The 118,885-nt window shown below is 29.5% G+C and overlaps 1 protein-coding gene across 2 annotated transcripts; it reads right to left on the reverse strand.

Moving 5' to 3' along the window:
• Positions 1-21,710: 21,710 nt before the first annotated feature.
• LOC112685236 (scavenger receptor class B member 1-like) lies at positions 21,711-100,151 on the reverse strand. Of its 2 annotated transcripts, none has more exons than XM_025557066.1 (10): positions 99,528-100,151; positions 43,859-43,950; positions 39,303-39,466; positions 30,588-30,729; positions 30,276-30,476; positions 27,120-27,347; positions 26,156-26,321; positions 25,801-25,919; positions 25,495-25,620; positions 21,711-22,428 (listed from the first exon to the last, which is right to left on the reverse strand). In XM_025557066.1, the coding sequence occupies exons 1-10, from the start codon at positions 99,742-99,744 to the stop codon at positions 21,970-21,972; spliced, it is 1,914 nt and encodes a 637-aa protein (XP_025412851.1). In that variant the 5' UTR covers positions 99,745-100,151; the 3' UTR covers positions 21,711-21,969. The 2 variants fall into 2 exon arrangements, with proteins under 2 accessions (XP_025412851.1, XP_025412852.1); XM_025557067.1 differs by lacking the exon at positions 99,528-100,151 and adding an exon at positions 57,759-58,301.
• Positions 100,152-118,885: the final 18,734 nt, after the last annotated feature.

Here is a 118,885-nt window from a genome sequence, read left to right on the forward strand (position 1 = left end):
GTTTCATTTGAAATAAGATGTGGGTTTTCGTGTTGTATACAGATTACGTACGGTTATTATAATAATGCATTAATGCCTGAAGCTCGTTGATTTTCAGGCCGATACGACAAAACCGGTACTTATTGCGCAGAAAAACAAAATATATTTATATATATATATAAATGGCTATGAATATAGGTACAAGTTTTTGCGCGTGCGTACGAGTGTGCGTGTGCGCTTAAGGATGCAAATGGTATTATACGGTTAACCTTCGAGTGTCGCGTGGCAAAAAAAATTGCGCCAACGGTACGAGTCGAAATGGATGAAAAATAAAAATCGACGTTGTTCGAAAGGAGTGCTCTTTTCGAATTTTGTTCGGGTCGAACGTCGTGGAAACACTTGACCGAATACAGTTGGCTTGCAGTCCAGGCCAGATGCTGTCATGCCTATGCTGCAGGGACGTATTTAGACTTACTTCTAGGGTGGAGGCGATTCAATTTTTTTTTTCAATTTTTTAATTCAAACTCAAAATTTACAAGTAAAATTGTTGCTAATATTTAAATCAGGTGAATCCTTAATATTCGTGTTTTTTTTTTTTTTTTAATCTAATGCAGGATCCATTTAGAATCAACTTATGTGTAGTTCTAACACCTGTCTGTGTTTTGAAAATTACGACCCGAACCCGAGTAATGGATTCGATAAAAAACCCTATTCATTATTACATTCAACATTGACCGTGATGTTTCTAATGATCATTGGTACTGATACTGATAAAACCTAATAATATATGCATAGTACGTGTATACACATATACGCGTCCTCTTCAATTATTATATTTTAATATGTCTGTAATTTTTCTTATCACTTATTTGTATTTTATAATCAACGTTTTTGTAGAAAATCAAAATTATTAACTAATTTGATTTCGTTATAAAACGATCCACATTAAAAGAATTTTGAAATGTGTATCTCACATATAATCGGTCCCTTAAATAAGGATTCAGGGAAGGGGCAATCGTCCCCTTCGCCCCTTAAAATATGCCCCTCCTATACAGCTGCTGCACGTAAACGTTTGTGGGCCATCGCGGGCGTGTTGCTACTCAATCAAATAAAGTATGAAGACGTTTATCGGTCGCGTACAATGTACATGGAAAGGTTTAATTACCATGCGGTTAACGCGACGATCGTGCGTAGATATAATTATATGTAAATACAAAGTACGTCGGGTACACGGCACGATTTATGGAGATTATGTTTTTATACGGTCGAACACGAATACTTAATCGATTTGAGGCGGATCTTCGGAAGACAAAGGTTCAATAAAAGTGTCGTTCGATAGAAATATAACTTTTTTTCACTCGCAAACACGTTTTTACAGTATGAAATGTACGCAAATGATAATCTATCCGTATTTATTTAAATACCGGACGAGTAGAGAACAGTTGTTGGACTGTCGGAAGATTTCATAGAAAAATGTAATCAACTTATTAAGCTGTTGATAACTGGACTAGGAAAATCCATGTTCTTCCGATGGACATATTTATGTTCAGTGGCGATTTTTGAGAAGCCATAAAGGGGGGGGGGCAAAAATATTTTACATATACTTACAATTTGCATACATATCTGTCCCATTTATTTTTTCCTATTGCTTGATACATGAGAAGTAATTTTAAGTTCTATAAACTTTATATCACAATGACATAATATAAAAATAAAGGTATCAATATAAAAATTAAAACAAAAATTATTTTGACTAACAGTCAAATTTATAGGAGCAAACATTTTTGTAAACAGTAAAAAGTTTTGAGATAAAATGATCGCCAAAATGATTTTTAGTATACTGTTTGCTCATTTATATTTTTAGTTTTTACACGGCTCAAGGTAGGAGCGGTTACCTATCGCCTTCTCCTATAAAACCATCACTGCTCATGTTTCATGCTCACGTGTAGGAAAACATTTATTTGTGTTAGTAAAGTATAGGTTAACCAAAAGTATTGTGCACCGATTAGTACTTGCTTAAATTAAAATTATAAGTTGTTGTACAGTAAAATAATTAAAAAACAACCCAAGCAAAGCTACATAAATCAGCTAGTATATAATAATATTATATATAGGCATAATTATATACATATTATTCAAATACCATTCACTCACTCTTTAACATCTACATATTAAAAACGATATAACGTATGTTTCTTCTGGTATTCTAGATGTGCAATAAAAAGGATTGTACAAAAGAAAACAAGTAATATTGGTTTATTCCAAGTCGTGTGAAGCCGAGTAATTCAACTAGTGTTCTTGAAGTAATTAAAACTAGATATTATGAATAAAATGTTAATAATAGCTATAACATTCATTGTGGTTAGAGTGACCAATACTAAATTATCAGACGAGCGACGTAAAATTCTATAAAGCGTATGGTTGATCCCATAAAGGGTACGATGTGTTTGCGTGATATGCGTTGGTTGAAAAGGTAAATGAAATCTGGTTGAACGCGAATAATATTTATAATATAATATACTTTGCCGTACTTTTGAGAGCTTTGAAGTACAAATATTATCATATGATACAATAATATATATTAATATTAATTGGTTTACAAGCAGAGATTCGTTTTTAATGGTTCTGCAAAAATAATTCAAAATGTAGAGTTTTGTTTTTGATTACAAAACATAATAACATATTTGTCGCTCAATAAAAGCTGCTCCAGCATTGGTTCGAATCGCATCAGTCCTTTTCTGCGTTATAGTTATTATCTCGACCGTTGCGCGTACATTTCAAAACGACTATTGAACACTGCGAATGATACTGAGCCAAGGTCGGCATGTATCACACGCATTAATAAATATTATACATGATATCGTAGGCACTTATCGAGTTTGTTTATTCAATGTGATCACGACTCGGAAGTCTTGTAGTACATAACATATTCAAAGTTTCATTTTTCAAAGCATTTTTTTTACTTCTTAGATTGAAAATGAAAAAATCGTCAACGTGCCGTTAGTATATATTTATAAGAAGAAAACGTCGGTTGAATGTTATAAAATATAACGGGCGGTTAAAATAAGAGGGTTTAGTAAGACGTCTACAATCCCCCCTTCTGGTGCGTGTAATCAGTAGACGTATAGGCTATACATTTAACGTATACATTGCAAACATTAAGAAAATTTCATTTGCATCCAACTATTCGATTGAAAACCGGCGCATCAGATGTCGGACGTTACGTAAATAATTATAATTGTGTATTATAGAGCAAAAACTCGGAAAATAAAACAATTAACGTTAATTCGTTCCACGATAAATTAATTTAAAAGCAAAGACTACCTAATGGTTATAAAACATTATAATATGTAACTATTTTATTCTACACTCGTTGTAAACGTCTATAATAAATACAAATAACTGCACGATTTTCCTGTTTATTGTTTTATAGCTGCAGGTTTGTGTGCAAATTTATTTGTTTTTATTTTGCGTTTTGCTCAATAAAATAATATAATTATAAGCCGAAAATTGGTTTTATACTTGTTTTAAATCTTTACGATTTGTGTTGTACTATTAAACCATTAAACTCGTTTACTCGTATTATATCACTATAGTTGATATCTGTATTACGGTCAATGAAACTAACATTTTAAACGATCATTTATGATATATAAGACGTAACTCAACAGATTCCTAAATTCTCGACAAACGAACGCATGATATTGAAGTGATAACATTTAGGATTGAGTCTTTAAGCAGCGACTCGAACACAGTTTTTCGATAATACAATATAAGCTGATCGTGTTTCACATATTATTATGGTCAATAGAAGTATATCATATAGTTTTAAATTGTCGATGTCAGTGGGTTTTTTTTCAAAAACTAATCGAGTTCATGAAACAATAGAATTGTTATATAGAATTTGTCGGGTTTATCACTGTTTTTATTTACCTTTTAAAATAATATAATAATCACTTAATTATACAGTTAATTACCTTTATTCTACGTATTAAATTTAATTAAATCATAGTTTTCATCGTTTTTGTTATCACTATTATATTTTCGAACAAAAATTATACAGTTCTTTGTTCGGAAATATCATACAGCGGTATTTCCTGGTTACCTGTACACATTCCACCTGATATAATTATCTCGATTATTTTGAATCGACTATCTTATTATCCTTCAGGAGAGGAGGAGAAATTACAAATTAAATATAATATGAAGTGTATTATTTGTTTGTGTGCAATTATATATTTTAAGGGCATATAAAGATCCAACTACAAAAACAATTATTTCAGCAGGTTTCCGTTACGGTAATAATAATAATAATAACAATAAAAAATGATAGTACCTCGAGATATTAACCCATAGGTATCGTTAATAAATCGTTCCGAGAAACTGTGTAAAAAATGTATAATCATTATAATTAGCCATCCGCCATCGAGCGCTCGTAAGTATTTTAGATCTAGCCACCAGCCATACCGACGAACGATCGTAAAGGTACATCTGTAGAACTTTAAAAACGATTTTTTTTTTCATGATTGAATGCTCTATCTCCGTGTGAATTAAAATAAAATTACAAACGAAATTAAATCTCTCAAGCAAAAGACAGCTATGATGTTTTGGTGCTCACTTATCGTTTATGATCTACAGGTCGACGTACTTTAAATATCTCTTCATATATTTCGCCCAATGCATGGGTATGTATATATTTATAAACGAGTGGGTCTCGGGAATGGGGTCAAAAATAGATAGCATAATTCGGGATAATTTAAACGTACGAACATTTTATCGTGTGTAAATGAGTGCCGTTTAAATTTGCAAAAAAATTATCGCGCATAGGACATCAATTTTGTTCGTAGCATGAAGCAAATCGATTCTCGCTCTTGTTGCATATTTCATCAAGGTTGCGAGGTATTAAAATATCCTAAGTCATGAATATCTATTATTGGCCATACCCTGTATTATACTCGTACCTACGTAGGAGGATCGGCTCAACGGGCACTGGTTTAGCTAGAACAAGATATGAGCAGTACAAGTTTTCCAGTCTGCATATTTAATAATATGTACATACTTAAATTGTATTTATTTGTTGCGATTGAAATATTATTATAACATATTACATAGCACAGGATTTAATGACGCGTAAATCAGCATGATTTTCGATTATTTTTCTATTTATACACGATTTCTTATTTTTTGATTTATAATTATAATTCTTTACCTATATTATTAAGTATAGATATACGTTACATAATTGTTATATTGGTTGTTTATAATTTAAATCTATTTACTATTGTTCTCGTAAAAACGATTCTGATTTTAGATTAATGCAATGTGATTTAGAACCAAATTTTTGATTGAGGTTTTATTAACAGTAAAAATTATTTCGTAATTATGAAATGTCTTTAAAAATACTCGGAAACATTTTCAAGAGACTAAAATAAATATTCATACTCGTAGGAAAGTAACCAAATAATGATTATGGTCGAATGAAAAATAATTGACATTTCCAATTTTGTAATGCTTATAAGATTTTTTGCAACTTTCCAGTAAATTTGTTTTTCAAACTATATATATACATCGTTACGAAAAATTTTCAAATCATAGTACTGAACTGCCTGATGGAACTGGTTGACTGAATACCATTGGTTGTGGTTTTACGAATAGTAAATTTAGCCTTTAACAAATCAAAATCAAATATATAAAATTAGAGTATTTAAAAATGAATGTCTAATCGTAAACTAAAACTTGTCGTTTGTACCTAATCTAGTAGTTTCGATGTACTACTTATTGCTCAACTCTTATACGAGTTCAACGAGTTGTATAGTACATAGTACTTAGTATTAGTACACGTACCGGTAAAAAATAAATATACAAACGTTTCAAAAAATATATAATAATAATATTTCTTTATTACGGAAATAAATTATTATTATCCATGTCCTATATTCCACGATGTAGAATCTACAATACTAGCGAAACTTCATATAATCGTTACGCATACGGGTAGCGAATAAAATATAACTTAAGCGTTTTAAATTTACGGTTTAAATTATATTTATGTATATTTTATTTATGGGTCACCAATCGGAACCCAATTTTGGGTGGCGACCAATAAGTTGGGAGACACTGGTCTGACCTACACAACGATTTTCACCGAGATTCGTTGCTCGAGAGCAATAGCACATAGGATTCAAGTTCAAAAGACCCAATAAATCAATACCAACGCTCACGTTTGTAGCTCGCCCGACCTAGAAGTACCGCCCTTTCATGCTGTTGTATACTCCAAGATTGTATACAACTAATTGCAATGGATTTTTTTTTCAGTTTTCAGTACATAACTCATCCATGTCTTGCAGTACATTTAATGCATTCGGGCTCACAGCCCCGCTAACTAGAAATTAAAATCCAATAATCGCGAGATGACCGCACGGGTTTTTCCGCGCACGACCGACCGGTTCGTTTTACAACGTAACGAATGTCCGGACGACGGACGTCGTGCATTCACGTAGCCCGAGGTTGTAGTCCAGCTGCACGCGTACCGGGGCCGGAAGACCGTTAAAATGCTGATGTGTCCGAGAAACACTTATTCGCAGAGCCATCTTTGGTTATGCAGGAACCTTTGGGTGCATAGAGTTTGAAGCCCTTTTAGAAACAAAAGTACGATTATTATTTCACATTGTGTATCTGTAACATTCAACTTGAATTGTATTAACAATTAATGTATACTAATTTAGAGTTATGATTTTAACAAAACGACGTTTAGAACTGTGGTTAGAATCGAGAAAATTTGTAATTATATTCGTATATTTATCATTAGGTAAAGATTTTTTCAAAATCTGAAGATCTTATTTTCTTTCGGTTATCCAGTATCGTTTTTGCAGTGATATATTACTAAAATAAATCACGGGTATACGCCTTATTTCATGTAGTGACTATCATATAACCAAAAAAACTCAGTCATGAACTACACATCCTTAATTATGACTGTTTGATAACAGAAACTAGTTGTTAAATAATGATAAATTTGAATTTTTCATAAAAAAAAAAAAAAGAAAAATAATAATAATATATCCGATACCGAATCACGTCGTTAAAACAACCACAAATCTGGTTAGTCAAGGTATTATGTAATTATTTTTAAAATTACAAGCTATACGCTATATACAGCCGTATACCCGTGGATCATCAATTTTTTATAAATAGAGCCCGGATTTCAATGCAAAGTGCATATTTTTTGGTTCATCATACACAATGCTTTCAAAGAATATAATTCGTTTCATGTAACGAGGGTTTCGAAAATACAAAATTATTTTGCATTTTTTTGCATTTTTTTGCATATTTCCACGTTTTTTCATTTTTAGAGCATTTTTAATATTATTGGGTCATTTTGTTGATTTTTAATGCATATTTGTTCGATATACTAAACAAATTTAGCCTATTTAAAATAAAATCAAAAGACAAATTATTTTCTTGATATTTAAGTAGGTTTATCGGGTTTTTCCATAAACATTGTCAATCTTTATTTTCCGATCCACTTTTTATCTTATCTTTATTATTTATTATTGACTATGGAACGTCATCAGTATTCGGTCAAATAACAAATAATCAGCTATAGTTCATATTACCTTGCAGAAGTTGCTCGTATTACGTGTAAATGCGATTTTAATGTATTAAATAGTGTGTTAAATAATGCCCAAAATAAAAAAAAAAAAATATGTCACTTTTAAGGTAATTTTTTCATTTTCAAGATCATTTTTGTGGTAAAATGGATTTTTTAAGGACATTTTTGGGTATTTTTAAGAGCATATTTCTATGGGTTTTAGTGCATTTAAATCCGGGCCCTAGTTATAAGCTATACGCCATGGATAAAAATAGCGTATTGGTTATACGCCGTATACTCCCATATATCCAGTGTTGGGACTCATCTATATATACATACATCTATCTATATCTATATATCTATACATAGATACATTTATCTAGATAGATTTTTTGTCATCTTTTATCTTATCTAGATAAATAACGCTGAATTATCTAATTACTTATCTAAGATAAAATTTTTACTTATCTAAATAATTGTCTGTATTCTTGCCAAGATTAGAGTTATATTTATTCTTGTACGGAGACGAATTCAATAAATCAGAGATCATCAAAATCGATCCAGCCGTTCTTGAATTATAACTTCTGTAAATAACCTGACTTTCTTTTATACATATAGGTTTTGTATTCATAATCATAATTTTTGTATTATTAATAAGTAATTATTATTTCTTGGTAAGACATTTTGTTTGAATTTTCATGTCGGGAAAATATTTTTGGTATTTTTAAACTTAATTTCTTATTTTTCCATGGAAGTTCTAAATATAGTAGGTATTTGATTTTAGTATATACATATAACTCATACGCTGAATAGTCCATATTTCACTCTTGGAATCCGTAAAGTCGTAACTACTTATAGAATAATGAAAATCATCAAATTAAGATTAAATATAAAACAATATTGTTAACTTAAAATAATTTCTTATGTATTTTGTATTTATCCTGATTAGGGCTGTGCGATTAATTGAATTAATCGAATATTTTAATTGATTATTTTTAACAATAGGTATTAAAATAATAGAATAATCGATTTATATCGATTATTCTATTATTAATTAAAATATCCGAAAATAATCAAATAATTGAATAATCGAATAACAGAATAATCGAATAATTGAATAAAAAAGTTTATTATTAAATGAATTATAATGAAAAACATGGCTATTTTCGATTTATTTTAATCTCTGCTATATGTAGTTAATACGTTTTAATCTGCCGTTATTCAATGAAATGTCTTCATTTAAAAGATGTATTTGGATTTTGTTTTCGTTTATTTTTAGCAATGGTTATTATTTTTCTGGAAACCGTCGATGAAGGCAACCTGCCGCGATGATGTATTTTTAGTAAAGGTGGCTGTGTATTAACTGACCATAGATCGTCGGTAACAAATGAACATGCAAGCCAGCTAATTTTTCTATCCGCGAATAAAAATTGTACAGTAAAACCAGCGTTTTAAATATGTATAATATTAATTTTAGATTTAAGTCAAGACTCAATACTAAATTTTAAGGTAAATAGTTATTTTTTGTACACTAGATGATGTTATTTTATTTGTAACATTTTTTTTTTATTTAATAAAACTTTTAAATCAGGATAGTCATTTAATTATTACTATTATTAAATAACTCAGTAGTAAGATTATTCGATTCTAAATTAAATGATGATTATTCGATTATAAATCGATTATTCTATCAATAAACAATTATTTGATTATTCGATTATAATCGAATATTATTTAAATAATCGATTATTCCAGAGAAAAAATAATCGCACAGTCCTGATCCTGATACGTACAGAGCTATTTAATATTGTACATTATATATAAATACTGCTTAATGGTACACTGCATTACTACAATAAATACTAAACACCTAGGTACCAATTGATAATAATGATTATAATTGAGCCTTCATAGATATATTACAAATATGAAATATTGACCAAAAATAACATTTTTTAAAAATATCTTTTTTTTTATCTATTATCTTTATCTACATAAATTTTGAATTATCTATTCTTAACACTGCGTATATCCTCCAATACACGACTGCGTATTTGTATGTTTGTATTGCGCACGACTTGCTAAAAAAGTCTGGATACACCTATGTTACCTATTGATTTCCAAATTACAACAAATATTCGAAATTCGAAACGATATTTTTGGACCTACCTTTTTGTCTAAAAACAAATCGATTATACTATTTTATAGTATATAATAATAATAAATTTTATATAATATTAAATAACCGTATGTACGTCGATAACTTGTTGTTAATCAAATCAAGCACAAAACAAGTAATCTAAAGTATTTATAAAATTTAAATTATGAATTAATATAATTATATAAATAATATATATAAATAATATAATTTTTATATTATAAATTATTATTTAAGCCCGACAGTCAGTGTCGGCTCGTAGGTTTCATTGAAGGTAGGGCACAATAATTTCCCTCCTTTTTCACTATCTCAACTTTGAATTTACCAACAATTCCTGTTGATTTTTTAAATATAGTAAAATTGTTTGTGTATAAAATCCTTTTAATATATGCTTATGATGTATGTTGTACAAAAAATAATAAAAAATCTAAAAATAAGAAAATTATGGTTTAAAAATAAATAATAAATATAATTAATATAATTAATCAGTAATATTTTTGAATTCCAAATCGATTTGTCTGTCTTTTTTTCTTCATGAATACTTTGATGAATTTATTAAATTAAATTAAAAAATATTTAATAAATTAGTTATTGTAATGTAAATCTGTAACACATAAAAAAGAGCATCATCAAATGAAAATACACAACACTTAATTAAATAAAAGAATGAACAAAAAATGATTAATAGTTATCGTGTTCCTATAATCTATGATAAACAACTAGTGTTTATTCCACAGATATATACTGTGATAAATATCTGTGGTTTGTTCTTTACTACGGAAGACGGTCGACGATAACAATATGAATACGATAAGACCGACAAAAGCTCGTCATTCGTTATAAAAATAGAACGCGGGCACAATACGATCGTGTCCGGCAACCTCGTATTAATTCTTATCAAAAAGTGGGGGAAATATTTCACTGTTAATCGGGCTATCGGGGCACAACGAATTTGTGTTCGTCGCTTAATGACTAATGATGGGCACTATCGAAAATTATTCGATAGTAAGCATAAACTATCGAATATTATTTTATACGGCTGAATAGTTTTTCCACGAAGAACTATTCAAATATACCGAATAAAAAATCAAAACGTTAACGTTAACGTTTTTTGTTAATTATTATTCTTATCAGTATTCAGTTATCACATTAGTGATTAGGTATCTCAAAATAAAATAAATATTATTTAAGCTAAGCTAATTTCAAATTTTACTGAATAATTCAGAAGTCGTAAACTATCTAATAATTGAATAATTTGATACTATCGAATAGTCCGAATAGTTTCGAATAATTCGGAACAATCGAATATTTTGAAAAACTATCGAATAATTGGAATGTGCTGGACTATTAAATAGTTCGATAGTACTATTCGATAGTGCTCATCACTACTAATGACCGTATAATATAGTATCAGTAAGTACGTATTGTACGTAGGAGCACCCGTATTTGATACAATTTTTTTTTTTTTCGATAATATTTTCAAATAATATACCAATTACCAACTATATTATGATTGTTAGAAGAAATACCAATAGCTAGGTATTCAATTTTAAATTCTTCTTCTTTTTTTCAATTTTATAGGGGAGGCAAGTGCCTGTATGCCCCATAGCACGAGCCGCCACTACTGACAGTCAAATATTTAATTGAGATAGGTGGCATCAACATGTTCAACGTAGAGAAGTAAAATTAAATTTTTTCGAAACCTCCGTTGAAAGGGTGTCCTGGGTTCGTGTCCCACGCGCCCTTACGATAAAAACAGCTTTACCTAATCGCGTGATTCGTTCCATAAAAATATTGCGTAAGATCAGGCGGTGGTCCATTTTTGGTATAATCGAAAAAGGTTTTAGATCGGTGAACGGTTTGAAAGGACGTATATTTACGATAAATTCAAAAACCGTGTCCTAAAAAAAACCTAAAAAATTAATACGATGTGAGCAATTGTCGTGCGTGTGAGAATTAATTTTTGGTTTTTCTTTCGTGCATAATATATATGTTTTCGTAATACGAAAATGATTTTACCAAATTTATAATTAATTTTTTGTGCGCTTTGTTTAACGGTGATTGGGGGAGGCATCATTTGAGAGGCGGCGCAAATTTACCTCCGATAAAAATGTAAAAATCATATCGTAGAAGCTTCTAGAAATTGTCACTGACCGGCAAACGCCCGTATATCACCGTTATCTGAAACTGACATTTTTTCCCGAGAGAAACTTTCTAAAATCTAGCAAAAGATTTTCAATCCATTCCCGAAGGTTTTTGATCGGTTTGAGAATAGACGACCCCTGGATTATGAACGTACCGCCGATTAAAAATAAATTGCAGTCGAATTTATGTTTAATCATCTTATACTTCACCCGGACGGCTCTGAACATCAAATACGCGCGGTATCTCGATGACTGTAAGTCCAAGAACAATCATCGATAACTTTATTTTAGTAGTACAGCGATAGCCATATAGGTAAACCGGTTCGGATTTGCGCGGAATGTCCGTTAGTTTTCTGCTCCTCAGTTGATCCTCGTAAAATATATAAACTTACCGCGAGTCCAAAATCATTGTTTTCTTGATTCGATACGTGCATGACTAAATCAAAAATACCATTGATATATCTACTAATCCAATCGGTAATTAATGGTTTGATCATCATAACTCCCCAATTACTATGGTTTTAATCACAGTACTTTACTGCTCATGCATTTGATTTTTTTATTTTAGTTTCCACAGTCGTTCGACCGTGATTATAGTTCACATTTTTAAGTCTATATTGCACGAAATTATTAACAACACATTTTTTTTTATTATATACCTCACGTACGCGAACCTCGTGTACATCGTATTGCCAGATTAGTTACCAATTAGCAATGTAATAAACTCATTCCGAGTCATTTATTTACGACCGTACAGCAGTGTAGGTAGTTTGTTTGCTCGGTTGCATCACCATTTGATGGTGTACAATATGGACTAAAAATAATCGGTTGAGTGTAAACAATGAACATTTATCCCGCAACCGTACAGGTAGTTCGTGTACATTGTGCGTTGCGTTGCCAGCTAAATGATAAATCATTATTTCATATTTACGCGGGTCGTGTTCTCGATATTTGACGTGTTTATCACCAGAAATCATCAGACGTTCAAACGGGATACAAGATATCAAATAATTTTTAAATCCTCGATTACTTTATTACAATACTACGCGGTACACCTGCGTAGGTACAGCACATCGGAAACCGCTCCTCTCGATTGACCGCACCGATATCACATAGAAGTATTTACACCTACTACCGCAGCGCTATTGAATGACGAACAACAGAGTATTAAAATTTCAAACAAGCACAGATAATGCAAAAAATGCGATGTCCTCCACACCATAAACGGATTTTTGAATTAATTATTTTTTATTTAATTATTTTATATAGTTTATATACATATATAATTTCCTTTTCTGTATATAATTATTTTATTTCTTTGTGTTTAGGTATTATCATATTATTAATATTACTTACTCACAAAGGGTACAATCTAATGGATATTTTTTAAACACTCAAATGGACGCCACGTCCACCAGACGTGTTAATTTCGTCTTATAAACTTACAGCTTAATACAGAATATCTCTTTGTTAGAACCGATCTCATGTTGTTCGATTTGACGTTAGGGTGAACTCATCTATTATGAAAGACTAAAAGCAGAGTTTACAATTTTCATTTTTCCGTACTATAATAATTATATACCTCATTCTATTCTTTGCTTTGAACAAACGCTTGTAGGCTTGAAGAAAATAAAAGCCAGTTTTAAAATATTTATACAACACGTATGGTTAACTTTTTTTAATTTCAATGGAATAATTATGCGTTTTAAACTTACTTTTTTTTTTCAGTTCCTCATTTATTTCATACATCGATCGAATTTGTTCTTATTGTACTTCTGAATAATGTTTCAATTAAAAGTATTATAATAAATATTTAAATTATATATTATTTTAATATAAATATTCGCTGCATGCTTTTAAATAGCATATTTATTTTTAAAATTTTTATATCTTACTTATAACTTGGTTAAAATGTAATATACCAACATACAAACACAGATAACTTTCTTCCCTTATAGTTTATATAATAAACGAAGAACAATTTACTACTGTTAGTGAAACTAACAGAACGCAATTGATTCTACTAAACATGTATTTGCCATGTTGTCCGTTTGAAATATAGAGACTATACATGAGAGGGTGTGGCTTCATAGTTGACCGAGTAAAAACTAAATATTCCAAAAATAACCTTGGATTAACCTGTTAAAAATAAAATATGAAAACGATAAAATTTACCTAATATGACGTCATAAAAGAAATTATCACAAGTACTATTTCAAACATAGAAACTATCTCGTGTAGACCAATAGATTTAATACAAAAAAATGATTTAATTTCATGAAGCATACAAGTATTAAATTGTATGCACTTTGTTTTAATTGATTATTTTTGTTTTTAGATTCCAAATAAAATTAGGAATGTAAGGAATGTAATGGTTTTACCATTTTTTTTTTTTTTTTTTTTTTTGTGTGTAGGTATACATAATTTCAACCAGAAGAATTACTCAGCTCATTACTAAATAAAAAATAAAATATAGGAAATGGGATTTGGTTGGTATTTTGAAAGAGAAAAAGGGTCATTTTACACATTTCTCAGCAGATTTTTTTAATAATTACAAAAAACAAAGTTATAAAAAAGGCACATTTAAGACAAAAATTTTGATTTTATTTTAACTCAAAAAATAATAATTGATGAGAAATTAAATGTTTACTGAGTACATATATTGCAATTTGCTATGAACGGTATAATTTCCAAAGATTTTTTTTTTTTGGACTATGTATTGCAAAATTGAAATTTTAATATTTTCTAAATTTTTCTTCATAAAATTTCGATAAATAATTTTGATTGAATAAAAAAAAAAAACACTGCAATTTTAATACAAAGTTTCTAATTCATATATATTATAGATGAATGAAAAAATTGAGTTTCATTTAAAAAAAATCTACAAGCATTTTAGTGTTTAATTTTTTTTTTTGGAAAAATAACAAAAATCACAAAGTCATAATATATAGTATAAATTGTTGAGAAATTTATAAAATTATCCCCTCGAGGTACTAAATAGAACTCATTTCCAACTATATTTTATTTGGTTCTCGTCAAAAGCATGTGCACGGACACAAGAAAAAATTTGGAAAACCAATCAGTGATGGTGCTAGAGTTTGCGAGGCCCTGAGAAAAATAAATTTTGGGTCTTATAATTTATATTAATAAAATATTTTAAGTTCAGTTAAATCAGAACCGTGGGGCCTTAATTATAATTTAAGGCGTGGGGCCCTGGGGAACTGCCTCTAAAACCAATACAGTCCATGTTTTACTCAGAACCAAAAAAAATGATTTCAAATTTCAACATAAATTGATATAGAATAAAAATGAGATTTAAATGTTTTATCCTTGACTAACTGTGCAATTATTTTCTACGCAAATGTCTATAGCAACGGAGTAAAATACCATACTAAAAATAGTGATATAAGTGACAATTTCATTAAAAGATATATTCATTTTTAAATGAATTTAAAGCGTAATGCCAGTGCAAGACCAGATTAACCGCCAAAAAAATACAAGTTATTATTTACATTTAAATATTTGTATAAAAATGTCAATAATGATTCATGAAATCGCGCATTTATTACCCTAGTCTATTAAATATGCAAAAATATGCAAATTATAAAACTATTGCATTTAAATAATACTGGAAATATAGATTATAACTAATGTATAAAATTATACAAATGTCCTCATATGTTCACAACTTATACAAAAAATAGCCTACAGTGCATTTAAATTTACATAACATCATTGCGAGGTGAGATTTAAGCTACAATGTAGTAACATTACACTTAAACATTACCGGATTGTTTTATTGTATCACTATTCATAAGTTTTTTCATCAACATTACATGGAAATGCCATTAATAACTCCTTAAAAATAAATTACTAAAATATTACGTCGCTGTTCCAAATTGTATAATTTCACCTATAGTATAAAATACTAAAACAGTATATTTGAAAATAGTTGGGAATCGGAATTTTGGTACAGCACTTCCCGAAACAACTATTACTGCATTACGAACCAGTAAAGCTTCTTTAGCCTCCATTACTTATATAATATTAATATAAGTACATTTAAAATTATTAAATTAAAACGACTACGATCAGTCACGGCACGACTCCACACTATGTATGAAAATGTTGGCGACAAACGGCACGACGTTTTAAATGCAAATAAAGTTTACAGGAAAAATGTAATTTATACATAGGTACTCGTATAATGTTATTACCTAGATAAATGTGTAACTTCATCGCAACCATCATCAGCAGCATTAAAATCGCCAATTAAAATAGTAAACTCTATACAAACAAGTAATTAATTGAAAATGTTTTATAAACATAATTATGATAGTAATAGTTTAAATGAAATAGATTATCTTAGTGTATCTAATATTTTTAGAGAACCTGTACTTAAAAAGTTAGATGCTGGTAATTTTAGCATAAAAGATAATTTTAAAAACCGGATGATATATTATAAAGTTACTTATAACTGTCGTAATTCTTTACTTTGAATATTGAAATATAAATAAATTTATGTAATAAAAGACATAAGAATACTTATGAGAACTCCTAAACAGTATGAATTAATTAATTTTTAAAGCGGTTCTAAACTTACATTTTGGGTTGGAAAATATGATATTATTAATTTTAAAATTAAATAATACCAGTTTTCATTTAAATTATAATATTCTAAAAATACATATAAATATAGATGACATTTCGATTTCGAAAAACTCTAAAAGTTATTTTTGGCGCCCATATTAATTTCCATATTGAATTTTAAAGAACTAGGGGATAAAATAATTCCAATTGGTATTTTTAAGGTTACTAAAAACCTGAATCAGTTGAATAATATCTTAATTTATTTATTGTTGATTTTTTAAGAGTTCTAAAAAATGGTTTATTCTTTAATAATTCTTTAATTAAATTGGAGATATGTAGGTAATATTGTTTTTGATGCCCCCACCAAAGCGTTCATTTTTGATGTAAAATCACATAATGCATATTACGGTGACACACTGGGATGGTTCCGTTGAGAAGAAAACCGTATAGTCTTCCTTGGCATTTATTGTTTTCTGATAAATGTGATTCTGATAAACAAATCCTTTTGCGATAAGTCTATTGAACAATACTACAAAGTTAATTCTCATTTACTTTACCAATAAATAAAACTGATACAGTTACACTAAATTACATGCACAATGTATATTTGGGGGAAATGAAACGATTAATTTTATTATGAGCCTGAGGGAAAAATAATATTAGATTGACAGGTAAGAAATTAAATTATATAAACTGTGGATTACAAACATTAAGGTTTTATACACCTACGGAAATTTGTCGTTTACTTAGGACAATTATTGACATAGAATATTGAAAGGCCTCGGAACTTTTAATATTTTCATTATATTACGAGCCAGTATTGTTAATGGATAAAAAAGATTTTTTTTATATATGTAAATTTTATTGAAACACAAAGTCCAATGTTTTATGTTACTTACTCAAAAACTTTTATGTAATGTTTAAGAATCAAAATATTGCACAATGGGAGATAGCCGTGACTGTTTTATTGTTAATAATGCCAGTGCACCGTTGTGAACCATAGAATAGGATGACCCGTACTGTAACTTCATGCATATAACACGTATATAACACGGGACGCATTATGTCTCGTTTTTTTCATAGCTGTCATTGTACAAGTATAATTTATTAATCGATAAAATCCCTATTTTACAATGGTATTTTCGGGTAGTTATTTTAGCGTATAAATATTTCGTTTTCATTAAAAAATCTTTGTACAGCTCATATTTGTTCTGTTGGGTTAACAAAAAAAAAAAAAAAAAAAAATGCTCCTTCTAATTAAGGAGTCTGTTATTTATAAAAAAAAATATATACGTTTATCCAACCCGTAGAACAACTGCAATGCTGTAACTGCATACTAGTATATACGAGCAATAGTATTATTAATCCTAGTGTCGAATTTCAATTCGACATTAGGCCGTCATGAAATCGACAGGAATCTGTAAACATTTACTGTGTGATGAAACAATTGGGTGTATCGTGTGCGCTGTTGTTGCACGTGGAGACGGCCGTCCGCCGTCATATCTGTAAATCGGTGAATCACGTTGGTCCGGCTGGCAGTCGGAGCGACGGGGACGGCCGACAATACGACGACGACGGGTTGTGGCTCGATAAAAAATAATAGAAAAGAAAAAAAACCAGTCGAGACCGGTCAGGTTGTTTAATTTTTATCGCTTTTCGTTTAATATCCGCACGTATGCGTGTTCCGACGACGAACGGCTTTGTTCGACACTGCTGTCCGTCGTACGCGTTCGTTTTTTTTTATGTGAAAAATTCTTCGCTCGGAACGTTCACGGCCAACGGTCCGAAACCCGTCGAGAACGGGTTCCGCACTGTAACAACAGTACGACACGTTTCGGAATGGTATTTCGTCGAGCAAATAGATGCACGCATAAATTACGATGACAATACGCGCACGGTCCGCCGGTTGGACACGTTTAGCTCGCACGGACGAAACGTGTGCAATGTTAGCGCGTTCGCCCGCCTATAATATTGTAATTTTGTCCACTCGTTGATGATGCACCGCGGGGCACCGAGAACGCGCGGGCTCGGCCCGACGACCGTTATAAAGGCCGGTTTACACGCAACGACTTATCGTTAGTTTCATCGAACTCGACTAATCGTATCAAGTGAAACGGCACGTGTGTACAGTAAACCGTACGTCTTATCGAATCGGAATGAAATCCAAGATTGAATCGAAAGACTGATGGGCGCGAATTCATTATACGCGAAGTTGAACGACATGTCGTTACATGCGTATATAAACTAAAGTACAACTTTTCGTCCTTTTTAGGTTTAATATTCTCCTAGGCTTAATAGTTTCGACAACTTAATTTCGTTTTCTTTTAATAACTATAATATATTAGTATATTAAACTATAATATTTAATAAATAATATAAAATTTGATTCGCATGGTATTTTTTGTTTTCTTGTAAACATGTCTGATCTACGGTCTACGGTCAAGAACCACAATAGTGCTTCTTCCATATCGTCAAAAATCAATAAAATAACTTGTTTTTCTTTCTTTTTTTTTTTTTTTTTGATAAATGTGCATTACTTTTTTATTTTTATTATTTTTTTCAATTTTTATCCAACAATGATAAATAATGATCTTTAGGAGTAATGATAAACGATTGTTGTACGGATTTAGCCGGTGGGCAGTAATCGATCATCTCTGTTAACGCATTAAACGGCGCTTAATCATTAATAATTATTACCGCTGTCCCGTGCGATTAATGTGCTCCGCGTACAAAGTGTTTAATTTGACGCCGCGTAAGTATCTTACATTACCGTCCAGGCCCCGGGGCACGCGATTACAGTTAAGCTACACGCTCGTAAATACGATTTGTGTAACCACAGTTGGATTTAGAATAACGCATTTGTTGCATTTCACCGCTGTGCGGTGTCCAATGACTGATTGCATTTCAGCGTGACTGTCACGTGGAACGATAGAACCACGGCTGTAGTCTTGTGTCTCAAAACATCGATTTCGAAGACATGAACTGATCCCGAAGCTATAAGATTTGTGCTAGTCTATATGATATAAACAGATATAAAAAAAAAACATCTTACTGTGGTAAAATGAGCCAATACTTAAGACAAATCGAGTTATAAGTGTACTGCACAGCAACGGCATGGTGAACTTTCTGGACCTATGAGGCCATCAAGTTTAAGATACCCCCTGCCAAACCCAGCGTTTGAGTGGGGGGGGGGTTTAACTAAATCTGTTAGGAACCATTGTGCCTACTGATGTACGTACCTGCCTGAATAATTATCATTTGTTATTATAGTTTGTGTATGTCGCATGTACGGTATATAGTTACTATTATGTTTGTGTTACAGATCTGCGTCAGCCACCTAACCATCTGTTGACAGAAATCGTGAGGCCATGGCCTCTTAAAAATCTTTCATCACGCCACTGTCACACAGCATCTGTAGCGTTATGTCAGTATACGATGTACGATCTTCGGACGATTAGTACGTGTTGAACAGATACGTTATATGGTTGGAGTCTGAGCTAGCCGGGCGCACATCGAGACATTTCGACGCAGCGCAGCATAGTTTTCTGCAATCTATTAGAACGTACTAGCACGTATTGGGAAGCAGAACAGGGCGAGCATAACTGTGCCTGAGTCGGCCTGCGTCACGCAGTGTCCGCGACACAGTTTACTGCGCACGTGTCACAAGTGTTTGGAATATTTTTCAGTTGCGCCGGTCTAACATAATTTCCTAATTTTTGATTTCAATTCCATATTTAATTTTTAATTTTAATTTTACTATGGAAGAGTCTGTGATTAAAGCCGTTCGACATTACAATGTCTTAAATGTCACAGTCACGGCTATACGAAGACAAAATTAAAAATTCAATTTTTTTACAACTTTTGATTTTTCCACAATTTTTTACGTGTACTTAAACAAATATAATAAAAGAAGTTTATCGAATTCATCATCAGAAACTAATTAGGAACTTCCATTTATTACATTTTCTGCTATAATTTCGTTTATGACTGGGTGACACAGAACTAAGTAGTAATATGTGCTCATATGGGTCACACAGTTTTTCCTACAGTACACTGTGTTGCGTCACTTGCTTCCATTATGCGCTCGGCCTAATATTACTTTATACTGCAAAAAACACGCGGTACTAGGAACAAAACCGGTTTCGATAATTTAAATAGATATTGGACTCAACGATGAGACTGATACAGACTCCATGACTTGTAAAAAATTCGTTACGAGATTTCAAAATATGTTTTCGAAAAGAGTAGATTTCTTGGCAAAACGATTTTATTGATGCGTCTAACATGCGCGTGAATACCGAAAATAATAATATAATAGATTTACTCGTCTCAGCATATCATGTACACATGATATCGGCATACTTATCGTCGACAAACATTGGTTGTATATAAATATAAGTGCAATTCAAATTGTATTGCGTGATTTCGTCATTGACCAAACTGTACTCGTCCCTCGAAAACGCACACTACTGATACATGATAAATTTTGAACATATCAGATGACTGTTGTGCGAACAAAAAAAAAAAAAAAATACGAGAGACCATGTCTCGTTATTTATTTGTTTTAATTTTGACGTAGTAGCATTTATACCTGGTAAATGGGAGAGGGATCGATAAAAGTAGAAACACGTTGTCGTTATTATTGGCTTTATATTTATATTTAATATGGATAATTATGACATAAACATTAAGTCCGACATATAACTTTAATACACTTATGGACAGCCTTAAAGATACATTTGAGCACGGCTTTGCTAGGTTAAGTATACAATAATAATAATTATAATCATGTAATATAAAACTATTACTAAACATTTTTACAAATCGGATGACTTGTCAGCCTGCAGAAAACCTTAAAAAAAATTAAATGTTTTTCATAGTAAAATTATACAAAATATAAATAAATATGTAAAAAAAAATACATCGAAAATGTGCACGGCACCAATATAATTATACTGATAATATACTACTAATACTATTATATCAATGTAAGATATGTATATTATACTCATATAATTAGAATATAATACAAGTATATAAAAATTAAATAGGCACGCATATGCACGTAGTATCACGTGCGTGTACAGAATATATCACATTCGAAATAATTTAATAGACTTAACGTAAAAATTGAGTAAAATTATTAATGTGCTGGAAAGAGTAATGCTTAGGAAAGGGCGAGGTGAAAGGCCAGAAGGGATGACAATATCTTCTGGTCGTTTCTCTCTTACCCCAATTTTTCTTCTTCCTCACTCTCACTCAATCTCTCTCTTTCACTCTCTCTCTCTCACTCTCTCTCTCAATCTCTCACCCTATGACGTCAACATGAGCTTATTACATATTTTTACTATATACATATTACGATAGAACGATTACAACACCTAACCGTCGCAGCCGCAGTCGCAGTCGTAACCATCGAAACGGTTAGCAACTGTTTGCGTCGCGGCTTTGGGTCGGCGAACTCAAGTGGCGCGCGGCGGCGACGGGTCGCGTTGGTTCTCGCTGCTTCACACGATCCGATTGAACACGTCGTCATCGTCGTCCTCGTAATCGGACCCGGTACTACTGCCATCCCGCAGCGAGCTCACTTCGTGTACCACGTCCAGCCGGCCGCACAGGTCGTCGTTCAGCCGGGCCGCGGCCAAGTCCACCTGCGGGCTGCAGTAGTACGTGTTCATCTCCTTGGCCGCGGCTACGGCCGCAGCGGGCACGGGTACGCGGATGATGGGCATACCGCCGCCGCCCCTATGCCCGGTCAGCGTCTGGCTCTCGCGCCGCCACGCAGACGATCCGCTGAACTTAAGTTCGTCGTCCTCGGGTATGAACAGTGACGAGAACACGGTGAGCGCGATGAACGCCACGCCGCCCACCATCATGGCGTACTGGAGCGCGATGAACAGGGCCGGGCCCACGCGCAGGTACACGAAGAACTTGGTCAGCATGTAGTCCGGCAACCTCTCGAATCCCTGCGCAGCGAACGGACAAAATACACGCATTGTTAATTTGTTTATAGTTATATCATACCGTTTATCATGCGAAACCATAATATGATTACGATAGTAGTTATTGTCGAGCGAAAGGGTGAATGCAAGTTCCTAACCGATATGTTAATGCAAGTAACGTGTACACATAAAGTCCAATACGAATATATATATATATACCAGTACGCAAGTTCTGACATCTTATGTAATGTGTAAATCAATTCTCAAGTATAGTCTTTAACCAGGGATCTGATTCTATGGCGTTTTCCAATCGTAATATAATTGTTTTTGCAGGGTAGACTTTACGTTTTATTTTTATTGTACTATTTCCCAATTTTGAAGCTATTTTCGCTTGTACACATTAAATTTAATTCATTTTGTGTTTTTCATAAAATAAGGAGTATTGGTAAATTTTCAAAGTGTGAATTTTTTGTTTAAATTTGAATTCATATCCATATAGTAGAAACCCTTACGTTTAATATGACTTAGGTGTTCCATGTTTATATTTGAAAATAATATTGATACAAAAGAGAGACATCATTTAAAGAAGGCTTATGTTATGGTCTTTGTAGGAAAATCAGACATGAACTATAGAGGTAAAACGGAAGATAAAAGTTCCCTAAGGCAGTAGTTCCCAAAATATACATCACAGCGTCTGTATAAGAGCATCGCACCACCGAATAATTGTATATAGTCTAAAAAATAAATTTATTTACTTGAGACGGTAGACCTTTAGAAAATTTTAGTTCAAAAATGCACTATGATTTAAAACAGTTTGAACATCGCTGTCAAAGCGTTTGAGATACGATGTTACAGGTGAATGTTGAGAGTATGAGTTGGACATAATAATCATGACAAATGAAGACATTTTTCAAAGTCTTGTTCTGTATTATTATTTATATTTTTAAAATACATATCTCATTTTTTTTTTTTGTGTCATCACTTTTGTTATTTTAAATCAAAATCTAATAAATTTGAAAATAAACTAAGACTAAAAGTTGATAAGTAAGTGATTATTAGAATTACGATATCAATAATTTGGATTTAGTTGAAATAAAAATATTGTAAAAAAATATATTTAATCTGGATAAACTTATATATAAGATATCATTCAAAAAAATAATAACGTGACTGTATTAACGTTATTTGAAGTGAAAACTTTTATATTACAACTCGAGAAATAATCATTAATTTTTTTCTTGGAAATTTCAACAAAATCAAATGATACTAACATTTTTAATAGGTAATTATTAAATAAATATAGTATAAATTTTATACTTGATTAGTTTTTTCAATGTTTAACGCCTTCCATTTTCAAAAGCCGATGAAGCATTCGTTAAGCTTTATACAGTTTCGTCATGGCTCTATAGCTCATAGGGAGCTATAGTTATTTTTTTTGTTTTCAGTTTTTAGTATGATATATCATGTCTTGAGTTTTGTTTGTAACAGTAGCAATTTATGCACAGTTAATATACTTAGGTATACGTAAGTATATATTATGTATGTAATAATATATTATCAAATAACACGTATAAAACATGGATGTATGATACTCAGTTGGATGATACACATCCTCTAGGCATTACTGCTCACTAGATTAGAGTTTAACCATCCATTAGTGTAGTGAACCGGTTATACTATTATGTTAATTATTTTTATTTTATTTTTTAATACACTACGTTATAATTATTTTCTTGGAAAATTTGTAGTTTTAAGTATTTAAACCATCCTCAATGCAGGTGTCCACATATAAATTATTTTAATTTATTTAAATGTAATGTAAAATGTTTCACCCAATATTATGAAATATAAATAATTTTAAAATCTCTGTATTTTTTTTAAAAAAAACACATAATTTTCTAGATATTATATCTTTTGAATAAAAAAAAATAAAAATAAATTTAATTTATAAGTCTAAACAGTTGTTTTAATATTTACATACATTTTTTTTCTTCAAAAATATTTCATTGGTTAAACACTACCCGTTTATCAACGATGAGTGTACATATAAATTAAAGAAAAACCTGTCGATTGTGGTACAAAAGTCAAATTAACAACTACTATAAAAGGAATAGTTTATAAATTAAAAAGTGACAATAGTCATCAAATAATATAAGATATATAATAATTATATAATTATTATATGTGATAAGATTTTAATAAAAACATTAATTTAACCATTCTTGAGATTTTATAACTTTATACGTTAAATAGTTTAACTTTATTTACTATTTTCAAACTATATAACATATAATTACTTGTTCATTGATTATAGATTAATAAATTAGTAAAAAATAGAGATGGTTGTGCGATAAAATGTAATAGTATATCAATTTTTCAAAATTACCTAGTACTAAGTAAAACTATTAAAAATATTTAAATAGCGATTCATCAACGGTGTCATTTATATCTAAAAAAATGTGAAGGATACTTTTTTGGGGTACTCAAAAAATTGTCCACAGTAAAAAAAACAATATAATTAATTAGGTCTTAGTTTAGTCAGAAGAATAATTAGGTATAGAAAATTGCGCATTATTAAAGAAAAATAGAAAAAAAAAATAATACTTGTGGACAAATGAATAAACAGTAGTCATAAAAATATTTGAGTTAGAATCTAATCGACACGTCGGTATATAAGAAACAAAGATTTTTAAAAATATTCTATGCATATCGAAATATATAACATCACGCTATTTCACCGACGAGGTTTTATTAATAGATAATAGAAACCAAAAACGTTATTTACAGCCAAAAAACTGAATTATTAATATTATAAATGTAATATATCTATATAATACATAAATAAAAATGTTTTAATTTAAATTATTTTTTAATTGTTTGTAAGAAATGTTAATATTTTAAATGCAAATGCGTTTTCTTCACTTGGACAGTATATATTTAACTGTATATTAATTTTATATTATCTGTATATTTAAAATATAAAATATGAAAAGTTGAATAAGAGTTGCACGTACATAAGACGTAACATAGGGAAATGTTTTCACATTTTCATATTTTCACTTTTAATAAATTAAATTAAATATTACTCACAATTTCGGTCCAAACCAAAGGGATAACAACGTTGCTGCAGCGTTCCGTATTTGCCATATTAGATATATCACCAAGAGCTAAGTTAATCTGCATTCTGACATACAGCTGTGTAGGCAAACCCGTTAACTGTACACAAAATAAGTATAAAAATAATTATTACAGAAATCAATCATTGTGAAAACGCGTAACTACGATTTTGTAATTTTGGTAGTTTTGCACATTAAATGCAGCACGCGCCGCAATCACACTGACACATTATTAATATGTTAATATTAATTATAATTCAGTAGATCATCATCGTCTTACCGGGTTGATGAAGAAATACGTTTCATGCTGTTCTTGATTTGGATTCAACCCACCAACGGCATTCACTAGTGATTCATCGGCCTTGTAAAAGTGGGGATACGATAATGCAATAGGAAATCCTTAAATATAATAATAAATACAAACAATTAACTACCTCATAATTAAACACGTTGAATAATTTTACAAAAAAAAAAGTTATGTTATACATAAATTATGTTTAAATTTTGTGTAAAGTGATTCGTTGAAGTAATTAATAAGTAGGTATATTTGGAAAAAATAAAAACGTTGTGTGAATTCAAGGCTCAACTTTAGAACCGTAGAAATAAAATATATTAATATTATTTAATAATATTACCATAATAGCAATCGGTGACATCCACTAGTCCCGATGTCAAGCATTTGTTTTTACGACAAAAACATTTATTTTCTGGGTTTTCTGCTCCGTTATCTAATGTTCCATTTTTAAATATATACTTGTATACTTTCAAGCCGTTATGTATCATCATGTCAGTTGTCCTTACCTGAAAAGTCAGTATAAACAGCATAACAATATTATTATCATGCAGTGATCGTTTTCCACGTGGCCAAAAACAATGATTTTCATGATGTGTACTACGATAACACATTAAGCGACATTCGAGATATACGTCAGAGCTAATAAATTGTTGTAAAACTGTGGTATGATATATCGTAGATTGTAAATTGTGCGGTTTTAATGCAATTATCATTTCGAGTGAAAAAAGGCTTGGTAAAACAGAAACATGACGAATTTTGAAAATTACGTGCTTGTGGGGCATATGGAAAGACTCCTTACCTTATGGTGTCATCTAGTCAATAATGATGGCCTTATATCGAACATCCTTTGACCATGTACACTGAATAAAGCTACGGTCTACGTTAAGCGTAATCGGTGCCGAAAATCTCAATTAAGCACGCGTCACAGATATAATTGGACGGGCAGTGACTATCGCGGCAATCTTAAACAATAAACGCGCAAGCGCAACGATGACATCAAGTTCAATCGCTAAACTTCATAATTTTTTCCATTAACTATATCCATTATATATGAGCCAAGAAATTCCTTTTGCACGAATGCGTTATTTACGTACGTATATTATGTATGACCACGATATGAAAGATCGAATGCAAACGAATAGAAAATTTTGTGTTAAGGGGCCATCACTTTTGAAATACTCCAATAAGAAGACCTAACGGTATGTCGAAATGTGTTTACTATTTATAACAATTATAATTATATATACATATAATATATTGTTTATATGTTATATATACCCCGAAGTGTACGGTTATGTACGTACCATTGGCATGGAACGGCAGAGGGACTTCCTGAAGAACATCGGCGTGTCGTCGGGCGATAACATCGACGGAAACTTAGTACCGTCCGAAGCTCCTGTCACCGTGTTGCAAGGTGCTGCAGGCCATTGCGGTAGATACGGTCTTGTGTTGTAGTTCTCTATGATACCGGACTTCTTCACGTCGTCCTCACCTGTGTACACTGTTGCACTATCACCGGTGAATTCGTACATCTGTAATGACAATAAGGTTATAAGAAGTCCTATTTTTCTAAAGGAAAATATTACACTCCAACAAAGAGTATTGATGTATACGATATACGTTCGACCGTTTAAGTAAAAAAAAAATGTACGCGTAAAATGGTATTTGATTAGGATAGCGCAAATCTTACGTAATATTTTTTATCTCTATAGGAAGTATTTCGAAAACGCTAAAATAAAGTGAAAAAATGCATTCGTCTACCCAATATTACCCAATATGGTATATATATTAATATCAATTGTGATTAATATGTTGTAATGCAACTATATTCGTCATAAAATGAGTATTACTCTAAGATTACTCTAGAATAATTACTTTTTTACTGAAGTCATCGCTTCGAATGTTTTTAGTGTTAAATAATTTCATTAAATTAAATTGTAGTTTGATTAATAAATTACGACGAGAAAAACGAAACCATAAACCCATACGTTTTAGTCACACTCAAATTAATTTGATTAAACTAAGAATATTAATCTTGATTAGTTTTTATATGTCTTAAACTTTGTATTTTATTACATTTATAAACTCCAGCGGGTCAATTATTAATTATTATTAAAAATAAAACATTGTTTATACATTATTAATGATATTATAATTACATGAAACTTGTAAGCTAACAGATCAAAAATAATATTTTTGAAATATGATTCATAATTATTATAGGAGGATGTAATATTTTTCATGAATTTATTTTTTATACAATAATTTATTCTCGATGTCAAACAATTTATTTTGTTGTCTTATACATACATTTCTTGATGTAACTAAATTTTCAATCTGAAGTTATACATAGTTAATTGTTTTTAATGTAATTGATTTATGTTCATTTACTTATTTGTAATGTTAGTTTCACGTTTACTTATATAATAATTTTCGTTGTTTATTTTTCTGGTACTATTTTTCTAATATTAATTGTTGTTGATAACCACACAATAATAACATTATGTAAACACAAGTTTTTGTATAATATTATTAGTGTTGAAATGTTACTCACAAGGTGTGACTAATTTCTTACAGGGAAATATTATAAAACCCATATATATATATATTTCTGTGGGTTTTCACATAAATTAAAAAAAAAAATTGAGGCATCATACCAACAGTAATATTTTATTTTTTTTATTTTAGAAACAATTAGTTAGTGAGACAGTTATTTTTGGTTTTATCTACACAATAATTATAATTGAACTAACAAACAACTCAAGGTCGTCTGTACAGTAGACAATAATCAGCGTTCTTAGTGAGAAACATGGTTATATTTTAGATATAATAATTATTTTAATGTTATAAACAACGTTAGCGACTTGTTTACCGAGCCCGAACTCAAAATGTAACAACTACACAGTTAACCCACATGTGCAGCTATAGTTTATAATGTGAAAGAGGTGAACAAATGTCTAACCACGCAAACATGACACAATAACTATTTGTTTCTTATGTATATTTCCACCCTGAATATAATTAACGCTTAAATTAAATTATAATTGTTACAGGGGTGTGTCTAGAATTTGTTTTGGGGGCATTTTTGAACACCCAACCCGCCCCATAACCTTAGGGTAGGTACGTTCCTGACTTGTGATAGAATTTGAACGCTAATCGTAAGACATAGTTGTAACTCAAATAGCAAAATATTATAGTTTTAGAAGCACTGTATGAAAAGTACATAATAATATTTTCAAGGGTTTAAGATATTTGTACTGCAAGAACGTTGTTCAAAGTGACTTGGTATATTATATTATATGATCAAAACCCGGAAAAATTCATACAACAATACATATATTGTATTTTATTTTTTTGCCTATGAAAACAATTATTTTATCGACTATCTATTTATTACATTCTTAATATTATTTAAAAGTATTATTCCTACGTTAATTACAATAATTATGTTAGTGTTCATTAACATGTTTTTGAAGAAAAATATGATAATTATTATATTTTATAATAAATTATAAATGTAATCATATATATTAAAATTAACATAAGAGTACTTTAAAATAAGTACTAATTTTTTCTATTTAAGATATACTAGTAATAATGTATGCTCAACTAATTACATCCTTATGTAGAAACGATTAATACTTTTTTTTATTAATGCTATACAGACCGTTAGGGCCTTTTGCATGGAAATGATTAATATATTCTTATAAATATATTTGTATTAAGTTTTCAGTGCGTACAATTAACAAATTATAATTGTATAAATGTACCTATTTTACCGGTTTTGTATTAAAAATTATGCACTAAAAACTATAGTATTGAACATAAATAATAATTTCAAATAACTTTCCGCTATAACTCTTATTAGGTTTTTTTATTGTTCAGACGATTTATGAACGTCCAAACAAAAAATGTCATAACTTAATTTATAACGTAAGCATTTGAATAAAATATAATATTGTAAATAATAAATCAACAAAGTATAAACCATAAATCTGAAAATATACGATACAATCGTTACCACTGTTTAAAGTAAGTCTGAAGGATATTAAATATAGATAATATTGAAGTGAGATGACCTCAGAACTCTTGACTATTAATTAATAAATAAATTGTTAGGTGACAATGTCAATTTCCAATCGAAAGATACGCCCAGCAATTATTTTTGAATTATTATGTAATTACAGTCTTTAATTTGTAGTAAGTTTGAATTTAGAATATATAGATTCGATACCTGTTGACTTAAAAATTATATTATCGATGTCCAATTTAAAGCTATAGCTTTAAAATAGACATAGATAATAGTAAAATGGAAAACTGGGAAACAAATTATGTATATATATTTCTGGTAATACAAAAATATTTTATTTTCTCGGAATAGTTGTATTTTATTATTTTGCCATTGGCTTGATCATCAAACTTATACGTATTTTCTATCAAAGATCAGTGTAAAAACTTACTCTGTCAATGAGGCCCAGTTTGTCGAACGCGATCCAAGATGGTAAAAACTTATTACCTATGGTTACCAATACACTTTTGTAGCCGAACATGAACTCTTTGGCCGTTTGCTCGATAAACGGTTTGGAATTCGTTTGGCGAATGAGCAGGTTTACCGCCATTCTGGTAATCATTGATGCATCCGCCATGACGCTCGCAAAACTCTATGGGCAAACGGAAAAGCATACGGGTAGAATTGTATTAATGACCACGGCGGGTTAGAGTAGCTGTTAAATTGAAACGAGAATAATTTAACAAAATAAAGAAAACCATACCAAAAGTGCAATATTCGGTAATATCAATATGTCATCTTCCCTGCCGGAGTTCAGCTCTGGCACCCACGTCAAAGGAAACACGGGTGTCATTGACAGTGTACCATTTTTGTTAAACGTAACGTTTTTGTGTTCAGAATTTTCTCTGAAAATATATAATAATATTTTTTTTAATAAGTGCTATATATAAATATAATACATTTTTTAATAAGTGCTATATATATATATAATTAATACTTGTAATGTATAATAGTATAAATATAGATAAAAATTCGCAAGTAAACATAAGTATTATTTTAATTTTATTATAAAAGTAAATATATTTACTCAGTTGAAATAAAATTATATATATTTTATTTAAATATTTAGCGATTAAAGGTAATATTAATCATTTTAATTTAAAAAAAAAACATGTTCATAGGTTATATTTTATAAAATTATACTACATGTGATAAATATAGAAAGTATAATATATCTTATTATATTTAAAATTAATATAGCCTTTAGTTAATATTAGATTTAGAATTTTTATATACGTAAAAAAGAATCCAATTAAAATAAATCATTTATTTCGTGTTATCAATGTGATTAATAATGTAATAATATTAATAAGAAATTAATAATACTTGATCCTTTGAGCATTTATAATTATAATATTTACTTGATGAATTCTTTGGTAAAACAGTATTTTAATTCAAATCATATAGGTAACAAGGATTTTTTTTAACAATAGCAATTTTTATAATAATGCATTTGACAATAGTCTATGATATGTAAATTGTTGTACTATTATGTAATATTTGTGCATTTTGTAATATAATACTCTATATTGACATTTATTAAATTAGTGTCTATTTACTTTTATATATATATATATAATTGTTCTTATCAAATATTTGATATATTTTACTTCATATACAATAATATTCTTTATTTCTTTATCAAATAAACAATTTAAAAATACGTACGGTCTTTTAAAATATATCATTATGCTTGAGGTTATATTTTTACCTTAAATAATCTTACTCGTTTACAATAATTTGATACTATTATATTAATATTATTGTAAAACATTGATTAACATATTTTATTAACATGACAAATAATTTACGAAGTCTACTAAAGAAAATTATTAGTATTGAAATATAATACCGATTTGTACTGTTTGTTGGTTATATTATAATATTATGCTTAAAAAACTTTATTAATGTGAAACAGTGATAATAATAACTTAGTTTATGTATATTAAATGTAAATTTGATATTTTAACAAATTATGTGTATTGAATATTATATATTCGTATATTATACATGTATTATGTAGGTAGTTATTTTATTTCAACATCACAAAGAAATAACAATTGCTTTATTGATAAACCCATTTTGTTTCTAATTTAAAATCTAATAATTATATAATATATATATATATAATAATAATAATAATAATCAATTATTGATTATGCATTCCATATTGTATTACATTAAACATTTTATTATCCAATATTATACTTAAACACTTTAATCTCGTTTGCCTAGAACAGAGGCAATGAGAGAACGGATGAGTATACGCCTTTATTTAAATCTGCTATACATACAAACGACATGTATTATTTTTTATAGGGAGAAATTTAATGCACGGTGTTTTTTTAATTATTATTATTATCGAATGAAAACTAATTTCACCGTATCCGTAGATCAAAACTCGTCATTATAACATTACCTACTAATAATTATTATTTGGTGATCAAATTACATTTAAAAAAAATTAACTGTCGGATAGTTTTTGCAAGCGAACAAAAAGAAAACATGATATGCAAGATACTAAGCAGTATCTGTCCTTTAATTTTTCACTCTTTGGGCAGGTCATACAAATAGCGACTGGCAATGAATGATTAAGGAGTTGGGAATATTTTCGGTTTTTACATGGGTCGCTTATATAATTATAATATTATAAATACAGTTCCCTATACGACGTATTATATTGTTATATTATAATTATTATTTGTAGTTCGAAAATCTAAATCATCCGAAAAAAAATTTATTTCACCAAGGAAATATTACTACTCGTATTGTAGTTTATTTTTGATGATTCAAAGTTTATTTAGATCATTATAGTACAACTTTTCGAAATCACAATTTCGAATGTTTTACGCAAAACACAAGTAAGATGAATAAAACCCTTTGATACTGGTACGTAGTCGGTGAATTCTTTATGATTATGAATACGAATAGTCATAGATATTTGATGTTGTAATCTTTTTTGGAAATGAATTAAAAATAAAATTATTGCTGGTATTTATTAAATAGTAATGATAAAATTGATTCTATTGAAACTTGCGAAAAGACGGATAAATTTAATAAAATAAATTAAATCATATATTATTTTATATTATAATTTTGTTATTATATATATATATATATAATTTATTATATTTTATTAAATAAATTTAACTATATCAGACGAATTACGTTATGATAATTGTATTTATTTAAATTATCAAGAATCCATTGTACATGTATAATTATGAATGTAAAGTATCCAATAATGAATTTTAATATTCAAAAAATAAAGCGATTCCAATCGAAGGTCAAAGTGTTTTATAAACCTATTGAATATTTTATTTTCTTAAAATAAATGTAACTCGAGTGTTTCCGTGCATTGAAGAAATTCTACACGTATCATACAATATACTTAGTATACTATATACTTAAGTACCTACACATAATATATTACTGTAGTCAAATATTCAAAGTAGTCTTACAATTAATCTATGTATGTTACTAATGTGAAAATTTTTAAAATATTACTGTATACATAATACAGTATTGATTTATAGGGTTTATAATATAGTTAAAAATAATTTAATTATATTGTAAATTATTTGAAAAATATTTTAAAAAAACCTTCTTTATACGTAGAAAGCAGTTTTATTATAATTTGTATACCTACTAAATTAATTTTCGTAAAAAAAAAAAATGTTTATAATTATGTTTAAGATTTTTAAATTATAAATAAAATTACGCTGGCAAATTCGCTGATGAAATCCAAAAAAAAATATGCATATATACTCATATATATATTTGTTTAAAAGTTAAAAAACAAGTTGATAAACTCATATTTTCCATCGAAGAAACATAATTGTTATGAGACTTATTTCTCGCTACTCTACATCTATAAACTATAAAATATGCAGAAAACTATGCATAATGAAAACATGACTTTTTCTTTTTTTTTAAATTTTATTAGATAATATGCAATCTGTACAATTTATCGGCACAATAAGCATATGTAAAGATAAAAAAAAAATAACAGACGTGGTAGAAGTGATTAAAGGAGCTACCCATTAGTGACATTTAAGTTAAAACATGACTTAACGAAAAAAAATAAAATATTCCGATTATAAACAATGGGAAACCAAAGTTAAAATTTTAAATATTATAATTTTATTAAAACAAATAACTGTATTCAATATTCAAACTCCTACAGTGATTATTTACTGCAAAATGTCTGATAATTTACATTATTATAATATTATTTCATAGATAAGTGTAATTAATGTATTGTGGTTATTGAGTATAAAAAATAAGATTAATATAATAAACTATTATTTATGCAGTTGACACTATATATTTTTAATTTTTATACTGTAGTTAGTTATAATTTATATTGTTCAATATTTTAAGCATAGCCGATCTCAACGCTGTATCTAGAGGGATTTCAGACCTCCCCTCAAAAATATTTTCTTAAAATATAATTAAATTATTATATGGTAAATACCAATTAAATTTGAAATATTAAAAGTAAAATTCACTAGTAAAAACCATATTTATACTCTAAACCTCCCAAAAATCTTTTTCTGCCATTGTCCTGTCTATAAAATATGTACTAAACAAATATCGCATTATAACACATACGATATCTTAATTATTTAAATTCAAACTTATTTGACATGGCTTTTTTTACTATACATTTTTATTTATATCAGTTTATATATTAAACATGGTTATTTAAAATAAACATGACACGTTTTTTACCGACCATATTATTACAACTTTTAATATAACCTAATAATACATATTTTTCAAGAAGTCGTAAATAACACAAGAAACTTTATCGTTTAATCGAACCATTCGATAGGTAGATACGAAATTATATTGAAGATAAATTATACCATAGTAATTCAAAATAGTTTACAGTAAAATGCCATATTATTTTCATGGTATACTCGAAAATATTTTAATATTTTAATTATGATTTTATGTATTCAATTTATATATTATGCAAGGCTTTAAATGTTAATTTTATATCTGAATTACCCATCACAATAAAAAGTTTGATAAGTGGACGAGTGGTAGATAGCTGACTTGATGATTGTGCTTTTTATCAGTTTAATGATAAAATTAATGTACAAATAGTTATGCGAAATTTGTAATTAGTTAAGTCAACATTAGGACTACCATATCTTAAAAAGAATAAAATAGTACTTAGTTTAAAGTGTTCTTATATTCACATTAATATAGATGCTCGAATTTGTTATTTATAATAAAATATAAAAATGCAATTATTATTACGTTTCTCTCATTAAAAAATATGTAAATGAATACTAATATAATTATTTGTAATTTATATAGGAAAAATACTTCTTAAAAAAATTTAGATTGAATACGCAAATAATTATAAAAAGTATCAATCTAAAAAATATGAACACGATAATAGTATTCATTTATTATTCCAGTCGCTTTAGGTAGTATTTGGAAAGAAACCAAGCATATGCTAAAATTTAAAACTCCTTCGTGCTTACTAAAAATGCTGATAATACCTTATTTATCTATGATGACGAAAAAGGCATGTTATTCCGATCCCATCTATCTGAGACCTTTAAACCAAAGGAAGACATCCTTAACCCACAACATATAGAAAATGTTAAAATATATTTTAACTTCCCACTACCATACCTGTATGCTCGCCAGTAAAATACTTTACACCAAATAAAGTAAAACACATAATAATTAAGTACTCTCGTAACAAATCTCCAGGCTACGATTTGATAAAAACTTAAGTCATTAGGTGGCTACCCAGAAAGGCTATAATGCTTCTAACCTACATATATAACGCAATCATAAGACTTTTTAAATTTTTACAAATAGTTGTTTGCTAAGCCAAAAAAACCACTGAATATCTCAATCTCGTACATACTTATTAGCCTCTTACCCTACCTTTAAAAAATCTGTGAAAGGCTTATTCTTAACGTTTATCACCACAAACTATTCGCAACAAATATACTTCCGGCTTCACAGTTCGGCTTCCGAACTAAACACAGCACGGTACATCAAGCTCATTGAGTAGTCAATACCATTAGCATGTTTCTCGAAAAAAAAATTTACTGCAAAAAATGTATTTTTAGACATATCTTAGGCCTTCGACGAAGTATGGCACGAGAGCTTGCTGTTTAAACTTCTGAAATTGTTATCCTCACCGCATTTTCTTTTAATTAAATCTTAACTTACAAATCGCCATTTGCAAATACGCTGCGGATCATCAACGTCAGATATAGCTCCAATTACCGCCGGTGTAACTTAAGGTACTATCTAACTCTTTAATATACATATGCTTCTGATCAGCCCACAACTCCAAACACTACAATCTATTCAGATGATAAAGTAATATTTTCAATTCATAACTATCCAATTATAGCCTCCGCTAATTTACAATCTCATTTAAATCTACAATCTGAATGGTAATCACAGTAAATCTGCCCATACAACTTTTAATCTTAAACATGGTTACTGTCCAAATGTTTCAGTAAATAATATAACCATCCCACCCCTGAATGCTGTGAAATATTTTGGTTTAAATCTTGATCAAAAATTAACATGGAACAAATATAAAAAGCTAAAATATTGATCCTTAACGCTCGGTCCGGCTCATTAAAAATGTTAGTATTTAAAAATAAAATTACTAGTTTGAAAAATAAATTACTATTTACAAAACTCTTTTAAAGCCTATGTGGACCTATGGGTCAAAACTCTGGGAATCGGCAAAAATTCAAACTTGAATAAAATTTAAGTCTTTCAGAATATTACTATAAGAAATGTTACTAAAGCTCCTTTCTATATCTCTAATTTAACCCTCCATCAAGATTTACATTTCAAACAACTGAAACGAAATTATTTTACAAACGGCTTTTTTGCAAACTAGAAATTCACCCCAACCCACGAATAAAAGAGTTACATACATTCATACTTCCTGGAAACCCACAACACAGACTTGAAAGGAAATGGTGTCAGAACTATTTTAATTAATAATATATCTCATCAATTGTAAACATATGCCAAGCTGATTGTTACTAATGGGTGGCTTTTTATTCGACTAATTGATGTTATGCATGGCCCTTTATCTTGCATACTTATTGTGCATTAATTTGTATAAACTGTGTATATACTTGTAAAAAATAAAAAATAAATTTAGTATTCCGAATGTTTTGAAAATACATTAGGTAATAGAACGATTGAAACATAAAAAGTAAGTTTGTTAAAAAATGCGCATAAATCGAATAAGATACGCATTAAAATTGAATAAAAATTGCATTTTTTGGACAGGATCGAATAATAACGTTGTATGAGAAAATAAATCATTGCGTTGAAAAAGTATTTTTTCCTAAGGAATACCTAAAAATAAATATTCAATGTAATAAATATAGGTAATATACCTAATAAATAATACCTACTACTGATGAAAAAAATCCGGATTCTGAAATTCGAAATCCAAATATTTGGATACTGAAATTTGAAAATCCAAAAATCCTAAACTAACAACAACCAACAATTAATATCTTAATTACATAATACATAATATATTTTATTAACTTTATATAATTATTTATTTATATTTAATTAAAAATGTATATCAAATTTTAAAATTAGGATGGTTTTATATAAAAGGATCCTAAATAAAACAGAGAATTATATAAAAATATTAAATTTACAAATATTATACACTATATAAAATGCATACGAGTATTATCTTATAACTATAATTTTTTTATAAAAATTATATAATTAAAAAAGAATATGCGGCATAAAGTGCAAATTGTTCGTAAGTACTCTTAAAAAACAATATAAATGATAGCACTTGTAAGTATAATATTTTTATGTAAATATTAACTCATATAGATATAGATATTAAAATAACAATAGATATCAACGCCTAGTAGTTTGCATTTCATAGCATCGCTCTCTGAATAGGAGATTGGTATAGGGGCAATATAGAAGGATGAACCTTGCAAAATTCACTTTAAATATTATGCGATTTACAATGCCAAATTTTTAATAATCTCATTTTTTGTATAAACTCAAATTGATAAAAAATTATTATAATAGAAAAAGGTATTCATGAAAAAAAATTGATAACGTTAAATTATTTATTAAATTATAAAATTATTTTGAAATAGTTTTAAAATAATGTAAAGGAAATATCACTGCATCAATAATATTTTAAGTTATAAAACAACTATATCTAATTTGAACTAACAAAATAATGATTTTCAATTGTATTATATTATAAATGATGTACATTCATAAAAAATGTATGGTTTTCTTAAACGTTTAGAATGACCTTGTTTAATAATTTGATAAAAAAAAATAATAAGTAATCGTATTTACTTTATTTAATTAAAAATGAACCATATAATTAATTTTCATTGATATATCAATTTTTCTGTTTAAAATATAACCTCAAGCTAATTTTAAAGCGCCTATGATCAAAAAATCTTAGCAAATTTACTCAATAATTTTATTAATATAATTACTTATTAACTGAAAAGGAAGTCAGTTAATAACATATTTTTTAAATAATTCTCTCATATCTATATAATATTTATATTTTATATTTTTCAACCATGATATATATATAATTATTCGTATATCAAAATTGAAACGTATTATCCGGTACACTATAAAACATGTATAGTAAAAAACATAATAAAATACGTTTTATAACACATAAAAATAAAATCGCTTGTAAATGAAAAAAAAATTATAGTTAAACTAACAATAAAAAAATAAATAAATATGAATTATAAACTGACAATTGAGGTACTATTAATCTATTATATATAATCATCATTATCGCTGAAGTATTTATAGTAAATTCCTTGTGTTTCTGATATTTAATAAACTTTTAATATTTTTAAAAACAATTAAATTTTATTATAATATAAATATAATAATGTATTATATTCTGAGTCTGTAGCAAAATTTTATTATTTTATTTTTAGTTAGATACCTCTTCGATATAATAAAAAAGGAAAATTTTAAACAAAATGATTTTTTTTATGATCGATACAATTTATAACATTTTTAACAACCTTATTTTTTTTTTTACTTAGTATAAAAATAAAAAACCTAACTTAATCTCTGAAATAGGAAGTATTTTTAATTTTTTAAGTGTGAATTTAGAAAACAAAACATTATATACGTTCTATACATATAACGTATAATACGTTTCATACACGTATATTACGTATTATTATGTATATTATATATATATATATATATATATATACACACACATTGTCTATGAATAGAGTAAATAATCGCTAACGCGGTTACGGTCAAATTAAGTAAACTCTATTTATTATTTTATTATAATCTCATGACGTGTATACTCTTACATGGGCATTTATTGTATATATTTATTTTTATAATCTCTAAATGATACCTGTAAATGTATGGACCGACTTCTTGAAACTTAATTTTTTCGTCTTCCCCGGACAAAAATGCTTCGCGGTTCGTTATGTTGAATATGTATACCTTGAGATAAATTTCTGCATCTGGTTTTTTCCACATTTCGAATGTCTCGTCACCGTTGGCCATTACGAGTTTCTATAAAAATATAACAATTTCAGTACAATTATTTAAAATTTCCAATCTAAAAACGATATTAAACCCTTTCGTCAAGCCCGTCGTAGTAATATTGTTATTATATTTTTTCGTACACACGGTAATCAATAAATAATAATTATTTATATTTAAATTTTCGCCAATAGTATATATATATATAAATTTGTAAAAAATAACGTCGTAGAATTCCTTACCAATAGCGGAAAAAATATGACCACGATGTGTAAAAAAACTCTCAGGGTTAATATTTTTGAATGTTAAGTATTGAATAGTAGTATAAAATACATAATAATATACTTAAGCATAATTCTACAACTCAGTTTATTTTATGAATTAATACTATTATTTTTAACAGGAGAAAATATCAATTTTTTTACTTTAATTAAATTATTTGTGTTACACACGTAATAAAACTATAACATATAATTATGATGTGTGACATACAATACACACACATACACTTATATATAGAATAATATTAATGATGCATTGTATTGCGTTCATAATATCCAATTATAATCCAATAACTAATAACTTTAGATTTCCAATTAGGCTTTATCTAAATTATATCAAATAATACAAGTTTTATTATATTGATTTCAATAATCTCCCCCAATTATCATATTATAATATCAACCACATACCTACCGTATCTTTTATTTTATACATTTATTTATTTTTTTTGTTTTGTTGTTCAAATTCACGGTTTTGTACTTTAAAGTTATGAATTGTTTTTATTGATAATAATAATAACAGTAGAACCCGTTTAAAATTCTCTCGCTTAAGACAATTTTCCGGCTAATAAGCTCATTTTTACGAGTTCCTTAATTTTGACAACATTTAACATGTAATTAACTCTGAATAATACGCTCGTCTTGTCAATAATGTTAATATAAAAATATATTGTATATACATATACATTGTATAAAATTTAAAAAATAATCTCACTAATAATAACGATAACGAATAATAACAAATAGTAACAAATGCACTTGATCATGTTAATGAGCTAAGAAGATTAATTGCATCTTTTGACAACGCTGACGAAACGTTACATTATCTTAATAAAATTGAAAAAACATCAAAACTTTAAGACAATGAAAGATAGACGATTTTTTGAAATAGGTAATATAAATGTAATAATTCTCTCCGCAAAGTAAAAAATATAATTTATATATATATATATATATATATAACATGGATGAATTGTGAAATATAATAAAAACATTTTGTTCCCACCTAATACGATTTCCCGCTTAAGACGCTATTTGTAATTGGTCCCTTGGAGAGCGTCTTAAACGGGTTCTACTGTAAATAACTCTTATATAAAAATTGACTCGAAAATAAAAAATATGAGTTCACTACACACGGACGCGATGGTAATATAGTTATTAAAATTTAAAACTATATTAATATATCGTACTGTATATAAATGGGTATAATTTTCTACATTTTAGTTTACAAAAATCAATAAATTATAGTTTTTATAATTTATTTTATATATTATAAAAATAACCTACGTATGAATTTTAATTGATTAATTATTTTTTATTTTATTATTTATGAATAAAATCTGTAAGCAATTTAATGTTATGGCTAGAGTTAGGATGTTGATTAATTTTGCATTTATTTTCCTTTGATTCTATACAATGCTATCCAAGCTAAAAATTAGATTCATGCCCCCTTTATGTAGAATATTCTAATTTTATTTTGCATTTTTTTGTTTTTTAAGTATTTTTTTAACATTTTAAAGTCATTTTTTCATCTTTTAGGTAATTTTTTGTAGTTTGTGTACATTGTGGGGCATTTTTCTCAAATTTTTGATTTTAAAGCAAGTGGTAAACCAAAGTTTGGAAACAAATTTAATAATTAATAATTTTATATAATGCTTAAAATTTAAATACTGTTGTATACTATTGTTTATTAATACTATAATTCATGATTAAAATTACTATTATATCCATTATCACGCCCATATCTGTAATAAAAATTATTATTTAAAAAAATATTTTTTTTACTTTCTTAATAAGTTTTTTAGATTATTTTTAAGGTAATTTTCTGAAGTTTTTAGGGCATTTTTGCACTTATTTAGGGAATTTTTCGCATTTTATTTTAAGGAATTTTCGTATGTTTTTTAGGTCATCAACATCCTAACTCAAGTTATGACTAATAAAAATTCCTCGAGTACTTACGGTCAACACTCAATTGCCGATATTTGCATTGTAGGTACAACTTTACAGTTAGCAATCATTTGTAGGATTTTTTTCAAGTTATTTTTGACTATATATTGCTATTTCAAATATCTAGTAGTAACATGACTTATACAATTTAGTAATAAATAGATTTATGAGCCCGAAAATCTTTTAAAATATGGTTCAAAAGTTACTTTTATATGATACAAAACACGAACTTGAAATTTATTTAGAAATAATTTTTTTTCGATATGTTATATTTAAAAAAGGGTGTATGAAAATCCAATAATTTATAACTCACGTTGTTCATATTGTTATTAGCAATGCTGGATCTAAGATATTTGACGCCCAGGGCTAATAAAAATGCAGTACCCTTATGTAGATGAAAATACGGAGTATTTTCATGATTTTTTTATTTTTCATAAGCTTAAGAGCCTCTTTATATCAACAGTACCTGAGACAAGCATACCCATTTCTCTCTATAGATCCGACATAGGCTATCAGTAATAATTTTAATAACGAACCATATTAGAGAAAAATAATTCTCCCATGGAAATCGACTCGTCCGATCTGGGTAAGCAAAATAAATCATTATTGGAATCAAGGAGTCGTATGAGCAACATAGTAGCTCTTTCTTTCTGTAATGCGTATGCGTATATCAAACGGGAGTCCGCGGGATCATCGTATTCCTAATGTCTATTAGGTTGGTATATGATACATTTCGCTGGTGTAATACAAATAGTGCGATCGAATAGTACAGATAGGTACACGAATTTATGACCTCAATAAAAAGATAAAGTTTTGATTTGAAATGGAATAATTATTATAATATTATTTTTCATTGTGTGACGAGTTTAGAAAATATTTAATAATAGTATATAAAAATTACTTTTTTTGGTTTTTTTTTTTTTTTTCATTATCTCTGGCGTAATACGTCGAAGATTGTGTAGGAAAATTTAATTCTATAAAAAAATTCACACGGCCTATAGAGAACTATTATTGTAATTATAATATTATTATACCCCAGAAAATTATACTCAGATATCGAACGAGATCAAAAAAAGAAGATTGATTTGATCGTACAGCGAAAAACATTTGTTCGTTGAAAAGACGAAGCTGATTAGTTGAGCGAAATATATTTTATTTTTTTGAGTAGAAAATATAATTTGATCTCCGCTCTTGAACACGACAGACGACCTATACAGTTGTGTTACATTGTTTATATTAATACTATACCGACTGTACCTATGGATGTTTAGTTGGTCGACATAATTGATTTGACCTTAAAGTATCACAACAGCACGTGTAATCATATATTAGATACATTAGCAAATAATATGCATACACATGTATATAGCAATATATTTAATTTTATAAAATGTTATAATGTTATAATGGATATCTGCTTTGTTATACGAAAATCATTTAGCTAAATGAAATAATGTTTATCTTAACAAGTATGTTTAATTTGTTTTTAATTTCTAATTTGTTCCTCATCGAGTTTAACACATACTATTAGAAATAATAATTCGTGTTCGAGTTCCTATATGACTAATAAAATCATAAACGTAGTATTAATTATAATGATTTATTTATTAAACGTATTAATTACAATAATTTAATTTAGGAAATAATATAAAAAGTTAACGTCAGATCAACACTAAGAAAGAAGTGCGAGGGAGGGCAGCAAGATATTTTAGCTATAATATTATAGTTAAAAATAGTTATATTATAGTTATTGTTTTTTTTCTTACATATGGATTATTGGAAATATGTATATAAACCTTTATACTAGCATTATTAGCTTTTATTAATTGCTTTTTATAATCATATTATCATTTTATTAAAGCAATAAATTAGGTATGATATAGAGTACTCCATGTTTATTTCCGTAAAAGGAAACGTATTTTTTATCATATTGAAAAAACTCATCATTACTCGATATCCTTGCAGTAGAATACATAAAGGCACTAGAGTACAATTTTTTTCCTAAAAATGTTATAAACCTTACAAGGTTGAGTACATAATGCGTACGTTATACACGTATATTATTTATTTGACTTTGAATCGAGGAAAAAGGTAAAAAATAAGGAAAATCTTAATCATAATGACACTGTGTATCGTATGTCATAATTACATTGTATATTATATTGTATACAAACATTGACTCCTGCCAACTTACCCATTTGAGTATTAATTGAAACGGATCGAAAATAGCAATCAGCGTACCCAAGACAAGAGCTGAAACACCAATTAACATCAACGATATCAGACCTGTAAACAAAAAAATAAATTCAAATAATTACTACGGGTGTACTCCCAATGCCACATTATGACCCGGAGCATCGGGTATAATAATATGATATACTTATGTTATTATTCGATAATGGTAAAATACACATAACAAAAACATAATTCAAATTTCCGTAATAGTCACGAATTGATTTTACAAGCATTGTATACACACGGAGCGAAATAATTACCACTATCTGTGAAATACATACCGCGTGTAATTATTTATTCGAAAACGTTAAGTTTTACGTTTCATAGACTGGCGCTGGTTGTAATAATATATACATACAGCATTATCGTAGTCAGCAGTGCAGCAAAAAATAGTCAATAGGCTTTTAATCATTTATCAAAACCTATACGAACGCAAAGATTTCGACCATTGATTTTCACGAAACATAATAAATCTATACATCATAACAATATTATTATACATTGTTGTTTTTGAGGGGTATACAACAAAAATAAAAAACTGTTTTAGATCGGATTTCGAAAACATCAGAAATATTATCGAATTAATTAGGTATTACTTATTATGTATACTCGTAAGTTTTAATCGGATGGGTACAACGCCAAATATTGTGTTGAAATTAAAATAACCCATACCTACATTGTAAGATGCTTCGTATACGATTTATACGATACCTATGATAATGTACAACGCCAAATATTGTGTTGAAATTAAAATAACCCATACCTACATTGTAAGATGCTTTGTATACGATTTATACGATACCTATGATAATGTACTCAAACCTATATCAAATAATATTATAAAATCGTATTTTCAGTATTGTTGGGTGGCTAGGGAAAACGCCCGACAAACCGTATATAGGTAACTTAACCACGAATGTATATACATCCCTATTCGAACAACAGTAACATACCAATAATAATTATTATGATAATAATCATACTAATATTTATATTGATTTCCGGTTCGTCAGATAATATTATATTATATTACAATAGTATATTAATGTCCATTGGACAATATTAATTATACGCGGTTAACGAAAGTTCAAATGCTGTTTGAAGCCTCTGACTATTTTATAACAGGCGCGTATAATTGCCACAGCGATGACACATCGGAAACCGAATGTACTGATACGGATTAACCCTGAAGCTGATTTTAATACTCGTGAATAATTCGTGAACAACGGTACATGCTATTTTGTATTTACGAGCGCGAATATAGAAAAATATACGAGTGTACACACATATACACATATAATATATTATAAGATATAAATATATCAGTCCGGGATCGGGCGTGTCGGCGATGCGAGTACGAGACAAAATCGTTGAAAGACATAAGATTCTATTTTTATCGACAATCAGTGTTACAACTATATTACATATGTAGTAGTTATAAAACAACAATCATCGTGTAAGGTTTTTGGCATTGGTAGTGCCAAAAACGGGTTAACTGATAATTGGAATCAGATGAGACGAAAATGGAACGGAAAAAAAACACTATAATATTGTATTATTATTACGGTACGACGTGCGTATAATATTATACCTTATAGGCTTTGCTTGTCACGCCACTGTGGTTAAATTTAATCGTCTTGCTTGGATTACGACCATTACGTATTATTTATAATAATAATATCTCAAGTATTGGTATGTAGGTACGTGGAATGATATTTAATATCATCTATTATTACAACCGTGGACACACACAATTATAATATTGATTTTATTAAATTTGTATTATTATTGTTAAAATATTTGTTTTTATTATTATTTAATCCACCCGGTATGATCACATGGATTTGACTTCGAAGAATAATAGGTTAATTGAAATGACATTTTCAGAATATACAGATAGGCCATCCTATTGATTTTACATATGAAAAGGCTGGTAAATAAATTATATTTAATATATTTTTAATTTAGTAGTACTTTCAATTAATAATTTAATATTTATTGCTATTGTATAATACTGTATAAGTACTGTATAGTTTCGATTTCATTATAATAACTAGTTATATTTACATAATATTTATATTTAATTTATATTGTTTTTATATTTTGTATCGAAAACTGCGATCACTCAAAACGTTTTTTTTTTCTAAAGAACAATAAGAGTTTATCATTAAAAACCGAATTTCTTTATTTTATAAACCCCCCTACTCCCCAAAAATTAACTATTGACTATGAACAGATTTTATTAAATATATTTAAAGTAGCGAAAAATCTAAGATTGGCCCTTGGTAGATCCTATATTAATGCACTAATTAAATGACACTGTAATTGCACTTAATTTGATAAGAACCAAACTGAAAGTCTTACTCGTATGTTGCTGAAAACATGTTCTTATCAAGTTTAATGCAAAATATTATACCGATGCCTAATGGCTGCATCCATGTAGGCCTATTGATTTTAACAATAGAATGGCATATTTATTTATTTATTTAATTTAATTTTCTAAATTAAATATAAATTTAATATCTTTCGGATAAAGGAATGTATGAGAATGAAAGAAAAGGAAGTACTGAAACTATATTATTATATTATTGTGTTCACAAAAACTATATAAATCTATCATCACGTCTTATAATTTACTCGGTCAATAAATAAAACGTCGGTAAAAAAAATAAAACATTTGAATTACATAAGTTAGTGTATAAATTATAATATACATAAGAAATTTAGTATAGCGAGTTTATAGACAAACGAACCATGATGGTTAAATGAGACGGAGTGTTTGGAGGTTCATAAACATATATATATATATATTAAATTTTATGTTCACAAAGTCGAGAATCGCAGGCATTCAATAGTTTTTATAAGATGTGAGAAAGGCCCCTTCGGCGTATGTCTGTATAATGCCTACGTATATTAACGATGACCGGATACCGAACTCTAGGCGTACGGTGAAGCGGCAGTGGTTTTTTTATCGGGCAAACAAAATAATGATATACAAATATATAAACATTATTTATATAATATTATAAGGAGCGAGTGTGACGAAATACCGGGGAAACGAATTTTATGATAATAATGATAATAAAAATAATATGCAGAACACTCAACTGCAAGGATCGTGAACTTGAACTCGAAACCGATGATGACGTATAGCGGGGAAATTAGAAGACCCATGACTCGTGTGTAAAACAGTTGTAAACTTGAAAAACCGCTTTCGCACACGTATTAGCATCGGACCGCCGACTCGGATAAAGAGTGGAAAAACTCACAAGCGCATTTTATTCATTGCAATGTAATATACTTCAGATCGTATATTATAATTACCATCATAGAATAGCTACATCATAGTAGGTTATACGCGATTTAGCGGAGAAAAATACCTATTCGAGACGGGGGATTATGTAACGCCCATCGGAAGTATAATATCGCATATATTTTGTACCTACATATACATGTATTATTATACACGACGAAGTATTTATGTACGATGTACATTATTAAAATTATGACGTGGTTATACGGATGTAAGTTAATGGGGATTAATTATAAAAAAAATAAAGTTAAAATAATGCCAATTATTAAAGTTATTAAAAACACACACACACACACACACATATACATTTTAAGGTTATGGTGTTACAGACATTGTGAATGTATTATAATAATACAATATTTGCTCGGAATCAACGATCTTAATTCTGTCATTATATACACCACCGCTGCAGCTCATAATGGTCACCAACTTATTTTTGTGGTTTTCAATTGTACACTACGGTGCGTCGATACAACACTAAGTTTCACGAAATTATCTCATTACCGGCATCATCATCATAATTATTCTTCTCTAAACATATTATGAAAAGAGCGAGTTTTTTTCGGAGTATTTTATACGTTGCTATCCTCGAAAATAATTTTGTAAAAATACACATTTTAATGTAAAAAAGCAAGTGACAATACACGATGTTTCAAAATTTCTTAGTAGTATTTTTGTTTCAAAAGCTATAATAGCACTCCGGATTGACTTATATATATATATATTTTAGACGTATTGATACCAAAGTGGAACCACCAATCATTGATCCTGACGAAATTACCAGTTACTTCGTTTATGATATAGACTACTTATAGTGAATTCTCGTGATATTATTATAATAATTAGCAATACGCATTTGTTTGCGCCGCATTTATCCGTGGTTGGACTACTTAACTTTCAGACATACATTGGTTATGTCGGACATGATCGACAGTCGTTTTTCGTCATTATTATTATGATATACTATTTTATGTACCCGTGGTCAGGTATCGATTTAGAAATTATAGCTATACCAGTACGAAGGTCGACATTATTATAGGGTAATTATCTTTATGATAATATAATGTAAGTACTCACATTTGGGAGGATCGCGATCAGAATCTCATTTCGGTATGAGAAAAAAAGGTGTTGTTATCACGATGTATTATCCTTTTCATCGAAAATGGTTTAAACCCAATTTCAGTCCTCATAACTTCCTCATGAAAACTACCTGAATATATTAGCCATGATATAATATAAACCATATCCAATGTATTTTTTTGTCGTTATTACGACATTATAACAAGTATAATAGAACGCGGAAATTATATTATTGCGCCTATACTATTTTGACATAATTTTTATTTTTCGAAACATAACATATCTCCCAAGACAGAATATTTTTGTTCTTAAAAAAAAAAAAACAAGGATACCATTCACGGTTCTGGAATTAAATTCTGGCACTGGTTTGGTCTAATATTCGCGAGTGCTGCAACTTATTGTCTCGATTGCAAGAAACGTTTTCGCGGGTTAGTAAAAACACTGTGTATAGCTCAATATTCTGAAGTGGTATCGAGCGATACATATTTTCGGCAACAGCACAAATTGGTGGTGGTTGTATATTCAATCCAGTTTGTGCCAATACCAATGGTGCCAAATTTATTTCCCAAATAGAGGAAAAAAGAATTAAAATATATATAGGACACATACATTTTTATGAAAATCGTAATAAAACTAGTAGAACTGACAAAAATATGACCAACTAGGACGACTTAAACTAATAGGGCAGCTACAAATCACCTCTACTTTGACACATAATTAAATGGCTTTTGCCAAAATACGATGCTCTCATTATGTATTATGTATGTAGACGAAACGGTCACGTGTTTTAAACGTGTAAATGAATAACTATCAAACAACAAAGGCGATAACCGCAGTAATTCGGATCATGCATGTTTCGTCGACTACTCTTCGTTCAAAGTTAAAATATCGTAATGGTTAGAATTATTTCGGTCAAAAGTCCTTTGTGCTACGTATAAACCGTGTGTTTACGTATGAAGTTTTTATTTGAAGTTCCGACAGAAATCGTGGGTTAGGATTGATGCGTTAATAATTCAAGTAGATATTGGATTTTTCAGATGGAAATATTTTAAATAACTTTTAAGAAGTAAAATAATATATTTAATTTACTTAATTATTATAATTGGAAATATAGTCTAAATGATATGTCATCAAGAGATCAAAAGTTATAAATATCATCTCTTAAAATATTTAATATTTGTAAGACAGTATCCATTTATCCTTAAGAACTCCTGGAATCAAATTAAAATAGCTATTTCTAACAATTCCATAATCTAAACAGTTCAGAAGCTAGAACCATAAAACCACCAATAGCAGCTATAATTAAACGGAAGGTTGATGGAAAAATAAGTTCTGTTAAAACCTCATTAATCTCGGCGAGACATATTTTATTTCGGGAACATACGAGCAAAAATGGACATCATCTAACGGACATTCATTTTATGACATAATATTTTTCAATTTCTTACTCTTAATAAAAATTAATTTAGATATGGTTTTAAATTAAAAAAAAAAAACATTCTACAGGCATTTTTTTTATATCTATGAGAGTTATTTTAAGTTCTACCGATTTTCTAGAAGACCCTCTACATTTACACACCAATGTTTCAGTTTTTATTTAAAAAACCTATTTTATACGTTTTACACGTATTTGTGTGCGTCAGCACATTAAATTTCGATTTAGCGATAAGACTGTGGCCTACAAACTGATGGAAATGGCTTGCTGACCCTAAAACATAACTGATAGTTGCAGGCGCGAGTGTGTAACTTTAAAACAGAAACATATAAATATTAACGAATCAATTGATATTCACGTTTGATAACAAATATAAAACAATAATACCTAAGTAAAATAAAGAATGCTTTAATATGTAAACAGGAACGAGATTTCTTCCAAATTACAGACTAATAACTTCACGAAATATATTTTAGGTACGAATACAAGTATATTTGTTTCAACTCGTAGATTAATAATGTGATTCACTTGTTGGCGTCTTAGAAAAATCATTAACCATGTATGTTATGTAGTTTATCTAATATATACCAACTGTTAGGTTAATTTATAACAAGGTAAATCGTAAAACGTAAAAATGATGAACACGCAAACATACATACACATACACGAGCGCGGGCGCACGTTATACACTTTAATAAAACTCACTTCCGTCATGGGACTCCATATTATAAATATGATAGTTGTACATTGTTCAGGTAATTATGTAGCTATTAATATTTACATTTCAAATATACAAAGGTATAATAATAATTGTTTAACGTGTAAACATTTTCCATGGGAAGTAAATATTAAAATTAACTGTGAAACCTGAAGGACAATCTTATCGTGGATAGATTGAAAATAATAACGTATAAGAGGCGTGAAAGGGTTAATCTAAGAACACTGCATATTTAGTTATTTATTTATATATATATATATATATATAATACGTGGATATACTGTTTTCAATCAATTTCAGTTTTATAATTGAATATAAGAACTAATATAATAGACACTTAATTAAATCCAAATAAAATTGATGAATTAAAGGTAACTCACTATACTATGAGAATTTATTCAATTATAATATTTAGATGGATTTTCAACAAAAATATATTTGTAACTATATACTTTTAATATAACCATAAGCGAGTTTAGAATAAGGTGCAGCACTAAATCAAATATTTTAAATTCTAAATTGTTTTATTACAACGCAATCGAAAACTTTTTAAAATTGTATTCGAATCAGAGAACATAAAAATGATGTTGGATAATATTTGTAATTCATAGATCGTATATTAAACTCGAATTATTATCTGCGACGTGGTAACTGATTTCACAAGTAATAAATAGATACGACATGTAAGAACATTTATCCTCCCACATTCCGTATTTACTAATGCTACGAGACGAATGTGTACATCAACAGTAGATCAGCTATAGAATTATAATGTTTATAATTTAAGCACTGGTGGATACTGAAGGTGGGGCTCATAGAGGTTTAGCCTCCTCAAATATTTTCTTAGCTCCCCAGATAACTTGTCGACTGCAAGGTAACCGTTACGGCTATATTTTTACTTGGATATTGTATTATATATTGTAGTCGAATTAATTTGGAAAAAATCAAGACCCGCTTCCAAAAATGTCGGTGTGCGCCCGTGAATCTCAAAGATCTCGACGAATGACTTCATGATAGTACCGAGATTTTCAAATTTCCTGTGGTAGTTTTGTAACATAACGATTATATGTTATTGGTGCAGTTTAATACTCAGGCGTGTTCAATAATAATAATAATAGTATATAATAATGCCAGTAATCGTTAAACTAAGACTTAATGTCGCGTTAAAATAGTATAATAACAATGTTATTCTCATATCTAACTCGATAATGGGCAGTAAAATAATATTCTAATAGAGGCTATAATATACATCGCCGTATCGGTTAAGCAGAGGGAAAAGCAGACAAAGACTGTACTAAGTCTTATAATACAACAAATAATAGAAATACAAAAATATTGTTTTTGTATTTTGTAAAAAATCAATCATTATAATCACATACGAGTAGGTATCGTATGTTAATAACACAACTGCGATGTGTAATATAATTATGATTAAATATTGTGTTTTAGGTAAACGCGAGAATCCGCAGCACAAGTAGTAATTAATAAAAAAATATAATAATAATATAGCAAAGTAATAATTTTAATACAGCGTAACACACGTTCTTGTGTAGGTACACACAAATATAAATATATTGCGTACATAATGTTATAACGAATAGGGCCGTAACACGATTGCGCACTTTTTACCTTTTTACCTGATAAAAACACAACACGATTGCGCACTTTTTACCTTTTTACCTGAAAAAAATAAAACACGATTGCGCACTTTTTACCTTTTTATATTTGAAAAAACACCACACGATTGTGCACAAAATTAATTTAATTTAATATTTTTGGCGTAAATGATGGACATAAATAAATAATAAGTTTAAGAAACCCACTTATAGTATAGTATACGTACCTATACACAATTGTAAATAATATTTTATTACTATAATAACTGATAAGTGTTAGTGACTGTGGTTTTAAATATATTGTTTTTCCAACGTATTCACATCCGATAATATTTATTTCACCGGATTTTATTGATAGTTATCTAATCCCGACAATCCTGTACGTTAATAACGATATGTATAGTGTATAAAACAAAAAAATATTAACAAGCCTCGTAAAGAGCAAAGAAGAAAATATTGTATTTATAATTGATACTTGGAAAAAATATAAAAATAATGAAATGTCGTTAAATAATTATTTGTTAACGTTAGGATCACGTTTTTGTGCTAGAAAGTTGTAAATATTTTTTGATTTTTGTTAATTTTTTTTAATTTTTTTATTCAAACAATAATTATATTATACTAAATTCTTAACTGATAAATATAAGATAAAAATGTATATTTATATGTTGTATAAGCCACATTATGTATTCAACTACTAATTATTTGTATATTATTTTATTTATAAATTATAAGCCACGCAATAGTCCTAAATTTCAATTTTTATTTGCTATATTATTAAATTTAAATACCTACGCTTTCAATTCTCGGACCTTAGTTTAAAAATGATATGGTAAAATTACTGATAATAATTATAAGATAAAAAAAAGGTAAAAAGTGCGCAATCGTGTTGTGTTTTTATCAGGTAAAAAGGTAAAAAGTGCGCAATCGTGTTGCACCGAACGAATAGATACGTTCGTTGCGTACATTATTAATTACTGCACGTTCTCAGGAACAGGGACAGCGCTAGGGGGTGGGCTATAGGGGAAGTTGCCCAGGGCCCCGCGCCTTAAATTATAATTAAGGCCCCGTGATTCTGATTTAACTGAACTTAAAATATTTTGTTAATATTCGTATTCGTTAATACATTTATTTTCTTGAGCAGGGGACGAGTATATGAAAATTATTTTCAGGTTTTTCTAGTGATTGATGTATAGGTACAGCAGCTCTAGACGAATAAATTGCTTTTTTTTTTTTGTAAATGTTTTACCCATCGCTGACTGAAATTATTACTACGGTTGAGATTAGGAATATTCATAAATCGTATTAAACATATCAGGTTGTTAATACATAACCACATGTGTTGAATACGATTTATGTGCGAAATATGTTAAAAATACATTTGTAATTAAAAAATAAAACTGTTGGCTAGACATATGTCATTTTCAACAGAGATAATTCAATCAAATTGAAATCTTTCAAATCTATTTTCTTATTGACGGAAATACATGAAGTAATTTAACACAAAAAAAGCCATTGCAATAACATAAATCATAAGTCGAGGTTGGATTTTTATGATTTTACATATTTGTTTCTAGTCTATGCAGTTAAATAGGAATGAGAAATCTTTACAATTCATAAAACACAGAATTCACAAGAAAAAATTTATTTTGCATAAAAAAGCATATTTTAGGGGTTCGAGAATATTTGAGAATATTTTTGTAATATCGGCATATAATGAACATATTTTACGTATATCAGCATTTTGATAAATACAATGCTTACTACATAAATGATTTATTTCTGGGTTTCTGAGTTTTAATAAAAATTAATCTCCAGGTATTCCTTATCAATTGCGATAGGACATCGGTTATTTCGTTAGCTGTCACGACTATTTGTCTTCTATTAGTTGTCCGTCTCGTCTCGTGTCGATATCTGAGTGCGATATATTATTGTTTACATATTGTCCTTCCACTCGTCTCAAATTACTATAACATAAAAATATGCCGAAAACTTCAAGCAATTTAAAAAGTTTATTTGCTCAATGGATTTCGTCGTACAACCAACAAACGATTTTCACGACAGATGGTGCAACCATTTTTTGTCTAGTTTGTGACAGAAATATTCCTTGCACCAAAACATCACAGGTAACACAACATGTACATACGGCTGTTCACAAAAATGGTTTAAAACGTAAATTAAATACTTCATCAAAACAATTATTTTTATCAGAAGCTACTCCCAATAAAAATAACTTAAATAATTTTAACAAATATTTGTGTCTAGCCTTAGTAGTAGCTAATATTCCTTGGTATAAAATGCAAGTTACTCAATTTCGTAAATTTTTAAAGAAATACACTGGCAAACATATACCAGATGAAAGTGCGTTACTTAAAAATTATCTCGAGCCGTGCTACCATAGTACTTTAACAAAAATTAAAAATGAAATTTGTAAAAATAATATTTGAATTATATAAAACTACAGATACAAAAGATCGTTACGTTGCAATTTTACTGGTGGGAATAATAAAATCAAATACTTCGAATCACCCATTCCTCCTGACATGAAAAGTTTTGGAATACACTAATCATTCCACGGTTGCTCAGTTTATCAATGATGGACTAAAATTACATACATAACAAAAGCCGGTGATAAACTAAAAGTTTTCTACCCAAATTTAATTCACGTTACGTGTGTAGCTCACATGATGAACGAAGTTGCAGAGGTCAGAGAAATGTTTCCAAATGTTAACAAATTAATCGGTAATTTAAAAAAAGTATTTTTAAAAGCGCTATATCATGTTCAGGTACACAAAGAAATATTGCCCAATGTGCCATTACCCCCAGAACCCGTATTAAATAGGTGGGGAACTTGGCTGAAAGCTGCTGTGTTTAATTGCAATAATTTTGAGGGTTTTAAAAATGTTATAGACAAATTAAGTGAAAAAAAGTCGTCATTCAGTATTGAAAAATGCAAAAATATGTTACACCTACAGTCTGTAAAAAATGATATGATTTTTATTAAAACTAATTTTCTTCAAATTGTTACAACTATCAAAAGTTTGGAAAAATCAAATACTCCCTTAGTTGATATGATAAATATTATCGAAAACACTTTTACACATCTTGAGCAGATACCAGGAGAAAAAGGAGAAGTAATAAAAACAAAAATATTGCAACTTTAACAAAAAAACAAAGGATACAAATTTTTGAAAAATATAGGACAATTTCTTAGTGGAAATAACACAGTACAACTTCCGGAAAATTATTCACCGACCATGGTAATCGACTTGCAATATTCTCCACTGACATCGGTTGATGTCGAATGGTCCTTCAGCATCTACAAAAATATTCTTACAAACCGACGTACTAAAATAACACCGAAACACATTGAACACTATATAGTAATTGATTGTTATTGTAAAATTAATTAAATTAAATATATTTAAAACCAAATTAATAAAAAATAAATTTAAACATTTTTTATTATTAAAATAATATTTTGCATATTTAAGGACATAAAACGTCATATATTTGGTTTTTTAAAAGAGAATATATTGCCTATTTTATATGACATAGAAACATCATATTTTAAGGATTTTTAGAGAATATAAATTCGACCTCTAATCATAAGTAACTTTTGTGTAACTAATGTTATTATTGATGTCTCTCACCAAGTAGCTAATTTGTTATTAAATGTGAATGGACTACTTATGAAGAACGATCAAAACCCGTAAAATACATGAAGAATGACGAGATTATCATATGTTCATGAATGATTAAAGAAAAAAAAATTAAAAACATTAATTGTAAAATGGCTATTTAATCGTAGATATATTATTGTGTACAGGTATCTAAGAAATTACTTCAATAAACTCCTAGAAAAAAGTCAGAATAAATTCAATTAAAATCGTTTGTATTTCAAATATACTATTCTACAAAATAAATTTAAATTCTATAAATAGTCATTATAAGTGGTATTTAAATGGTTGCATTACAGATATTGTAATTAAAAAAATTGATAAATAAAATAATTTTATCAAATGTGTTATAATACTCTTATGGATATTATAATATGATAATTATACTGTAATTTATAGTAATATTTGAAATTTAACTAATTTTTTAATATAATCAATTGATAAACCAAATCATTGTTCATAATACTAAAAATATTTTATAGAAATTATGGAAATATTTTGTGTAAATTTTATTTTGAAATACAACTATCAACAAAAATAACTTACAAATTATTTGTAATTGTATTGATTTAGTAATTATTATAAATCGTGTAATAGTACTATGGATTTTTTGAAATTTTGCTAAGAATTTGAGCATACTTTTAAAACTTTTATTTGGTATAATAATATATATATGCGTTTTACGTAATATATTAAAAAACATTATATACTTATTCCTCATTACCTTAACATGTTATTGATACGAATTTAAAATGTTTCTTTATTCTAGTAAACCTGTTCAACTTGAAAAATAATTTCAAGTTCAATAATATTACGGCACGAAACGATCACGATGTGATGGTCAACCAAATATATCCGCTACAGGCTCACAACAAACATGGTTGTTAAAATGCATTTATAATTACGAAGTTTCCAACGTGAATACTGAACTCGGACTTTAATGCACGTTACATAAATCGGTCTAAATTGTTTAATAAGACAAAAATTTACTCTATTTTAGTAAAAAATATTACAGTCGTAGATCGATAAAAACAAAAACAAAACAATTTTATGGCGTGTCTATCAATTGCATAATATTTTGCATCATTTCGGATTTGTTGATTTTTGTAATTAAATTCTGAATGACATTTGTGTTTCTGACCTTCCTTCCGAATATACAAAAAAGTTAAGTATTAATACCAGATACCTTCATTATTTAAATACCACGGATTATATTACACAAAACCCAAACATAATTCAAAATCTCACGAGTTAGATGGTTTACGTTATTCGGAGTTTCAAGGTATTATTTATCAACAATTTTCGAAGAAATACTGATAAAAAAACTAAATGATTGATCAATAAGGAATATTACTATATCGGAAGTATTATACATGTAATCGCAGACATTTTATCTTCAACGATATTTATGGCGAACATTTATATATAAAATATAATATGTATTACGTAAATCGTGTACAAATTTACACACATTTAAGCGAACAATGGCTAAAATTAAAACTCATAGTTTATTCATAAATATTTTCATTGTTCATTAAATTTCATTGAAATATACTTATATATTTAATTATAGTTTAAATACATCTAAAAAAAAAAAAAGATTCAAATATAAACTAAATATAATGTTAAAGCGAACAGAAAATTTGAAAAACTATTATACAAAATATGTACTCACTTGCCAACGCAAATCAAATAAATAAAATCGAAATTTCGACCGCACGTCGATGTTCATCATTAAATGAACATCGTATGCGATAATATATTGTTATTGTAATATGCACCGATTTTCGGAAACATGAAAAATAATTGTTTAAAAGGACTCTCGGAAGTACATCTCCGGGCAGAAAAATAATATGCAGTCACCGGTGACTCAAGCATGTCGAGTACGCGGACTTGCAGTATTTTGGCCGATCGAAAGCGTAAGCCGCGGTCCACACTCGTTGGACTACGATTAAATATTATAATAGGTGTATACGTGTACTTGGGCATATACACATGTGGTAAGGTTCACACTTACTGTGCCGGAAACGCTTCAAAATCATCGTTAAGACTTTCATGGCGACGGCCGTGAAGTTCGTTCGATCTTCCGTGTCTGCAAACCTTCCCCGTGTTCCGTTGCTGCACGACGGCCGTGCGTGCCGCGCGGTTTTCGTGAAAACTTCTATGGCGGCAATCCCCGTCTCGGTGGGCTATCCGCGACAATCAGAAACAACGTGCGCCGGAGGACGGGGGCGAAAATAATATCGGTTTCTAATGTGATTGGCTTGCAAGGGAGAAAAAAAACCGACTAATATCGCCGTGGGTCGGGGGTAACGCAAGGGGTTAGATTCAACAAGGGTCGGTGGGAAATGCGCGATAACTGTGACGGTATACGACACGAAAACGCGATTGAATGTTGAAAACCGACCGACGACTAACGGACGCGTAGAGACGAAATAATAGTCGTAGACAGCTGATGTGACGGATGCACAAGAGTCTGTCCGGCAACTGTTAACTGGTCCCGGGATGCAAACGTCGACTAATTCGCGCGGACGGTTGCGAAGAACCTGCGTCTCGGAACGCGAACGCGGTCAATATACGAATCGGAACTCGCGCGCCACTTGCTATACCTGCCGCGTACGCGCGCGTGTTTTCCCGTAATCGCTTCGTGTTTTTTTTTTTTTTTTTTTTTCCCCGTTTACTCAGTTCGGACCCGCTGGCCGGCCTTCCGCCGCCGCTTATCCGCGTATACCACGGTGATGTGCAAACGACCACCACCACCACCACCACCACCACCACCGCTACCGCTACCGCGGTAGTCGCCCGTTGGTGGGGGCTGTACGCGACATTTCCGTGACCGCGAATATTATACATTGTTGTGCGCGACGTTCGACCAATCTCACGTCGCGGTAACCTCCCCACTCTGCCGGTTCCGCTTGATCGCGTCGGTTTTCCACAATTAGCGGGTACGTACATCGAAATATTGTTATTATTATAATTATTAATATTGCGCTCGTTCGTGTGTACGCGGTAAAATATAATACGTACATACGGTTTTACGCGGGCCGCGCGCGCAAAATACTGAGGACCGCGACAAGACCTTGCGCGTGAAACGCAAACAACTACAAGCGCAACAGTCGATTTAGCCGATTAGTATGTACGCGCGAGTGCTCTGCACCCATCACATACCCAGTGTTTCAATGAATACTTTTAGAAAATACTCCAGTAAATACTCCAATACGCTTTTTTTTTTTTAAGTACTTAATGTTACACTCAAATACTTATACTATACTCTAATACACCTACACCTGTAGCCAAGTATAGGGTGAGCTACAATAATATTGTTTCGGCATGATTTTATTTAAATCTTTATATTGTATATATATATATATTATCTTAATATATTATATATTATTTTAATCAAATCTATGAAAAGAATGTAGTGTTCAATACAAAAAAAAAGTATTACAATACTTTTATTCGAATACTTCACAACACTGCACATACCGTACTGCAACTGAAATGTTCAGTATTGCAATATTGTACAGTTATACATTTAGGTAAAGTTACACAGCTTAAAATTTGACGTAAATATGCGCGTTACCAAGTCTAACCGTAATATACCTCACGGGTTTCGATGGAAAATACGATATACCCTACCAGGTGTACCACGGTCGTAGCCTTTGTACACGCATATGCACGTGTTCAACGACATTTAAGTAGCTGTGTAGTATGTATTATGTGTATTTATCTGACAATGTAATCAAAATACATTTAAGTGAACATGAACTTTTATAAATACAGTTATATTATATCGTTTTTCCTCGATACGCTGTCTAAACACAACGTTTGCAATTATTTGCGGCGGTTTTCAATTATTCGTGCTTTACGGAGTCATTATGTATTACATTTTGGTCTGTTAAAATCGACGAGCTCCTCCGGAGGATAAGTAACTGGAAACGCTTCATTATTACGGATAATATAACAGTTAAGCAGTTAAAAATAAAAATAAATCTAATCTATTAGTTTATAATTGAATACATATTTTGATTATTTTCTTGTATGTTCAACTTATTTATTTCAATAATAATTAATTAAATTATTTGTCTATGATCAATAATCTTAAAATATGTTACAAGTTAAAAATAATCAACAAGTATGACCACTTTTGGATAATTTAAAAATATTAACACCCATTTTAATGTAAATGTACAAATGTATCTTTTATATTCAAATGTTTACAACTTTAGAATTAGATTTTAATATTAAGACTACAGTCGTTTGTTTATAATCTTTAATATTCCATTTTCGCATTTACATAAGTTTTGGGTTATCACTTAGATGCACACTTGATTATTGTAGGGCCGTATTTTGTATTATAGCACAAATTGTATACACATACTACGTCTATAGGCAATACATTGTACGCTAATCCTATTGCGAGTTGTATACAATTTTAAACATACTCCCATCTTCGTGATATCATTGTTTAAAATTATTTAGCTTTTAAATTTAATCAGACATTTTTTTAACTTTGAAACATCGATTATATCGCATATTTATCCTGCTGCGAGAAACCCCATTGTATTTTGATTCAAAAAGGTAAATTAATTGTAGAATGCAAAGGTATTGCATACATGGAACGGACGGTTTTCGAATCCGCTGCAAATGACTTTCGTGAATAGGCGTGGAAATCGTATCCAACGAATGTCGTATTGATATAGATATACATGATATTATTAACCCGTAGACGTTCAATTCAATACCAACTACGAAGACTGATGGGCGAGGATAAAGGGAACGATAGAAAAAAAAAAAAAAGACTGTGATTCATTGTGGTCGTATGTATAACGTCATAACTACATTATAACGTAATTTGGTATAGGCGCACACGCGCATTAAGGTGGTGGGACGGCAGGGTGGGTATGCTGGTTTTTGCCGCTCCTATTTCCCAAGACATGTTTGTTTTACAATGTTATAACGATGGTTAGTTTTTTTTTTTATTGTCTCTCCGCAAAAAAAGTTGTTCGGAGTCCAGATAATGCATATCACTTCCTCGTAGGATCATGATTAGTCGGATAATATATTAGATTTATATATTTTTAATCTTCACTAATTCTCATTGGCCATGTATATCTGTATATATAGGTAAGAGAAAAAAAAATGATTTTACTTTATAACAAATGTACCAAGGAACAATTCAGTATTCGTAATTGATTTCGAAATAATACAAATATAAGTAATGCAACTGATCCACCCATTTCGACAATCTACACAACGTTTGAATTAAAGCCGCCGGTCGTCTATCCCTGGAAGAGGAAATGTCTAATGATGAAGGACGAATATTTGATCTAGACGAATAACCTTGTGGTTAAAATGTCCACATTTCTGCGGAAGTAACACTTATATTTTTTTGTATTGTAGTATACTTTTGAATATTACGATAAATATAATATTTGAATTATTACGAGTATATTCGTAAAATGAATATATTCGGAAAATTTTAACGCACCGATACCTCTAATGTAAAGTAGAATAATTACCATTGTTGTTGGTCTTTATATTCAATAAAAAGAAAAGCTTTTTGTTTTACTAAACATTAAAAAGTCGTAAAAATATCTATACAATCTATATGTCAGATCATGGAAACAATTTAATTTCTTAAATTCTTGTAATCATATTTGTGATTCAAATAAAAAAAAAATTTTCTGATAAATAATAGAATAAAATATATATTATGAATTGATCTTTTTTTTAATTTTGTTTTTTAAATGTATAGTTAAAATTGGATTATCAAATTAAAAAAAAAAAATTTAATTATTTTTAATACTATCGTTGTACATACTCGTACGAATAAATGTAATATCTCACAAACATTTTTTTTCTATTCGAAGCAAGATGATTCCTATACTTTTTTATTATCTGAACAACATAATTTCCCATTCATCAGAATAGTGTTAAGTCTCATATTTTAATTTGATATGATGATCAACGTGTATGTGTTCTTTTAAGCAGACTCCTGATATAAATCGTTTAGATTTCAACGATTTAACCCATAAAAAATAACGAACGGATAGTGCATATTGTCGGATCATGCCATTAAAATGACATGACTACACGCTTGTTTTATTAATGCCATAAATAGAATTTATTTTTACAAAAACATTATGAGTTACATTTTGTTTAAAAAACCGTTACCTGATGCTTTTAGGACGTACCTAGTCATATTATACTAGTTAAATCTTATACTTTTCCCCCACCCCTTACCATTATGACCAGCAATTCAGTATGCCCCTGATACCTACGCGATACAATATAAATACATATCCTACATGGTTTATGTACGTTGGCTTACATGAATAATATATTCTGAATAGGGCTTGACAGGTTTATGTTTTTTTTTTTTTTTGGTCATCATCTATGGAATTTTTAAATTTCTTTCACGATACGCATTCAAATATGTTTTTAGATTTGTTTTGTATAATTGCTTGCACAAATAATATATGATATGTCTGGTATTTATTATATCATAACGTTATTTAGGAGTCATGTGACCGCTGACCGCATATGGGTATTGACCATAATATTACTACACTTCCTACGTTCTTGGCATCTACACCCGATACGTCTTCTCCACCGCAAATATTTCGTGTTTGACCTCCTATGTTCAAAAGTACAATAATAATAATTATAATAAAATACATTCGCGTTTCTGTTCGCCTGTGTCGTATTATTATTTTGTTTATAATATTTTATGATTTATTAGCGATGAACAAAATACGTGTATGAGTGCATGTGTTTATGTGGGTGTGCGTGTACGGTTACATATATGCATAATAAATACACGCGAATGGAGGTCGATACAATTCGACCGAAATGAGATACATAAAATACATTTAAAGTTGAAAAGGATATTATAATTCTCAGTCTTCAGTTTTTGCATACTGTATAATCGACCGTCGGTTTCTAAAAATAACACGTTTATAAACTAGTACAGCCGATTTAATTTTTCATCGCACCCCAATGGTATACAATAAATTATTTTGATTGCAAAACCTAATTGGATCGTGACAATATTATCGATAGAATGGAAAACTATTGAAAAATTCAAGGTAAAATTTTTATCCACCCCGTAAGAGGGCTTATATGTTCATTTTTTAGCATTTTCAAGTGGTGTTCGATAATAAACAGTAGCGATAGTACGTTTACCGTGGTTGGAAGCGGTGTGAGTCAGAATTAGTCAAAGTCAAAATCAGAATCAATTGGAGTAAAACGAAGGCCTGTTTTTTGTAAATTATTTGAAAAATGTGTATAAAAATACGGTGTTAATTTGGTAACATTTTGTATTCAATATCTGTTTTTTATCAGTGCCCAATTAACTGCATACTCATACATAATTCCATCGTTTACGTACAATTGAAGTTTTGAATTGTCTATGACAGCCACAAAATGTTTTATGTAACATTTTCTTAATCATCGAACGTTATTATTTATTTTTATACTCGGTGTAACATTATATTTGTTATAAATATTATTGATATCTTTATTGGGCGGTATTATCAGATGCATGCACGTATATTTATGATACCATATATGATTTTTTTTATTTTTTGAGAAGAAAATTGATACAATTTTTTTCTTAATTTTTTAATCAGAATATCCCACACGGCCATACTTATTATTTTTATATACTCATATATCGTAAACTCTAGCCGACTAAAAATGTTTGTTCATAATAAATACTCGTTAACTCAATAGTTTTGTAAATCGAGAGTGTTAAAAGGTTTATTAACTTTTAATTTAAAGTTTTTACAAGTAAATGAACAACCAACCATTGTTAGTTAAATAAGGGATTACTTAACATTACAACTTTTGGTATAAATATAATATCACAATCGTTAAATGTGCATATTTGTGTCATTATATTAACTTTTCCATGAAAAATGTTCAGGAAACTGACCCGGTATGACTTATAATAATTTAAAATGATAAAAAAAAACTTTTTAATTAAATTCATTATTTACTTTATTATATTAAATTAAATAAAGAATTGATTTTCAATCTGTTGTGAGTGGGGTGGGATAAATACAGTGAACACACCCTTCCTCTAGGAAACACGTCGCGCCATGTATATTAGCTTTTATCTGCTGCTGATCTTTAACACGTGTTACATTATATAACTTCATTAAGAGATTTTAAATTGATTAATAATTCAGTCAATGACCATTTCATGATTGTACACGATAATGTAATAATAATATGCCATGCTATAATGAGATATCTATATCTGCTTCCCTCTGCCATTACTTTATACCGAACCTATTTGCAGCTATCCGTGATTGTAACATATAACAGTCTTGTCATCGGAAGCGTTATTGAATATTATTATTACATAAGATTAATTCATCATTTCAAGGTGGGAAAAAAAAACTGTTTATTTGACAGCCCGTAACTATCAGTCATTCATCATCCGCGGTAAAACATTCATGTATATTAACTGTGTGTACGAGAACACGAGCAAGCCATTAGCCAAAAGAGAGTATTATATCGATATACTCAAATATGTTTAGAAATATGTCTTCATACAGACTTCATTTCTTTACTGTCGAGGCGTCCATCTCGATATATTCGTTTATTATCAATAAAGACTCATGATATTATGACGGACCTATGTACTTGTACACCTTATACATGGTATTATACATATTGACTCATTACGTCCGTATAGCTCGCGTGTTTGAAAAACAGAAATTGAACGATAACAACAAATTAATAAATTTAAAAAAAATTTAATGCTAATCGTCAGTCGCCTCGGTACTTGACGGATAATATTTGTATTTTGTTACAGCCGTATGGTAATGATGATTACCATAGCGATAGGTATAATAAATTTATACGCTAATTAAAAAAAACGTATGGCCCTCATCGCACGCATCTTGAAATATACTATCGACTTATCAACGATAGTACTTTAAAATATTAAACGTAGAGTTTTGAATAATTACAGTGTAAATATACGTTTATGAGCAGTGCGTACATAAATCAATTACTTTGAAAAAAACCCAAAACAATGTAAAAATTAATAAACTGAATCTAACATTATCAGTTCTATGTTCAATTCCAAAGTATAAATTAACAGTATAAATTTGAAAATTTAAAGCACAGCTTTCTATACTCAAACGCAGCAATAAAAATATTGCTTAATTAAAGTATACCTTGATATGTAATATAATATTTTAATAATATATTTTATTATAGTATGAATTTTATATGTATACACATGTATGTAATTGTGTTTCTTTGAATAGTGGTCATTTTTTTTTTAAATATACACTTTGTCGAATATTGAAAAAAAATGGTGGGAGTTAATATTTTATTTAATATTTAAATTATTTATTTAATATACTATCATTCTCAAAAAATCTCTCTGAGAATATCCCTCAACTAATCATAAACAATACTCTCATCCCAGGACGAAATTAAATGAAATATTTAGATATATTATTAGACACATGTCTAATCTGGGATCATCATTTAAAATATCTAAAAAAAAAATTAGCAAATATAAGACTACATCTCCTTCATCCTCTTCTAATTGTTTTAATAAAACTCCACGAATAAATTCCTGATATACATGATCATCTTAAGGTCTGTTTGATTTTATGTTATTGCAATCTGGGGTCCAGCAAAACCTTTTTATTTCACATAAGTCCAATTATTTCAATCAATTGTACTATTACTGCTAATTTGACTACTATCACATGCGCTTTTCGTATCAAACCTTATAGTAAACATCTTACTCAAAGACCTAGATATAAAAATGTTGTCCAAACTTACACAAATATTCCATTGTCGTTTTCACCAAAATGTAAATGCACAAAATAATCTACTCACTTATTTTTCACATATCTACTATCACGCTCCCAAAAAACCCACCACATAGATATTTAAGTATAAATTATATGGAGATTTACTATAAAATGTTTTAATTAAGAGGTATTACTGATGGGTGATTTCCTTTTATTATTCAAGCCTTTATTTTAACTTTTTCAAACTATCAAACTTACTTAATGTAGAAATTACTGTAAAAATAGTAAATTGTTTTATTTTATTAATAAAATAAAAAATATTTATTTTTATTTTCCCTTGAAGATTTGAATTACTATTTTTTTATTCGATAATTGTTGTTAATTTGGGTTATTTTACGTGAAAAATTCGTAAATTTATAAAGTATAAATTACTTATACATTTACTTTGCGTGCGGCGACGTCAACCTAAATCAATTTCCGCCGCTTATCATCGAAGATTTTCGGAATACTCGAAGAACAAATCACGTTTAGAAAAATATATATGAGTCAAACAACACGTTATATTATTGCACTGGGTTTATTTAACCTTTCAGACCGTTGAGCAGATTTTTTTTTTTTTTCAATACCTTTTCTAATAAAATTAATTGCCTCGAATTTCTTTCCCTTATTAACTTAAAAGCTTCTCCTGTGGCCTATCTGTTCATCTGACCCCTTTTCTTTTTCTTCGAAATATATCTTAAAATTTACCTCCATAGCCTGTAATGGCATATGTAGAAATTGAAATTAGGTCTTTGTCACCTTATATATTATAACTATTAATGTTATTTATTGTTATTATTAATAAGATTTTGTTTTTATCTTAATACGTACTTTGTTACTTCTTCATAACACTAACTTTAAGTAGAATATATAAATTATTATTTGTATTTGTATTTGAGCCTGATCCATTCAGAGATAAAATAAAAATTAAAATAGTCCATTTCGTGTACACCGTGTTTATTGTGCGCTGAAGTTGTCGAAGAATATAGGATGTTGATCGGCAGCCAAAGTATAATATAAAAACAAAATTGATTTTGGAATAAACAGATAATTCATCCTTTGATTGAAATTGCCAGTGTCTACGTAAATGCAAAAACGTAAATGTGATTTATTGAAAACAATTTTGGCCGTTCAACTTGATGATAGCAGGTTTTCATTAAAAAAAAAAAAATTTTCTTTGGTTTTTATCAATTTGAATATAAAATACGAGTATGACAGCGATTTTTAGTAACTGTGTTGACGTAAATTCTACCAATTTTAACAATAGGATAATGTATCTCTATATTATAGGATTACGGTAAACATTATGATTACACAACGCGTTATCTTGGCTAACTTTATCGGAAACAAAATTAATTGTACACGGAGTGTATTTTCATCGAACTAAAAGAATTAATAGTTCCCAAAAATCACGTGAAAACGCTTGTAACATCTGTTACCGGAGAAGTGGATATTGTTGCTGAAAGATTCGAAATTGTTGAAAAACGAGTTTACTGTATATTGTTATTATCTTTCCTAAAAATTTTAATTAGAAAACGTGACCAAAAATTTGATGGATTATTGGTTTCTAAAGAGCTTTTAAATTTTGTATCGGAAAAAAATAATATACCATATTTATGGTTGTTTAAAAAAATCATGCTTATTTTGGCATTAAAATTGTTGATGACGAATATCATATATATATATATATATATATATATATATATATACTCAAAATGCTATGCTTGGTTATATTATTTCACCTTTTACAAAATATGATCGCTGGATTTTATTCATACTCTCCCGAAAAAGTGTTTTTTGAGTTATTACAGTTGAACTATCCTGGTTATATAATTATATTTAATATTAGGCATTTATATGTACGGTGATAATATACTCGTTAAGACCGATAGTTAATTGCAATGAGTGTTTGAGGTCATTTCAAAATATAATTTACACGTTTTCCGTTAACATCACATGTCGAAATAATGACATTTACAAGCAAATCATTTTTAAAATAACCCATATTATTATTACTTTGTTTCGGTTATTGAGATTCAGAAAATAGTAAGAAAAAAAATATAATTCTCGCATAATATCTAACAATTTTGAAAATTCAAAGCTAAAAAAAAATGATTTACGAAAACAGTTGAATATATTAAAAATAAATTCTTAAATGTACCAGTTACTATATTACTCGCTAACCTTGTGAATGTAAAATATAGTTAATCATATAGTTTATCAAATAAAACAAATCGCTAGTTGAATAATTATAATAGACTGCGAACAAAATATTAACTTGCGTATATATAATATACACCTATCTATATTTACTTAAACTGCAAACATTTAATAATAATAATTTTGTTTTTTTTAAATTTTATTTCATTTGTCATTATATTTCATAATTAAAACGTTCAATGGATTTTATTTACCTATTTTATATGCATATATAAAATACTTATGAATAGGAAAATGAACATTAAAATCTTATAATATTCTACTTAGGTCGGAGAGAAACATGATATCTGAATATAATTAGCTTGCTCATAATGCTAGATCACCACGAGCGCTTGCTTATACACAAACGACGTCCAAAATTCTTGTTGCGATTTACAAACCGGTATTATATTATGCAATTTTTAGGCACCAATAACTACAGTTAGGCATAAAAAATATATAGCCGCCCATCTTATTTTATAATAAACGCAGAGTAGGTATCGTCATTATTTTGTATGCGTTTTTATCTCCATCGCGGCACCAATAATATGTTTGTAAAATATATTATTTAATTTATTTCGATACATTATTGAAGTATTATAAAAACGAAATAACTTATCGATTAATTATTTCTTGTACAGGATTATTTTCTGATACAAAAAATATCGAACATTTTAAATGGAGAAAATGAATCTATGGAAGGATTGCCCGCAGATATTAGTAGTAGTGACCTACCATTTTTTAAATTTGCGCCAATAAGTTTCGTATACCTTCGTGAAACGTTCCTTTTCTAAATATAAACATATTTTGACTAAAAACAGGCGGTCATTTAAATTTTCCAACTTAAGAAAATATCTTATAGTCCGATGTAATGCTCGAAGTAATTATAACTATATTAAAAATAAAAAAAAATGTTTTCAATTTCATTTATTTTTAAAACCATTTTAAGTTTTTGTTTTAGACAAAAACTCAATATAAGATAAAAACTAATTTGAAAAAAAAGAATATAATTATCTCAGATCATCGTATTTATCATATTTAAAAATATTATTATAATTTATTTATTACTAATTAAATTTTTTTATTATTAATTATTAAAAATATAATTTTTTTTAAATACCTATTTTAATAGCATATTTATTGATTCTTTAGGGCATAAATGCATAAATATTTTAAAGTTTTTAAGAGCATAAAGACCCTTGCCCTAATAATAAAATTGTGTAAAATGAGATGGAATGGCAAAATCGACTGTAAACTTCATAGTTAAATATATATTAGATATCAGTAGAAGAACGTGGAAACGATTATTCACTATTGGTGATTATATTATTCGAAATTAACAGTCGAAAAACAGTCAGAAATTAACAGTATACGGATGATAGGCGGGTGCATGGGCGTATTTTAGGGGGGAAAGGTGAAGAGGCGATTACTTTCCCCCAGAATCTGTATTTAAGGAATCGATTATATGTGAGATACACATTTCAAATTTTTTTGATGTGGATCATTTTATTATGAAATCAAACAAATTACGCATGGCTGTGAATACTGAATTGGTCTCTTTGTCGGATCCATACTAAGTGAAAAATCAAATAAAACACAAGCGTAATTTTCAAAATACTGACAGGTTTAAAAAAAAACTACACAAAAGTAGATTGTAGATAAAAGATAAGTGGATAAGTGGATTCGGCATTAAATTAAAAAAAAAAATAATACGAATATTAAGGATTCACCTGATTTAAATATTACCAACAATTTTACTTGTAAATTTTGAGCCTGAATTAAAGAAAAAAATTGAGTCCACCCCCCTCCCCTCTATAAATATGTCTAAATACTCCCCTGGGTGGAAGTCAGATAGATAAAGAACAGATGAAAGCTGTAACAAATCAGCGCTAAACGTAATTTTAATAAACTTTAATAAAGTTTATTATATTCAATAATATTCATGTTCTCTACGTGGAAGCTTTCAAACTAATTGGAGATTAACAAAACATAATATTCCAATATTCTAAAGAAATCAAATTTTATAATAATATTTACTTAAAGAATATTATGATCGTTTTTTGATTTAGACAGTGCGAGCGGAATCGCCGTTGATAGTTTAATTCATTTGACATGACTTAGTATATTAAATTATAAAGGATAACGTATGTTTTCGATAATCAAACCAGTTTTTTATAAAGTTTACTATATCGATATCATGCGATTTTATCAAATTATAACTCACAATATGCATAAAATATAGAACGTCTGTAGTATATGGATTGTATACGCATAATAATATTTATGAGATATTAAAATAGAATATTTAAATAGTTAAAGACAATAAATAAAACCTTCTCTTTGTATTTCAGGTATATACTATTATTTAACAAGACATATAATCGTATAAACTATTGTTTGTGTAAGATAATTTGTTGTCGGAAGAATAAAATAAATATAACTATCATGACACGTATAGTATTTATTCCGGTATTTAAATCATAGATTTGACATCACAACACTGCTACTGCAAAAATAACGAGAGTAAAATATGATAATGACGTGTCAAAAAATTTTACGCAATATAGTATTATATACTAATAATATACTGTATACAGATCTCGTCTAATGATAAATGCTGACTTAAATTTTCAGAACGATGCATTGTAGGCTAGACACATCGATATTTGCCCGTTACAAGTGTCATTTTCTTTTTTCTTTTTTTTACATTACAAAAGCTGAATGGCTTTAATTTGTATTATTCGAAGTTAGAAACAAATACATAAAATGTAAGCAAACAAAAAAAAAAGTGTTAACGAACTAAAAGGAAATGTAGTTTCTCATAACCTTAATCAAGGATGAATTTCTCACACGCGATGTTAAACTGATTTGAATGTAGATAAATAGTATCCTGTTGTAAATTGTTTAGTTTTTATTTTTAAAACAGACCTATAAAATTGATCTAATTTCAAAGTTCGTACTATATTTTGAATTATTATAAATTATAATCATTTAATTAAATATTTTTAAAATAATATATTTCAAAATTAAAATTGGCAATAACGTTTTTTTTATTTTATGCACAATCATGTAGGTTTCTTTTGTACTTCTATATCCTTTGATATAGTGAAACATTTGTTCAATCGTATTACACCCTAACAACAGTACATTAATTATTACGGTAAATAGTGAATAATTGTTTAAAGGTATATTTCAAATGAAACATCGTAAATGTTTAGAAATGTTTAATTATTGGTTTATTAAATATTGACATCATGACTTACCGACGCTGCAGACAATATTAATGTCGAAACAAATCATCATTGTTAACGTCTGCAACAATGTCTCCCCTGAGCTTGTAGATACGTCCGAAGTGAAATTTATCAGTTCTTGGATGACGTTTAAGAATAAATGATTACTATTATTATTACTATTATAAATAACTCGCCGATATTTTAACTTTTATTTCTTTTTTTTGTCTTCCGTATCACTGAACAATTTCTACAATGTACTGACGACATTTAACACAATTTCGTGATCGCACATACATCAAGTTCAATTTTAATAATTTTAGAATAGGTTACCGTGATGTTCACGGATTATGCGCACAGCTATTGTTAATAATTTAATACTAATTTGTGAATTTAATTAATCAACATAATACTAATATTGATCAGTGGTCTATTGTTTGACATCCATTGTTTTTTTCGATGAATTTGATTGTTATTAACTATTCATAAATTATTATTGTATTGTAAAATACGTATATTGTAAATTATTATGATACCTATATATTTTACTATTAATACTAATATCAATGTTCGTGTTACCTTTGTACTTTTGCGTAGTACGTATGCACGATAATAAATTATACAGAACTCGAACTTATCGTCATGTAATACTTGTGTAGTATAATAAAATATAATATAAATATAGAGGTTAATAATTAATTACCAAAATAACGTTTCATACGAATTCTTATCATACGTTGCACGATGATAATGATGATAAAGGCTGTATGGTTTTCAGATATCAAAAAAAGTTGTGATTAAATATTGAGTTCGTGGTGTATAATTTGACATACGTACAACATAGCAAATTTTTGTTCAGTAGTTCAAATGTAATGATATTAGCTTTAATAATAGAGTAACTAACCTATAATTAAACTTTAAGGGAAGAACATTATCTATGTTTTATTAATCAGTTTTTTCCGATATTTTAATTTTTAAGCGAGTTATGAGGATTTTTTAATTGTAATATGTTACATAGGTACTTATAACACGCTTAAAAATTGAAATATCTAAAAAATCCGATGAATAAAACATTGCGGATATTTTTATGCATATTTCCACACAGTTAAAAATGTATTGTACATTAAAGTGTAAATTAATAAAAAAAAAAAGATTGTTTCAAAAATAAATAATTTAGTTACTAAATAGTAATTGAAATAAATTTGATAACAGTGATCGATTGCAATTGTTTTGTATCGTTTATAATGTAATATGGAAGCTTTTCAATCATTTATGAAATCAAAGAAAATATTCAAAAAGGTTTTTGCATAGTTTTTTTTTTTTTTTTTTTTTTTTTTTAATGTGATGGAATCAAATAAAAAAAAATACATTTATTTGTTTAAAAATCTCGGTGGAAATTTTTTTTTGCTTATTGAGTTGATACCTAATTAAAAGTTGGGTAATTTGTTTTAAATTGCTTTAATACCTCATAATCGTAAAAAATTATAATACTACCTAATCAAATATAAAATAAGCATTTTTTACTATAATAAATAATTAAAAATGTTTTTCATGCATTCTACAGTTTTTTTTTATTCCAAATGTTGTAATTACGTACCTATACGTTGTACATGTATTAATAAATTTAATGTATATGGCATATTTCGATTTCAATTAATACATATAAATCCGAGCTCTACTAATATATATATAATAATGCTGTAACCAGATAATAGGTGTTTACCTATTACCTATTTAAATTTACTATTTAAACTAATAAAGACAGCTGCATTAGTGTTCCATTAACACCGTATTCCGAGTAGGCCGTGTAGACCATGTTCCTGTTGAATGTAGAATTTTACTATGTTACTACAAAATATGATAATTCAACCAAACCATACCTTTGGTGTTTGATAAGAAAAAAAATTATGTTATTCGTAGTTGATTGTACTTAAATTAAATTATAATACAACAACTATTATAAATTACAACTACAATAGTTGTACTATTAACGTTATAATAATAATAATACAGTGAAATTTCCGTTAATAGTCATCTCTTTGTTACGGTAGTTTTTCTTGGTTCCATCAAGTGTTATGTCATGTATTGTCACCTCTGTTAGACGGCCACCTCTAAATAGTGATAATTATTTATGGTCTCTTTGGTGACTGCTGATTGGAAGTTTCATTGAAATATTAATAATAATAATTATTATTATTATTATAATTCTATTAACAAGCTAAGATATTATAAATCATATTAATCGCATAATAATAAATATAAAATTAATGTATTAATTTTATAAAGTTACCCTTTATTTAAAAAAAATTGTTTTTAGGATATCTAAATAGCTAAATGAAATATCCATTTATCAAATATCAATAAATTATTATTTAAATAATAATAAATTATACTTAATGACGTTATATTAAAAACTACAATCCTTAATTTATTATGTTGAATCTTTAAGAAATGAAGATTTTTTTTCAAAATATTAGAAGACAATGCCATATCAAATATCGAATAAAAGATTACAATGATCAAAACAAACGGAAAAGAAAAATGAAAATATTGACGAAAACAACGATAATAAAGTATTATTTTCAGAAAGAGGCTATTTAATTATCAACATTTATTATGTTATACTTGACAAACTATCATATGAATTGAAAAGAAGGAAACTTGTTTATGATAAATTGTTGAAAATAATATTTTTCTTTTTTAAGTTTCATGAAATCACTCCAAAAAAGTAAGAAAAGATGCTGAAGTATTGCAGAAAACTTACCCAAATGATTTAACAACATGTTTTGTAAACGAGTGGGTAAAATTTCAAGGTCAAATAAAAATCATTGAAGTTAAGTTTACAATAATACATATGTTACAGTTTATAAGATAATATGATTTTATTAGTGTTTATATTGAAGTATCTTTACGTATTTTGTTGTGTACACCATCTACAAATTGTAGTGCTGAGAATTTTTTCAAACTAAAAATAATAAAAAAATATTTACGGTCTACAATGGCACAAGAACGCTGTTCGGCTTTTACGGTGTTAGCAATTGAAGCTGAAATAACCACTTCATTAGATTTTGAAAAAAATAGTTAATAATTTTGCTAGTTCTGAATCAAGGAAGAAAAATATTTGAATTTTGTATTTATATTGTACATCTAGCAATTAGTAGTATCGAGGTCTTAATAAATAACAATAATTAGTAACATTTTTTTTGACTGGGGGGGGGGGTAAAATATGTGTTGCTCTTATCCTGAAATTCCTAAATACGTCACTGTGTAGAGTGTACACCACTTTGATATGAAATAGATGCGGTTTGTGAACGTTATCAATGAACGAACTGGAAAAACCCAATAATTTTTACCGACATTCGTAGTTAGACTGTAATCATAATATTCATAGAAATATAATTATAAGTGAACAAGATGATATATAATGTGAATAATTCGTGTCAAAGCATAAAAAAATACCAGATGAAAATAATCGTAATATAATAACGTATTTGTCGTTTTTATAATGATTATAGCGAAGGAAAAAATGTTTTTTGCTCAAGTAATTACGAGTATATACGTATAATCAAACCGAGTCATACCTAATCCTTAGGGCATATAAATACATGTTTTCACGATTTCTTCGTATTAATACGTTTTTCCTAATATTTGTATTTTATATCAATATTTTTGTTTAAAATATGAGTACCAATATAACTTTTTTAGCTTTTACGAAACTATTATCTTTCAATCAAAATTGCCAGTAATAAAAAATCGAAAATTAATGAACCATACAGAAGACAAAAAAACCACTCGGTAACTTATTTCACAAAATTCGTCATCAAAATCCTCATTCGATGATGATTTATATAAATCCATGGTTAGTGCTAACATCCAATTTAATAAATTTAGCAATACACATTTTAAACAGTTTTTAAAAAATTAACTGGATTAAATGTACTAGATCAAACAATTTTGTGCAAAGGGAATGTAATAATTTCTTGGTGGCAATGATCATATTGCCACCAAGAAGTTATTACAGAAATAAGGCAAAAATCACGGGAAGTAAATTTGTGTTTCGACAGATGAAACGACCAATGCCGAGGTTCGTTTTAATTCGATAGTTTTGACGAAAATTAATTTCCTCTATCAAAAAATTCAAAAATATTTAAAAATTATTTAAATGAAAGGAAATTTAACTTTAAATACATTCGAATTTTGCATGTCTTCCTTATAGCTATAACGTACCTACGTGAAAAAAGGTTTTCCTTTATCTGCAGCTATTTAAATTATACAACATGTTTCAGCAAAGTTTAGTTAACTTACAGACACCCCTGAAATTATTTTTAATAAAAAATTACAAAAAATTCTCAACAAAAATTAAGAACTTCAAATTGTTTGTGTTTTATAGAATATGTGTAATATACACGTGTATATTCGACATTATAATTGGGATACAATTTACCGCTCTTATTATTGAACTTATTGCCGTCTCACACACTATTATTTTTGATCTATCGAAAGTATCGAATTACATGTGATTTCTTCGAAGTATAGAGATTATTTCAGAGGACCAAGCGTTTAATTCGATTAATCGAAAGTCTATTGAATGATCCATTATACAACTTTGTCGTGTGCCACCGGTAGATTTAATAGTATTATTTTATAAAAATGAGTTGTCTGAGGCTTAGACTCTAAGACAAAACGTGTTCAGTAAAGTTGATCTACAAATTCATACGTATACATATTACACACTGAAACGAAACGTTGATTATTATAATAGTATTAGCTATATTTTTTCCTCCACATAATATCAACAATACGTATACGTATACACGTATACGTGTTTATTAATTTCTATTTACGATATATCTTTCTACCACTATAATTTTATAGTACCGGTGCAGTTATCGGAAAATAAAACGATAATCCAAGACGTTTCTTATATTGAAATTGAATATAGGTCGAGTGAAATGATAATATTATAAATTACCATCATGTTCGAATACATTAAAAACCCGTATCATAGTGTGATACTATGCGAAACGAGAAAAACGTCAAAATAAAATATTTCATTATCCGCGGATTGACTTCATATCACACGTGCAACAGGTTATTATAATTATATCATTTTAGCATGCAGGGCCGTCTCGAAGATGAAAATCATAGGGGGGGAGGTGAATAATATAAAAAATGCCGACTACAATTTTTTTACTCAATGTATGTAGTATAATTAACTACATATAGTCGTAATTTTACTTTTTAAAATATATATATATGTGTCAGTGTCGCACGTTCTTAAAATTTACAATTTAATTATATATATAATAATATTTTACATTGTATTATAAATAGTTATATAAATTTTATTCGCGTATACACTGTATTACGAAATATGTAATATTTGTTTTCCGTAAGTTAAAGTTAAGGTCCTTCTAGGCTGTATTCATGTCCGACTGCCGATTGGTGTATTCGTTGGGTGGGTGATACACCCCCCAAGACCCCTTTTTGGGGCGGTCCTGTTAGCATTGCGTCGAACACAGTTTATTGTTTTATAAATTAATGTATGTATTATATATATTTATTATTCCTGTAATGAGTAACTAACCACAAAATATCTGCTGCCACGGTTGACCGCTCTGTGTGTTAACTCATTAGTTTGTAAGCATAAACGCGTTTAATAACTATAAAATATAACGCAATGAAAAATATAAAAATAAGCCCACGTACGACTATGTCTATTAATACTGCGGAATGGATTTTAATGGGGTTTTTTTTTTTTTTTGTTTTTAATTAAACAATCGTTAAAACTATTTTAATAGCTAATACTGTAAATGTATACTTATAATAAGTATATAATAATATATAATACTAATAATAATAATATAATAATAATAATAATAATAATAATAATAATAATAATATATAATATTATATGTAGACTTCTAAGTTTTAATATCGTGTATTCGACCGCGGTCATCGAAGCGTAATTGTTTTATGTTACTGATAAATTGTGACTATGTCTACTACTCCTTGTATGTTCTCTGATTCGTGATCGATTGTTGTTTGAGGACATGCATATTAATATGTTTTCTACGTCTGTCTAACAGGATTGTAAAGTGAGATTTTAAATCAAAATATTGTTCAACAAAAGAGTTGTAGCTTTTTCTTGTATCATTATATACCATCCAATTGTAATCCCTTAAATATTTTATGAAAATTATGTGACATTTATCGAGAATACTCGATTTTTTTTTTTTAATCTGATGAACGATGTTTAAATTACTATGATATCAGGAACTAGAGCTCTTAAAACACGTGTCATGAAATTCACGGGTTACGTTAAATACGTGTTTATCCAAAATATAAATCCATTTTTATAATGGTAAAATTAGTAATTTTATGTTATGTACTTGAAGTTTTAATAAAATATTATTAATACAGTATTAAGTTAAGGTTATACGTTTTTATTTTGGACTTGACACGTGACACGTGAATTCCGTGAATTCAATTCAGGTGTATTATGATCTCTACTAGGAACCACAACTTTAAACATTGCGCAGTTAATTATTGCCATATTGTTCGTTGAATAAATGGAGACGAGAGTGTATATACACGAGCAATGAACCTCTCTGACACTCTTTGACAATCGTCTGTAGGCGATCCCCTGCTTAACTTTGGTGAAACGTAATACCCCATTTTTTAATAATTTGGTTCTTCTAATTTTTTAATTGGGATTTAAATTATGGTTAGGACTCGAGGAACGCTTTACTTAGAATATATTTATACACGTTACTGTGTTGGTTTAATTTAAACAGGGCCAATTTCTATAACTTAACTATTACCGATATTATTTTTTGTTATTGTTCCATTAGGTTTTTGGTATTTGGATAATTATCTTAAAAGACTTAGCCTCATTAAATCAATAATAAATACATAATATTATATTCTCACTTTGCAAATAAACAAAAATGCTCATAAATCAGGTTAGCAATAAACTATCCTCAAAACTAAATTACATTGAATATACATCAATTATGATAGTCTTTTACTATTTGCTATTTTAACATAATTTTAATATTACGTTGAAGGTGTAAAAAATTTAATTTTAAAAATCGACGTGCATTGTATCGTCTTACGTCGATTCCTATTACAGCAACACTTGATCATTGATAATTTCAATTAACAAATTAACATTAAGCTATTAAAATCGTGCAAGAGATTAATTAAGGAGTTTTCAAAGATCTGGGATCTTTTTTATCTTCGAAAAAACCTGAACAAAAGGAAAATTGTAGACGGTTGACAAAGCTGATTTCAAAAAGTAAATTGTGTTTACAGCAGATTCCAGTGGAGCAACAATGTGGTGGTTATGTAACTATGTATTTTTTTTGTGCACTTAACATTTTTTTTAACAAAATAAAAATATACTATATTGTTGTTCGGACAGGTGTCCCATATAAAAACCATTGTTGAATAATGCTAACCGATTCGTATGTTTTGTCTATCACACGAGATATCGTTTTCGATTTTTATTGTACAACAACGCACTTAAATAAAGACAATAAATGACCTTTATATTTATCAACCGTTTCCGCTTACGACCGAGGACCGAAAAATAATGTTTGTTTTAATTATAGAAAATGTACTTATACATTCAAAACATTTCAGTTAATTGAAAACCGGTTATGTTATAAGTCACGTGGGGTTCGTTGCAGAAGAAGAATAATTCTTTTATGTGGTTAATTATAACGATTCGAAAAAAAACGCGTGTGCACTGTGCATTAAAAATCTACACCAGCAGCCTTCATAAACGCCTTGTACAGACGTTTTCCTCATGGACCGGGCTGGATCTTCGGACTCCGGTACATTTTCTTATCCGATAGATCACATAATAATATCTCGGTCACTCAAAAGTCATAATGTATTCGGTGGGAGTGGTCGTATAAACACAAAGGTGAGCGTGAGTATGCGTGTGAGGTTGAGTGGGTGTATTTATGACTATTTATGTATATACTCGTATTACCTCAGGGCCTATAAACAAACGTATAAAACGTACCAGCGGATAACTGATTAAAGTGTATTATATTATGACATAATTACACATGATCAATTAATGCAGTGAAAATACAGCGTTGAAAGATAATTATCAAATTACAATAAAATAGTATTTGCTCACAAACATATTTCGACATCACTGCAATCTATTCTTATGCAAAAGTTTTATTTTTTAATTGATCACATTCCTATTATATAATCAGTCCATATATAAATTGCTATAATTACAATATTACACAAGAATTACATAAAAAAAAAAACTGTACGAAAACGAATTTTAAAATAAAAAAAAAAAAAAAAAACAGTTTTTAAATGGGCATTGCATTGCAGCCTTTTTTTTATCTCGTGTGAAACATAAGCAATGGTTGTAAGATAAGCCATCGAGGAATTTTGTTGACGTCATGATTACGACGGTTTCTGTAAATTCACGGCTTTTGCGAGCGCGCAAAAGGATAATATGTAATTCTGTCAAATTTCGTTTAGTACCACGGTAGTTACCGCATTACCAATGTTACCTTGAACGATAATTTATGGGTATACCCGAAGTGATCGAATATTATTGACGTATATCCTGTGTCGGAGAACGTGGTGTTAATTACAATTCACAAAAAAACCAATAAATATCGCAGTACAATTTAACGGAGATCAAAACTTCATTCAAGTGCATTACAATGATAGCGCCCAACCAATTTGAGTTTCTCTTACCGGCAGGTTGAAATCGAACACTTTAATATTGTATTACTAAATAGCTATGATTCGATAACGACAAAAAGTGTACCGGTAAACGATTCGCTTGCACGCGGCTAAAATATTCGAATCTGTACGCTAAAATGAAAATAATCAGTTCCGGTTAATTTTTTTCACGCCAAGTGTAACAACGTATAATACGACAGTCGTACGCTGACAACGGGTACGTTTGCAGGTTGTTTTAGTTGCCTATACAGAACTCCTAAAAATAATTTGATTTGTTGCAATCTGATAAAAATATAAAAATATAACGAGCGATTGAAAAATCGGAACCGCTACATTTTTTTCCCGAAACGACGGCAAGACGTTAAATTATTCGAACCGACCGTGAAACTGCGGATTGTAATCGGACCGAATAACCGCTTGTCGAACGTGACGTAGTGGTGACGTCATCGATTTGTACACCTGTACAGTCGGACTACCGTCCATGCCCGGAAACCAAACGTACACGGGGTTAACGAATCGCTGAGAACCATAGTTCAACGGGAACCGACGAGCGCCAGTCTTACCGGTCTTGACCGGTCTCGGTGCTGTTTTTATCTATCGACGTAAATCCAGCGAACGTGCAATGTCGTACGGAATATCCGAAGACCGGGGGGCGTCGAATAACTTTTCGTGCGCGTGAAAACGACCGACCGGACAGCGGTAAAATGTGCATACGAACAACGTTTACAGCCGACGCGCGTGCGGTTGCTACTCCGCCCCGAACCCGTTCGAACGTCGTACCGGTGTTTTCCGATTCGAACGCGTGCAATATCGGTGCATCGATGGAACACCCAGGGCCGGAACTACGGGGTGGAAGACGGGGATTCATGCCCGGGCGTAACATTTTAGAGGGTGTAATTTTCGTAATTATTAACAACTAATTTGATATTTTTAACTTCGTTAAATACTGATATTAGGTTAAAACTCAATAAGTACGATTGTATATTGATTATAAGAACACAATTTATTTGAGTATTTGTTTATTAGTCTATGGATAGGGCGTAATTTTAACATTTTACCCGGGCGTAAAAATTCCTAGTTCCATCTCTGGGAACACCGTATACCTGCGTGTCGCAAACCGAACGCGCGTCGGAAACGCGTACGTCAATGTAAACAAGTTATAAGTCACTAATTGTTATAAGTTCATAATAATTGTCCGATAATGGGTACATGGGTTCGTGCGTTATGTTAAATACCGGTATTAGTGTGCAATCAACGATTTCACGTGACGAACGGTATATCAATGCGCGCGTGTTTGAAATGAATAACAAATCACCCTTGATATCTGGACTCCCAAATAGTATTTTAATCGGTTCCCTAACCGAACACTGATCATCATATCATTTTGAGGTATGGCTCGATAATTTATGTACATATATTACACACAAAAATGACGTATCTAATAGTACGCCTAATGTAATTATTTATTTTTATTTTGTTTTATAATAATAAACGCGTTTGGAGAAACCCTTTGTGAATTGTGTAAAAATAACAATATCCAGATTATCAAACGTTGGAAAGAAGACTAGGTAACAAAAAAATAACAAAACGTAATCCACAAATAAATTACAAAATATGGTACAAAGTAAATCATCAGTCACTACAGTTACACTTACATACTATTAAGATACGTAATAAGACGTTTTGATTGGCCATAAAAATTATAATCCGTCTAATAGACTCAAATATCACATAATTACTAGAACAAATTGGGTTATTGTAATGAATTAAGTTGAACATTTTGGGCTTACAATATTTAAAAAATGTGTGACCAAAAGTTGTCAGTCTCGTAGTATTTATAAAATTAAAAACTGGTAAAAACAAGACTGAACAATCGAACAAGGTACAGGGACAGATAGATGATATTGGTTTTTTTAGACACCAATGTTCTATTGCTCTCAAGAAAATGATTCTGAATGAAATGAACTTTTATTGTTCTAACTTTTGCAAAAAATAATAATGTATCTAGGTACTTAAGTAAGTCTCAAATTATAACCGTTTGAAATATGGGAAAAATTGAAAATTTCAAGTGCTTGTAAACAGCACATATTCTATTAAAATATTTCCAATATTAATAAATATTTAAAGTATTTCAAACATTTAAAGCCACCACTATTTCCTTTTGAACAATCACAAAATTATTATTTTTACCAAATTTATCACCAACCATCGATTTACGAGTTAAAAACAATCTTTATGAACAATATATAAACATATAACAAGCCGTGATGAAACTGTAACAAAATTAATCTTAACAACAAAACTTCAAGACTTTTTTAATAAATGGGACCTCTTAAAATTAAATATATAAGAAGAATTCGAGTTTGATAATTATATTGATGAAGATCTACCCTTGGAAGATAGTACCGAAAATCTAAAAAAATTTCAAACCGGTAAAGACTCAAATATATTATGTAACATTAAGGCATGTCGAAATTGTATTTTTTCTTGTTATATTATAATAAATGATACCTACATATAAATTATACCTACAGTGAATCATATAAACAACTATTTTTTTTTGCATACAAATCCATTTTAATATATTTCTAAGTAGTATGTGAGAGGATGTTTTACAAGCTTAAATACATTCTTAATATGTTAAGAAATATATTAACCTCAGACCTCTTGGAAACATTTATGTGCTTATTTGCCGGATCAGATATTTTAATGACGTTGGATTATTGACAAAATATCGCTTAAAATAACATATAATAAAAATGCTAATTTCTTACAACATTATATTAGTATATATTTTATATTGTAATTTTAATGTAAAATATTGTACAAGATAGTATTTTAATTTTATAATTATAATGTAAGTTAATTAAAATAAAAAATATCCGTGTGCGTGATAAAAACGTAAAGATTGAGTTTCTTTATCTACACATTTATTTAAGTATTTGATAATTTTTACAGTCTAGTAATGAACAAAATATTCTTTGAGAGTTAAAATCACGAAACTCTCGAGTTACATTTTGTGTCTATTTGCGAGTAATTTATACTATTACATGTAAATAGGTAGGTTTTTTTATTTTCCCGGTAAATATTTTTAACCCAGTTATGTTTTGATCATGGTAAGACGTTCATGTAATACCGAAAATGTAAAAATAATTTTTTGTTGGTAAAATATTATTATTTATTGTGAATAATATTACCAAAATGAAGTGGTCCAAAGAAAAGACATCGATGTTTGGAAACATTATTTAAAAAGGAGTCTTTCATTTGGATTTAAAATCACCCATTGTATTGAAATAAAAATCTTGTTATTAATGTCTGGAAAAAGATTTCAGTGAAAAAAATTGCAATTGTGGATTTTAACAAGAAGAAGTATTTATTTATGGAGACTTTTCAGTTATTAGGTCAGAATAAAACTTTTTACATCAAACTACTTTTTATTTAATGTAACATTTTTTCCTACTATCTATTTTAGGAATGAGACAAATTTGATACTACTATTATTCCGAACAAATAATTGGCGTTTATACGATTAGCGTAGGATAACATTGGAGAGCAAACGATTAGCGTTGGACCCGTCATGGACGTATCCACGATGAGTGTGACGTTTCGGATTTTATTTTTGTCATGGTTGAAGTTTTGTATTACAGAAAAAGGCTCAGTTTCTTGTAGGTTACAGGGCTACCAAGTTTCTCGCTAAATTTTATTAACAGAAAAAAAGAATTAAAACATTCATTTTTAGAACCGCGCGTTCGCTGAAATTGTTATTTGGTTGCAATATGTGTGTACACCGGATGATATTTAATTTTTTGTGTAACGATGTTGTTTTCGATTCAACCGTTAATTTCCGCGGTTTTGCGGTCCGCGTGCGTATAATTTCTTATGTAAAAAAAAACCAAATTTTACAATAACACCATCGTCGTAATAACGTATATTATGTTCATAATCTAAATTATTAAAGTACAAATTAATATTTACACGTAATGTGCGCACGTATGAAAAATTCATAAAAAAAGAAAACGACCTTAAACAGGTTTTCTTTTTTACTCACCATCTATTTTCGTTCTGCGGTGATTATTATCAAGTGTGACGTACACAGAGAATAGTGGGTTTTCCGAAATATTATTATAATAATTATGATTTTTATAATAGCATACAAATATAATATATAGAATTATTAATCGGCCGAGGGGCTACAGTGTGCGGTATAGGATGGAATAATTTTAATAATTAACAGTACTTCTTTCGCCGTATCGTTTATAATATGGTGTAATGTTAATAAACAATAAAATATATCGTTAGGGAACAACGAACAACAGAGTTGATGGACAGTATTATACTGTTTTCAAGATCCTTATCGTTGCTTTTTTTTAAATAAAAATATTCTCAAAACTACGCAGCAATTGCTGTACTCGCCTCGTAGCAACACGATTATGTTCATTAACATCGAGCACTCATTGTATTCGCTCGAGTGATTGTTCGTATGCAGATCCTAAAGCCTAGAAAAAAAATCATCAAAGAATGCGATACGATTCCTGTACCATTTTTGACTATTTTACAACATTACTAATTATTTAAATATATATATATATAATCAGGGCTAACGAGAACATTTGAGGTCCTCGGGGCTGATCGGTTCCAGGCTCCCTTTACTTACACTTATTATACATACTACTTTTCAAACTTGTACATGCTTCATGGCAATAACAATATTCAAACTCGCATTTTATGCTACGGTGAATGAGATTATAAGAAAATGTTCTATAAAAGTTGAGACGACGGGTTCTGAGGTTCTAGCCCTTCCCAACCCCACCCTCTCGCCAGCTCAGGTATATAATGAAGGGCATTAATTGTAGGGGAAAGGGGGGACATGTCTTGCTCCTGGCTTTTCCATGTCTAGTAAACATTTATAAATAAAATATTATAATCATTAATTTATGTATAAATACATATTTATACTTTAAATTAATAATATAATCTTTTTCTTCAGCTTTTATAGGCTATTAAGGCCCCTCACTGCTCTATACAGCTTCCTCCATTCCACTCTATCATTTGCCAATTCCTTCGTGTTATCAACCCCAAGTATTCGGAAATTCTGGTTGGATTCATCTATCATCCACCTTTTCTTCGGCTTGCCCAGTGATCTCTTACCTTCTGGTTTTCAGTTAATCATATATTTTATTATGTCACTTGATCTCCATACGTGTCCAAGACAGCTTATTTTCTTCCTTTAAGAATCTATATGATGACCTTTTCGCCCCACATATTTTTAATTTCCTTATTGGGTCTTATTTCATAATCACCTGTTTGATTATTTTTTAGAGCCTAAAATGCGTCGTAGAAATTTCTTTTTTAGAATTGCCAGTTTATAATATAATAAATTAATTTTGTTGGCTAATCTTTCATGGACAAAACATTATCACGGGTAAACGAATTCTAAGATTCATAGAAACTAATTATAAACCTACCGATAAGGATCGCCGAAAGACAGAGAGGCACCGACCACACGTGTCCCTCTCTGGATTTTTGATGATGAACGCCCTTGTCTATAATGTATAATGCATAATTAATTATTTATTTTATTTAGTTATTGTTTGTAAAACACTGTACCTCGGAACCATTTGCCGTGACCGACCGTTAAAGAGACGCAATAGTTGATATAGTCATAAAATAAAATAAATTTGTTTACAAAATGTATAACTAATAAGTAGGCTTAGGGACTTCTAGCATTTGCATAATTTTTTTAATTATTGTTAAATATAGCAGAGTGTGAAATAAATTCGTTTTTCGGTGCCATGATATCAGATCTAAAATTTGAATGTGCATATTTTTGCATATTTAATAGATTTTGCAGGAGAGTGCTTATTTTAACATTATTATGCATATTTTGCATATTTTGATAAATTTCTCAAATTTTATTATTTAAAATTAAAAACTATAGATACATATAACTATATATACATATTTCAACCGATCGAAAAAAAAATGTACTAAGAGGAATTTTAGAAATATGCTATCTGCAAACTACCTCTCATATCTCGTTACAATTTTTGTGTAAGTATAAATAATACTATAAACCCGTATCGACCGTATAACCCGCTGGATATCAACCGGATATCGATAAAGATAATACTCGATATAAAATAATAGATTATTTGTTTAGTGTTCAGTTCAGTCGATTATTATCCGTCGTTCTTTTTGCGTCTCGCAACCACACAATGTTGAATCATTCGTAAAACGTCGTACGCGATAATTTGTAACATAGTGTTATGCTGAAATTACAACGGTCTACGAGTAGCCGACTACAAAATATTGTTTCGGAGTTTAAAAATATATTTAAATCCAATGGATACGTTTTATTTTGTGTACTATCTGGTCTTTTTTTTTTTTTAATGCATATTTTAATGATTATAGAAGCATATTTGAACGCATATTTGTGTATTTTTTAGAGCTATAAGTCCCTAAGCCTACTAATAAATAATTTTTTATGTGAATGATTGTATTGACCAAATAGTTGAAAGTACCAGCGAATTTTTCGGAAGAAACTTAAAAAGAAACGGTTTTTAAAAGCTTTGAAAGGGTAAGTAATCTTCTTGCGTATCCCTCCAACTTTATGCCCTGTTGGCTATTCGAACACCTTGAACACCTTATTGTACGCCATAATGCCTAACAAATTTAATAGTGTACAAAAACACTTTTCTGCAAGACAATTGCAAGTGCAAGTGTTTGCACTTCCTTAATCAACAAAGAGTCCGGAATATTGATATAAATTAAACCGCAAATAGGAAATGTCTAATTACGAATAAATCAGTATTTATTGATAGATGTTGTATTGGTACCTGATCTAGGCAAAAACGCTAAAATTACAAAACCTTCTGTTTTTATTATACTATGTAAAATAATATTATTTATTTTAAATATTATATTATATATATATGACCTTTAACCAGTGATGTATCTAAAATAAATTTTCTAGCTTCGCTCGACAATTGTTTTCTCTCGATTCACGAATAGTCCGGCGGCGAAATGTCCTAGACCCCAAACATCAACATTTCTTTGTAAACAAATTTTACCTAAAATTTAATAATTTTTATACCTTACAACTTCCCACCTTGTTCATTAATTCCGTGATTATAAAATGGACCGACAATGTCAACAAATTTTCAGCAATAAGCCCTTTTATAAGAGATTCCACCAGTGTAACAAATGCAATGAGAGGACAATATGGAAACCGATCGCAAAATGTTCATGGTGCAAGATTTACTGTCATCGTAGGTGCCTACAGCAGAACAGCAATAGATGTAGCAGGTCAACGGATCACGTCGAATCGACGGCACTGGTAAATATTTTGCAAATAGATCGCCACACGTTAAGTGTTACTACTCACAAGCGCAAAACTAAAAAAAAAAATGTCCGGATCCGTGATGTTTGATTGGAATCTAATTACTTAGGCGATCCTACCTGTACTTATTAATAACTTTGCTTAGTGAATTTATTTGTATATTGATGTTGGCCAATTAATATATTTTCAAAATATTTATTATCTACACATATAGTTAGTTAATTAGAAATGGTAAGATACGATTGAGAATGATATTAGGGCTGTTGGTGTGTAATTAATGTATCAATTAATGTAAAAAACTACAAGAGAATACGTGTCTTTTTTGCTATCGATATTGAACTTCACTAATAACTGTTTTTAAATTAAGTTGAATTTTTTTTTTTAATAAAAGCAAGTAGCAAGTAACTCACCAATTTACCCTAATAATTATTTTTCTAAAGTACATTCTCAGAAATATCCTAGCAGAAGTTATCATTGAAGAAAATGATTATATCGAACCTGAATAAGTCACCAAGAAATATAAATTAAAAAAAAAATAATAGCTAAACTTGCTTTTGTTTTGGTTATTTATATTGTAAAAAATATAGTCATTATCACTACTAATATTTCCGATACTTGAGAGTTTTTACATTCGTCAAATTCTTCTACTTATGTTTTTTTTTTTTCTGAAAATGTTGTATTGTTGGTAAAAGTAAGTTTTTTCAAAGTTTTAACAGTATTTGCAGATAATTAATCACATGCATTCTTGCAAACGATAATATAAGCCTATTAAAATTTTTTTATTAACTCAACAAAAATTTAAAAGTGCATCTAATAATTATTTTAAAGCATTGTTTTTCATTTTACATTATATGATTATATGTTTAAATGTTTAAATACCCATTGCGTTGGAAATAATATCAGTAAACCAAAGAGGTAATGACTTGAATATATTCCTCCAACCGGTGTTTAAATAATATTTAAATATATTATATTTTAAAGTTATGCCATAAGCAAAATCTAAAAATTATATTAGATGCGTGACATGACCGGAAATTATTTCGGACTTCTACATGACGTACAGATATGTTCAGGTATAAGTAAGTAGATAAGTGTGAGCATGTAAGATCTTTAGACGGCGTTGTAAGTAATGTAAACGGCCTCAGCTTGACATTTGAATAACATACAGTGCATGTATCATGATGTTTTATCATTACCATCGTGACGGATAACGTAAGGACGTGCACTGCGTGTAATATTATTTATGTACGAGTGTACGTGAGGGTGCAGGACGAAAACATTGGTAACGGTTCTTTAGAGCTTCTTGGAAAATAATAAATAGGAAAAAAAAATCATCAAAAATTACCTGAATTTCGCAGATTTCAAATGTACGATGTTTTAAAACGAGAATTTGCAAATCTTATGGACATTTGCGTTACAATATACTATAGCATTGTGAAGTGTATTAGATGTCTGTACAAAATGTGATTCAGGGTCAGATTAGTCCACAATAAGTGATGAGAAAAATATCTGGAAGATCCTGACCATTTATTTTTTATTTTTATATGATTGATACGTTTTTCTGGATCACATGTCAGTTTCGATGCACTCTGACGGTTCCGTGTACAAATACGACGGCACTTAAGTTTAAATGACAAACGCGTTATCGTGGTCGTAGTAGAGACATGCGAATTTTCGAAACTTATTTCATTTTAAAATATATTGCATGTGTATCAGTTTCAAGTTTGACTACCTATAAATATTTTTCCTAATGTAATCAATACACAGTAAGACCTCCTCATAACCAAATCGGGATCAGCTAATCTTTTCCGTTACAAAGAAGTTTCCGTTGCAAGGGGATTGAAAACAAATTATGATTTAAAAAAAAACTTTGAACGCATGAATGTATTATTACAAACCAAATTCATTTATAGACACACACGTAACAAAATTAATTTTTAATTTTTACGCGATTACACATTAAATACGGCATTTATAATTCATAGCAAAAATATGTGATCTAGTTTTGTTATTGATGATCGAGAACGTCAAATCATCGAATTCTGTTGTTCCAAATTTTTGTAGTTAATGTTTAGGAGTAGTAGTTTGAAATATTTCACTCCCGTCTCATGTCGAGTTCGTTAGGCGACCACCGCAGTCGTCCTAGGCTCATCAGAACGGCGCCGATCCGGCCCTGCGTGCACGCACGTCGATAGTAGTATTGCATTGGTCGAGCTTAACCGTAACAGCCGTCCTCGTCGTCGCGGGGTCAAAAAGCCCACCGTGATTGTGTTTGTTACAGTTTCCTCGCACGTATATGCAAAACGGGTACAAAAATAATAATAAAGAGAATACGTTATTATTATTATTATTATTATTGCGACTGGCCGTGTAAGCGCGCGCGATATCACGCTATGAAATGCGTTTATTATGTGATTTCGTATGCGACGGACGTTGCACAGCCGTGGTTCCCAGTGCACAACGCGACTGCCAAATCGGTTGTAAAAAACGAAACGCACTCGCCGAGGCCGCGCGCGTAATATCGTACACGGATAGTAGATTTATATATTATTTATGTACACGCATACGTGTTCCTGTTTATGTGCGAATAAATGTGTTCAATAATAAATAAACGATAAAGTTACGACGGATACTACACTCACTCATGTCTACCAGTTCGGAATCATCGGAAGACCCGTGACGAACGCGTCCGTCGCGTTTAAATTGCCACGTTTTGACGAATACAACGCGTGCCTGATGAACACGTAGATTGTTGCAAGTGTCGTAATAACAGTCAGTAATAGCGTAAATATAATAAAAATAACAATATTTGTAATAATAATAATAATAATAATAATAATAATAGTGTGCGCGCGTAAGAATTTAATGCGAAATAAATAGCTATACAGCTGGGAACACAAAGGATAATGTGTATGATTAAACACTAGTGATATATAAAGGGCCGTTAATGCACTAAAAATGAGCAAAAAATGCTCTAAAAAATTCAAAAATGCTTTAAAAAATGCATTAAAAACAGTATTTAATTTAGTTTAAAAATTATATTATAAAAATTATATTACCAAACATATTTAATTACATGTATTTAACATAATAATAATAAAATAAGTACCCATTTGTTTAATATTTACAATTTATTTAACTTTATATAAATTTGATCGTCGTTGGACTCTTGCAAATAAAAATATGTATACAGGCCGATATGCTCGTATTTATTAGTTTATCAATTTAGCAGATTACATACTAAACATTCAAGTTTTTAGCGAACAAATACCGAAAAGCATAGTCAAATACCCTAATATTTAAAAATTATAGATAAATTCTGAATAATACTTTATAAACATGAAAAATACCATAAAAACAGCAACATATGCCCTAAAAATACATATAAAGTTTAATTTGTCATAAAATGTAAAATAAATACTACTCGTATATTAAATTAATCAATATCACTTGAAACACATTTTCTGCTTACGAGCCTAAGTATTGAGACATTAGAAAAAAAGGTGCATTTGTATCAAAATCCCAGCCCTAATTATATATAATAAATCATGCCATGTATAGACGCTTTAATATGTCGACAACGGATATCAGTATTTTCCACAACTCTCGATCCCCTCCTGTCATACCCTCTGCAGGGCCGGAATTACAGTCTCGAGGCACCTCTTATTCCAATATTATTAACAAATAAATAAATAAACAGTTTTTATTTCTTACTATATTCATCCCGTAAAAAAAAAAAAATTTAATAATAATCAAATAATTGCGCTCTCAAGAGGACGTCGTACTAATAAATTACATAACAAAGGAAGTATTTTGTAGCTCCAACGCCACTGAATCTACAATGTATATGTTAACGGTAATGCGTATAGTTATAGCATTTTATGTAATGACTAGGAATTTTATATAAAATCAAACATATTTAGCAATCTAAAAATTACTTAAATGACCTAGATATTATACGAAATGCCAAACAATGTACATGTAATATATTAAATGCATCTTATCGACATTAATGATATAACATCGAAAAGTTATGATGGGTTCCGACTGTTAAGAGGTAATGTCGATAATTAATTGCAGCTGTACTCGTACACTTTTTATTTGTAATTTTCACATTTCAGTCTTTCGTAAAATGTAGGCACGAATAATCGCGTGCGCCATATGAAACATGATTTTAATACTGAATTGTTAATTTGACAATGTGATAAAAAAAAATTGTGTACTTTTAATTGATGAACGATAGCATCAATTAATAAAAGATGTTGTTTATACTAAATCGAAAAAAAAAGAAAAAAGAGCTATGCGACTTAAATTATTAAATTTTATATATGGATTTATCTTGTAATAAATTACATTTCTTAATAAATATATTTATATACTGATAAAATAAATTGTCTTTGGTTTGGTTGTTCAGTACATTATGATAAAAGTAAATGAATTTTCCTCTTCTGCACATTGCCAATATTTTGTTTGCCATTTTATAAAATTCCTAGTTATTATTTAAAATATCTAGGAAAAGTATGTAAAAGTATAAATATTTTATATTTCTTTAAAAATGGCTAGGTATTACAGAAAATTCCTAGTTAATGTATAAAATAACATGATACAGATTACCGCTGACATACTATTATATACAATTTAATGTATGGTATATTTGTAAAGAAGAGAAGTTTCTCTATGACATATAGGAAACGGAATTTTAAAATGTTGCTTCCAAGTATTAATATTTGTCATCAATTTTATTCAAAAAGTATAAAATGTTTAGAAGTATAAACTTATATAACCACGCGACGAACTTTCTTCTGTGTAATTAAATCGATATTATTGTCGGCCACAGCTGTTACTTTAAAATGTTTTTACTGCTTGGCGATTGCTATAAGGTAAAAAAATATCACGTTTGTTCCAATCAGTGGCGTATCTAACTCAAATCTTAGGGGGGGGGGGGGGTGATTAAAATTACACTCAAGAAGGGATGGTCTATATTTATTTTAGCCCTCCCAAAAAAAAATCCTGCACCTGCTTTAGGAGTTAAAACAACATTTATTGCACCTAATTTAAGTACTTTTATTTAAATTTACAAAATATAAGTTTTGAAAATTTCCTAAACATTTTAAGATCTAGGACTTACTAACATAATAAATATATACCTAACATTCATTAGGTATTAAAAACAATATTTATATAAAATAATAATCAACAACAGGTAATCTTGCTAAGTACTAAATAAAATAATTTTATCTGAACAAATACATAGCAAATATCCACACAAACATATCAATGAAGGGGGTCACCCTCATCGCCCCTTAAAATACGCCACTGACCTCAATACAATAAGAATCAAATGTTAAATTTGTTTATATTACATTTTTTTCACGTTTTTATTGTAAAATTATGGTTTGTTAACCGAAGGTCTCATCAAGGTTGGAGCCCTGGGAAGCTGTATCTTCTTATGAAGCGAGAGTACATGGTAACTATATCGTTGTCATCTATGATTTAAACGTTTAGTTTATTTTCGATCTAAATTTTTAACTTCCGATAACGTATGCTTCAGGGACAGTTATACCTTCCAGTCCTCCAAACAGCAGCTGCATTCGTGTGCAGGAAGACGTAGGTAGGACTTATTTTATACGTATATTTTATAATGTAATATATATATATATCTGCTTCGACGAAACAAATTTCAAACTCAAAGTGGTGTGGGAATTCTTGAAATGACGTGAAAACAATAAAAACTAATTCTTTGTTGCAGTGTAGCATTGATGGCCGGTCAACGTAAGACCTTTATCATTCTATGACTATACACTGTAAAATATCGTCATTTTAGATAAATCACGTTGCGGTTTAAAAATATAAATAAAACATCATTCACCGTTTACACCGATTACGTCAAAATCATACTCATCATGTATTATACGAGTATACAACACGTACGGATACAAATGTATATTATCATACAGATAAACACACACATACACCCATACATACACACACACATACACACACACACACTAAAAATATTAACAGCAAAAAAATAGTTGGCCCGGTTGTAAAAATGTATATTATAATAATAATTATGATACCGGGAGTTTACATGTACTGCGTCACACGATGTACAAATTGTACGTTTCAAGTAAATTGCATTTACAACAGTAATTTTCGATAGGTATAATTTTTAATTTATGCACGACGAGCGATGTATACATAACTAGCTGTTTTCTGGTTAAACAAATGATTTTTATGTTTAAATATTCCTTCGTAATAATACAATATATTAATAACATTGGTGTTAAGTAATTATAGCTCATGCGTTTACACGCAAAAATATATCTTCACATCGGGTAAACGATAATTTATATTTTCTTTTCTTCGTCTTGTACTATTAATACATTCGTATTGTTATTAATCTTACTATATGCAACTAATTATGTTTGTCCAGATCAAATCGTACGTTATGCAAATTATACCAAAAAGGCCAACGTAATGTTGTTCGTTTAAAATTAATTTAAAACTAATTAGTTGTATCTAAGTGATTTTACTGTGCTAAGAATTCGACCTTGGGAGAACAAGAGCTAAATATTTATTTATATTATCTAAATCTAATTAGGTGCACGTTAGATTAATTTGTTATTGTTAGTTTTCATAATATTGTAAATTGTTGTTTTGAAATAATGAAAAAAAAATCATTCGTTTGATAATTTTGAATTTCACTACATTATTTTACGAAACAGATTTAAAAATCAAGTACATTTTAATTATTTTTGCGCACGAAACGTTCATCATGGGATAAGCTATCATTTATTGATTAAAATATTCAATATATAAAATCCATTGATCCTATTACGATTCGTATTGGCTTATGTTTTATATTGGTATTAATTGTAATATGTTTTGTGTTTATTGACACTAATCGTAAGCCTATTATTTAATTACTCGTTTAAATTCCACGTGAAAGCTAATGATTTTATAATCACTTGTTTTTCAATATTTTCTTCATAAACTGCTTTTTGGATAATTACATTGAATCAATGCACTGTATCACGTCTGTATTCAAAATTATGTTTACTCATATACACATGACAATTATTTCTAGTTGAAAACTATTTATGTCTTACGTTCATATAAAAATAAGAAAATATTGTGAATATAGACATTTAAAATTACGCTTTAGATTTGATTACCTTTTTTTTTATTTTAAATATTACCTACCAATACTTGTAATCTTGTTGATACGAAAAAAAGAGCAACTGACATGGTGTATGATAATGTTGTACAAATTAAATCAGATAACTGTCTAATTAGTCGGATGGTTGCACGAAAAACGTAAGACGAAAACGTGATTGGAAATATTAGAAGTTGAAAGAGTTTAATGTTATGTTATAATTTTATTGCCGTTGAAGCATGTTTTTTTATGTATTTCATGCGTCAATCAATCGGAAACAAATTAGTATATAATTAGGTCAAACTGATTATGGGATATATTATTCAATATCAATGAGTATAATAATAACTCGAGTCAATGGCGTACACTAGATCTTGCTCTGGGGGGAGGTTTAACAAAAATAATCGTTATATTTTTTTTTTTCATTGCACAGATAAATATGATAAATAAATGCTATAAATAGATATTATTTTATACAACTTTTTTACCAATTTACAGTTTACTTTTACATTACAGTAAATTAATAGCTATTAGAATATAAAAAAATCATAGTTAATAAAACTTTTCAATCACCTATCAATATAATTATTTAATTATCATAATATTTGTATAGTTGTATATTTAAGTTCAAAGCGTAATAATGAAACTACGAATATAATACACGTCATCAATAATAAAACAATTTTTTTTTTTTTGGCACTGGGGGGGGTGGGTCCCCCCCCCCCCCCCCCCGTATGTATGCCACTGACTCGAGTCGTATAAACTATTCTTCGAGTAGACGCATATTATTTTAACCAATGAAATATGATTACGAATTTCGATCGCCATACTCAACCGTATGACTTCCACTCGTATTCGCACTGCCGTATTTAGACATTTTGCACCCCAACGCAAAAAAAGAATTGGGCCTCTCTAAAGGTCTTACCCACGAAAAATATAGGAGATAAATAATCATGAATCTTTTAGATATTCTAAAATCAATGCTGTTTTTGTGTAGTAGGCACGCCACCACACGTTGCCCTCGATAACAACAAATTTGGAAACTAATATTAGGTATATTAATAATATTCTGGACCGTTGATAGCTACCTATATTGCTATAAATACATTAATAATATGTATTAATAAATTAAATACATTAACTTTAATTTATGATACTGTTATTAAAAACAAAAAAAATAATAATTTCAAAATAATTTTTAAAGTTCAATAATTCACAAGTGAGCAAATTTCCAATCACAAAATGTTGGCACCCCTAAAAAACTGGCGCTCGGGGCAGTTGTAGCCAGTGCCCCCCCCCCCTAAATGCAGCTTTGCATATATGCATATATACGCGTATATATATATATGTCGCATTACGATTGGATTTCGAACGGCAAGGACTCGATAGCGTTATTCGTTACAGATTGCCGAACTCGTTTGAATTTTTTTATGTGAGTTTCATTAACGGTAGCGGTGGTCAATTAACAGTCTTCCCCGTGGGTACGGAAATATTTCGGTCTCCGGTTATAGAGAGACGGAGAGACGAAAAAAAAAAAAAACAGCGACAAAATTTAAAAATTCGTTTATAGATACGTTGCCAACACGTGCACGTGTACGTGTGTACAGTTAAGACAATAATAACAATCGTGCCCCCCTGAAGTTTGGTTAAAATATTGCACACTGTTGCCTGCCTTGAATGTGCCTACGGGACAGGCTATCCTTGCTCGACGTTCCGGTCTGGCCGTGACGTACGCCTGACAGAAACATTATTAATACATCTCAGAATTATAAGCCACGTACTACCATCGATGTATTTTACATTTTTCTAGTCTTTATTTGTACCTATGTTGATTCCGGACATTTTCATGTTTTTTTATCGTTGCCCTAAATGCAATACACGAATTGCTTATTGTACGGAATGCTGGTGACCCTATATTATTATATTTATACATATTTACGTGCATACTACGGTCGTCTCGTCGGTAGACGGTATAGGTTTTTTATTTTTTACTATGGCGTTCATTGAGAATTTACAATCTGTACATTATATACAATAAGTAAATATGAAGTGGTAAAAATAAATAATAAAAACGGCTTTGAATAATTTGAAGAAACACTCGCAGTCGAGTCACCTTTTACAATGACTAAAGGTAAAATGTATGAATAACATAAGTATATAATTATATTATAATATATAAACGGGCATAGCCGTTTTCGACCAAAAACATAACCTTCCCTTTTCGACCAAAACAAAAATTTATTTAATAAATTTAAAATAATAAAATAATGATGTACAATTTTTGTCAACAATTATTAAAATATTAATATAAAAGAGAACGATATTTTGTATCTAGTTTTGATTTCTTATCGTAATGAAAATTGTAAGCATTTTTTTTTTTCGAAGAATTGGAACTTTAATTTTAAAAATGTTAGGGCTTCGTCCCAAAGGGAATTATAGTCTAAGACTAACCTAGTTTTTATAAAACTTTGATACTGTTGCAAATGGGATTATGCTCTGTATGTGAACTTAAAATTTCGATACGCTAGTAAAACCCTGAATCGTCAATTCATCATGAATTCATCACACGTTCATCATCAAAAATTCATTTGAATCAATTATAGTAGTTTCCATCATAATCAAACATTGTAAATCATTATTTTATTATTTCAAATTTATTATATAAATTTTTGTTTTGGTCGAAAAGTGAATCGACGGAACTCGCCCATACATACTCGTATATATGTATAAAACTTACATAAATTTTTAATATACTGTGGTATTTAAATCACCGGTTTTTTTTTTTTTTTTTTTTAACATACTGCGGTACTTAATATTGTCTGTTTTAAATGCTTATTTTAATTAAAAACAATTTCGGCAAAACCGTCGGCCGAGGGCCGTTCCCGCTACCGAAATAAATTGGTGCAGAACACTATCAATAAAAATGTATTCATAATATTATGTCTAATAAGTATGAGCAACACGTCTTTGGACAACGATTTGAAATCAATCGGAAGTGATAATAAATTGTGATTATGAAATCGATGTACATATAACTAATAATAACCAATAATAACAATAATAATAATAATAATAATAATATTTTACCGAGGAAGTAGGATTTAATATTTCTCCTTCCGAAGCGTATTGTATCTATAACCATATGAACATTTACAATATTAGTCATTTTAATTATATATTGAAGAGGCGGTCAGAGGTCGTTTAAATAAATAATTGAAGTCTGTAGGAAACATCGATACGCCAGTATATTTTATACATTTTATTTTAATATATAACATTTTTTTTTTGTCCTTCCTAATATTTAATTCACTTTGGTTTACAATTAACATGGTGGGTACAACATAAATGTACATTTATTTTTATATTCAAATAATAATGATTTTAAAATGAAAAAAAAATGTACATTTGACGTAGTAATAAGAGTGCACATACTTAATTTTAAACATAATATTTTGTAAATATTTTTACTGTTAATAAAATACTGGTTCCATTTCTTACGAAGAAAAATAGGTACGACGAAGTAATGACATGTCAACGAACATGCAACGAAATGTTGAATATGGAAAAAAGTAAAAGTTGACTGAGTCATTTTTGTAAACAAAAACAACACTTCTGGAAAAAACAAGCATTATGAACTGTTGATGTATTAAGGTTGGGTACAATAAGAATATATAAAAAAAAAATTAACTTTAATAAGAAATGCATTGAAGATCACTATCTGATGGCATTAACATAATTGTTATGATAAAGGCGATATAATGATAAGTTATAGCTCTTCAGAAGTTTAAAATGAACCATGTGTTTATTATACTTAGTAGTTAGTGTTATCATACAAGTACAAAGTTTTCGTACAGCAATATAATGTATATATTTGAAGACTATATACGATATAAAGTTATAATTTGGATCCATATTACTTAAGTTGTGTATTACAACAAGTTGTACTGTGAGTACAGGTACGTTTAAAATTTAAATTGAAATTGTTTGATAGTAAAATTAGATATATTCGAAGCGAACGATACATATATAATATTTATTATGGTCACGTTTTTTTCCCGTAGACCGCGAAAAATTAACGAGAAAATAACGTAAGAACGCAACACGAATGAACATTAGTATAACGTTCATGTTTTTATGCTAATTTTTTTTTAGGTTTTTTTGTTTTTTTTTTCTACCGCTTGTTGAGATAGATATTCACAGAAACGCCGAATAAGGCATGTGACTAGTCGTAGGCGCAAAAGCGAAAAACATATTTTACTAAATTGTAAATTGAAACGAATGCAACTCACTTGAACAACACGCATTTTGGTCAAAATATCTCGTGAGTGCGCGGATCAGAAAAAATTGACTGGTAACACGAGAACGTATGGTTGACCACCGGCAGCGCCGGCGAGAGGTTTTGCGGGGCCCGGGGCAGGTTCTTTTCACAGGGCCCTAGAATTTTTTCCCGTGAAGCCAAAAGCGTTTTTCTCGGTCACCCTAGTATTCATATGGCATATTTTTCTGTTTCACATTACTTGTGTAAAAATAACTCTTTCCCTAGCATGGATATTTTATTTTTTCTTCAAAGCATCAACAACGTATTATCGTTTATCAATATATAGTTATTATACTGGTTATTCAACAACGTAGGCACCTTCTTTTTTTCACTGAATCTGCAATACACTTACCACCTGGAATTTTCGATTATCAATGGTTCGAGGGGGGGGACAACGTAGGTACCTGTCGGACATGCCGTTGAGGTCAAAGATTAAAATGCCATACAAATTTTCGCAAAAAGGGGGGGGAGTGGATACTTGTTATTTAGCCGTGAAAACTAAGTTGTAGGCTTAGAAAAATCAATTAAAACCAACGAAAAGCGCGGAACCGGGGCCCTAGAAAGCTGATCTTACTGCAATCCCATTCTGCCCGCCGGTGCAGCAACGATACCGTGCGTTGTTATTGCCGGCAGCGACTTTTCTCAGTGGTCCACGGTTTTCTACCACACCGCCACATTTTAGGATCGGTCAACGCCATCGTTCATGTCAGACCTTATATGCTGTGAAGGGGGGGGGATTTCATAAATTTTCAGGTGACTAAGTTGTATAGCGGCATGCCGTAGGAGCATAGGCGGATATTGGGGGTGACTCGGGGGGCTTAAGCCTCTCCTGAACGTAATCAAACTACACCAGACGTCAAAATATATTGTGTATTATAATATTTGATATTTATGATACTTATTGATACTTTGTTTGCTCTCAGGTTCCCGTTAACCGGGACACCGGAAGGTTTGCCGTTAGAAAAAGCGAAATCGAATTGGACTTACACGTGTTCCTGGTCCGAGGATCGGCTATCCTGCCGTCGAACAGATGTCGGCCCAGCACGGCCCCGGGGTCCAGGCTCTGTCGCCTGTTCGCCCCGTAACTGCGGCGCCTGCCGGACGCGCCACGGTTCGCGGCCACGGCACTGTAACTGGCCCTGCGGGCATCGCCCTTGGCCGCGGGCGCATACGAGAGCCCGAACACGCTAAACAAGCTCCTCATGGCGGCGCTCGACTGGTCCCGGTCGGCTTTGGTCCCGGAGGGACGACCCTTGGTCGCGGGTGCGCGCGAAAAGATGTCCGACGGCTTACTCGCGAGCGTCCGGACCGCGGTGCATGGCCAGTGGTCGGAAACGGTAGCGGTCTGCGATCGGCGGCGCGGGACGGCGGTCAGAGGGTGCCGTGTACGAGAAGAAACGGACGGTAACGATCGTTGCACGTGTCGTGCGTGAGCACAGCGTTTGTTGTATACGTTCGTCGTGGAACGCCAATGTGGGTAAACACACTGGTTTGCGATTAATAATCTTGAGCATGCCGGGCCGGCGAGGATTGCGCGTGTTTACGCGCGCGTGTGCGCGCGCTCGTCGGGAGGACGACGACGACGACGGAACTCCCACTATCTCCGGTGACGACCGGAACCCCTTCTCGAAAACCGTACGGAATAAACGTAAAAATGTATAACAAAAAAGATGTGGCGCGTGGTTAGTGTTCGTTTCGTTTTTTTTTTTTTCTCCCGACAATTTCACGAAGGTCTTGGACACCGGAGGTCGCGCGACAACGACCGTGTTAGCACAAAATCGGAACGCCGCCGTTGTAATGCCGTCGCCAGCTCACGCGCGTTTCATAATCCGAACCGCGTGCAACTGGATACGCCCGACCTAGGGGAGGTTACTCGGACGTCAGTCCGGTGGGAACCGTTCGATGTTGAATTATTTAATTGTTTACTCCATGTCGTGTCCTTCGCCGTATCGTCCCGGCCGCGGATTCTTCTACACGTGTAAAATAATATTTCTTCGAAACGTATACAATATCATTATAATATTAATATTTCGTTTCGTTCGTGGTCTATTTTATTAAACCTCATTTTCAATAGATAATTAATTTCGATGTTAAGCTAAACTTGTATGTTAATATTGATTATGTACAGTGTGTCTTTTGACAACCCACGAGGTCCGTTTAGATTAAGTTGCGATGGTAATAATATTATTATTACAGCGCTAATTGTTATCATCGATCTCGATCTGATCCGCTAAAGATAATACGTACGAACGGATCGACGGCGTTTCGCAGTGACGGCGAGTACTACTAAAAACATTTTCATACCAATCACGACCATCAACCGGTTAAATAACGTATTCAACTGTGGAGTAATAAGATACTTACTAACCTACACCGAACACGGAAAACATCCAGACGCTTTTTGAAAATTTAAAATTTAATCCGTTTTTTTTTTTTCATATCGAAATGTAATATTTGGTGAACGCCCTTTTAACCAAACACTTTTTTTTTTTTTTAATACATCCTGCGTGTATTCTCACAAGTATGATTGTTTTTTTTTTTTTTCATTTCGGTAGCTCGTAAAAACCGTATGCATGTACCGGATACCTCAATATATTCTTATACATCATTGTGCTATTTGTTGTTAGCGTCTAATTACGTAAAATCTGGTTTTACTAACGGAATTCCTAAACATTTACAAACGCATCATGATATTCATACAATATTATTACGTTACATTCAATTTGTTTGGATCGCGTCGAAGGTCTTTTTTTACGGATACATGTATCCGATGCATCGTATCGACGACCTACTCGCCTCTTCCCCGCCATCGCGGCGGACAGGTTTTGTCGTCTACAGCGGCGCGGCGTCAGTTTGATCGGACTCATCGCGACCCCCGTCGAACCGACGAAAATCGGACGACCGTTTACGCAACGGTTGTAATTAACAACGTGTACGGTTTTACGACGATTATATCATTATCAACTCGCGAATCGGGTAAACGCAATTTTAATATCAGTCAAAGCGTATTATTACAGAAATCTCCGTCGAATATTTACAACGTTTGTCGCCCACAAGGTAAAGTTTCGTTTGCACGTGGTACGATACTATTTCAAAATGTGCGGGATGATAAATTGACAGTATATTATTCGAAGGTGCGGTTTGTTTCTGTTGAGTTACTATCGCCGTCTCCTCGCGCACTTTTTCGATTAGTAATAATATTAATAATAATAATTAGCGTTGTGGTGAAAAACCGGCACGAGATTATAAACGAACACGCAAATATACGCGTGCAATACGGAATATGACGATTTTTTAGAGTATCATCTACGTGTTTACACACACCACGCGTTTGATTAACGTTATTAGCGTTTAAACGATATATCGGCACGGTTCACGGGATCGAAATATAATACGGAATACTATAACGATGCACGTCTACAAGTTGTCACACCATAGGCACAATTAGGGGGGCGCAATAGGGCTTTTAGCACCCCTGAGTTCAATTGTAGCACTTATGGTTTTTTTTTCAGATCTATATAGTCTATAGTAGTTACCGTAAAATACCACATAATATGTAATATAATAAAATTACAGTAAATACAATTTTATTTCTAGCAATTTCAACATCCCCAATATTTGGGCTTTGATTGCGACACACGCGTTACATAAACGCCTATTATACCAAAACCTTTTAGATCTCGTACACGGGAACGCAACACGCGCTATCGTTGATGAACGGTTGGCGCGTGCGTACGGGCGCGTTGCACGGCGAACACGTTGTGCGGTGGGAACTCGTAAACAATGCTAATAAACACTATTTATAATCAACGCTTGTACTGGAAATGGAATAAACGGTGACCCGACCGTAATGCTAATACGATTGTTGTACGTTGTTTGTTAATCGACACGGTCCGGCTGTACTAGCGGAGACTTGAATCGTTATTGTTCGTAATCATGACGGTTGAATATCAGACGTAGTCGCGTCGTGTCGACAGTATCGGAATGGAATCCGCACGACGCCCTACATCGGTAATTCAATCCGCGCATCATGAAGTTGTTTATTTATGTCGATGTGTTATCGTTGTCGTACCGAAAATCAACGCAGATCGAAACGGGATGGAGGGGGGGGAGGAAACGAACAACTGCAACTGATCGAACTCGAACGAAATCTCATCGTGATCTTTGAGTATACCGCTCGGATCGACATGAACGATATCGTTCGAAACGCTTTGGAAACGTGCGCACATCCGCAGTGCTAACGATCGACGAAAAAAAAGGAGGGCTTTACCGAAGACGATTGGTTTTCGGAAATTTTTCGCGTGGACCATCGAAAGTTAGAACAGAAACTAGGCTTGACCGCAACAGTGTTATATAACGCGCAATAATGTGTCTTTGTAAAACAGTCGTGTCGCGATCGCTTTGAAGCCAACACACATAGGGTCATTGAAATCACCAACATGATTATAGATTTGTTTTGCTGAGGCCGAGATTTAATAACACATGCTTCATAGTACCGATAAGAATCGTTATTATTTGAATTGATAAGCACGGATTACTATTACGATACAACCGGTCATGTTTAAACATAATTCGCTGGTTGAACTACAAGGTTTTATTGGAATTAAAAAAACAAATAAAAATGCATGCAGATACAACAGGACACATCTAGATGAACTTAACCTCGGTGTACGCAAACGTAATAATATATGATGTATTATTACTAATTATTTGAACGCGAAGATTATTGCGTTCGAACAATGGAAATAATAAAACTTGGACGATTTAATACAATACCGTTCAATACGTTCTGGTATAGCAAGAAGCATGACTACATTTTTATGTCTGACCACCACAGCATGCCTTATTATATGCATAATGATATCTTCATTATTATTAATATCATAAATCAAAATAACATTAGAAATATATTGGAATGATTAACATCTAAAAAGTATACAGTAAATCTGTTTTAAAATCGATAAAGGCTTTTGAACGGTTACTTTTCGTAAGCGAGTTTCTTCTAGAACGAAATGTAAAAAATATATCTTGGAAATACGAATGCAAGTTGAATTACATTATTTTATGTGTAATACGATTACGTCTAATACATGATGGGAGTAAATGTAATCTTATAAATAAAACTGATATTTTTTGAAAGCGTTAATTTAATTCATTTCATAATTTATTTTTATACAAAAATCTTAAGTCCAATGACTAGGACTCGATTCATTAAACGTTTGAAAACAATTAAATTTATATACATGCATATTTAATATAAATTTTTTATTTTATTTTATTGGAATAATAAATATATTTAACTATATGCACTAGAAAAAAATCTTAAACATGCAGTGTAGTATGGAATTAATTTTTTTTTTTGTATAATATACATATATATTTGTATGGGAATAAACAAAAAAATATAAAATTATATAAAAAAAAATTAAAATCGTAAAATTTCTATTTATATTAAGAATGGAAAAATAATTAATAGTAAAAAAATAATGCATTTGAGTATTTTTAACGACAAAAGTGACAGTTTTGGGTAAAAATAAATCTTATATTATTGAAAAAGTGTTAAAAAGACCGTCATAACAAATTTAAAATCAATTTTCAGTATGATATCATTATGAATCATTATATGCATTCATACGTTTAAAATCTTTAAACATCTAAAATCACATAAATTTAGTAAAATATGCTAAAATATGTAACGTACATTTTTATCAAAACGAATTTATATCGAATCAGATTTTGAATACGTACCATTCTAAGAAATATTTATAGCATAAAAAGGTTTACTAGAATATTAGAAAACATTCTTACGTGAGTTTGTCGTAAAAATGAAAAAAGATTGTCAGGCAAAAGTTTTATTCGGATTAAAAGTTTTGATTTAGATTATACTATTAGAGAAGATTCGCCAAATGCATTAGAAATAATAAAATCATTTCAAATAGATATTTAAGTTTGTATTACTACGTATACATTTTTATCAGATTGTTGATAGTTGCGAAACCTTACAACATTAACTTATAACATTATTGATAAAATTAATTAAAATACTCGTTTGTAAATAGCTTTAACATATTTACGCAAGTATATAATATATAATTTTATAATTATATATTAGCTTACGTAAAATAATAAAAGATGAATTGTATAGATTTATGTTAAACACGTTTGATAGAGGAAAACTAATGTTCAGATATTTTAACTGATTATTTTCAGTGAATCTTGTACCGATTAATTTTACAATATTTTTTTTTATTTTTTTTTTTTAATGCCATGCCATTTCATAGCGGTCATTGTTTGTGGTAAAACGAAAAAAGTTCGATTTTCATTTCCGCAAAATCAGTTTTTCCATCTATTTTATTGAGATTGAGTCTGAGAACCCTAGTCTATCTGCAGTGCTATCGATCATCGATATATGTCGGAATTCGGGATAAAAAATTTGATATTGAGGATATAATTGATTTCATAGGTAGTAATTTCTACCTAATATGAATAAATATAAATCGATCTAATTTATATCACGTTACATTTCACAAACTCATTTTGATGGTCATAATATTTTTTATAAATAAGTAACTGAATTGTATTTAAAAAAAATCTCATGCAAAGCTATAAATATCGCTAAAACGTTGAATGATTTTTTCTTATAATCACTTTAAATTTTATCTTAAGCAATCCAAATCATATATTAACAACGACATGTATTTTTTATAATTTTCAATTGATATTTCCAAAACCTGAAAACCTTGAAACCATTTAAATTTGTGTTCTAATTAATTTAATTGTTCTTAGTACCTTTTGTATTTGTTATTTACACTAATATGTATCAAATATAAATAATATAGAAAATAAATTTATACTTTATATTGATGACACAATATTATAAGTGATATGCCAAATACAACATCTTGTTTTAAACAGCCTAGTTTAAATTAAAAATCTAAAAAATTCATCTGTTTAATGAATCGCTAAAACTATAATTATTTAAAAAAAAAAAAAAAAAACCATGTATAGTATTTCGGACCTTCAATCGAAATACATTTTTGAGTACGATGGTTAGATATTGCTTTCACATTTATACAAATTACACGTCTATCACACATTCGTCCTAGTAATCAACACAAAGTTTGAATTATCTCCTGCTATCCTGGCATACATTAGAACATGACCTAGTCCAAGGACTGAGGAACTAACCAATGAAGGGCGAACTAAGTTTTGATTTGATCTATTTGTTTTTTATTTTTGCTATTTTACTTATTCAATATTTTGCAACTTATAGGTATTTACTCCATTTTTTCAGTTTATATCTTATTTCAAATACAGTGCATCCATACGATTTGGTATTTAACACGTACCATAAACGTGTATATAGCTTGTATATTGATGAACTACTAACTTTTAATAGGTGGGTGTTTTGGGTGCCTAGACACCTCCCTTGAATTTATAGAAATTTTATTTGATGACAGTAAAAAATTTTTTTTTAAATTTATAACGTTCAACTATACTCATATTTTATTCATTAGGTTTATTAGAACACACTTTAATACTATTATAGCAGTTGGATATAAATAATTATATGTAATAACTTTTATTCATATAATATATAGAACAAATTCTGAAATTTATCATCCACTATCGTAAAAATAAACATATTATTACAACCATGTAAATTATTATATTATTATGATGATAATCATAACCACAAGTGTGTACTTATCTTTTTTTATTTTTACGGAAAAATCGGCAGTACAACTGGCTCCTAAAAATACCACAATCATCACAATTAGGGTGTAAAAAGTAGATATATGTTTAACTGGTATTCTAAGGTGATAATTAGAGCTAGGATTTTAAGGTTAAAAAAAAAAAAATGCGAAAACGCATTAAAAAGTCGTAAAAATTGCCCTATAAAAATGCTTAAAAATATTTATATATTTAAGTTTAAAAATTATATTATAAAAACCGTGTTACCAAACATTTAATTATACTTATTTAATATGATAATAAAAAAATAGGTACTTATTTTTTTAATATTTACTTATTAATTTTATTTAAATTTAATTTGTTTCGTAACTTGCTGTTATGATTTTCATTTGACTTTCGAGTATATTAATATTGTTTTATTTTTGATAAAAGGGGTACGTGCGTCGATATGCTCGTATTTATTAGGTTATCAACTTCGTAGATTACATACTAAATGTGCAAGTTTAAAGCGAAAAAATGCCCAAACGCATAATCTAATACCCTAATATTTAAAAACGTATAGATAAATTTTGAAAAATGCTCTATCTCCATCTTATTTACATAAAAATGCCAATCTAACCAGCCCTAGTGATATTTTTTGAATTTCAAACCGTTTTCGTTTTATTGTTACTCAAAAAATAATAACCGTAGAAACTTGAAATGTTCACTAAATGATAATATAGTTCATTTTCTAAAAATGTTCAAAATATTAATTTTGTGTGTTTTTATAGATTATTGAAAATGTTACATTTTTTAACCTTTTTTGCTAAATTATCGATAAAATAATTTTGGATTGACAAAAAGTTTTAAAAATATACTACAATGTTCCTCGTACATATTTTAAACTAATTTATGAAAAAAAAATCCAGTTTAAATTTTAACAAAACGACAAAAAATAAAGAAAGTATATTTTTCGTTAGTTAATAATTTACAAAACTTTCAATATTTATACTTAATGCTTGAAAATTGAATACAGGATTTTTTGTAAAATTTTCTCTATAGCATAATATTTTTTTTTTTATCGGAAAGTCGTTTTAAAGTTAAATAGGCGTTAGAAAACGAAATGTTGATGAAATCGGTTATCTCGACGAATTTCAATTATACGATATTTGTTATTTGACATTTATTCTATAAAATGTATTAGTCATTGTGATTCGAAACATTTACTATGTACGTACTTATATTAGAATTTTAAAAATATTTCGTAGTTTCAAAATATTTGAATGAAATCCGTGCTGTTTATACATGAAATTTTAAACAATTTCGATAAGCAAATGTATAAAAATAAAATCTCAATGCAGTCGAATCTTGGTAACTCGAGTTTAACAGAAATAAATATGAATTTGACTTCGATATGCCAAATTATTTTTCGTATTGTATAACCCGAATCTTATAAAACTTCGTACAAATTCAAGATGGCTATTAATATGTATTTACGAATAAATGTTAAAGTAATTATAAACGTCATTAGGAGAAAATTTATTAGTATTTGTTATTCTACTAATCAGTATATGTACTGGTAAGCTAAAGCGTTTTCATTACGTATTTCATGAAAATCGATGTTGTTACTATTTTCCAATCGATTAACCGACCTTGAGTAATTTTAAACTGTTTCTGACCAAGTTCAGTTTCATAACATTCAGCCTTCTCCTTTAAAATGTGTCCAATTATATTAGAATATTCGTATTTTTTTGTATTGAACAGTATTTCATTATAACAATTTTTTATAACTTTATATTTAATCGGGAAAATAATTGGATCGCGAATTATCCTTGCGCAGCTTTGTGTAAGCAATACTGATTTTGAGAAAATGATTGCAGTTACTTTATAAGTCAATAAACAACGTATGCACGACTTCACGGACAAATCCGTAAATCTTACTGACTGTTACAACTGCTGTTTCCGCTATCAAACGTCGATCGATTACAAATAATTAAGTATGTACAGTGGTGCGGGAAAATTGTTTTAAAAAACTCCAAAGCTATATTACACTAAATGAATTCGCCCATGCAAAAAAAAAAAAGCTTAACTTTAGGTAAGGCGAATAAAAAAAAATTATAATTGTTGTTTTCCTTCTCATTTTAACCTAGGCTCAGGAAGTTTCTCTTGCCAGTATGGTTAAAAACTTTTTAACTCCTTAGAATTTTACCTATCTGCCCAGCGATTGTCTAATCGATAGTTTTTAACATAAAATCCGGGTAAACGTTTTCTGGCTGTGTTGTCTACATAAATTTAAGATTAAAAGCACTTGTGTTTGAAGTTAAGGTCTTTAATTCGGACAGTATCAGAAGCACAGTGAAGCATTTTTTTTTTCTTTTTTAGTATTCCGAATACTCTTGAGGTGCATTTTCTTTTTTTAAGTATTTAATGCAATATATTGATTATTTTTTAGAGGCATTCTGAGTACAATATTTCAAATACTTTTTCACTTTTCCTAATTAATTTCATAATTTTTATCAGCACGTAAACGTAATGGTATAACCTAAATTGTCTAAGGAAAAAATTAAATACTCGCAAGTACCTACAACAATGATTAATATTTATTATAGTATCGATTTACTATTATGGTGTGATAAATATTGCACTGTATATTAATAATTGTCGATTTTCATGCAAGTGCGAGTATTCTTTATTTTATTTTCTTAAATTATTTGCAGATTTTTACTCGTTTCATTCTATAGTATTCTATAACATTCTCTAACACATTTCGTTTTTTAGATAAATAACATATAGGTCACGTGATAAAAACGCTTGTATGGCTTGTAAGATAATAATTGTTAAAAATAAACATAAAAGCCATATTTTTCGTAATCAATAATGATTTAAATGTTAATTACGTGTGACAGTATATTATTATAAACATTTGGTCAAGTTCTGAGTGAAAGTCTTTCGAGCTCGTAGAATAGATAAAACGTAATCTATTATTTTCGTGTTATACATTTGCGTGAAATCGATAGCAACGAGTTATGTTATTTAAATAAATTAAACCAATCGTAGGTCAAAGTGCGGTCGACGCATTGATACACATAACACAATAACATAATTTTAATATACAAGTACCTACTTATTTTTTATTGAAGGTGTTTGCGAGAAAAACAATGGTTTCTGGAAAAAAAAATAACGAATGTTACGAACTGTCGATGTATTAAGGTTGCGCGCACTTGGAATATTAATGAAGTCGAGTATTACATTTTCTGGTGAAAATAACAAACTGTTCTAAAAGAAAAAAAAAAACACACGACAATAGAAAGTAAAAACGAACACACTGAAACACAATTATTCGTAACGACTACGATTCCGTCTATCGTGATTGTAATAAGACGGTAAGAAATGCAATTGCACCTAGTTCTCGGTGTTCAACAGTATTTATTGTATGGTTTACATTAAAAACTTGTAGCGTTCGAAACGAAATTGTTTGTTTTATCAAAAAAGATATTACTAAAAACAACTAATCGCTGCAGCTACAGCGCGTTATGCAAAAAAAAACTCTCTTGCACCATTTTTATCAGTTTGTTCGGGACATTTCTGTACGTCTAAATGTAATAATCTCGTTAAAATACACACACACACACACACACGCATAACGAACGGTTGTTCAAACATTTAGCGTTCAATTTCAACAATATTACATTATCTAAACCAACTCAAAAGTGACCAGGCATTCGTACGTTTATCGCAACCGACACCGTGTTCGTGCGACAAGCAAACGTTGAGACCGATGATGTTTTTCGAAGTCGTGCGGAATCCGACTGCTTTCCACGTCGGTGTTTACTGGTTGGGTCCCAAAAACCCGTATTTAGTCTAGTTAGGTCTCAGTTAGACTTTCGTATTACATTAATAAATACCATGTATTTATATAAATTATTATATAAATGAAAATGATTATATTAAGACAGTATATGTAAAATCTACAAGTTGTATACAACGTTTATTCAAATTATAATGTAATTAAATTTGGTGAAATACCATAAAATACGGTTGATAGGGGGTGTTCTAATACCCATATCATCCCACTAAATGCGCCCCAGCCGGTAAGGTGCAACGGATCGGATGATTTACCCGAAAGCCGACGTTATGGTACTAGGTAGGTACTCGATTGGGAGTAGCCGAATTGGTTCCCGTTTGTGTACAGGTAAAATAGTGACAATTAAATTTTTTAACACAATTTACCTACACTATTAAAAATTAAAATCCAGTGGGCCAGTGCATAGAATGAAAAAAAATTTAAAAGCTATATGTATGACATATAGACAAAATTATTATATCGATAAGATAAAATATAAAAATATAATACACTATAGATTACTAGAAACAAGCAAATTATTGATATTAAAATAGCGATTGAAACTTTAAACAGTATTCAAACACTAAATTATATTAAATTTCGAAGTAATAATCAAAGGAAACTTACTAGCAAACAGGAAAGAAGTAACAAATATTTGGAAAATTGTATGACATTAATAAAAAGATTACAAGAATTGAATATTTAAAGAAAGTTAGTTTCAAATTTACAAATCAATTGTTTTAAATTGGATTTATTATATTTTATTATTTGTATTTAAAGTGATGTCAAGTTGACTTCCAAATTAACGAATTTAAAATTGTAGATATTTTATCATTTTTTTCAACACATATTAACGCACATTTTTAACTAAACCTACTTTAAAGTTGACAGTCTTAAGCCTGTACAATTAAGAAGGAAAATGTGCGTAATTAAACGGGGACCAATTCGGCTATACCTAATAAAATACCTTTTTCAGACGGGAACCAATTCGGCATGTGGGTTTGGAGTTCGAGAATCAATTCGGTACCAGCCACTCATGCGCGGAAAAATATGCCGGTCTCGTTGCAGTTACTACACTGATCGTGAAAAAATCATTCGGAATTCCGATGGAATTTTCGGGAAACGATGAAAAAATGTATAAAACCAAATACGTAATTTTTATTTTTTTTTTCGCAACTCAAGGTAACGATAACGGTTTGACGTTTACGTGTAAGACCGTACTCGAATAATTGGAATTTTTTTCGAACAATTTTTCGCTGTTGACATTAATCAATTGGTGTTGTTCATTCGCAACACGATGTGTACACTTTTAGGCTTTGATTAAATTTGCGTTTCTAGTTTCAAAGTCATGAATTGTTCGTGCGCAAGGTTAAGCGTACGCTGTATTTTTCCTAACTGCTCGCATTGGAAAAAAAAATATCTTGAAAACCTTGACTCGAAGCTTCGAAGACCGTCCAAACTTGGAATTACGATACCGCAGTAAATCCAACAACGTAATTATTTCATCCGTCGTCACGCGTAATCCGTCACTTTATTACATCTTCACATTTCCGTGAGTAGTGACGCTGTATTTTTGTTCTCATCCGACTCGTAAAAGTTCATAACCACATGTGATTATTAAATACGCTCAACCAAAGCTTATTCTAAGGATTTTTACCTACTGCCCAAACACACTGAAAAGTTTTCTTTATGAAATTTGTTTGAAATATAATACTTACTACCACACCAAATAAATTGTATATTGATATTTTAGAATTTCGACCGTCGCGTGGTAAAATATTTAAAAAAATACGGTTCTTTTCCGTTACACGTATACCACTATTTAAATTTAAATTTCATAGATTAATCAATCATCGAAGTAACAAAGATTGTAAACTTACATAATTATTACTTATTAGGTAGGTACTAGGTTGGGTTTAAAAATTACACAAATTTCAAATACTCAGTAGAAATTCAATCATTCTACAAGAAAAATTATGTTTTTGTAAGGTGCCCATATTCATAAAGTCAACTGCCTTTTTAATTTTTCCTACTACCCAATTTGAGTCATACTACCCGTTTGAATAAGACCTGTAATCAACAATACGATAAGAACCGATACAACCGATTCTTCTTAGGACATGAATCTCTTGCGCCCGGATGGATTATAGTAAGAAGTAATAATTTTTTTTTCCTTCGAATTATTGAAATTGTTATTACACTGGTCTTCACCAGAGCGCTTTTGTTATTGCATTAGTGTTGGACGTCAGCGCTAAAGTTAACTGCGAATAAAATAAATAATCTGCCATAAAAATGTTTGATAGATATATAACTACTTCTCGCTTACTATCAAGGACGTATTTAGGGGAGGGGTGATATGGGTCTTAGAACACCCCCCATCGACCTTATTTTATGGTATTTCATCAAATTGTAAACTTACTTTGATTATTTGAATAAACGTTGTAGACAACTTGTAGGTTTTACATATGCTGTCTTAATGTAATCATTTTCATTTATATAAATACATGGAATTTATTTATTTAATACGGGGGAGGGGGCAGAGGCTCTACTTACCATAAGTCTAATAAATGTTAAAACACCCCCGTTAAACGTATCCTGGATACGCCACTGCTACTGTTATAATTATACTTAAGAATTTTACAACGAAAACATGTACTCAACTATTACCGAATCGTTACCTATCTTATCGAACCGTGTTTAGATCAGGGGTGGTTCCGAAGTTTGTTTAAGGGAGCGAATAGGAATATGAATACTATTATTATACTGCTCTATATATTATACTGTTATTTATAATCATGAAATGTGTTACTTGTACGTTAGGATACGCATAGGATTCGATAGTGAACGTTTATAAATATAATGTTTATTTGTACGGATGTATACCCACATAAAAAATATCGAACAAATTCGTAATAAAAAAAGAAAAAAACCCAAGGGGCAGACGATCGCTACTTCGACCCCTCCTCCCCTAATAAATCCACCCTGAGCTTAAATTTGATTACATTTAACTATGTTCGTATGTACAGGTATCACATAAATCATTCCAAACGTCCGTGTAGCCTGGAAGTGATGGAGTTAGAAAATCTTTAGCGTTGCAATCCAGAAAGTTTATAGGAGCGTTTGATATTTGTATTAGGGCTTAACGTAAAACCATTTAATATATTATTATTTAGAGGAGTCGGGTTCAATTATTATACAATATGTTTATAGATAGGTGTGTTTTATAGTCCGATCGAGTATCATGCGATTAAAATTATGCAAAATAATAACGCATTGTACGTGTCAGATCGGCATATCGTGGTAGATATGTAATGTTAAATAGAAAAGCAAAATAACAAAGTCGTAACAAAAGTAAGTACTTATATAACAAAGAATTAATTTTATACAAATATAGTTTTGATTAGTAGGTCATTTGCGCAGGTCGATGATCAACGTACGAAATTAGGTCGAAAGTTAAAAATAACAATAATTAAACGATGTATTAAATGTTCTTATCATATAGAAACGTTTCAGTGTAATGTCTAGAATGCTAAATCTTAATCGAGAGATTATAAAACTGCAATATAAAACATATTTAGACTGTTAATTTTTTTTTTTTCAATTTAATCTGTAATAATGTATACACATCATTTGTAGTGCTATAGTATTTATAGTAGGTATATTTTTATCCATAAAATCCATATTTAATAAACGCCTTAACAATTTAATGTTTTCCTGTCAATATTATTACCATAATTATTATTATTATTATTATCACCGTGGTGTAATAGTTAAGTACTGTTCGACCATCAAATAAGTAATACTAATTAGCGGGTACTTAAAACGCGTACCAAATGGTGAACTGTTATGAGTAATAGGTAAATATAATTATACTAAAAATATCGTAAAACAATCTGTATTACCTACACTACACGATAGGTGTTTTACTTTTAATGTTACACTGCGGTACATTAATTATGTACTACGACGAATCAATACTCCATAGTTAATTAGTTTTAGATTATATAACTATGAATACGACACGGATAATAATATAATAATGTTATAACGTGCATAAAAGACGAGACCTTGCAGTCGTAGCATTGTGCACCGACTCAATTTTGTCTGTTCTTATTTAATATAAAATTATTTATTTTTCGATTTATTGACAGCATTAACGCTCCAACGAGACGTGACGAGTGTCTTCATAGAAATATCCGTTTCAATAAATATATTTTCGTAATAATTCCCTTTTGAATCAACTGAATGAAATCAACTGCGATTAGTTTTAAATACCTACCATTTTTTATTCTACGAGTGACGATTGACGCAGTGATTGCAATTTTTATATTCGTATTGATTTATGCAAATCATCAAATTAATTGTGGGTAATAAAAGTAATCCTTATAACCAATTTTCTATATAAAAACATATACATGTCAAGACGGCTATAGGTAGGGTTGCCAATCGTCTCGCGTGAGGCGGGACGTCCCGTTTCCAGAGCTCAAATAATGCGTCCCACGATGCATATCCGCGGGACGCTCATTATCCTGCTTTTTGTAAACCTGTATAAGTATTTTTATATAGAAGCCTTACATTTTTACTGTGCGATTTAAAACTATTTTCCATCCGAAATTCTAACAGAATCGATTGCACGTACCGGTTTAATTAAAAATTGGTAGTATTTATAGATTCAATTCAGTATTCAGTACACAAGCACTTTTTCAAAAAGAAAAAATAACTATCTTATGATAGGGTACTCTAAATTGGAAAAAGTGCTTTATTTACTAATTTGTGTTAAAAAAAACTTATGATGATTACTTTAAAATAGCAGTTAATTTTATATGAATATTTCAAATTTTAAATACAACTGATAACAATTATTAAAATCGTTTTCTCTTGATTCTGTAAATTTGTAAGCATATTCCGCTTTTTTATGACAAGTCCCGCAGATAAATATCTGGTTTCCCGCTTATCTGTAAATAAGAGTTAGCAACCCTAGCTTCAGGGCACTTTAGATTGTGGATTAGGTGTATATTTATTTCCGAAAGTTTGATCACAGAAAAATCAATTCACTCTTAGCTTTCATCAGAATATTAAATAGGAAATAGGATTCTTTCCTTTTTTAATAAAAAAAAAGAACATGTAGATATGGTGATATAAAATTAATTTTTCCAGATCGAACATCGCTCGAACAATGCGTCGTTAAATCAAAATATTTCGACCACTCGAGAATCGCATATTTACCAGCACCTATGTGTCAGTCATGTGCATAAATTATTAAGTTTTTCGATAAATTGTTTCTTCAATCATTCGGTCCCTATCAGGTTACGCGCTAGACGTTCACAGCGGGTACTTATTGAACACATTTAAAAGGCGTGCAAAGATAAAAATATCCGTCCGTCGATCGAAAACAATGCCAATTATCGAAGTACTTAACTCGCTTGTCTGTATACGTATAGGACGACTAGATTCCAAGCTTTCGGTCGTAATTGTTTTTCAACTCGAACAAAATAGCCCTGTTGCGAGCGTGTGTAGAGTGAGAGAGTAATACAATCCATATGTACTCGCAGCGGCGCCTAGAAAACTTTAATGTTAAAAAAATAATAAAAATTATCATTAAAGAATTTAAATTATTTTTTATACATATCACTTGATAAGTATTTTCCATTTAAAATAGTATACCTAGTTAATAATTAAATATTACATAACGTCTTTAATTATTAAAAATTTTAAAATAAAAATTGATTTGGTATTCGAATAAGTGGTAGATCGGAAGAGGTAGGCGGGTAAATCTAATTGTTTGAACTGGCAGTTTCAATTTTATTCGGTAGCATTAGATACTCGTGTCGATGTACGCCGAAAGCAACGGACAATCGTTGTCAGTAATAATAGATGCTACATGTTGTACTTGATTATAATCCAAAGAAGACGCGAAACTACGTGATAAATATGATCGTCGTTAAGTCGTAGTGAACATAAAACAATTCATAATAAAGCAACGGAAAATATGTAGATAAAATGGAGAGTAGCACACATGCCGTTACTATCTACGTGTAAGCATAAACTTACGGCCGTCCGTATTATTGTTATTGCGAACGGAGGAGAAAATTATTCGGTCGTGGTAAATATGGTCAAAAATATTTCGGTGGGCCTAAAAATATCTATAAAACACACGGGCAACCTACGTACACGATTAACGGTTCGGAAAACATTTGACCATGAAAAAGGGTAGAAACAACGGTTTATGGTGTGTATAATTTGAAACGAGATCATACGTGTGGACGCAACTAAAGCCCGTGGTTAAGATTTAACCAGACGGAACACGATTATGTTCAGGACCGTCGCCGGGGGCAGGACAACGAAAACATTTTGCCCGGGAAGGCTCTGAATATATTGATAACAATAATGTTTCCAAACAATAACGCAGACTGCTAGTGTTAATCGCAGACATACATAGATCTATATCTGCGGTGGTAATATATGGTAATTAGAGTGTACACCGTTTGAGAGAATCGACCCAAAATATAGTCTATTTGGGTGAATAAATATATATCGTTTGGGCGAGGATTATTTAACTAAAAATATCGTTTGGATGGTATAAAAATGCTTATAATATTCACTCAACACTTAATTAAACAAAATTAAATAAAATATTAATAATTAACAATAAGTTATATTTAGAAAAAAAATATTGATATGAATATTAATAATATTATTATATATATGTTATATAACTATATAAATAGTTAGTAATCTACAGTCAAAAAATTATAAATACAATTACATATAATATAATTAGTATTATTTATAGTAATCTATTGGCTTTGTATGAAAATGCTCATAATATAAATTCAACAATTAATTTAAAGAAATCATATAAAATATAAATAATTAATAATAAGTTCTGTGTAAAAAAAATATTGATATGGATATTATTAATATTATTATTTAATTATTATAATTTTTATACAGGTTAGATTATTTCAGAGTTATTTACAGTCAAAAAATTAAAATAATAAAATAAAATTACAAATAATATAATTATTAGTAGTTTTTAAAGCAATCTATTAGCCTGATATTTTAAATCTAAACATTTTATGTATTCTAATTGCTTAATATCCCCTCTTTTATATTTATTCAATGTTTCTTGTATAAACTCTTCATTTTTTATTAGCAATAATATCATCCGTATTTGTCATCAGATTTTTACCTCGCACATTTAAAAACAATTTCACTCGTCCAAACGGATTATTATTTTTTTGATCAAAATTATTACCTTCGCCCCAACGACCACCACCCAGTAATAATTAAGTATAGAAATAGCGGTTTACAACACGGGAATCATAAATCTATCTTACCCACACGTTGACGACTAATGTGATGGGCTTTCGTTCCAAACACAGAATAATGGTTCCTCGTTTCCAGTACTTCATAAACCATATCATGTTCGCAAATGTTCATCAATGTATCTGTATTTTTATCTTCCATTCATATTATTTCACAGATAATTTATTTTTTATTTTGTAAGTACCTATATAAATAAGTAATAATCAGGGCTCATAATTTATAGCATTAAAAAATCAAGCTATAAGTGCTATAATATGTTTTTAAAAATTTCATAAAAGCACTGAAATATACATAAAAAACAGAGCTCGACTTGTGGGGGGACGGAGTACCCCAACTAATTTTCAGAAATTTTACCCCTACTATTATTATATTATAATTATAACGCTTAATAAGTTTTTTTTTTAAGTAAATAGATTCTTTAATTTTTCCAAGTTGAGCACTGATTAAAAATACAAAAATATGCGAAAAAAATATATCATATAAAAAAAAACAATTTTCACTTATTAATAAAAAAAACATCATGTATAAAAAATTAAACTCTTATTATTTAATTTCCGATCGCATCGTTATATGATATAAATAAATATATAATTTAAAACAAAAGAAGAAGAATTAGTTAATTATCATCAATTAATTACAAATATAAAAATTAATAATAATATAATTACTTGTTAATATTAGGAAAAAATGTATTAAATGCTACGGAACTGAAAAAGACTTAAAAAAGCAAAATAGCACTTATACATTGAAATATAAATAAATATGCAACATAAAATATTGTAATTAGCTTCTTAGTTATATGAAACAAATGTATAGCTCACATAGGTATTTTTAGGACCTCTCAAAAAAAATATGTAAGTGTTGTAAGTTATGAGCCCTGATATTAATAATAAAACTGATAGTAATTATAACAGATAGTATTTAACACATATAATAATTGATGATCACCTACTTTATTAAGGCATATGTTGACAATTTATAATTCCACCTTATAAAAATAATAATTAAAAGATTGGTTATTCATTTTATACGAGTACCGAACTAATTGTTTTTTAAATTAATTAATTTTGTAAAATATCTAAAAAAATTTGGTAGGTATCACCTAAGAATAATTTAAACAATTTAAACAAATTAAATTCCTTTTTGAAGTAAAAAAATTTACTTTATATATACGAAGTTAAAATTTAAAATTAGTGAATTTTATGTAATGAAATTGAAATAGTAAGTTAAACTTCAGCTTTTTATACACTGAAGTAGTTTGTACATAAAAAATAATAAAACACTACAAAACTAAAAACAATAAAATTTGTTTTATCTTAATTTAAAGTTAAGTTCCTAATTGGTTAAACTAATTAGCTTGTAACAGTATGATACTATGTGGGTTAGTATATTTAGATACTACTTATAGGCAATATAATTAATATAAACACTAAATACAACATAAATTACATATAGTATACATGTATCAAATACAAATTATTTTAGTTTACAGACTATT

The sequence above is a fragment of the Sipha flava genome, unplaced genomic scaffold, assembly GCF_003268045.1.
Source record: "Sipha flava isolate LNK unplaced genomic scaffold, YSA_version1 270_pilon_pilon, whole genome shotgun sequence".
NCBI lineage: Eukaryota > Metazoa > Arthropoda > Insecta > Hemiptera > Aphididae > Sipha > Sipha flava.

Excerpts from the sequence above, each read along its gene's own strand:
- LOC112685236 (XM_025557066.1), bottom strand. The coding sequence starts at position 99,744 with ATGAGGAGCTTGTTTAGCGTGTTCGGGCTCTCGTATGCGCCCGCGGCC. Across the intron at positions 27,348-30,275 it reads AACTGGGCCTCATTGACAGA|ATGTACGAATTCACCGGTGA; the intron begins GTAAGTTTTTAC and ends TTGTCATTACAG. Across the intron at positions 25,621-25,800 it reads CGTATTTCTTCATCAACCCG|TTAACGGGTTTGCCTACACA; the intron begins GTAAGACGATGA and ends TTTTGTGTACAG.